General features: G+C 39.9%; 5 protein-coding genes and 1 pseudogene across 12 annotated transcripts; 3 read left to right on the top strand and 3 right to left on the bottom strand.

Moving 5' to 3' along the window:
- Positions 1-3967: 3967 nt before the first annotated feature.
- On the bottom strand, positions 3968-40913 carry LOC148874769 (transcriptional corepressor LEUNIG_HOMOLOG-like). Of its 7 annotated transcripts, none has more exons than XM_088963692.1 (19): positions 40449-40913; positions 40192-40283; positions 39965-40062; positions 39736-39845; positions 39323-39612; positions 39139-39214; positions 38910-39021; positions 25201-25250; positions 24966-25101; positions 24787-24875; positions 23986-24060; positions 14970-15200; positions 14390-14534; positions 14191-14300; positions 13390-13539; positions 6612-6767; positions 6307-6423; positions 5968-6165; positions 3968-4431 (listed from the first exon to the last, which is right to left on the bottom strand). In XM_088963692.1, the coding sequence occupies exons 2-19, from the start codon at positions 40221-40223 to the stop codon at positions 4288-4290; spliced, it is 2319 nt and encodes a 772-aa protein (XP_088819818.1). In that variant the 5' UTR covers positions 40224-40283; positions 40449-40913; the 3' UTR covers positions 3968-4287. The 7 variants fall into 7 exon arrangements, with proteins under 7 accessions (XP_088819818.1, XP_088819819.1, XP_088819821.1 ...); XM_088963693.1 differs by having other exon boundaries at positions 39757-39845; positions 40449-40911; XM_088963695.1 differs by having other exon boundaries at positions 39323-39658; positions 39757-39845; positions 40449-40911.
- Positions 40914-53562: 12649 nt separating this feature from the next.
- On the top strand, positions 53563-62903 carry LOC148874770 (uncharacterized). The gene is made up of 6 exons (XM_088962726.1): positions 53563-53691; positions 58590-58794; positions 59246-59303; positions 59518-59610; positions 61460-61776; positions 62014-62903. Exons 1-6 carry the CDS (start codon positions 53563-53565, stop codon positions 62466-62468), a joined length of 1257 nt encoding a protein of 418 aa, XP_088818852.1. The 3' UTR covers positions 62469-62903.
- Positions 62904-64964: 2061 nt separating this feature from the next.
- LOC148874771 (uncharacterized) lies at positions 64965-69250 on the bottom strand. Its single transcript, XM_088963953.1, has 8 exons — positions 69119-69250; positions 68992-69032; positions 66214-66499; positions 66042-66085; positions 65827-65943; positions 65646-65738; positions 65436-65554; positions 64965-65245 (listed from the first exon to the last, which is right to left on the bottom strand). Exons 3-8 carry the CDS (start codon positions 66436-66438, stop codon positions 65100-65102), a joined length of 744 nt encoding a protein of 247 aa, XP_088820079.1. The 5' UTR covers positions 66439-66499; positions 68992-69032; positions 69119-69250; the 3' UTR covers positions 64965-65099.
- An 8034-nt stretch (positions 69251-77284) lies between these two features.
- Positions 77285-79036, top strand: LOC148874772 (uncharacterized). The gene has a single exon (XM_088977963.1). The coding sequence runs from the start codon at positions 77314-77316 to the stop codon at positions 78745-78747; it is 1434 nt and encodes a 477-aa protein (XP_088834089.1). The 5' UTR covers positions 77285-77313; the 3' UTR covers positions 78748-79036.
- A 4480-nt stretch (positions 79037-83516) lies between these two features.
- On the bottom strand, positions 83517-102918 carry LOC148874773 (thiamine-repressible mitochondrial transport protein THI74-like). 2 transcript variants are annotated; one of them, XM_088963914.1, is made up of 4 exons: positions 102282-102918; positions 101439-102166; positions 100899-101322; positions 83517-84223 (listed from the first exon to the last, which is right to left on the bottom strand). In XM_088963914.1, exons 2-4 carry the CDS (start codon positions 102030-102032, stop codon positions 83913-83915), a joined length of 1329 nt encoding a protein of 442 aa, XP_088820040.1. In that variant the 5' UTR covers positions 102033-102166; positions 102282-102918; the 3' UTR covers positions 83517-83912. The 2 variants fall into 2 exon arrangements, with proteins under 2 accessions (XP_088820040.1, XP_088820041.1); XM_088963915.1 differs by having other exon boundaries at positions 102575-102706.
- A 10224-nt stretch (positions 102919-113142) lies between these two features.
- LOC148874774 (uncharacterized) lies at positions 113143-115309 on the top strand (annotated as a pseudogene).
- The last annotated feature ends 11830 nt before the right edge of the window (positions 115310-127139 follow it).

Genomic DNA, 127139 nt, shown 5'->3' on the forward strand with positions numbered 1-127139 from the left:
TATTAAAAATATTAATAAGATTGTGGAACTTTTTTTTGACTAAAATGCTCATTTTGAGTTTAGTTCTATTTAATCGTGGGGTTTAAATTGTAAATTGAACTACTTTTTACCTCATTCAATTCCCTCTACTTAAATCTTACATTTTTTTTTATAAATGAACAAAAAAAGATACACCAAAAAGATAAGACATTACAAAAAAAAGAGCATAGTCGGCATAACGGGCTATTAGCTTAGTGGTAGAAAGCGTCTTTGATAATTGCATCCTTGTGCCTAGGCTGTGAAGACTCTCAGCCACATGGATAGTTCAATGTGCTCATCAGCACCTGACACGGAGATGTGGATCATCCAAGGCACATTAGCATGGCATACTCCTCTTGTTCAAACCAGAGTTGAAACCAAACTTCTCCACAGGAGGATAGATGGGGCGGTTCGGGTGAGATCCCATGTAGATCAAACTTTTTATTCACTCATGGAATTAGGACGGTCCAGGGGGATCACCATGACTCCTCTCTTCTCAAGAATCCATACATCCCTTATTAGTGTATGGACAACTATCTCTTGAGCACAGGTTTAGGTTTAGGTTTGACCTCAATGGGAAAATGGGGCACCTAACAATGCATTTTCACAAACTAAGAACTATGAGATCACCCTTTTCATTCTGGGGTGACGGAGGGATCGTATCATTTAAGCCTTTTTTTAATGCTTTTTCCAGAGGTCTGGAGAAGGCTGCAATCAATTATCTCTTGACTTGAAATGGAAGTAGGTTTGAAAAAGAATCTTGGAGTATCTAGGGTTGGGCTAGGACGGTTGTATGTTGCATTCGGGAAGGACGGATTGATTCCGAAGAAGAATCTATTTATTCTCTCTGAATTGGTTGGATCATAGGTGTGATGATTTACTTCATGGGCGAGGTCTCTGGTTCAAGTCTAGGATGGCTCACTTTTTCTAAGTAGTGGGGTAGAGTACCAAAACATGCCATTGAAAGACTCTACTGAGACAAAGATGGGCTGTCAAGAACGTAAAGGAGGTAGGATGGGCAGTTGGTCAGATCTAGTATGGATCATACATGAATGGTAGTTGGAGTTGGCGGTTCTCCTAGGATTCCTTCATTTGGGATCCCTAGAGAAGAAGATCAATTTGGCCCTTGTGAACAGCTTGTTGCATTATCTCCCTTCAGCCCTTTGAGCAAGATGCGGCAAAAGGAAGAAAAATCCATGGGCCGACCCCATCGTCTCCACGTCGTAGGAACTATGAGATCAACCCAAGAATGCCTTCAGCGTCTAGGGGTCACGGGCTGACCATAGAACCTTGTTCAATAAGTGGAACACATTAGCTATCCTCTCTTAGGTTGGGCAATAAGTGTCAGAGAGAAGGGAAATCACTCATTCTTAAGACCAAAGAGTTGGGCAGAAAATGTAGGGAATCTCTCCATTCCTGATTCTCTATAGTTGGATCCTTCGAAACCACAAGAATCCTTCGAATGAAATGGGATTCCAACTCAACGCCTCCTGAGATTTTGAGAAAAAGTTGCTCTTTGGAGGCCTAAGAGGCAGTGGTTTACCCTATGGCGGATGTCAACAGTTCGAGCCTCTTATCTCCAGCTCATGAACTTAGCCAATACAAAGGTATATGATAGCACCAAATTTGTCCAATTCGGTAGTTTAATCTATGATTTATCATTTGTGGACGTTGATAAGATCCTTCCATTTAACAACACCTTAGGATGTCATAGCCTTAAAGTTAACAACAAGATTCAAATGAGGAAAGGCTTATGGTGGATACCTAGGCACCCAAGAACAAGGAAGGGCATAGTAAGCGACAAAATGCTTTGGGGAGTTGAAAATAAACATAGATATGGAGATTCCTGAATAGGTCAAAATTTCAAACTACTGCTAAATCCATGGATAGGCAAGAAACAACCTGGCAAACTGATAGCTAGAGGAAAAGAAAGCAAAAGTGATTCCCACAGTAGCGGCAAACGAAATGAAAGCAGCCTAAACCATGAAAACGGGGTTGTGGGAGAGCAATACAAGTATCGTGCTTCTAGGCAAAGCGGTGGAGTACTACTGCACCCTAATGGCAAGAGTCTAGTAGCTGAAAGCATCACTAGTTTACACTCTAGCTTGACTAGCATGGGGCACGTGGAATCCCATGTGAATCAGCAAGGACCACCTTACAAGGCTAAATACTCCTATGTGACTAATAGTGAAGTAGTACCTACCATAAGGGGCGGGTGAAAAGTACCGTCGTCGGGGAGTGAAATAGAATACAAAACCATAAGCTCCTAAGCAGTGGGAGGAGCCCATGGCTCTAACTGCGTGCTTGTTGAAGAATGAGCCGATGACTCATAGGTAGTGGCTTGGTTAAGGGAACCCATTGGAGCCGTAGCAAAAGTGAGTCTTCATAGTGTCACTATTTATAGACCTGAACCCGGGCAATCTATCTATGACTAGGATGAAGCTTGGGTGAAACTAAGTGGAGGTCTGATGCTGAATAATTAAATGCCACTTCATCCCAAAGCTAGCTGGCTCCCCCTCAAATGCGTTGAGGCGTAGCAATTGATTGGACATCTAGGGGTAAAGCACTATTTCAGTGCGGGCCGCGAGAATGGTACCAAATCGAGGCAAACTCTGAATACTAGATACGACTACTCAATGATAAAGGAGGTAGGGGTGCAGAAACAACCACTGTGTAATAGCTCACTGATTGAGTGCTCTTACCCAAAGATGAACGGGGCTAAGCAATCTGCCAAAGGTATGGGATGTAAAAATGCATTGATATGGGAGCATTCCGCCTTAAAGGGTAGCACCCACGCAAGCAGGTGTGGATGAAGCCGAAGCGAGAATGTTGGCTTGAGTAACACAAACATTGGTGAGGATCCAATGCCCCAAAAACCTAAGAGTTCCTCCACAAGGTTCGTCCATAGAGGGTGAATCAGGGCCCAAAAGGCGTAGTATGAAGTGTTTATGTGATCAAATTTAGATTTGTCAATATACATCCGATTAATAATTAAAAACAAAAAAATACATAAAATTTATAAAAAAAATCAGATACATTATTATTATCATTATTATCACTTAGAATTGTCACATACAAAGCATATGCACACTTACTAGTTATTATAAAAAGCATCAACAAGAGTTCAAGGTTTAAAGGGATAGGGGATGGGCTACCCCGGTTGTGTAGCTCCATGAAGAAAAAAAAAATCCTTTGGTTTTCGTCTAAGAGAAATTTTTGTTTTTAGTAAGAACTTTAAATACAAATCTTCCGTTTGACATGAAGAATTATGGCATCAAGCCCTGTGAGTTTTATCCTCATTGTTGCTGCTAATTTGACTCTCACCATGTCCACCTGCACATATTCTTTGTCCCATTGATTTTTTTTTTTTTATAGCACATCTTCTAATGTCACTAGCAAAGAAAATACAATTGATTTATAACTCATACATTAGGTAGAAAATTTTGTTGAATGCTGGCATATTACTTTATTATATACAACTCCAATTGATCTCACCTTTCCCTTAAAAGAAGTAATAAGTTGCACTTGCACATACTCTCTAGTTTTGGTAAGAAAAGTTGCACATAGTCAACAGCCATGGAAATCCAACCACAGCCGACAGATTGGGTACATCTCCCCATGAATTTAACAAACATGCATATGAGATATTCCCAATTTGTGATTGGATGCTATTTGCACTTTGATTTTCTTGCAAGAGGTCTGGAATCGTCATGCTATAACTCCTTATGCTCACTCACAATGCTGGACAACTCAATGCCTTGCTGACTTAGAATTTTACTAACAATACCTTCCATCTCTTATAGAGATAGTGTCTTGCAGATTGATTCTAACCCTACGGATAAGATACGATTCGAATCTGCTTTGCCGAAGCTACTGAAAGGGGCTTGTAGTTGTACAGAAGCCGCATACATGAAACCAATACTGAATCTTTAGACATGGAAACTCATCATTTCTCTTTCCACCGTTTCAAAGTGTGAACTTTCTTTTCTTTTTCAATTCTCCTGTATATCTGTCTAAATACCATTAAAGCCCACATCTTGCTGTCGCAGTACAAATCTCTTGAAAATGCCGTCCCAAACAACAACAGGAACCCCTTCCCAGTTTATTTACCAACACAGTAAAGGATACAAGAAATAGCAAACAAAGTGGAAAAACAGAAAAGACTAAACCAGGAAAAAAAATCAAACACAATGCAACGATTTGTTGGGATTCCGTTGAATTTGAGGCAAAGCCAACTGCTTCAGAGGGAGATATCCAATCGCCAAAACTTTATTTCCACAGCTTCACGGATTTGTCATGGCTCGCAGAAGCAACCATCCCTGTCACAGGTGACTGGGCCAAAGCTGCAATAACACCTTCGTGCGCTGGAACTGTCATGCTCTTGTTCTCAGACATGTTCCACAACTCCAGCGACTGCACACCAACCAGCCATTACGGAAACAGAAATCAGTAATCCTCCATAGTTCATAACAACGTGGGTATCCCATATACAAATTTTACAATTGATCCCATCCAAAGTTTTAATGAATGATCAGGGATCATGATGCCTTCTATGCTCATGCTTAGGATCAACACAAGAAATGCATATACATAGCTATATCTGAATTGCAACTGTACATACAAATAGAAATTGGATTGGATCTGGGTCCCATTATATATGCATTAACTAAAACCCAATGCAGCCTCCTGTAATTTATTAGATCCACCCACTTCATGCCCTACCTTCAAGGTGATTCCGAACTAATGAATTCAATATGCAAGACAATTAAAGTGTCCGAGTGTTACAAGTTCAAACAAGCTGCTCAATTCAGATAATGAACTGGTTACTGATCGGAATGGTCCCAGTCAGTTGATAACAAATTAATTCTCAGTTACAGAGTATTATTAGAAGTGGCCCTCCCGTTACAAAAGCAAACAAAATAATGGCATTGAAGATTCAATGCTGAAACGGTTGGAGTCAAACGATTGCAAGCAAGTATGACCTAACCAATGGAGGATAGGACACTAATCAAGCTACCCACACCACCACCACTACAATTTGGAAGGGCATTCAGAAGACTAAAGCTCATTGTTTTAAAGGCATTGCCAATAAACTGGGTAATGGTTTCCGGCTGAGTCTTATCCCAGCCTCTTCAATGCAGCCACCAACAAATAGGCACCTGTGGCTGACATATTTTCTAATGCTGGAAACAATGGCTCTTAATCTCCCATCTTCAGAAGACATGCTTCTCCATCTCCAGCAGTTTCAGCCAATAGATTCTGAGGATAACAGAATTTAGAAGTGGGACAAGAAAGGGATTTTTTTCAGTCAAATCTATGATGCAACACCAATTTTGGGTAGGCCCACCTTCCCCACAAAGTTGTTTGGGCACGCAAAGTGCCTTCAAGGGTTGCACTTCTAGTATGGACAGCAGCTCAAAGCAAATGCCTTACCAAAGACAAGCAAGAGAGATATCCCTTCACCTCTCCTAATTCCCTCTGCAATGCTGCACAGAAAAATGAGTATCATCTTTTTTGCATTGCCTGGTGAGCAGACTTATTTGGAACCATTTTCTGGTCAAAATGCATCTGTACTGGGTTTTTCCTAGTACCCATCTTGGGGTTCCTAAACAGCTGGACATTGAAGGCTCATCTAGTAATGGCGGAGTTATTTGGAATATGCATCTCTTGGCTGTATTTTTTTGGTCTATATGGATGGAGGAATAGCAGAATTTTTGAACGCAAATTCACTTGAATACATGAAATCATAGACACAGTAGCAAAGACTTTTCCCTTGGGAAAAGGCATTTAAGCTATCAACTGAAGCCCTCTTTTTGTAATTAACCTTCTCACAATTCTCGGCTAAATCTCACCCCATGTACAGCCAACCAAATTAGAATTAATACAATATGCTTTTACTTTTTCAAAAAAAAAAAAACAATAAATATAGTGGTAATAGCACGGAATCACCTGGTAGCCACCAATAACCAAAAGGGTAGGATAAGCTGGATGAAAAACACAAGAGTGGAACTTGTTTGCATTGGAGCTGAGCTCGTGAATGCACTCTCCTGTACTTAATGACCATACCCTCACAGAGTCCTGACTGACAGAGGCTAACCGATCTCCAGTTGCATCCCAACAAACAGAATGTACCTCTTTAGAATGACCCTGAAAATAAAATCAAGTTTTACATAAAAGCTACAAAATAAGCTAATGGATGTTGTTTTTCATCAGTGCCTAGATCTGTCAATGAGCTACCATATGTTCTGCCTAGGTATGAGCTAGTAAGGTCTTGATCTTTTAGACTACCTGTAATGCGTGTGTCAACCTGTCAGTCTCAACATCAAAGATAGACACCACGTTATCTGCTGCAGCTGCCAGTAGCTGCCCAATTCTTGGTTGAAATCTCACTTGTGCTGTACCTCCCTACTCCATAAAACAAGTAGACAACAATTAAGGACACAAAGTCATGAAGTAAACAGCAATAGAATCTCTAATAATGCAAATGCACACATATGCACACACACACACACACACACACACACACACACACACCCACCCACACCCACACCCACACACATGAATGTGATAGAGATAGAGGTCCATGGACTAGCCTTGGAAACTCGAGTGCACGAATACTGACTGATACTCCAAAAACGAATTTCATTATTTCCATCACAAGAGCAAAAAATATCAGTCTTCTTAGGGTGGAAATCTAATGACATCACATGTGAATTGTGACCGGTATAAACATGTAGACAGAAGCTTGGCTGCAAAAAAAAATGGAAGAACGTGATAAAACCGTATTTTAGTGATCACATATCAACAGTATTTAACTGGTAAAAGTATACATAAAGAAAGCAAAATAACTGAAATGCCTGTTCAGGATATCCATAGATAATAAAAAAAAATCATGGGCTGATGTTACATATGCAATGGATTTTGAAGGTAATGATTTTACTATAAACCAAATGGATGTCTAGCAGTTGGGACAAAATTTTAAACATAACCTTGTAATTAAAAGGTTAAAGGATGCCAAAAATTGTGAGCACCTCCAATGCATCAGAAATCTATATCTACAATAGAAAGAGGAACAAGAGAAGGCAAGAGGTCTCTAAATACATTGCTCACACGAGTTCCTCTAGCCTCTCCCTTGTCCCTTCTCACATGAGTGATGGTTTTTAGTTTTCCCCATATGTTGTTTCTCCCCCTGTTATATGCCTTTTTTTTTTCTTCAATCCTCATCCATTTCTATTATAAATATGGATTTATTTAAAACTCATTCTTAAATCTGAGTAACTCTCCTCCAACTCTTTGAATAACAGCTGCATAATGTTGTCTTTAACTCCTTTAAGTTCGAGTAACGGCTACGTATACACAGGTTTTTGTAAATATATCATTACAGGTAGATAAATTTAGTTCTCAAATGGATATGTGAACCTCTTTTCCAGCTCTCGATCATACATTCAAGAGGATCAGGTATTCTTTTCTGAACTCCAGCTTTCTAGGGAAGCAAGGCTTCTCCCAAACCTAACCTAATTTCTATGTACATTTGTTCTGTTTTTATACGTTGAAGAAGATTGTGCATTCTTTTCTGCACTCCCAGTTTCTAGAGTAATAAGGCTTCCCCCAAACCTAACCTAATTTCTATGTACCTTTGTTCTATTTTTACTTGCAGGTTATTGATTTACCTCTCAAATATGATATATTTGCATATTCAAAATAGCTACATATCAAAAAGGTTGGCTAGAATTATACGTTGAGGCCAAGACCACTATTGTTTTTGTCCATTCATCTTCTTACTATTGTGCATCAGAAAGTACCATATGCACCTTCTTCAATTAAATCCATCATTTTTCTGTTTCTTGAAAACAAAGTAGAGAGAGTGACTTAGGATGCCTTCTAATCGGGGAAAAATACTTAGGCTGTGGTTGGTTATGGTAAAAGTTGAAGGAACATAAGAGAGAGTGAGTCTTTCTATTGACTTTCACATTTATCTAAAAAAAAAGTTTTCATTGTTAGACAGTTTTGTATGCCCTTAGCTTCAATCAAAATGATGTACTTTATGAGTTTATTGTAAATGAATAAAAGTGCATATTTGATTCATGTTCCCTTGGTATGTTTCTGTATAATACCCTTAAACCGGACACTTAATGAGACTCGTGTTAGTTTAGAATGTTCACAGCCAGTGGGTCGGTCTGGGGAGACCTATCCTGACAAGGCTGACACTATGGTGCCACCAAGTCGGTTGGGGTTGCTTATCTCAGCTACCAAGGTGAGACCCTAAGCACATACAGTGTAGGATTAATTGAATCTTTGAACTGGACCAGATTTCTAGTATTGCCCTGGACCTTGGAGATTGATGGGCAAAACTGGAAAGTTACACCCGACCCCTAGACTCGATTATGATACTACACTAGGTGTCGGATTAGGCTGTCTTTGATGTACCAATCAGTGAGATCCTTAGCGGGGGTCAAAACCTGGGTATGTTGGGACAGTCTGAGAATTCATCTAAGTGGGTGATCATAGTGACAGGATCAACCCCTTTGTCGGACAAAGGTAATGATCGAGGATGCAATCTCACTGATGGAAACCAAGACTACCGGCAGCCGATTTCAATCGTTGAGATTTGTTTTGCAAAATATATTTTATATGAGATATAAAAGTATATATATGGTTTCGAAATGTTTGCAAAAAGGTTTTAATTCCCGGGATCCATATAAGCAGAGAGTGCAACACTGTTCCTTGCAGCCGAGGGAGAGGTCCTCTCTTGTCGGGCAGTGTATGATCATTATGGGCTGAGAGGTTAAGTGTAAAACCATTGAGGATAATACCTGATGGGCTAATCTTGCATCTGCCCATAGTCCCTAGGTGTTACAAGGTGGCTTGGCCCAGGGACCACTTAGGGTAAGTGTTGGGCCCATAGAGACCATGAGATGGTTTTCAGAGGGTGCACTATCCATAACAGTGTATTCGGCCAGGCCTTGTAACAAAGGCTGGGCCGAACCCATGTGACTGATGTGTAGATCAATGTTAGGGTCCCAAACCATACAAGGAAGCCCAACTGGGCAGCAGTTTGGAAGGCCAAGTGAATACATAACCTTAAATGAGCCTTAAACCCATTTCGAACTGGGCTAATTTGATTAGTCACTTGAGGGGCGAATTTTGAGATGGATCAGCTGATAGGATTGGGCCCAGACCCTATCCACTTAGAGAGTCCAAGATCTAAATGAGATTTATATCTAGAAACTCCTAATTAGATTAGGAGATGGCTGATCTGATCTGCAGATAAGATAAGGGTTATCCCTTATCACTTAAAGAGACTTCTTATCCAGATATGATTTGGATTAGCAACTCCTAATAGGATTAGGAGCTGATCCCTTTAAGTCTATAAAAGGAAGAGGGGGCGGCAGCCTTTAGACATGCAATCCACAGATCCTTGTCTTCAGAGCTGAGATTACTAGAAGAGAGAATTCCGCACCCTGCAAATACTCTCTTGCCGCCTCCTTCCTGCAGTCGCCGCCTCCAGCAGTTCAATCTCCAATTCTTGGGAGAAATCAATATTTGATCTTGATACCAATCTTTTGGAGAAAAGATTGGTGGGAGTTGTATTCACAAGCCGTCCAATTGATTCTTATGAAGGGTTAAGTTCTTTGGAAGAACACTGCTGATTCTGCTCCACCCTGCACTGCGCCATCTTCAGTGGGAGCATATTTTGGATCCTTCATTGGGCGCAAACACCTCCATTGGGAGATACTGTTTCTCCGTATCAGGTATTATCTTCCCTACTTCTTTTGGTTCAGATTTGGTTCAGTTTATGGTTCAAAAATGATCATTGAAAATATGATTTTCTAAATAGGGAATTCGATTCCCAGTTGAAGGGAGAGAAAATTTTTTGAAATTCGCCCCCTTATTCTACAATCTTTGGGTGTCCATGTGATTCTTGCGAAGGCTCAAAGGGGTCCTCTCTAGCCTCTCCCTTGTCCCTTCTCACATGAGTGATGGTTTTTAGTTTTCCCCATATGTTGTTTCTCCCCTGTTATATGCTTTTTTTTTTCTTCAATCCTCATCCATTTCTATTATAAATATGGATTTATTTAAAACTCATTCTTAAATCTTACTCCAACCCTTTGAATAACAGCTGCATAATGTTGTCTTTAACTCCTTTAAGTTCGAGTAACAGCTACGTAAACTCAGGTCTTTGTAAATATATCATTACAGGTAGATACATTTAGCTCTCAAATGGATATGTGAACCTCTTTTCCAGCTCTCGATCATACATTCAAGAGGATCAGATATTCTTTTCTGAACTCCAGCTTTCTAGGGAAGCAAGGCTTCTCCCAAACCTGACCTAATTTCTATGTACATTTGTTCTGTTTTTATACGTTGAAGAAGATTGTGTATTCTTTTCTGAACTCCCAGTTTCTAGAGTAATAAGGCTTCCCCCAAACCTAACCTAATTTCTATGTACCTTTATTCTATTTTTACTTGCAGGTTATTGATTTACCTCTCAAGTATTTTTCCTCAATCTCCCAATCATGTGCTTAAGATGATCAGGTTTAATTTTCTACTTTTGAACTATATGTATGAGTTAAGGATTCTTACATCTGCAAATGTATGATATGTTTGCATATTCAAAATAGCTACATATCAAAAAGGTTGGCTAGAATTATACGTTGAGGCCAAGACCACTATTGTTTTTGTCCATTCATCTTCTTACTATTGTGCATCAGAAAGTACCATATGCACCTTCTTCAATTAAATCCATCATTTTTCTGTCTTGAAAACAGAGTAGAGAGAGTGACTTAGGATGCCTTCTAATCAGGGAAAAATCCTTAGGCTGTGGTTGGTTATGGTAAAAGTTGAAGGAACATAAGAGAGAGTGAGTCTTTCTATTGACTTTCACATTTATCTAAAAAAAAAGTTTTCACAGTGTAAAAGATGACATAGATGCCCTTCTTTTTCTTTCTTTTGAAAATAAATCACTTATTACTTCCTTTTTCAACTGATTTTTTGCCTTTTCTTTCATTGTTTTGCAGGGCTGGTCAGTCTTTCTATTATATGTTGAAGACCATCTACTATCAACTTTATTATCATTTTTTTTAAATTATCAATTTTATTATGTTGGTTGTATGAGAAAATTGGGTATTGTATTTTTGCATTCCATCATAGTGTACAGTTTTATTGATGAACTTAATTCTGTAGGTAGGAAATAGACTAATTTTATTCTTTGTTCCTTCCAAACTGTTTTTTTCCTAATGTTTTGTCTTTTGACAAGGTTTAACTGTTAAGGTATATATTTAACCTTGCATATTATTGAAACATGTATGCATGCAATTTTGTATGTGTGTGTTTTAGGTTAAGGTAAAAGTCAAAAGTGGGGACAAATCCCTAGGCTGTGCAAAACACCAAGCTTTATTTTTGATCACTCCAGTTTTGTCTCTTTGATGAACATTTCGCTCTAGACTAATAATATATGAGATTCTGAATATAGATTTCATTCTAATGCAATACGAGTCATAACAGAATACCATGAATGGGCTTTAAGGTGAAAGCTCTACGATGAATGAGTCATAACAAAATATCAGGACCTCTTGGAGGAGTCTTGGGGCTAAACCCTTAGGAATGGCAATGGGGAAGGACCATATTCCCCGTCTCCAACCACAACCCCCAACGAGGATAAAAATGACCCTCCATCTCCAATCCCCAACAAAGAAAATTGTTTTTAAAAAATAGGTTTACTTAAAATAATGGCATTTTTAGAATATATTTTGATATAAATAATATTATATATGCATATATTTAATGTATAATTGAGGTCGGGGCAGCACAGGGAATTCACTCCCCACCCATCCCCACCAAGGCAATCTCCATCCCTGATCCGATGGGTTCAGGGAAGCCGGGTACCAGAAAGGGATGGGGAAAATTGCCATCCCTATATATGAACCCTTGTTATGATTCATTCTAGAACAAAGAGATAACTGCGGTGAATTTTGGAGGTCAAATTCTGTCATAATGTTAGAAGAAAACTAAAGCCTTTACTTATGACTAAGGGCCTGTTCGTTTCCTCTTAACTCTTATCTCTTTAAGATTACAACTTTAAGAGGAAAATGGGTGTTCGTTTCCTCTTATCTCTTAAATAGGAATCTTACAACATTTTGTTTTCCAATGATACCCCCAAAATACAAACAAAAATTCTCATAAATGGTGTTAAAATGGAATTTAACAATTTTCAGAATTCATAACAATATTCTCTGCATTCAGAGTTCAGAGGAAAGAAAAGTTCACCAATACCAATGTACCTTTGAATATTGCACTTTCAGATGTCAGACGTCAGAACAAACAAACAGGCCCTAACACTCAGTTGTGAGAGAAGGGACTTTGGAGGGGGCGGGGAGTTGCAGAGACCAGTTTTGTTCCCAATAGAAAATTGTTCCAACATGATCTGTGTCTACACATCTACGACATGGTGGGTCCCAGTTTTATGATCATGCATGTTAGAACTTAGAAGCATGTTGGGACAATTTTTCTTAGGAGCATATCCAACTCGGGCTTGCAAGTTGAAATGCATTGGGAATAGCAACCAAAGGTTACTTTAGAATGGTTTAGATGGCATATGATGGGTTCACATTCCTACAACAAATGAGGGGTAAAGGGTGGTGTTTCAAGATCTATAATTGCTATACCTTATAGCAGTAAAAGGGCGGTGAAAGGCCAGCTTGCTACTGTGATTTACAGCAGCAAAATCAAGAGGAACCGAGATGATTTTGGGTCCATTAAAGTTAAGGGTTGATATTAAAGTATTTTACAGGTTAGCAGTTGATAAAATTTTCTTAATGAATTTTTTTTTTTAAATTCAACAATCAACTTATGAGTCAAGTATAGCTTCAACCCAAAAGTTCAAATTATTTCAAAGTACTGTTCCTAATAATTATTATGCCAATTTTTTTCAATAATTTAAATTAATTAATCTATATCTGTTCTGTATCTTTATACATATTATCATCAATTTTTAAAGAATCCCATGCATCGCACGGGTATCTTGCTAGTCTAATAAAGATTCAGTACACCAAAATGGTTATGGAGATCTTCTTGGGAGCAGTAAGCTCTGAAGTCGGCTAGAAAACTGAATGATTAGAAAAATGACTGGAAGCTACATTACCAAAAGCAACTTCCTTGGGGAAGCAACAGAACAAGCCATGGAGTATGACAGTTTCTTACTATTACCACAGAAGAGACGAATTTGGCATCCTACATTTTAGGCTTACAAACCAACATTGATAAATAAAGGGAAGAAAAGAGTCCAATAACTATTAAACCACAACCAAAGTCCAAATATACTAGGAAAGATCAAGCATTACAGAAAGGAAAAATGGAAGTAGAAATCATTACATCTGCCGCATTCCACAGGCGCACGGTCCTATCGAACGAACATGTTGCCAGCTGAGTCGAATTTGGCCTAAAACGAACATCTGTAATTATAAGTGTGTGTTCTTCTGGAGTACTCTCTGTCTGCTGTGTGTCCATGTTCCAAAGAACAGCCTACTGACATGAAATACAGATAAGTATCCACATCATCTTTTGCTTAGTGCTCACTCATCCTTTTACTTGTAATAAACAAGTAATTCAATGAATCAATTCTTTCAAGAGAAAAAGAGTAGCTCAATCAGTTTGACATGAAGACACCCCGAGAAAGAACAGGTAAATAAGCAGTTCCAATGTGCAACTAAGGCTGTGAATGAACTGAAAATCCAATACCCAATCTGACAAAATATATATATATATATATATATATATATATATATATATATATATATATATATATATATATATATATATATATCATATAAGTTAAAAATAATTATTTTTTCTGTATTTTAATAATAGAGCAGTGTCAGACTAAATCCAAATCCAATCCAAAATCAGAAATATTGAACTCAGATCAGATTCAGATTTGCAATTTCAATAATCAGACCGGTTCTGTATGTAATGTATCTGGATCCGATCAGAACCTTACCTGTTTACAGCCCTATGTGCAACAGTTACTTACAATGCTTGTTTGTGCTTGTGCATTATCAATTTGTACTGATTCAAAAATTATTATAGTCCTAGAAAATGATATTAATGCCCATCCTAGCAGTGACTGGCTACAGATATCAATACTTGGTCACTAGATATACAAACAAGCAGTACCTTCTTCTCATGACCAGCACTAGCCAAAAGCTTTCCATCTGAAGAAAAATGACAGCAGACAACTTTACTATTGCTTGTGCGGATACAACCAACTTCACTAAACGAAAAACCTGAAAAGGTGAATCTGATTACAGTTAGTTCCTATTAATCTGAACAATCACTTTCACAATGGATGGATAAAAAGTAAATAGCTAAATACCCTTAGAAGATTCTGTTGTATTGTGCTCTGTAGGGCTTCGTTTTACTGTACTAAATAGGTCCCTTCCATCTCCATCATCATGAGAGAGAAACGATTCCACATTATCATCCAAGGAACCCACATCACCAAAATGTTCCATATCTTCCTAAAAATATAACAGCATGATAAGAAATGAATTAGAAAGTGAGACATGAAGAGTGATTTCCGAGCTATGAGAAATAGACAGGTAACCAATATCAACATTGGATATGAAGTGATAAAACAAAACATGCTAACCCTGATGATTTTCCTACAAGTAGTTACATAGTTTATTCAATAAATTAATTGTACCATAAATTATGTAGCATATGGATAGACATCTTTTCATTCTTTCTACTTGGTTGTTAAATAAGCTAATATTATGAAGTCATATTAACAGAAAAAAGTAAGCTATCATAAATTAGGAAGTAACTCCTCTTCATGAACCGTCTGACAGATCTGCTGCTTATAATGCATGTCTGATACAAGAATAACATTATTTATACTGAATTTACTGCACTTAAATATATCTTATGTAAATCAGATAAAGTTAGAAATATACCAGCTGATTCGAAGATGACGCAAGACCAGCTGTCCCATCTGCACCATACATCATCAAGCTCTTCTGCATATTGTTAACATGCTGCAATCCACTGGTCATAGCCACTGCATCACCAGGTGTGTGAGTCGATGGAGTTGATGGTGGAGAGTTGGGTGAAGGGCCCACAGTATTTCCTGTACCAGTACTGTTAGCAGCCCCAGAAGAAGTTGGTTGTTTCCTTTTTCTGTTATTCTGTTACAGAATAAATAGCCACTAAACCAATTAGCTTAATACAGACAAAAAAGAAATATTTCTTGTAACGACATGATCTTATTGAATCCTTTCTAAAAATGGAGATGGAATGGGAAAAATGCTCAACAAAAAATGTTAAGCATAGATATGACACGAGTTGTGTGATGTTGGGGTTGTCTTGGAGTCCCATTTGTGCGGCTAGAAGATGTGAAATGCAGGTATGTCAGCGGAAAGCTTACAGCATAATCTTCTGCATGCTGCAAATATATGCCACCAAAATGTTCTAAAAGAAACTTAAAAGCAAAACAAGAATTTCATAGTAGAAATTTCATGTATGAGGAAAAAACTTCAGGGTGTAATGGAGCTCACGAGGTGGTGAAATGAAGGAAGATTGTAAAATCAAGGTGAAGACATTCATGGTAGAATAGATTAGAAACAGGAGCAGAAACCAGGCAGTAATGAAGATAGGTCAGTAAGGAAAGTAATGGTCTTATTAACCAGGAACATAATTTGCTGGTTCAAGGGACATTGATGAAGCAATCTAACAGAAAAGAAAGAACTGTGGAGGAATGAAGCTAACATAAGTAGTCAGAAATACATAACTAAAAGGAAAGAAAACTCAAAAGGAAGGATTGTTCAGTTGATGGAAGTATTTTCAGTAAAAGGGAAGCAAATGCTCTGTATACCAGAAAGTCAAAATTAAAGAAGTAGGGAAGCAATGTATAACACTACACAAAAGTTCATGGCAAGCATTGAGCTGATGGTGATGGCGAGCAAACAAATGAATTAGAAAGCTGGGCACAAGGATGTTAAATAGGAAGCTCAAACTTCATTCACGACTATAGCAGGGATTGCAAATGTCATAGGAACAGGAGTTGGAAAAGGCAGCAAATAAAATGGTGGCAAGCTGGAGAATAGTGGTGGAGACAATTAGAGCAGAGTTAAAAATCCCAGCAGACAGATTTCATGCCACATGGGAGAAGCAAAGCCCTATTTTTTTCTACAATTGCTGACGGAGCATGAAGCAAAGATCATTCAGTCGATTGAAAGGCCATTATTAGTAACTAAATAGTGTGTGACAGCTAATAAAGTTGATGCAAGTGCATCACAGCTGATTGAAGTATGGATATATTGCCTACCATTTAATTTCTGGTCAGTAGGGACTCTTAAGAAGCTTGCTGATCTCTGCAGAGGTTTCATTCAGATCAATGAAGACACATTGCATAATAACCTGAAGTTTGCAAGAGTATGGGTGGTGGGTGGCCGGAAAGGATCCTGAAAGCAGAAACCTCTATGCGATGAGCTCAAAGTGAGTTCTCATTGATGGAGAACCTACGGATAGAAAAATCCAAGATGTGGCATGTGGTATCTCAGTTAATGCAGTTTTGGTTAAAGCCACTCAAAGTGCAGTAAGGGAAGATGGACAGATACCTTCTATATTGCAAAAATTGCAGTAGGTTCCTTGTTAGTGCGAGATATACAACTGGTAACAGGGGACAACACCAAGTCTAAATTCTCTGCATGCCAAGGTCAGAGTCAAAAGAAAACTCTCTCAGTCAATGGGCCTATACCTACAGAGCCATAGGTGTATGAAAGAAAATCAACGGGCCAACACCAAGTAAAAATTCTCTGCATGACAAGGTAAGAATCAGGAAGAAACTCTCTCAATCAATGGGCCTATACCTACAGAGGCATTAGTGTGCAAAAGAAAATCAAAACAGGGAAGGTCTGTGGGGAACATGAAGGGAATGTTGAGCTGGATCATCCTTCAGTAGCCCAAGGTAATGCTCATGTTATTTCTGTTGCTCATATAAATTCATCCAATACTGGTTTTGTATATAATCTAGAATCTCAGCCTTGGGCATCTAACCCATGGCAAGGAAGGGGAAAATAAATAGAAAGACAGAAAGGGTAGAGGAATTGAAAGAGTTGGAGAAGAGAGACAGGATATGAAGGATAGTTCAAGAAGTGTTTAGTGAGCTTGTTAGTGAAGAACGGTTAGAACAAGAGGAAGGTCGCACTCTACTTTGAACAGAATACACAGTAAACAGAAGAAGAAAGATAGGAACAGAACCAAAAAAAAAAAAAAAAATTAAGTAGGCAGTCCAGTTAAGAAATTTGTGGGAAAAAATTGGGAGTTTAAATATAAAATGATAAGAAACTAGTCTACCAAAGAGTGGTGAACCTGGGACCAATGGAAGAAGGAAGATGAATAAAGTTGAAAGATTGACTTGTGAGATCGAATGCAATAATGGGGGAAGGAGAGGAGGAGAGTAATATGTAGTACTAGAAGGACTTCCAAACTACAAAACTGAGGATACTGAATTTGGAATGTGGGGGTAGGAAGTGATAGAAAAAAAGGGGAATAAAGGAAACAATAAGGAAAGCCAAGCCAGACATTTGTGCTATTGTAAGAATCTAAATTAGGACCTTAGGGGAAATTAATGGTAAGAAAATAAGGAGCATTTAACATTACAGGATACAGAGGTTAGCTGGTCAATGACACCATAGTGGAGAGACTCAGGAAGGATCATAGCATAGTGTAATAAGGATACCTATTAATGTGTAAAGGAATTTGGTTATTTCATAGTGTCTAGTACACAGTAATCTAGAGGATAGCTTCGAGTTGGTGCTAACTAACCAAATAACCAATGTTTATAGGCCTAAATCATATATGGATTATAGAATGGGGTGCATTTTGGGAAGAGTTATCTGCAATTCTAGCTCTATGTAATGGACTGTGGTGTTTAGGTGATATTATTGTCATAAGGTTCGCCATAGAGTCCAACAATCCTAACCAAAGCACAGCATAGAGAATGAGGAAATTTAATGGGTTTATTAATGGATGTGAACTGAACGAGCCTGCCATGCTTCAAGCTGCATTTACATGGACTTGGGGACATGTTTCTGATCATTGCCCTATTGAGTTGTTGCCCTTCAACAAAGCAAGAGATGATCATTGTCCCTTTAGATTTGAGGATATGTTAACCCACCTGAGGTTTGTAAAATAGAGTTAGATAATGGTGGGAGAAGATGCAGGTAGAAGTCAACTGGGAATGATTTAAATTTGGGAAGAAATTCAAAATATTGAGAACTAAATTGAGGAATTGAAAGTTGAAACAAGGAGACCTTTGGCAATACATGAGAAAAAGATCACAATTAAACAAATTGAGGGAAGTGGATTCTTTAGAAGATCAATGGGAGATCACTCCAAAAGAAATTACCATGAGATGGAACTTGAAGGTAGAATTTCATCGACTAGTGAGAAGAGAAAAAAATTCTTGGAGACAAAAGTAAAGAAGCTAATGGATAAAGAACGGGATGGAAATCCAAAGTACTTTCATGTAATGGTACAAGGAATTTGGGTTTCACCTTCTAGGTTGAATGGGAATTTGGGTTTCACTAGGAATCTCAGGGAGTTGGAAATCTCCTTTGTGTCTAGTTCGATGCACCTCTTGGATTCTGTAGTCCTAGATGATGAGGGTTTGGATAATCAAGGCCCTGTAAAAGAAATTTGGCGTTTGCCTATTCTCCCTAAGGTCAATGATCTTTGTTGGAAGTCTTCCATGGAAGCATTAATACTTATGATCTACTGCAGAAGAAAATACCAAACTGGTCTTTGTCCCCTAACTGGTGTTTCTTATGTAAGTTGTATGGTGAGAGTGTGAGACTGCTTTTCATTTCTTAATCTCCTGTCCCTTTGTTTGCTATATTTGGGAAGGGTTATTTCCTTTTTGGTTTCAAGTAGAACCCTCCTGCTAGTGTTTAGCCCGTCTGTGTTGAAATGCACAAATAGGAGAGGCAGGATTCTATGGAGGTGCACACGTGCAATGGTGATTTGGACAATATGGGAAGAATGAAACTCAAGGATTTTTGAGAAGAGGAGCAAGGAGGCATTGACAGAAATCATAACACTGAGAGGAGCATCTTAGGTGAAAACCTTGAATCTGTTCTCAGACTTTAAGTGGTAGATTTCTTCAAGAATTGGGGGGCCATAGCCGGATCCTCCTCCAGGAAACAAAAACCCCTAGAGGTGTGGTCTCCCCCAACGGGCGGGTGGTTGAAATTGAACTTTGATGGTAGTAGTGTAGGCAATCCAGGTCCTTCAGGAATTGGAGGGGAGATAAGAGATGAGGGTGGTATTATACGTGCACTGTACCCAATCCCAGTTGAGCAAGGTGGTTCTGTAAGAGCAGAATTCTTAGCTGCAATTTTTGGGGTAAAGATGGCTAAAGAACTGGAATTGGGAGGTTGGTTCTTCAAGGTGATTCAAAGCTGGTAGTGGGATGGTTAAAGAAAGGTGAGGGGTTTGACAGCTTAGAAATGAATTCAGGAACTTCAAATGGCTATCAAAAGATATGACCATTCAAATAAAGTGGGTTAGGAGATCTGCTAATAGTCTGGCAGATGGCCTAGCTAAAAAAGGGATTCAAAGACAACACATATGTACTAGGCTCATTTGTAATACAGTTGAGTGGGTCTGTCCTGTAATGCGATTGACAACTTTTACACAACTTCTGGTTGTAATGTTTTCTTACTAAAGTTAATGAATGAATAGATTTTTGTGTTGCTGATAAAAAAAAAATTGTAAGAGGAAGAACTCCATATAAAAGATGGAATGAGAAGATAAGATCTTCAAACAAGACTCACATTGTGCACGATACCAAGGTTTTCTCACGTCTTAAGGAGGGTACCATTGGGGCAGGCCCAACCAATAAACTTAAAAAGGTTTACACTAGAAGGGTTTTCAAACCCAAATTGCAGAGACCTGTCTTTCCTGTTAGGGATGGTCAGTTTTCGAGGGTGGTGGAAAAGAAGCCAGATCTTTTGGCAAGCCTTTCGAGGGAGGAGTCAATTAAAAGTGAAGGGACAAAGGGTGTCAGTCAGGAACCTAAGAAGATGGAGGGAGAGATAGTGTCAAAGGGGGAGGAGTCGAATGGAGCTTGGAGGTGGGGGGCGACAAGCTCGGATGGTCCAAACTCAGAAGAGGAAAGAGCCAACTTTTGAGAAGATCTGGGATGTTTGAGGACGTAGGTCAGATTTGGGGGCGAATTTTTGAAATGTACTTGAGATACATAATTATGATAGCTCTTAGTATGGCACTTTCTGCTTTTGTGGGTGTTGTGATCTTTTCTTTTAATAAATTTTTATTATTACTCTTCAAAAAAATGAGAAGCAGAAGATATTCACAGAAAAGAGGGGATTGCTAGGGTTTTGTTGGAGTTCTTCAAATAAATCTATGGTCAGCCATCCCCACCGAGATGAGAATGAACAGACTAGAGTGGCCGTCAGATGGGTCCCTAGCAGATTCTCTTGAAAAGCACTTTGAGATGGATGAGGTCAAGAAAGCAATGTTTGTTCTTGAGAAACCCAAGGCCTTTAGCCCCAATGGCTTCATTATGCCCTAACAGGAATGTTGGAACATGATCAAAACTGATGTTTTTGCAGTATTTAGAGAATTTCATGATAGAGGAATCATCACCATTAGAGCAAACTCCACCTTCATGGTCTTGGTACTTAAAAAGCAAGATGCTATCCATCCTAAAGATTTCCAACCAATGAACCTTGTGGGTAGCCTATACAAAATCATCACTAAGGTCCTACCTTGAAAATGAGAGATTTTTCCTTCATTAATATAACCATATCAAGAAACCTTTGTTAAGGGTCGAAGACCATTGAACAAAGCTTGACTGCAAATGAATGTGTGGTAGAGAGAAGAAAATTTAGCAAGAGATTGGATTTGCAAATTAGATGTGGAGAAGACCTAATGATCATGTGCATTGATAACACTTATGTTATATGGCTCTCAGCAGATCTATCTCAGCCTCAAGTCATATTATAGGCATTTGGGGAAACCCAGTCCCTCCAAGAGTTGAGGCTCTGGCCTGGCTGGTAGCCATGGACAGTGTATTGACAGTTGATCATCTGAAGTCTAGAGGTTTTAGCATGGTTAGAGGATGCTGTCTGTGTGAAGGACAAGAAGAGGATGCTACTCACTTATTCATATCTTGCAAGTTGTCAAGCTTCTTATGGAAAGTGTTCACATCTATGTTTGGGGTCTCAGGCTTTCACCCAGCTTCAACAGCTGAGATTTTCTCTACTTGGCCCAGGCTGAGTGGGAGTAAGAAGGTAAAATTGCTATGGAATTGTATCTCATTTGCAATCTGCTGGAACATTTGGAAAGAGAGAAACAGAAGGATCTTTGAAGATAAAGCTTGCAGCATGGACAAGATGGTTGCAGTTGTGGGTAGACCAGTGATAGACTGGTTGCTAATTCTTCCAGAGTTCAGTCAAGTAGAAAGAGAAGACTTTGGTTATAGATTAGAAAAAATTCTGGATTTTCATATATGTATTGTGGAAAATGTTCTCTAATCTGAATTTTGGTCTTTGTATTCAGGTGATGACTTGTCACCTCCTGCTGTAACTTTTTTTTTCCCTTGAATAAAATTTCTAATTTTACTTCTCAAAAAAATATGATAACACTTAAATAAGACACTGGGGAGATATGGGTGTGGGGCAACTGGCAAGATGGAGAAAATGGATCAAATGATGTATTCAATCAGTTCTATTTTATCTTATTGGTGGAGAGATCAAAACTTTTTTTTCCCATTTAATGCCAAAAAAGGTTTGAGACAAGGAGGTCCATTATCTCATCCCCCTTCCTTTTCACATGGCTTGTGGATGTTTTGAGCAAGCAGCAATTGAAGTCTAGTTAGAGGATGGAGGATAGGAAGTAGGGGAAACTGTGGTGACTCATTTAAGTTTACAGGTGATGCCAATTTGTTTTAGAATAACTTTAATTAGAGTAAACCAACCGTAGCAAACTTACCCATTTATTACACACCTTTCCACATTTAGGATTCCTATGGTGGTAGCAAAGAGATTGGAGAAAATATTGTGTTAACCTAGAAAGACTACTTAGTTTGGTTTGCAAAATGGAGATAGAGAGCTTAGGTTTAAGGAGGTCAAGAAAATAGATTTGGATATTCTAGATTATGGAGATCCAAAGGATGGATAATCTTTGGCATTTGGTGGTTAGGAACATTTATGGAGCACATCCTATTGGCTGGGATTCTGCACTATCTTTAAGAGCAATGCCAATCTCCTATGGAAAGCCATTGTTGGTATCCTTTCCTCTTTTTTTAACTGCACTAGAGCCTTTGCTCAAGGAATAAAGTCAAATTCTGGAAGGACCTTGGGTGGGGGGATAGACCACTTAAAGAGTTTTTCCTTGCTTTTATACCCTACCATCCTTTAAAACTTTGCCCATCTCTCATTTGTATAGAAGAGGATTGAAGGAGTCTGAAGTACCTTCTACTTACTCCTTAATCACCTAGAGGGTGTTTTTCTTGATCCCTCCAAGGTTAATGGTAGAATTTAAACTCTAACTCCTTCCAGAATCTTTTATGCTTCCTTTTTCACTTCCCTTCCACAAACCTTTTCCGTCAAGGAAATTTAGATTGGACCATTGCAACCTAAGCTGAAGACCTTTGTTGGGAAGTGTTTCACTTGAAAACCAACTCTAGCTAGAATCTTCAAAGGAAATGACCAAGATGGTGCTTATCTCATCATGTTTGCCTTTTATGTTTTGCAGATGGGGAAACAACTAACTACTTGCTAATCTCCCATCTTTTGCAACTGGAATTTGGGAATGGTTCTCTGCTCTATTTGGTTGTAGGTGGGTCTCCACATGGATGTAATGGGTTGTTTCAACCCAACATCTTTAGCCTTAAAGGGAAAAAGTTCTTATCCATCAAGAAAAAAGGGCAAAATTTCTTTGGAGATGCACAAGAGCAGCCATCTTATGAATGATTTGGGAAGAGAGAAATGACAGATTATTTAATGATATAGAGAGGTCCAAAAATGCCATCATTGGTTATATCTCAATTAGGGTGGCACATTTGGTAAAAACTTTGAGACATTTTGACTTCTTTTCTATTAAAGATATCATTAGAAGATGGACTTGGGTGGCAAATTCTTCTATAGCAAGACCTCTCATATCAGCCCAATGGTCTCATCCTGCAGAGTATAGGACCAAGATGAATTATGATGGACGCAGTAGAGACAATCCAGGCCCAACAGGTATAAGAACAGCATCCAAGGACTCCTATCGGAATACTTTGGCCATCTATTCAGCACCATTTGGTCAAGGTAATCCCATACTAGCAAAAATTACAACAGCAGTACAAGCGCTTAGGGTGGCCAAAGCCTGCAATATAAAAAATCTGATAATGGAAGGGGATTCAAAGGTGGTAATTCAATGGATCAAGAATCAAATTTTCTTCCATGAGTTTATCAGTCGGCCACTTGCTTAGCAGATGCATTGGCAAAAACAAGGGATAGATAGACAAGATGTGTTTTGGGACTTTTAAGGGAAATAGTGATGTAAAAAATTAAATGAAATAGTGGAATCATGATGGGGAGAGTTTTATGCTGGCTTCTATGTTTGGGGATGTTTAAGAATACTTACATATGCTGATTCTTCTGATTATCTAATAAAAGTTTCTGTTATCAATCAAAAAAAGGCATGATCTCATAGAGCCTTTCACACCTCTACTTTCTTACAATTTTTTAAGTTACTTGTATCATCTGAACAGACAGTCTGATAGTTAAGCATGACGGATGGAAATTCTGAAAAGACATAGAAAATTTAAATATGTAGGAATATGATGAAGTGAGTTCTAAAGATCCTACTGGTAATTGCTGCCAAAAAAAGAACCAAATCTTGATATGCAGAAATTAAACTCTCTAAAAATATTTTCTTTATCTATATGAATAACACAACCTGTTGCAGTTGCTGCTGTTGGAGATGGTCCTGCTGTTGTTGAGAGGAGGACTGTTGCATCTGAGGCATTTTCATCTGTTTAAACCAACCAAAGGCTCAGATATCAAGAAAAAAAGAACCTCATACCAATTAAAATGCAAATTGCTAGACCAATTCCCTCCCTCCCTTTCCCACTTAATGTTGGATGGTTACACAAAACTTCAATATCTAACAACGAAAATTCAAGTTCAACAATTTAGGAGTAAGAGATCGCAATTTATAAATAAGGGATCCTTCAAATGTATAGTCTTACATATTTGAACATTATTACTTTACACCTTTTCTATTGGTTATATGAATATATGTTCTTTTCCTCCTGCCATTCACATTTACTGGTGCAGACATGAAAAAAAGGAAGAATCATGAAAATTAGGTCAAGTTTCTATATATGTTTATCTTGCTAAATTAGGTCAAGAATCATGAATTTATTTTTATTTTTCAAAAATATAATGTTAAAATTTTCTAATTTTGGTAAATGCGAGTTTCCTAAGCTTTACTTTCTAGTTTCTTGGTGTCAAAGGAATTGACTTAATTATCATCATAAAGAGTCATAATAGTTTAAAGGGTCTTATTACAGCAAAGTCTTTAGAAATTAAAGATGTTGAAAATGTATATCCATCACCTTTTGTCAGGCTTCTTGTAGTCAAAACTTGTATGGCTATAAAAATGAGAAACACTAGCTGAAAGTCTGAAACTTCTTTCAGATTTAAATCATATAAGAAATAAAGTTCACATATAGATACATGCAACATAAATGCTAACCTTCATAAGATAATCTGCCTGATCCTGGGAAGGTACTCTGACCTTTGGTGAACTTGACTGCAGCGGAGAGCCTATAGATCCATCGGTTCCTGCAAGTTGTCCATCTTTTGTGTTCAAGTTTCCCCTAGGTAAAACCCTGAATCTTCGGGGATCCATATCTCCATAGTTAGGGGAAGTACCAAGATTGCCTTGTGCCTGAGCCTGGGCTAGAAGCTGCTGTTGTTGTTGTGGTGTCAAAAGCTGAAATTGGTTTGTGGTCTGTAGAAAAGGCTTCTGCACTTGCGCACCTAAAGCCGGTCGTAGTTGGTCAATACCCTACATAATTTGGTAATAACCATAGTCAGAAGGTCAGAAAACCAAATTAGAAATATACTTCGTATATTCAGGGAAGGTATAATTCAACATCCAACTTACTGTTAGGGGCCAACCCTTCAATGGTAAAGCACTGACACCTTGATTCAATCCTAAAAAGAAAGAGGAGAAATCATAAGAATCATTCTGTCATAGTTTAATAAATAAAAAAATTGACTTCAAAATCCACCTATTGGTTTCAGAGCTTAGTCTGGGATGCCAAAAAATACAGCCAAAGCTTAATGCCAACACCTAAATCTGGTCTTTAAACAAATAGAATAAATCAACAAAATTTTCAATATGAAAACCAAGGAATGAAACCATCACTTCAGCCATCCAATTCATGGATATCTGACGTCTCATAAAAAAAATCTAAATATTTTACATATATCAAAATTGATAGCAAAACCTGTAAGTTGCATTCAGAACCAAGGTAGCTCATATTACAAATGAAATATAAAATATGACATTACAATACAACCAGAAAGTTGATACAATTCCAACTCCAGTACCACTGATACATAGCAACCAAATCTTATGAGGAATGCAAATAAATGGACAAAATGAATTAACAGAATGGGAATAGTTTCTTGAAACTATCATTCAACATTGCAAGGAATAAGTCAATCAAAAGTGTGCACCAAATAAAAGAAAATAATTTGGGTAGATGACAGCAAAGAGGCATCAGTTCACCATAATGGAAATCCAAACAATGCACCGAATCAACAGCCAGACACATTGATGAATTATGTAGAGAACACTGATGTGGGCCCCACAGCTATGTCCCACTGTGTTCGTAGGGTAGAAGGTGTTCTAGTCTTCCTAGGGTTATCCATTGGTCATTTAGTTGTTTCAGTTGCTATTTATTTCAGTCTTATTTTGCTCTATTATGTTATGTAAAGACTAAGGGCAGATCTGTCCTTTCCATGTAATGAGCATAACCTATAAATATTAATTAAAGTGGCGGCGGCAGAACATTAAGCTTCTGCTCCTCCTTTCAACTCTTGTGTTCTACTGCTTCTCCTCCCTCTTCCTCCTCTCTCCTCTTTACCTTTCTTCTTATTTTTGAACCTGAAATCCATTAGGGTTCAAGACTGATAACAGTCATAAACTTCTACTTGGTATCAGAGCTAGGGTTTCTCATGTGAGTCTAGTCCAGCCGACCACATGAGAACCATCTAAGGCTGGAAGCTGAGAAAATAGAGTTCGTTGACTGGTTCTTTGAGATCTCCAGAGGGTTTAGCAGCTGTTTGAAGAATTGCCACAGTTGTAGCATGTTGGTGATCAGGAAGAATCAGAGAAGGCTAGGGTTCGGGTAACCTTGGAAGGCAGCGAACAACATCCTATTGTAAGTTTTTTTATTTTCTGAGAGAAGTAATATCAGAGAAGATAGGTTGGACCTATCTAGCAAGGGCGGCTGAACCACTCTAGGGTTTTATCTTTCTATTTTCTAGGGTTTTGTCTTAACCCTACGGCAAACCCTAATAGTTCTCTCCTCAACATTGATCAGTTTTAGGGTTTCATATTAACCCTACTACAAGCCTTATCCGTACAGTACTGTCTGGAGTGTACGGCTGAGAATTTGCTTTTAGGACTGATTAAAACCCCAATTCGGCTTCAGCATATCAGATTGTTCTTCAAACTGTTTTTCAGTTTTCTTTTGGGGTTTTCGAACTCTTCTAAGGGGGTGGAAACAGTTCGGACTGTTGCTCTTGTGTGTGGTTATTGGTTTCAGATCAGTTTTATACCTGTTTCATGCACATCTACTGTGAGTACAGATTGGTTCTATACTGATTCTGTGATTGTGGTTGATAGTCCAAGTGCTGTTTTGACTGTAGTAACCCTAATTTTGAGACTTCTGGTTCTTGACCGAAATGGAATTTAAGAATCAGATAAAATGCAGTTTTGGGAACAGCAGTTATGGTGGTGGTTCTAAGACAGGTTTTCAGATTACAACCGTAAGATTTGATGGATCAAACTATTTGGAATGGGCCCAATCAGCCATGATGGCTATTGGGGGAAGGGGCAAAGTAGGGTATCTCTTGGGAGATGTGACAGAACCTTCCAAGGGAAACCCTATGTATACCAAGTGGGTCCAAGAAAACTACTTGGTTATGACATGGCTATGTAATTCTATGCAGCCTCATATCAATCAAAATTACTTATGGGCAAAGACGGCCAAGGAGATATAGGATGTGATGAAAGAAACTTACTCCCAACCCCTTAATGTTGACAGAGCATATGAATTGAAATGTAAGGTGAATACCACAAGGAGAGAAACCGGTTTCGGTCTACTTCTCTACCTTGAATTCCCTGTGGCATGAGATTGATCACTTAGAGACTCTTGAGTGGGAGAGTCCCAAAGATGCTCAGACCCATAGAAAGCACATCGAGACAAACAGGGTGTTTGAGTTTATGGCAGGACTGAATTCAGAATATGATATTGTGAAGCAGCAGATTTTGACTAGAGATAGTGTGACCCTCTCTCAGGCATACTCCTTAGTGCACAGTGAAGAAACCAGGAGGAAAGTCATGATGCAACCTCAGCCGCTTACACCTGCCTTGGTAGCTGTCAAACCCAAAACAGGGGGTGATTCAGAGAAGGACAGAAAGAATGAAGATAAAAGGGATGTGGTGTGTGAGCATTGTAAGAAACATAAACACACAAAAGAAACATGTTGGAAGCTGCATCCACATTTGGTCCTGGCAAAGTTGAGAAACAAAAAGGGTAATAATGCTCATGTGGTTGTGACTACATCGGCCCCTGCAGTTCAGGCTACTCTAATACAGTTGGAAAAGGAAGTTGGCAGTTCATCTCAGTCACCGCAGTCATCATCGGCCCCTGCCACATCGTCCTTTGCACATTCAGGTACTCGAGCCTCGGCCTACCATGCTTCCGCTCCAGGTACTACTGAACCCTGTTGGGTAATAGATTCAGGTGCATCCGACCATATGACTAGCTTGCCCTCATTGTTTACTACTTATCACTTATCTTCTGGTAGGGATAAAGTATCTATTGTTGATGGCTCTCTTGTCCCTATTTCTAGCAAGGGTGACATCAAACTGTCGGATACTATCTCCTTGTCTTCTGTCTTGCATGTTCCTAAATTTGATACTAACCTTCTTTCCGTTAGTAGTATTACCAAACATATGAACTGCTCAGTAACTTTATTCCCTGACCGATGTGTTCTTCAGGACCTGGGGACGAAGAAGGTGATTGGGGCTGGCCGTGAGACGAATGGGATCTATCTGCTCGGGGAGAGTTCTCGTCGGGAAGAGTTAGTGGATAAGAAGTTACTTGTTTCTCAGGTTGTGAGTCCGGTTATGCTTTGGCATAACCGATTGGGTCATTTGTCTTTTCGGTCCTTAAAGAGTCTGTTTCCTACTTTCTTTGAGTCTGTTGAGTCGTCTCAGTTGAAATGTGAAAGTTGTGAGTTTGCTAAACATTTAGAAACTCATATTCATTGAGTAATAAAAGGAGTAATAATTCTTTTGGTATTATGCATACTGATGTTTGGGGGCCATATCACATTCCTTCTATGGGTGGGTACAGATTCTTTTGTTATTTGTTGATGACCACACCCAGTTTTCTTGGGTTTATCTTATGCGTTCACGAGATGAGGTTCCTGCCCTGACCCGAAACTTCCACCAAATGATCATAACCCAGTTTGATACCAGGATCAAAGTTCTTAGATCTGATAATGCAAATGAATACTTTGCTAAGCCATTGGCATCGTACCTTCTTAATCATGGGGTTATCCACCAGAGCACTTGCCCTCATACACCTTAGCAGAATGGGGTTGCAGAAAGGAAGAATTGGCACATCTTGGAGGTGGCTAGAAGTATTATGTTTACCTCCAATGTCCCTATTCGCTTATGGGGTGATGCTATCCTTACGGCGGTATATCTTATTAATCGGGTTCCTTCCCGAGTTCTTGATATGAAACCTCCTTTTTCACTTCCATACCCCAATGAGGAGTTGTTTACTATTCCCCTCAAGACATTTGGTTGTACATGTTTTGTTCAGCTTCTCGGTCCCCATCACTCCAAGTTCGAACCCAAGGCCTCCAAATGCATCTTTCTTGGTTATGCACAAACTCAAAAGGGTTATTGCTGCTATGATCCTGTCTCCGGGAAGAAGTTTGTATCCATGGATGTCACTTTCTTTGAGGAGACACCCTACTATTCTCGAATCTCTCCTCAGAGGGAGAGTAGTGAGTGTGGAGATTTGGGTCCTTTTCTTCAGAGGGAGTGCAGTGAGGGCAGGGTTAATACTTTTGGGGCTGTTCCTTTACCTATTCCATTGGGTGATGAGGGCTGCAGTAGCGAGGATGGTCAGGGGGATCGGGAGTTGAGAGTCTATCATAGGTGATGCAAACAGGATGATCCCGGTTATCAGCAGTCTCGGCCAGCTCCAACCTCTTCTGCAGCTCCAAGTCCAGATATTACAATCCCAGGGCCCACAGAGACTCCTTCCATTGTTGCTACCTCACCCCCTGCAGATGACATTGACCTTCCCATTGCCATCCGTAAAGGAAAACAGCATTGCACCACATCTACAACCCACTGCATCTCCCAGTTTTTGTCCTATGATCGCCTATCTCCCTCCTACAGGTCCTATCTCACTTCCGTTGCTAATGTCCCTATTCCAAGAACAGTGCAAAAAGCCCTATCAGTCCCGGAGTGGAGAAGTGCAGTGCAAGTTGAAATGGATGCCCTGTTGAAAAATAATACCTGGGAGCTAATTGACTTGCCCAAAGCAAAGAAACCAGTTGGATGCAGATGCGTATTTACTGTGAAGCACAATGCGGATGGTTCCATTGAGAGGTACAAAGCTCGGCTAGTTGCAAAAGGGTTCACTCAGACTTATGGTATAGATTACTTGGAGACATTTGCCCCGGTAGCCAAGATGACCACCATTCGGATTCTATTATCTCTTACAGCAAGCCATGCTTGGCCTTTGTACCAAATGGATGTTAAAAATGCCTTCTTGAATGGGGACTTGCAGGAAAAGGTTTACATGCAATTGCCTCCTAGATTCTATGATACAGAGACAGGTAAGAAGGTCTGCCGGCTCAATAAAGCATTGTATGGTTTGAAGCAGTCACCTAGAGTTTGGTTCGATAGATTCAGACTAGCCCTTGGGAAGTTCGGTTATGTACAGGCCCAGTCAGATCATACATTGTTCATCAAGAGGGTGGAGTCCTCTCTGACACCACTTGCAGTATATGTTGATGATATTGTGGTGACAGGAAATGACAATCATGAGATTGAGTCCCTCAAACAGCTCCTTCATCAAGAGTTTGAGGTGAAAGATCTGGGTACACTACGGTATTTTTTGGGTATTGAGGTTGCTAGATCTAAACAAGGGATCTTTGTCTCTCAGAGGAAATATGTTCTAAATCTATTGGCGGAAACTAGAAAGCTGGGTGTCAAACCTGCGGATACACCCATTGAACAGAACCACATGATTAGTGCAGAGAGTGGGGAGCTGCTTGAAGACAAGGTTATGTTCCAACGATTAGTGGGAAAGCTCCTATATCTATGCCTCACTCGGCCAGATATCAGTTATGCAGTTAGTGTTGTCAGTCAGTACATGCATTCTCCTAGAACCACGCACCTTTTAGCAGTAGAAAGAATACTAGCATACTTGAAGAGATGCCCGGGTAGAGGTATACTGTTCAAGAACAATGGCCACATGAAGGTGGTCTATACGGATGCCGATTGGGCTGGGAGTGTTGATGACAGAAGGTCTACCTCTGGATATTGTGCTCTTGTGGGAGGTAACCTAGTCTCTTGGAGGAGTAAGAAACGGAGTGTTGTCTCCCGATCTAGTGCTGAAGCTGAGTACAGGTCAATGGCTAACGGAGTGGCTGAAATTCCTTGGCTGAGATCACTACTTGAGGAGTTGGGTATTGAGTATGAGAAGCCCCTGATGTTGTATTGTGATAATCAAGTGGCTATTAATATAGCACATGTAGAGGAGGAGATGGGCCGAATGGCCCATAGACTCTCACTTCATGTTATGTTATGTTTCTCTCTGTTATGGGCCTTATTCTGGGCCCATACTCTGTAGTGTTCTGTTTTTTGTATTTTTCTGCCCACTCAGAGGCCTCTCTGTAATTTATCAAAGATTAACTTAATAAAAGAGTATTAGAGTGTTAGAGGGAGGTTAAGTTCGAACTCCTCATCCTCTAACTCTCCTTGTCGCAGCTCTCTCTCTCTTTCTTCCTCTCTAATCTTCTCTTGTTAGTTTTTCTGATTTTCTAGCACAGTTCCATACTTTTAGGACTGTTTTTCAACTTGGTATCAGAGCGGGTCGTTACTTGGCATGTCCCTCATGGGGTTCTAGTTCAGCCAACTGCAAGAGGAGGTTCTAGGGCTGAATGTTTACAGTCATTCGCCTGGTTCTTTGAGGTCATTGGAGGGTGCCCAAGTTTCTATACACTTGGAGAAGGGTTCGGTGACCAGGAGGAATCAAAGAGCAAGTTTTTCAGCCTGATTTGAAATCAGAGAAAAAGGATTTCGAAGCTAGCCCAGAGAGCAAAGAGTTCGGCCTGGTTTGAAGTTCAAACCATAGATACTGTAAGTTGTTTTCTCAGTTCTTTGCTGACTTATTTTTGTTATTTGGGAGGACTGTTAAAGCATTCAAAGCACACTGTTGCTGTTGCTGGACTGATTTCTGGGTTATTTTGGAAGTGTTGTTCGGCTGTTATTGGGCTTCCAAACTGCTGAAAAACTGATTTAAATTAAGTGGTACAAGCCTCTACTTTAGTTCAGCTGCTTCTTGGACCTAAACAAAGTGTTCTTGAAGTGATTTCTGCTTGTTAACAGTGAAGTGTTAACTGTTGCATACATAGTGTTTGTAAAAGGACCTCTTAGGTACTGTGGACTGTTTTCTTTGTTCTCCTTGGGAAATTATTGTTGGGAACCAAGAATGCATATTGTTTGGAGGCCTGTTGATTGTTCCTTGAAGGCTGAACCAGGGTTTCTTCTCTTTGGAAGTGCTGCCACCCAACCTGGTTCTCACGGCTGCCAGTTCTGAACTGAGTTTGTGTGTTGCTGTGTTTGTTATTATTTCAACTCAATCTGAGTTCTTTGAAGTCAGATCACTTTTAAAGGCTTGCCGGAACCCTAATTGAAGCTATTACATAATGGACTTCTCAAAAATTGAGAACAAGAGCACTGCTGAATATGGACATAATTCGGGAACTACAACTGATTCCTTGTTGGCTGTAACTACAGCTAAATTGGATAGAACCAATTATTTGGCCTGGTCACAATCCGTAAAAATTCATATTTGCAGTAAAGGAAAGTGGGGGCTTATCTCTAGGAGCAAGAAAGCTCCCCCAGAGGAGGATCCCTCCTATGAGAAATGGGTGCAGGAGAATTACAGAGTGATTGGGTGGCTTGTGAACTCAATGCAGCCACAGATTAGCCAACATTACCTGTGGATGAACTCGGCTAAAGAAATCTGGGATAGTGTTGCAGAAACTTACTCCCAAAAGTTGAATATTGCCAGAGCCTACAAACTGAGAAGTGATGTGAAGAATCTAAGGCAGGGGGAGAAGTCACTTGAGCATACTTCTCAACCCTGAAATTTCTATGACAAGAGATTGATTTGATAGAGGCTGTGACATGGGATACCCCCAAGGATGCTGAAACATACAGGAAATTGGTTGAAAGGAATAGGGTCTTTGAGTTCTTGACAGGGCTGAACTCTGAATACGACATTACAAAACAAAACATCTTGTCCAAGGAAGATGTTTCATTGTCACGAGCATATACTTTGGTCAACAGTGAAGAAAGTAGGAGGCAAGTGCAGGTTCAAGGAGTCAGTATCAATGATCATTTTGCAAATATGGGAATTAAACCCGAAGGGGTTACAGGAGCTCACAGTGGCACAGGAAGGAAGAAGGTGGTGTGTGAATATCGTAAGAAGCCGAAACACACAAAGGACAAGTGTTGGAAATTGCATCCCAATCTTGTACCTATCAAATTCTAGAAGAAGAATTATAGTAGAAAGACAGAAAGTGCACATGCAACCACAAGCACAGATACAGAGGTTGAGTCTACCAATGCACAGTTGGCAGCCACGAAAGCTGAATATGAGAAGTTTGGAAAGATGATCAGCCAGCTTGAAGGTATAACTTCATCATCCATCCCTTCTGGAAGTCCAGCCACCATTGCATTTGCTCACTCAGGTATAAGGGCTTCCGCTAACCATGCATCCACCTCAGGTAATCACAAAACCCCTTGGGTCATAGACTTAGGTGCTTCTGATACATGACCAACCTTTCCACTTTGTTTGTTTCATATGATTTACTTCCTGGTCGTGACAAAATCACCTTAGCTGATAGTTCTCTTGCCCCTATTTCTGGCAAGGGAACTGTCAAGGCTACAGACTCCTTACTCTTATCTTCCACTCTTCATGTACCTAAATTAAATACCATCTTATTATCTGTAAGTAGCCTGACCAAGTCTTTGAATTGTTGTATAACATTTTTCCCTTCTCACTGTGTGTTTCAGGACCTGAAGTCTCAGAAGGTGATTGGGAGTGGCCATGAAGCGAATGGAATATACTTGCTCGACACCCCTGGCCAATGCTTTGATTATCCCAAGAATGTTGCTTTTGGTTCTACTTTTTCAGAGTATGTTAGTCAAATTATGTTGAGTCATTGTCGGTTGGGTCATTTACCTTTTTCTGCTTTAAGCCATTTGTTTCCAAAACTGTTTAAGGGAGTCAGTGTGTCCAGTCTCAATTGTGAGTCCTGTCAGTTGTCAAAACATTGTAGAAAAAATTACCTTGTGAGCAATAAAAGATCATCTTTTCTTTTTCATATTGTGCACTCTGATGTGTGGGGGCCTTACCACTTATCCTCTATGGGGGGTTACAGATATTTTATCTTGTTTATTAATGACTTTTCTAGATTCACTTGGATATACTTAATGAAATCCCGGGATGAAGTCCCAAAACTTGTGAGGCAATTTCATGAGCTTGTTTTAACTCAATTTGATACCAGAATTAAGGTTTTCAGATCTGACAATGCAAAAGAGTATTTTGAGAAGAGTTTATCCTTGTATCTCTCTGACATGGGGGTTATTCATCAAAGCTCCTGTGTTAGAACCCTTAAACAAAATGGAGTTGCTGAGAGAAAAAATAGACATATTGTTGAAGTTGCAAGGAGCCTTTTGTTTGCCTCACATATTCCCACAAGATTTTGGGGTGATGTTGTACTTACTGCTACCTATCTCATAAACCGTACGCCATCCAGGGTTTAAATCCCCCTTCTGTCTTCTTCATCCAGACAAGAATCTCTTCCCAATTCCTCTTCGTGTGTTTGGTTGTACCTGCTATGTTCACATTCCAAATGTGCAGAGACACAAGTTTGAACCGAAAGCCCACAAATGCATCTTCATTAGTTATTCCCCCACACAAAAGGGTTATTGTTGTTTTGATCCAAAGACTGGCACCCGACATGTCTCTATGGATGTTACGTTTGATGAACTTTCTCCTTTTTATGGTTCCTCTCAGGAAGGACATTGTCCACAGGGGGAGAGTCTGTCACGAGTTTTTGCCCTTCCTCTTCCTGTCTCAGTTGAGTCTCTTAACAAACCTGTATCCTCACCAAATGAATCAAAGGAAGATCAATCACTCCATTCCTCTTGTCCTAGTGCCCCTATTTCTTTACCTCCTCGTCCTATCCATAATCCCAAAGTGTATCAAAGGCAGTGATCCAGGAATGAGCAAGTAGTTTCCCTTACAACAGATGAGGCTCATACATTCCCAATGACAGATGAGATAACAGGTACTGCTTCAGCACCTTCGGAATCATCCTTTCCAGACCTTGATGTCCCCATTGCTGTTAGGAAAGGGAAGCGGAAGTGTACTGCACACTGCATTTCCAAACACCTTTCTTATGACCTGCTTTCTCCTTCATACTTTGCCTATCTCTCTTCTGTTGCTTTAACCCCATTCCTAGGTCTGTCTCAGAAGCCCTTGGGATTCCAGAATGGAGAGATACCATGGAGATCGAAACGGATGCTCTACATGAAATGGTACTTGGGAGGTAGTGGATTTGCCTGAAGGGAAGGATCCAGTTGGGTGCAAGTGGGTTTTTACCATTAAATACAGGGCTGATGGAACTATTGAGAGGTACAAGGCCAGATTTGTTGCAAAAGGCTACACACAAACATATGAGATTGACTACCTAGAGACTTTTGCCCCTGTTGCCAAGATGACATCTGTAAGGGTTCTTTTATCTCTGGTAGTTCACTTTGATTGGCCTCTCTATCAGTTAGATGTAAAGAATGCATTTCTGAATGGTGACTTACATGAGGAAGTCTACATGTGTCTTCCTCCAGGGATGTATGGGAAAGATATGCAAAGAAATGTATGTAAATTGAAGAAATCACTTTATGGTCTCAAACAATCTCCTAGAGCCTGGTTTGAGAGATTTAGAACTGCACTTGTTAAATTCGGCTATGTTCAGACATAGTCAAATCATACTCTGTTTGTGAAAAAAAGTAGATCTCTAGCAGTGTATCTCATTGTATATGTTGATGACATTATAGTGACTGGTGATGATGCCTCAGGCATTCTGGCCCTTAAGTCTTTCCTCCATACAGAATTTGAGATTAAGGATTTGGGGGAGTTGAGATACTTCCTTGGCATAGAAGTTGCCAGATCCAAGGATGGGATTCTTACTTCCCAAAGGAAATATGTTCTTGATTTGTTGTCTGAAATTGGAAAACTAGGTGCAAGATCAGCTGCAACTCCCATTGATGAGTCGCAAACTTTCAGCTTCGGATGGAACTTTGTTGGAAGACAAAGGGGTCTTTCAGAGACTTCTTGGGAAGCTTCTGTACCTGTGCATGACTAGGCCAGATATTGCGTATGCTGTCAGTTGCATTAGCCAATTAATGCATGCTCCTAGAGATACTCATATGGCAGCAGCAGAACGGATTTTGTGCTATCTGAAAGGCTCTCCAGGAAAAGGAAGCCTATACTGATGTTGATTGGGCTAGAAATATTGATGATAGAAGATCTACTTCAGGGTATTGCAGTCTGGTGGCTGGTAATGTTGTCTCTTGGAGGAGTAAGAAACAATCTATTGTGGCCCGATCCTCTGCAGAAGCAGAGTATAGAGCCATGGCACATGGAGTCTCGAAATTGTTGTGGCTAAGGTCCTTAATGGAAGAACTTGGGATTAATCATGACAAACCCATGATGTTGTATTGTGATAATCAGGCTGCCATCAACATTGCTCACAACCCGGTACAACATGATCGAACCAAACATATTGAAGTTGATTGACACTTTATTCGAGAAAGAGTCTCCTCCGGTGAAGTGTGTCTTCCATTCATTACTTTTGAAGGACAATTGGCAGACTTTCTCACCAAGGGCATTTCCAAGGCAAGGCTTCATCATGACACTGGCAAGCTGGGCATGATTAACATCTATGCTCAGCTTGAGGGGGAGTGTAGAGGAGATGGGAAAAATGGCCCATAGACTGTCACTTCATGTTATATTATGTTTCTCTCTGTTATGGGCCTTATTCTGGGCCCATACTCTGTAGTGTTCTGTTTTTTGTATTTTTCTGCCCACTTAAGGGCCTCTCTGTAATTTATCAAAGATTAACTTAATAAAAGAGTATTAGAGTGTTAGAGAGAGGTTAAGTTCGAACTCCTCATCCTCTAACTCTCCTTGCCGCAGCTCTCTCTCTCTTTCTTCTTCTCTAATCTTCTCTTGTTAGTTTTTCTGGTTTTCTAGCACAGTTCCATACTTCTAGGACTGTTTTTCAACTGCACACAACCCGGTGGAGCATGACAAAACTAAACATATTGAAGTTGATCGACACTTTATACGAGAGAGGGTCTCATCACAAGAAGTGTGTCTCCCGTACATCACCTCCAACATGCAGTTGGCAGATATCCTCACCAAAGTTGTACCACGGAAGAAGCTAGAGGCGGATCTATCCAAGTTGGGAATGATAAACATTTATTCCCAACTTGAGGGGGAGTGTAGAGAACACTGATGTGGGCCCCACAGCTACGGTCCCACTATGTTCGTAGGGTAGAAGGTGTTCTAGTCTTTTTAGGGTTATTCGTTGGTCATTTAGTTGTTTCAGTTGTTATTTATTTCAGTCTTATTTTGCTATATTATGTTATGTAAAAACTAAGGGCAGATCTGTCATTTCCATGTAATGAGCATAACCTATAAATATTAATTAAAGTGGCAGCGGCAGAACATTAAGCTTCTGCTCCTCCTTTCAACTCTTGTGCCCTACCGCTTCTCCTCCCTCTTCCTCCTCTCTCCTCTTTACCTTTCTTCTTATTTTCGAACCTGAAATCCATTAGGGTTCAAGACTGATAACAGTCCTGAACTTCTACTAATTATCATCGGTGGAGACAGACCATGATCATTGTCATTGTACTTCCTCATATCAAATTCAGAAATAGAAGCGTCAAGTTATCCTTTGAGGTAGAGTGAAAGGGCTAAAGTTCCATATCTAGAGCTAGCCCCAGCATCTAATGACCATGTGATAACAGCATGTCACTCTCACCATTTCTAATCATAAAGGCAGCATGATTATAAATACTTGAAAGAAGATAAACAAAGGAGAACACAGAATTGGAAACTAGTGGTGTGCAAAAAAAGATGAGAAATTCTACAGAAAACAAGCAACAAAAAAATAGAGGGAGATCAGGAATAAGGAAAAACATCCAAACAACTTACAGAAAAGACTAACACCATCTATCTTTTGGGGAGGAGGTGTCAAGGTGTTGCTTGGTGTCAAAGAATAATCATAGGTTTTTTACCCCAATTCACTGACAAAGGAGACTGGTTTGCAGAACAAAGATGCTGCATAATCAGTTTGAAAACTTGTGCCTATAAATATGACAAGGTGCTGCATCTCCTTGTCAGGGACCAACACCTTTGTGGATGGATCAATGTTTTCAACCCACCGTTGACCCAGATGGTTGAACCATCCAAACGTCACTCGATCCATTCTTTGGGTCCGCTTTTCCTAAAACCCAGAAATTGATAAAAAACCATTGACTTGATCAGAGACCTGCCAACCCTGGCGGTTGAACTGTTCAACCCAGTCACAGGTTACAACTCACAATGTATTGAAAACTTCCGGAGGCCATAACTTTGCGCTCAGTTATCCAATTGGGATGATCTTTTTTATGTTGGCCACAAGGTTCAAAATATCGATACAGGGCGATACGCCAGTAGGATGTATCGGCCTGCATCGGTACTGTTTTCTTGTTTTTTTATATTTTTTCGAATCTGGTTCGGAGGGGCCAGTTTAAGGCCGATCTACCCCCTGAACCACTCACTGGCCTGAAACACCCCCTGTAGGGGCATTCGGGAAGGCTCCGATACGATATGTATCAAAATTTTGAACCTTGGTCGGCCATAAATTTCTAAACCCCCCCCCCCCTTTTGGCCTCAAATCCCAATTTATAGCTTTTTTTATTATAGAAATTTAAAAACTGAAATAAAAAATATAAATTAGACCTAATATAAACCATATATATACATATAATTATACATTATGTAAATGATATAATGCACACACATGTATATATGTATACATCCCAATAATTTCTAATTACATGAAGGACCTTTGACCACCCAACCTCTAAGATACAACTTATTCATATCTAAATCATAGGGTCAATCCATGCAAAACTCATAGTTCACTCTCAATTTCTCCATGCAAAAATTACAAATTTTATTCTAGAGAATCAAGTAAACATACCTGCACTGGCTAATCCAGTTTTTGGTTGCATAATTCCTTGTCCATAGATTGATGAAGGATCCATAGGCATAGATCTTTGAGTTACACCCAAGTTCACTTCACCCTTAATATCCTATAATGCCAAAACATTTTCTACAATTCAGACACTGTGGCAGCAGATGTACAAAATCTAAAAAAGGAAAAAAAAAAAAAAACAGCAAAAGGAATAAGGCATAGTTCAAGTGGTTACAGTGGTCTGCTGAGTTCGTGCCTGCATTTGTTGCAATGCTGCAGACACACCTCCCGAATTACCTTGGACCAATGGGCTGTGTCAGCAATAAGAGTAAGTAAAATGAACAATGTACCAACAATTCAAGGAAACAGGCAGACATAAGAACATACACAGAAGAAAAGGTCTATGACTAAGTTATTACCCTGCATGATTAGTTGCTGATTTTAAAAGGGCCATCCTACTAGCATCAATAAATTGTGGGGATGTTTCTGCATCCATGGAGTGAGGATGTTTCATCCTTTCTTCATACATTTTTGCAGCCAAAACAGTGGCTGTAGACTGACCCAGCATTCCCTCAGAGTTCATAGGATTTATCGGACCCCCAAGAGTAGGACCATCCCTGCGTTGCAACTGAGCATGGCGTTGCTGCATGAGCTGCAACTGCTGCATTTGAAGCTGTTGTTGATGCTCTCTTGCTTTCATTTGTTGTGCCTATGTATCATGAAGAAATTCTGGGAAGGTTCAGTTAACCACTTCCCTAAAATATTCCAATAAAATTATCCCATTAAGGAGGGCACAAAAATAACTGCTATAGTGCTATATTTATAAAGGAACCTCTATATATGCTGCAGCAACCTCAGAATGCTTCTCATTTGTCCTTGCAATAAAGATGTCCCAAAACACAGACCACCATTCAAACAGAAATCCTCCAGGTGCATCAATTGCTGCACTTTCAAGCCACGAGTTAGATACAGTTTGATCCTATCTAGAAGACCCAATTTGATCACGAGAGAATCTTGAAATATAAAGTAATAATTAGTCAAGCATCAGATAACATTATTACCTACTGGATCTGCAGCAACTTTTCCTTCGGACATAAAAGCCTTTGCAGAGGCATGCAAATTTCTTTTTAACAGATAATCGTAAATATAAACATCAAGCCTAGTATGTAAACCAAAAAGACGATCAGAACAACAATTGTTTTCTAATATTAATGACAATGAAGCAAAGAAAAACAAAATTTGCTAAGAATTTAACAGGAAAAATGGAAAAACTAGAACGGTGCAATACATCTTATCTGCTTCCCAGTTGCTCTGTGCCATGGTTAGGTTCCAATACTGGCAAAAGAAACATAAAAAGGAAACTGAAGAACCGACTGGTAGCTGCAACGGTCACAATTAGCCCATATAATCAGGTATTTTGTGTTAGTGATCTCGTAAAGAATAATTCAAACCACTTCAATCCATAGAAAGAAATATATAGACCAGAGTCGGGAAAGAAACTTGGTAAAAAGATGATCATAAAGACCTGCTTTCGAAAAATCTCACCTCAGATCCTACTTTCCAGACGGATCAAAGACTACATTACTGATTCTGGTTTCAACGCAAACTTGATCTCCATATCTCACAGCCTAATTACAACTTGAGCAACTAAAACAACCACCAACTTAACCAAAACAAAGAAGGGATTGAAACAGAAGGCTATGATCTTCAAAACAAAGTCCAAGAATCATCTCCCCGAGCAACAGCACCGAACCAAACTCAAACCCAGACTGCACAGACGGTTCAAATTGTCGAATTTTTACAATAAAGATCAGAAACTTTGCAGCTTAACAGTAAGCGAGAACTCTTTCGAAGTAAACACTTTATATTAATCTAGCAAGGACTTAGGGCTTTCTGATCATCAGAAGTGAGAGCATAACTCAAGTAGAACAGCTCGACCTTTAACGAAGGGAAACAAAAAATCTCTGTGCGCTTTCACCGCCTCGAGAGAAATCGAAAATCAAAAACCAGTCTTCTCGCCACCGAACTCGTGATCAAATATCCGAAGCTAAGCCTCGGTTTCCGAAGCTGTGATATTTTCGCTTTGGTTTTCGGTTCGGAACGTAGGTTCGAGGCTCGGAGAAGGAGATGAACTACGTTTAACAGCTCCGTGGCCAGAGAGTTAATGTGTCGTTAAAGGTCGAACAGGTTTTTGGGAAGAGAAACGGTCGTTTGATCAGTTGCGGGTAGAGTAGACTCTTGAAGCTGACGTGGACGGCAGGGGAGTAATTAACTTGATCGAGGTTTAACAGGTGGGGTCACGGTCACAGAGTAAATTATTCGGGAATTGGCGGGTGATTGTTTCTGCTTTTGGCAACCACTGGATTCCTTGGTTGATTTTCGGCAATCGGTATTTGTTGAAAGCCACAATGACGATTATACCCTTCAAGTAAGTACTCAACGTCTCAAACTGAAGTGAAGGAAATATTCTCCTCGACATGGATAAAAAGTGAATTTAGAGGGAATCAGAATTTGCCGAAGGAGATTCCCGTTTCTGTGTCTTGATTTATCCGAACACGGTAATAAGATGCAAATTGGTTCATCGGGACCAAAATGGCCCTCACCTATTTCATTTATGACAATTTGGGCACGCAATTACGCAAACCACATGAGATTAGACCGGAAATAGATCGGACCCGCAAATTGAATCTGATAGAACCGGGTTCGGATTTCCTACCCCGGACTCTTCCCACATCCCTCCCTGCTCACATTACACTACAGGAAAATCTCCTTTTGTCATTTATTAGGAGATGTTCCCAAATCACGTTGGTTGGGCATGTGGGTAGAGTTTGTGGGTAGGAAATTGGACTGGACGGAATCGGTTTGTAAGCCAGCTAAATTTGTTTTTCCATATACATGGAGTGTTGACAATATATAGTTGGTTTATTTTTAACTGCCACATCAACAAAAACAATATAAGTTTGCTGATGTGGCAATTGTTTTTATTTTTAGAAACAAAATCAACCATATTGTCGAACACCACCATACTTTAATAAAACAATATTTTTTAAGGCGAATAGGCTACTAATGTAAATATAACAATGAATTGGTTTATTAACTATTATCTTGATTAGAGGTGGGAGTAGGGTTGTTCACGGGTCGGGTTGGGTCGGTTTACTGGCATTTTTTCAACCGACCCAATCTGGTTGGTTTACCTAGAAATAAAATCGAAATCGACCCAGTACTAAGTAAAACCGATTTGGTCAGTTTGAATCAGTTTGGGTTGGTTTGGGTCGATTTTGTGAATGATTTCTTGGTGTGAAAGGTAAAGGATTCAAGTCTAAGAAAGCAAAGGTTGGATGCTTGGAAATTAAGAATGATTTGATGGATTAAAACTAATATTTTATATATCAGAAATTTTATATATAATATGTATATTTCTAAAACAAAGCTGAAATATATATATATATATATATATATATAATCATAAATATATATCTGAAATATATATTAAAATTGAAATATATCAGATATATATATTTATAATATATCTGAAATATATTATATATAATATATATCTACCGAACCATCGGTTTATGTTTTTTTGCAACCTGAAATCGATCAGTGCTGAAGAAAACCCAGCCAACTCAAGTTGGATCAGACCGGGTTGGTCAGTTTGGGTCTTATTATGAACAACCCTAGGTGGGAGTGTAAGTGAGGTTGCCCAATTTAAATAATTTTAAGTTTTAAACTATATTGAATTATTGAGTGTAAATGATAAAAAGGTAAATTGCTTTAGTACTTGAACTAAGGTTTTCGAATTGCTGTTGATTTGGACAGTTTGACTATTAGGCCCAAGAACCATCCAGGCAACTGATTCCATTTTACCCCAAACCCAGTTTTTGGCCAAAAATCATTGAAAAAGTCAACAACCCATTGATCTAGGCGGTCAAATTGTAGAACAGTCGACCCGTTCAACAATTTTTTATCATTTTTATTTTTAATTATTTGTTATTTTTTTAATTTGTTTGTTAGAATTTGATGGTTGGACTGTCGACCTGAAAACCGGTGGCTAGAATGGTTTTGTTACTGAGTCATTTTTTTTAAACGTTGACTTAAATTTCTATATATGTGCATTTAAGACCATTTCCCATGAACTAGTAGCAACAAAGTAAGTGTCCGAAAGTGAGACTACCCTCAATGAACCAATCAGGGCATGCTTAATTTGCTACCATTGGCTTGAATCTAAAGTCTAAATTAAATTCAGGTGGAAGAAGATGAATAGTGAAAGAATAGAATTAGAACATGAGTATTTTATAAAGTTGGACTTAAATATATATTTCTGAAAAATTTAATAAGCCCTATAGTAAGACTACCTCCAAAGTACATGGTAAAAAAAAGTATATTGGATTGGGTTTCGGCTTTGAGTTCATTGTAAGTTTAACAAATTCCCAACCGAACTTGCACCGTTATCTGAAGGTTCAATTTATGATTGTTTTTTTTTTTAATTAGAATGAACCCTAACCCAAACTCTAGCTTGAGGTAGCTAAAATTCTTGAATTGGGACAATCAAACTGCTTGCACCATTAGCTAATCTCTACTAACCGGACAAAGACTATAAACAAGCAAGCTAGCTGGCACCTCTAGTTAGGTTTGTTCACGGGTCGGGTTGGGTCAGTTTACTGGTGTTTTTCCAACCCACCGACCCGGTCGGTTTACCTAAAAATGAAACCTAAACCAACCCAGTATTAAGTAAAACCGACCTAGTCGGTTTGAATCGGTTTGGGTCAGTTTTGTGAATGATTCTCTCGGTGTGAACGGTAAAGGATTCAAGTCTAAGAAAGCAAAGACTGGATGCCTGGAAATTAAAAATGATTTGATAGATTAAAACTGATATTTTATATATCAGAAATTTTATATATAATATGTATATTTTTGAAATAAACTTGATATATATATTTCCACAAATATATATTAAAATTGAAATATATATATAGTAAAACTGAAATATATCAGGTATATATAATATATATTTGAAATATATTATATATAATATATATCTAAGTTGGTTAGGTTTTGGTTTTCATAACCGAACCGAACCATTGGTTTATGTTTTTTTATAACCCGAAACTGACCAGTGCTGAAGAAAAACCGACCAACTCGGGTTGGATCATACCGAGTTGGTTGGTTTGGGTCTTGTTATGAACAGCCCTACCTCTAGTATGTAGTATGTAGTATGTAGGATCGAGCAGCTATGTGAATTACTAGATTGTCCAAACTATGCATTGGTAATGTATGTAGTTTTCATTTACGTTATGCTTGGTTTAATAGAAAAACAAGTGAGAAACATAAAGTTAAAAGTTATTAAAAATTTTCACAAAATTTCTTGAAAACTTACCCCCAATTTCATATTTCTCTTATTTTCTACTAAGCCAAACGTGGCAGTAGGGATTTGCTGACACATCAACTATATTATTCTAAACAAAAAACAAAAGAAAGAAAAATCATACAAAAGTGATGATTCATCTAAGAAGCCTTCTTCCACAATTTGAACATACCAGTCTCTTAATATATGACTCACTGAAGCACAAAAGTGTCTTAATATATGTAATTCAAACCAAATCTCAAATGAATTTTTCATTATCTTCTTTAGAAAACAATTCAAAAAATTAAAGACAAATTTCTTAAAGTATCCCTAAGTTTTAAGAAATTGACTAACTCTATCCCTATTGTTTATAGATTGTCTTAAAGTATCTACAAGTTTTTTTTACTATATTTCGTCATAATTTGTTCACATGTGACATCATGTGACTTGCATAATTTTTTAAAACTCAAAATCACCCTGTGATGGATTTTGCCTTTCATTATTCTTTAAATTTTCAAAATATAATTCAACAAAATTTGAAATGCTAACATCATCATCCATGATCCATGATTTACCTTTTCCCTCCTCTTAGCCTAGAATCACAAATCCTAGAAAAACATAACTAAAGAACTAATAAATCAAAACGTAGTTCAGAAGCCTTGTCTGCAAACTTTGGGGAGAAAATATACAGAAAATAACCTAAAAAACAAGCAAACTCCGATGCTACAAAATGTCCATTTCTTAACGATAAAACTAACAATAACCACTTGGAAACACAACCAAAACACACTTAAACCCTCAAACAAACATAAAAGTACATGGTTTCTTCAACATAATGTGGTGATGGACAAAGAATGTCATTCGAGAAAGAAAACAATGCATGAACTGAAGAAATGACATAATAGAAAGACGATGAAGAAACCGAGGGATTAGTAGTGGCGATTATGGTTTATCCGGAGAGTGGGTTGATTCATTTCATCCTCCCAAACATGTGATCAAAGAATTGGTTCTCCATTACTAAGATCATTGGTGTTTTGATTGGACCTATTGTTGCTAAGTTTCAATTATTTTCTGAAATGGCTTGGAATTTTTTAAGAGACTTTTGTACACTACATTTTTAATTGAAAAGAAGGGTGTAGGGTATTAGGTTTGGTGCTTACATTTCCAATAATCACAAGTTTTATTCAAATGTTATATTTTGAAAATTTAAAGACGAATGATGGGTAAAATAGTCTTTTACATTTTTTTTTGTTAATGGACACTAACAGCAAAGAGGATTTAGTCAAATGTCATAAACTTATAGGGTACTTACTTTAAGTCAATTTCTCAATAGTAGGGGTGGATAAATCAATTTTCTAAAATTTAGGGGTACTTTAAGAAATTTGCCCAATGTTAAGGACTAAGCTTTGAGTCGAACGTTAATGGACGCTAACCGTCAGAGTCTCCGCCCCTAGGATAAAACCCGGGGCCTCTGGTGTGCATTTTTTTCCTACTTATAGGTTGGACCCATCAACCTCGAACACCAGTGAAATTCCCTTGTTGTGCTCAGCCTCATCTTTGGCAACAACAATTAATTGGTGTCGTCTGTGGGAACGTTTTCAAGACTTCCCATTAAGAAATAACTTAACTTAATTAATCAAATATCCGACATGGCCAATAAACAACACCACACACAAAATGCTCAGAACTTAGCCACTATGGACCAATTCAAGATAGTCCTCGATAGGTTAGACAACCAAGCCCAAAGGTTGGATGAGGTGAGGCATCCGATAGGAGGCTGCCCGCAAGGTGGCTGCCCTGTTGGAGGCTAGGGACAATATAGTGGACAATCCACTCATGTTCCACTAGGCCAACGCCTGATCGGCCCAGGGAAGGCCGACCCCTCAACGTCGACAGGCTAGCAAGCCCCCGTCAAAGACCTCTTGACTCCCTAGCCATAAAGGTGATCCAATGGGGTCCCATGACAACCATAGGGACCATGACCGCCATCATCGCCATGCAGAGAGCAACCAGGATGATAGTGGGTGCTCTATCCACTACAGTCCTCCTCCGATGGCTATAGGTCGACGCTACGTTTCTCCCCCATCGATATCTGATCTTCACGATCTCCTCAATGATTGTCGAGCTCCAAGGCTCAAGAGGTGCCAACATTTGAGCACTCCAGGAATAGGGTCAACCTATCCCACATAAAGGAGGACCTGGATGAGATCCAAGCCCCCATCGATTGACACCTCACCGATCTTCAGGCACAGAGGCACCATCCAAGATCAAATATTGCATGTAAAGGAGGGCAAAGGTGATGCCTCCGCCAGTCAAAACCCCTCGTCCACCCGGATGCACGCCTTCACTGACTCCATCACCTCGGAGCCGCTCTCGCCTCATTTCAAAGCTCCCACTCTAGAGAATTACAGTGGGAGTACATATCCAAATGACCACTTGGAGAGCTTCAGGGCATTCATGTTCCTCTATGGGTACTCCAACACCCTGATTGCCGAGCCTTCCAAGTCACCTTCAAGGGAGCAACACGCAGATGGTTCTCCATGCTCCCCTCTCGGTCCATCAACTCTTGGGACCAATCTATTGATCTCTTCCTTTCCCACTTCATCAACAGCCAACGGTGTCAAAAGACCATCGCCTCTCTAATGTCAAGCAAGCAGAAACATAGGGAGAGCCTCCGGGCATACAACCAGTTCAAGTAGGAAGAACTCAAAGTAAGGGATCTTGACCCCTCAGTCTCCATTCACAAGGCCATCAACGACATTCAGCCCGGATCCCTCAAGTGGTCCATCTCCAAGACTCCACCCAAGAACAGGGCCGAGTTCTTGAAGAAGGCACAAAAATACATCACCGCCGAGGAGGTTGAGGCTAGCAAGCGCCTCTAAGAACCAGAGGCCAAGCCTAACCGAGGGGCCACGAACAAGAAGAGGAAGGAAAGGGAAGGCCGTGGCCATGGCCACACCAACAAAGACAGAGTGAAGAGGTCGTCGGCCCCTTTCTTCAACATATATACACCTCTAAATTCCTCTCGAACACATATACTAATGCAAGTAGGGAAGGAGGAATACATGAAGTAGACAACTAAACTAAAAAGGAATCTCAAAAGAGGAAACCCCCAAGAAGTATTGCAAGTACCATCACGGCATTGGCCATGATATTGAAGACTGCTACGAACTCTAGGATGATATCGAATCCCTCATCCGCCGCAAGTACCTAAGAGAGTATGTTGAAGGCGACGTCAGCGCCTCGTCCTTGCAACAACAGCAGCAAGCCGGGCCCTTGGCCCATCACCCCTTAGCTGGAGTTATTGATGTCACCGTTGGGGGCTCAACATTGGGCAGAGCATCGGCTTCGGCCCGAAAGGCATACGCCCGACAGTTTAACATCCAAAGCCCTACACCTAAAAGACTGAGGTTGGAAGATGTCATTTTCTTCATCGACGATGACCTATAAGGGGTCTCACTACCCTACGGCGATGCACTGGTGGTGTCTATCACCATCGCCAACTATGTGGTGAGGAGAGTCCTTGTAGACAACGGCTCATCGGGCGATATCTTGTTCTACAACACGTATAAGAAGATGCAACTGGCACCTGATTGGTTGCAACTTGAAAACATGCCACCAGTAGGATTCTCCAGAGCAGTCATTAAACCTAAGGGGAAGATAACCTTGCCAATCACGATAGGGATCGAGCCTCGGAAAGTCACACAGATGACCATGCTCTTGGTCGTGAAGATAGGCTCCCCATATAATGCCATTATAGGGAGGTGAACCCTTCTTGCACTCAAGGCAACCATCTCGTCCTATCACCTTGCCATGAAATTCCCCATTGAACATGGTGTGAGAGTAGTCAAGGGGGACCAACAAGTTGCCAGACAATACTACACTGCAATGCTAAAAGGTGAGAACTGAGGAGCCTTACTGCTGGGGAAGGCTTAACCTCAGGGACGAACCAACACACCAAGCCCAAGCCCAAGGAGACAGTATGAGTTGTGTTGAGCCCACCATGAAAGCACTAGCACTAGCACCAGCATACCCTTTGATCGAATGCACCTTCAGCCAAGCCTTCGACTAGACCACTAGAGATGATGAGAAGCCTTGGTCTGCCTGCACTCTGTTTGTGAGTGGAAAACCAATGCCTTGCACCTAGAACTCCGAGGACATTTGAATGTATTATCAATGATGGAAATATGACTAGTGGAAAGTTGGAAACTTTGTGAATAAAGTATGCAAGTTCCTTTCACATTAGCTTGAGTCACTTTATTGTAAACGTCCTCATCTCATCTAATTACTAGGACCGCTCAACCAAACGATCGACCGTAACACACAACCTTCACCAAGGTTATACATACAGACTGGACGTCAGCCCAAGGCATACAACTCTTAGGGGGTCATACGCCTAGTCGCCTTCTTTATCCAAGGCGAAATCTTATGGGACCTCGGTCATTGATAATGAGCAGCCTTTGACATCAGCCTTGGCCTTAGAGACCCTCCAAAGAAGTGAGTCTTTGAGTAAGCATCGGCCCACCACTTAACACAAAATGCGATGAACAAACACACTAAACGAATAATGCTACCTCAAGGCAAAGGCACTCTGTGGCCTTGGCTGAGCACCATTCGCTGGGCCTCGGCCATGCATGAGTCCACTCATTAAACCCTTAAGAAAGAATACGTCAGGCAGGCTAAGGCAATTGCCTCCCTTCCTTCTTACTAAGGAAGTGGGTCCCGAAACCTCGACAATGAAAGTTGACCTCAGCTTAACAACCTTAAGGAGGAATGCCTTCATGAGTAGCTAAGCCAAGAGTTACGAGTCTCTTTGTAAAAAGATGCCTCTTCGGGGGAGGCATTGGCCCCTTGCACGAGAAAGAAAAGAAAAAAGCAAAGAATATAAAGATAAAGGCACTATTTTGACAAAGGAGAAACTCATAAGAAATCAAAAGGCTTATATATGCATTCAATATGTTCATTCAACTTTCCTTTACAAAAAAGAGATCTCTAATAGGGGAGGTCGAGCCCTTAACAAAAAGAAGCAAAAAGCTATCCAGAGGGAGCCACAACCCTACATGAGTGTCATTCAGCCTTGATGTCAATGTGCTCATCAGCCACCTCCTATTGCCCAGGCTGCTCAACATCGCCCTCGGCCGCTTGTTGACCTGGGAGACAAGGGCCCAACTGGCTGACATTGAAATCCGAGAGGAGCTCCAACACTTGAGATTTAGTATCCTCACTCCCCTCTAAGTAAGAAGTAGCACTGAACTCGGTTAGATCATCCTTGTGGGCCTTAGAGGCCTTGTACTCCTTCACGGATTGGACGGAGGCCTCCTGAAGCTTTTGCTCCGCCTCGTCCAAGGAGGCCCTGGCAGCCCTCAACTGCTCCATCTTATTTGCCACCTTGGCCTCAAGCTTTTTGTGGCGCTCGTGCTCTCTACGGGCTGCCTTGATAGTGGCCTCCCTGCTCCTTGTCCAGCTGGCACTTCAGTTGCTCATTCTCCTCTTGCGACAATCAGAGCTATTGTAGAAAAACCCCCACCTTATCACACAAGCTGATGACACAAGAGTCTACAAAGGCACAAGGAACCTTCGTCAGTTGAAGAAACCTAAGTAGCAGGAGAGTAGCACTAAGAAAATGAAGATCAAGCCTTACCTCAGCCAACTTGTCGAGCAGAGTGTCTCGAACTGCCTGGATGGAGAGTTGGGTTCACAAGTGTTGATCTCCCATGGGTAGCATCCCAGTGACTAAAGCTCAATCGATGCTTGGGTTATTGAGAGAGTTTCCCTACTTGACGTTCCAGCTCAGGCGGAATAGCCGATGCGCTGCCAATAGGATGTCATTGCGCGGATCTGAGGAATGAGGCCCCAACTGTCGAGAACCTCCAATAGTACCCTCAGTTCGGCAGTTCCTCATTGCCAACCTCTTCGCCCTCTAGTATTGAGGGGCATCGGCTAGCCACTTGGGTGTGGCCGACCTCCTCTTCTCAGTCTCGACAACTCCCTTTGCCCGAGGCGGTTCCTTCTCGCTCGGCCTCCTCGATGTCCCCTCGATCGGGCCCTTCCTGGACTTTGCCATCGCTGCCTGCAGAAGCCTATCCTTCAAGCCGCCATCCATTTCTGCAACAAAGAAAGGCAGTCTATGATAGAGGAAAGACAAGGAAGGTTAAACAGATAACACAGTCAGCTGACAACAGGAGTGTCCATACCAAAGGGGCAGGGTTGAGGCCAGCCGACACCAAGGCTTCCTCCGTTATTAAGGGCCTGGCGTGAATCATCTCAGTCAGTCATATCTGAGTCATCACGACCGACTCCTCCTTGCCGTTGTATGGCTTGATCCTCTCGACCAGTGAGTCTGGTGTCCTCCAATCAGATCGGAAGGACCATTCCTTTGGACAACGAATGAAGAAATATTTCTTCTTCTAGTTGTGGATTGCGACGGGTTGTCCACTACCCTACCTCGTCGACCCTAGAAGTACCATAGAATGTCCCCTTTGGGATGCTTCCTCAAGGCGAACATACCTTGAAAGACTTCTAGGGTCACGAACACACCTCGTAGGCGAGCCATCACCAACACAACCACTATGGTCCTAACAACATTCGAAGCAAGTTGACTAAGGGAAATGTTGTAGTGGTTGAAGATTTCAGGGATAAGATGAGGCAAAGGGAAACAGAGGTTGAAGTTGAGGTAGTGCTCATGAACATACACCTCCCTCTCAGCGGCCTGCCATGGCCAGTCACCAACACAGGGGATTCTAACCCTATAGCCGCTGTGGTATGGTACATCTCGGAAAGAGACCTCACTTGCAATTTTCTGAGGTCACTATCAAAATCAGAGCAGGAGAAACACATTAATGTCACGCCTCAGCTCACTTCTCGAGAGTAGGTTCTTCAACTTCCTCTAGCTCCACCACTTCAGGAAACACAGGGGCGTTCCCCATGGCATTGGCCCTTGGAGTCATGGAGCCAATACTTTCATTAGGAGAATCTTTGCCTCGTCGGTCATGCTCAGCTCCTCCTAGGGTGGTCTTCTCCCTTAGTACTTGGATGCTAGGCGCCCGAGGGGAGCTCCAAGCATCAATGTTATTACTCTCACTATTGGATGAGGTGGAAGAGGAACTTCTAGTGTCACTCCAGGTAGGGAGTTTATAGCACTCGGGTCCTGAGTTCGAGAATGACATGATTGAAGGCGGGAGTCCTTTACCTAGTGTCTGAATGAGAAAAGAAGGCTTAGGGACTCGGCTGGTTGGTAGTTGAGGTTTTTGAGATCACAAGCAAAGACTCAAGGATCGAGTGAATGGCGAGGACTCACTCAACCAGTGTCCCTATTTAAAGGAAAATGTATGACTCAGATCTCTTTGATCCAACGGCTGTAGAATAGCCAATATGATAGCCCGAACCGATGCGTTACACGTGGCATCGACCTCGAGGAGATGAAACGACATTGAAGGAACAAACCGGTTTGCCCGTCAACTCCAAGTCAAGAGCGACCCAAACTGGATGCCCTTACACACCTTCTCATGCAGGGCCACGACCGGTCAACACCGACACCCATACCGGGCACGACTAACAAACACGGACGTCCTACATCCGTGCTGACCACTATCGTGCATTCCCTCATGATCCTCCAATGATGTGAGAAGCAAACAAGGAAGCAGTTGCCACATGGTCATCAAGGAGAGTCCTCAGCAGTCGAGGCCAACACCTCTATGCAACTGCATGGTACTTTCTTCGGTCAAAGCCAAGGTTTTCACCCAACACGCCATCCGACGCATCCACACAATTGCGGGGTACTCTCTTCGGCCGAGGCCGAGGTCTCCGCTCAGCGCACCATCCGACCTTGAGAGTGGGGGACAGGTGATGTAGGTATACTTGGCAGGTCTCAGATCGCGCCACATGGCATTGACCAAATTAAATCCTAGCCACACATCACCAACTGCCTCCAACCACTCCAAGGCAAGGTCATCTATAAAGGGGGTGCTTGTCTCAAGGTAAGGACACTTGACTCTCTTGCATTCAGAATCCCATGATGATTATCCTTGGCTGTTATGGACTAAGCTCTTAGCCTTCGTCTCAAGCCTGGTCTGACCCCTCTCTAGCACTTGGCTAACTTGACCGTCAGAGTCTCTGCCCTTGGGATAACACCCGGGGCCTCTCATGTGCACTCTTCTCCTGCTTACAAGTCAAACATGTTGGCCTCGGGCACTAGCGAAATTCCCTTGTTGCCCTCGGCCTCATCTTTGGAAGCAACACCCAAAAATTAAATATATGTTTTCATTGATTTAACAATCATTATTTGGTGTAATGATAAAATCCTGGTTCATCAAGCGTGAGAATTAGGGACGAAAACAAGGCGGGTTCAGGGATAATTTTGTAAATTCTAGACCCTACCTACCTCTCTAAACCTCCCAACACGTACCTGCCCCAAAACTCGTAGAGGGTTAGATTTTGAGAATCCAAACCCTCCCCGACCCTACTCTCCCCAGATTTAAGGGTAGGTGTGGGTTAGGTTTAGAACCCACATCTAATTTCTCATCATTTCTTGTTATATAAGCAATAAATAAGTAAAATAACACAAACAAACAATAAATTTCCCAATTGTTTGATTTTAAGACATGAAAAAAACCAAGTTATCATTTTTTTTTGAGTTGGAAAAGCCTAAAGCCAACTTTCATTCACCTATAAAATCTTGGCTTGTAGTAGTCTCACCGGAAGACAAATCAAAATTAAGTAGAAGAGAAATACAAGAGGGAGTGTCACCCACCCAAAAGTAATGACCATTGATACCAATTTTAGCAAGTTTATGAGCAACACAGTTGAAGTTCCTCTTGACATGATAAACCAAGATTAAATCAAAGTAGAGGAGAAGCCGCATGCAGTTATGTGTGTACGGACCACGATGAGAGGGAAGATTCCTCCAATTGGCACTAGATAGATTCCATAGCATCTCCTTTTAAGATGAATTTTTAGAGACCCAGCAACATGGCCAACTTGAGCTTGCGATTCCTCCAACATAGGTTGAATCTTAAAGAAGCGAATCTCTCACAAACTGAACATAAGAGAAAAGTGGCCTTTAAAATAGAAGGGTTCAAAGATTAATGCTTGCGTCCATGAAATAGTCTTGAAATGCCAAGGTGGGCCCTAGACAAGCTAGATTTCATCAATGTTGACTTATGAGAAACTACCTCACCCACCAAAGACCACCACTATCCATGGGGAAAACATTAACCGTTCTGAGAGAAGATCAACCACTGAAAAACATGGCACCACAACTTTCTTGAAAAAGCAAGGGAATTGCAATCGTAACTATCCAAACGACTCTCACCGGCAATGTCAGCAAGTGATTCCAGCAGGTCCCTTTCGTCAAGAGATAGTGGACCTGTGTCTCAGTGGAGGATGCATCATCAATATTATCCCCAAAACAGTACAACTTCTCATAGATCATCGGAAGTGGGATTGGTATGGACACAAGTGTTAGACAGTGTATGCCCTTAGCTCAAGTCAGAATGATGTACCTTATGACATTTAATGTAAATGAATAAAGTACATATTTGATTCATGTTATTATGGTGTGTTTTCTGTGTAATACTCTTAAACCGGACACATATGAGACTCATATTAGTTTAGAATGTTCACAGCCGTTGGATAAGTTTAGGGAGATTTATCCTATCAAGGCTGACACTGATGTGCCGCCAAGTTGGTTGGGGTAGCTTGTCTCAGCTGCCAGGGTGAGACCCGAGGTACATGTAGTGTAGGTTTACTTGAAACCCTGAACCGGACCAGATTTCCAATATTGCCCTGGACCTTGGAGATTGATGGGCAAAAACTAGAAAGTTACACCTGACCCTAGACTTGATTATGATACTGCACTAGGTGTCAGATTGAGCTGTATTTGATATACCAATCAGTGAGATCCTTAGAGGGGGTCAAAACCTACGTATGTTGGGATAGTCTGAGAATTCATCTGAGTGGGTGATCATAGTGACAGGATCGGCCCCTTTGTCGGACAAAGGTAATGATCGGGGGTGCATTCTCTCTGATGGAAACCAAGACTGCCGGCAACCGATTTCAATCGTTGAAATTAGTTTTGCAAAATATATTTATATATGGATATCCATATATATATTATGATTTCAAAATATTTGCAAAAGGTTTTAATTCCCGTGATCCATGTGAGTAGAGAGTGCATCACTGTTCCTTGCAGTCGAGGGAAAGGTCCTCTTTTGTCAGGCAGTGTTTGATCATTATGGGCTTAGAGGTTAAGTGTAAGACCATTGAGGGTAATACCTGATGGGCTAATCTTGCATCTGCCCGCAGTCCCTGGGTTTTTATAAGGTGGCTTGGCCCAGGGACCACTTAGTGTAAGTGTTGGGCCCGTTAAGAGCCCATGGTGATTGGCTCAGGGGTTCACTGTCCATAACAGTGTATTTGGCCAGGCCTTGTAACAAAGGTTGGACTGAACCCATGTGGCTGATGTGTAGATCAATGTTTGGGTCCCATGCCATACAAAGAAGCCTAATTGGGCAACAGTTTGGAGGGTTACTGAGCACATGGACTTATTGGGCCTAAAGCCCATTTTGAACTGGTCTAGTTTGTTTAGTTAAAGAAGGGGCAGATCTGGGATTTGGATCAGCAGATAGGATAGGGAGTTATCCCTATCCACTCAGAGAGTTTAGATCCAAATAGAGATTTGGACATGAAAACCTCCTAATGAGATTAGGAGAGCTGATCTAATCTACAGATAAGATAAGGATCTACCCTTATCACTTAAAGAGAGTCCAGATTCAAATAAGGATTTGAATCAGGAAACTCCTAATGGGATTAGGAGCTGAACTCTTTAAGTCTATAAAAGGAGGAGGGGGCGAATCATTAAGAAGGTATCTCAAAACTCAGACATCAGATCTTAGATTACACAGAGAGAAGACATCAACATTGTGACTGCGCCATCTTCTCCCTGCGTTCTCCTCCAGTTGCCGCCAATTGCCAGTTCAATCTCCATTCTTGTAGGAGAAATCAAGAATAGTTCTTGATATCAGTATTTGGAGAATGATTGATCTGAAGTTGTGCTCATAGCCTCCATCGAATTTTTGTTAAAGGGTTCGGTTCTTGGGAAGAACACTGCTGATTTTACTCTACCATACACTGTGTCATCTTCAGCGGGAGTAGTCTTTGGAGATTTCTTTGGGCATAAGCACCTTCATTGGGAGTTACTGCTACTCTTAATCAGGTATATCCCTCTTCTACCTTTTGGTTTCAGATCTGGTACGGTTCTTGGTTCAAGATTGATCATTGAAAATACAGATTTTCTAAAACAAGGAATGTGATTCCCAGATGGGAGAGAGAAATTTTTGAAAATTTGCCCAACCTACCTGCAGGGTTCGGCCATCTATATGATGGATCTCATTCCTTCAAGAAAAGAATCGAAAACTGTAACAATTGACTTGTTAATTCCATCTTGTAGATCGGCAGTCCAAGAACCTCCTTACTTATGTTTAGTGTGTATGTATCATCACGATCGAAAGAAGGAACCAACAAGACTCCATGAACACCTTTTGAAACATTAACATAAACCCCCAATAAAAGGACTGAGAAAAACTCACATACAAAGATGTGAGAGGTAACACTCGTATACGAAGATACGAAAGAGAGAGAGAACTCATCCCTCCCCTCTCAAAGAGGAAGAGAGGCCCTCACTTAAGAGGGAGAAAAACTATCAATTATCATCACATACAAATCAAAATATTATTAAATTCAACACCTAATATATATAAAATTTATATGCTTTCCAACATTATGCGAGTTAGGGAGGGTTAGATTTAGCATAATACTATACCCTCACTTGAGAATGCAGGTTCAAGTTTGAGGGTGACTACTTTGTGCGAAAAAAGTGCCAAAGTTAAGACCTAGTGGTGATCATTCTTGGTCCAACTTGGCCTAGCCCATAAATTTCTGGGCCTAAGCCCCCTAATTTTGTGCAGGTCCATCTTGGCTCGGGCATACATTCAGCCCACAAAATTCTGGTCTGTGCCTTTTTTTTTTTTATTTTTTTATGCAAGTCGATCTTGGCTCGGGCATACATTAATACCACAAAATTCTGGCATGGGTTTGAGACCAACACTTAAATATTTTTATATAACGTATAAAAATTTTATCATATGCATATGACACATGTCAACATATGAATCAACTCAAACATGAGAGTTTACTGATAGGCAAGGCCTCCATTCTCTTTCATACATAATGTAAGACTTTCAAAAGTACACTATACTCACCAATGAGTGTTGTTTCAAGTCCTACATTGCTTGTAAAAGAAAGTGAAGGCTTTACCTTCATCTAGAAAATGACAAGCTAAGATAGGTTTAGGAATTAAATGTGGTCCATGCCTTATTTTTTTAATCATTGGCCTAAAGCTTGACCAATGCCAACTTAATTTGAGCTTGTATTATATATATATATTCATGTATTAATCATTATTTAGTTTAAAGTTTTCTATATAACTAAATTTTTATAACAAGAGGCCCAACCTAACCTTAGCCTAGGCTTATATTTTAGGCCTAGGGTCCAAGCTTGAGCTTAGGTTATAATATCTTATCATAGGAAAGAAATAATAATATTGATAATAATATTTATTTAACAACAATAGTAATAATGGTATTATTATTTAATAAAATACATAAAAGTTACTATAAAATAATAAATACTATTAGTTTTGTTCAAATAAATAATAATGTTTATTTTCTGATAAGAATATTTAATAATATGTTTAATAGTGATAATTAAAATATCTTATCATAGGAAAGAAATAATAATATTGATAATAATATTTATTTAACAATAATAGTAATAATAATATTATTATTTAATAAAATACATAAAAGTTACTATTAAATAATAAATACTATTAGTTTTGTTCAAATCAATAATAATATTTATTTTATGATAAGAATATTTAATAATATGTTTAATAGTGATAATTAAAATATCTTTTATTTATTATTAATTAATAATAACAAATAAAGAATATTATTAATTAAATAATAAATGCTTATTTATTTCAATAAATCATAAAAGTTGTTTATTAATTTATATTTTATTTGATATTCTTTTTTAATGTTATTTTTATTATTTATAATCTTATTAAACAGTCCATTTTGAAGCATAAAACGGTAAACTTCATAGTTTTAAATGTTGAAGAATTGATCCATCTCAAATGATCTTATCTTTTTAGAGCCTCTAAAAAGCATAACATTATTTATACTTTTCAGATTTTAGATTTATTAAAATCACCTAAAACCAATTTGTCTGATTTGAACATGACAATTAGGTGAAATCCTACATTTTTACCATTTAGGTGATAGAAGTCTAATGATGGGTTTGTTGAATTCTTGGTTTTGACTCGATTGACTATGTTATGTTTGGTTTGAATAAAAAAATTGGGAGAGAGGAAATCATTTAAGGCTCCTTTGAGATTAATAGTTAGAATTAGAATCAGAATCCTTTGGAATTGGATAAAAAATTGAGGGAGAGAGGAAATCATTTAAGGATCCTTTGATTTATAGTTGGAATTACAATCAGAATCCTTGGGAATTAGAACCTCAATAGTCTACTCCCCTCGCATGTTTGGCTCAAACTAGAATTAGAATTAGAATCAAAGTTGGCTGGAATGGGTTCTCATTCCGAGGGGAGGGGGAGGGAATGTTCATTCTCTTAAATAGGGAATGCCATTCCACCAAAAATGAGAATGAGATTCGAATTCCACCTAAAACAGTTGAACTATTTCCATTGCTATTCCGGATCCCTATTCCCATAAACCAAACATGCTAACAATTTTATTAAAATTCTTCATGAACTTTCCCTATTTTATGTTTCTCTTGTTTCTGTCAAACCAAGAATAGCCTCAAGGTCAAACGTTGAATTACAATTAGGGAAACCTGGTAAATTCGAATCAAAGGGTGTGAACTATGAAATGATGAAATTGTATGGACATTTTGTATAAGCCAACTCTGTATTGCCTATCAACCGTTGGACAGCTGTTTTGTCTCGTGGAATTTGGATTTTGGGAGACAGTTGTCCGACTCTAATAGACAACACAGCAAAATCGGTTACAGTCTATAACAGAACAAACAGCCACTGTCGTTGACCTGGGCCGTTGAGAAGTCCATCAAATTGATTAAGAAATAAAACCACCACTACGGCCCAGATGGGCCCAAACAGATCTCATCTACTAAATGGTTACCTACTCATCATGGCCCACCAACGCAGAGCGGTTGGAGTCTCGGCCAAGTTATCTATTTCCTTGACTACTGTCATGACACGTGTCACAATACTATTGGTTAGTGGCTTCTAGAAGGTGTTAGAAGTTGGAGCTCGGAAAGAATCTTCCTTCGCTCAGTCGGTCCGTTCATACGGGAGAATCTCCTCTTGCGTATAAAAGGAGTTCTCAGCTCTCTTCCCCGCCTCGTTCTCTGCTTGCACGATTCCTAACTTCAAACTTTCCCTCGTTTTCTCAGCGTTTCCAAGGGACGGTTCGCGTTTTCACGGCTCTTTTCCTTTTCCTCCGAGGTATTTTCTTAGCTTTGGTTTGTGCAATTGTTTATTCCAGATAAACTCTCTTGTAGTCTTTCCCTTTTTCGGTTGGTTCTATGCTAATGGGTCTGATTCTTGTTGCCATTTTAGGAGCTAATATAAGTTTAGAATCCATAATCAGTTGAATTTGATCTCTATTAATTTTGATTTTGAAGGTGACAGTGAAGGTGGATAAGAAAATAATTCTGTGTTGACATTTCTATATTGGTTTGGTTAGTTAATTGGTTTTCAATTTATCGAGTTTAACTTCTGAGTGAGTTTTGATATTGATTAATGATATCTATAACATACTTCGGTGTTCTAATTCGCTGCGGAATTTCTGAAACTACGGGTTTTTCGTTGTATTAACTTATTTCTGTTACTGAAACCATCTTTTTTTTTTTTTTCTGAATATAGTTTAATTAGATTTTGCTGTATCTGTTTTCAGCACATTCAGCAACTCCAACTACTGAACTTGTATATTGGACTGTTTGGAGATGGCTGAGGTATGGGATCATTTTATTATGTCTACCCCTAAAAAAAGACTTGGTCATCCTCTTTGTTAGCTCTTCTTTTTCAATTTATTTGGGTAGATCCCTCTCCCTCTCCTGCTCTCCCCCCCTTTTCTCTCTTCAGTGTTAAATTCTTTTTCCATATGTATATTTGTAGAAGAAATAACTTATTGTTTCAGGATTATTTTTCCGAATTGCTACAGGATAGTTACAAGGTGTCCTTGAATGTTTATGATTTAAGCCAAGGGCTTGCTCGTCAACTCTCTACTACGTTCTTAGGAAAAGCTATCGAAGGCATATGGTAAGTGTTAGTTGTGCCTTGGGGAGGGAAAAAGAACAATAGAAAGAAAGAAAGTTGAAGATGCAGAGTAGCTTGTTGATTAGTGGTTTAAAACAGAAGAAATTGATACCATATGCATGTTTGGTTGACATATTATGTCTGGCTACTCTTCAGCAAAAGCCAATGAATTGTAGTTATAAACTAAGAAGGCAATTCACAAACACCTACAACCCATGTCATGTGTTAACACATGACAGTAAAGAAAAGTCCATGGAAACTAAATTACTCGTGATTATGTTCAAAATTCATAGTTCCAAATGGTGTAACCGGTATAACCTTTAAAATATTACACTATCTGCTTGATGTGCATAGGACTATTTTAAGATACGAAATGAATGTAGAAAAATAATAAGATATACACTGCAAAGTCTCAGACGTCATTGTCATTTGTCAGTCATGTGACAAATTGATGCTGATGTTTTTTTCATTGCTTTCTTTTTCCCCTTTTATTATTATTAACTGGTGAAAAGAAAAATCGAAAAAAGAATGATATATGATATGATAGACATAACCAGAACAATCTCCAGTCTCCCACCTGTTCTATCTAGAGAATCTGCCATGCCATTTGCTTCTCTTGCATGCTAGTTCAGGCTGGTTGTCAAGGCTTTTGCTTCTGTAAACAGGAACCTAAGAGTCCAAGAAATTTCATTGCTCAAGGATCCTGATTGATGTCTCTGGTAGTCTATATTGATTGTGTTATCTGTCCATATGGCTGAAATGCTATACTTGAAATAGATACTTTTAGAAAATCCCTTTTCCTTACATTAAATTATAGAAAGTATAAGACTTCTTTACCCTCTCTTTTACCTTTTTTATTTTTAAAAATACTCTTACTATAAACAGTTAATTTATGGATAAGTAGGTTCCAGTTGTTACATGGCTATGCTCTTTTTTGGTTTTGTCCTTCCATTTGGAAAGCACTCTCTTTTACAAGATTATATTTTGTTCACAAGTGTGGGATGGGATCAGTCAAACACAACCACACGTTTAGACTACAACTGATTTACATGGTTAACCTTTAATTGAAGTCTAAACCCATTTTTTGGAACTATTTAATCAAGTGGTAGGGGCATTTTTACAGCTGGCATCTATAACTGCACAATTTGGTCTTCATTAGAACATGAATCCAGTATCAACTGTCATCCAAGAATTGTTAGCAGATGGAAAGATTTAATTATCTTAGATCCCTAGATGGGTTGTTGGTCACTGAACTTGATATTATTTGTAAAGTCTTGTAGGTACTTATAGTCTTTGAATTTTGATGTTCATGTCTGAAATACCTTACATCTCTTAGTGATCTAATACATTGAAAGCGTGGTCATTGAATTCTCCCATCACTTTTACCAAAATAAACAAATAAATAAGAATCTCCCATCATTTGGTGTATGTAACTGAAGTGACTAAAAGAATGTCCTAGGTAAGCTGGGTTAAAGATGACCCGAAAGACTGACATGGAGAAAATGAGTTGGCTTTCTAATTGTGCAAAAAAAAAAAAAAAAAATGGAATGGCCTTATAATATGTACCTGAGATTACTAAAAGAATGTCCTAGGTAAGCTGGGTAAAAAATGACCCAAAAGACTGACATGGAGAAAATGAGTTGGTTTTCTAATCGTGCACAAAAATGGAATGGCCTTACGATATTACCTGCAATGCATATTCTTTTAGATGGGTTATCTTTCATAATCCACTACAATCCTTTTAATACTCTATATATTACCTGAGGACATGGTTGTTTCCTTCAGATTTGCTTTTTCTCTATATGGGAAGATTTAAAGGATATTGGTTTCTCATTTTTGGCTGCTTAACCAGGCACACAGGTATAGTAGTTTATGGAAATGAATATTACTTTGGAGGAGGAATCCAACATTCACCAGTTGGAACTACACCGTATGGGACTCCAATTCGAGTAGTGGAGTTGGGTGTCACACATGTGCCCAGGGAGCTCTTTGAGGAATATTTACGTGAGATCAGTCCTCGATACACAGCTGAAACTTACAGTTTGCTGACTCACAACTGCAATAACTTCTGCAATGAGGTTGCCCAGTTTTTAGTGGGTGTTACCATCCCTAACTATATATTGCAGCTTCCTAATGAAGTAATGAGCAGTCCAATGGGTGCTCTTATAAGTAAGTTTTTCATCCATGTATATTTTTCAATTAGATTGCATATTTTCTCTTTATATGTGAATTTTGGAAGTTATGCCTGCTAACAGACTATTTGTGGAATCTTTACTGTTCGCCCCTTCCCCATCTTTGTTTTTTTTCTCTAGGTTACAGCTACTACTATTGTGTGGTGGATCTATCATAGTGCACTTTCTTTTGCTTATTTTTGTTCGTTTTTCTTATTATTGTGTATATGCACAGTGCCCATGATTCAGCAACTGGAAAGCACATTGAGGGCTGGTGCTGTACCCCAAGCTCCACAGTTTAAGCCTTCCCAGCCTACTACTCTCAAACCAAGTTCCAATAGTTCCACTTGCAGCAGTCTGAACAAGTCTACCGGAGAAGGAACCAGTACCAGAGCAAAGGCCCCCTTGAAACCAGATGCAAATGGATCCGTATATTCTAAAAGGACATCACAAAAGCCTAGTCTAGACAAAAAAGTGCAACCTGCTGTCAAACCAGCTGGAGCTAAGGTTAATGGGGCCTCCGGAGATCCCCTTGTGACTACCAGGAACAAAGTGCAGGAGGAGATAAGCAGTGAATTTGCTGCAATTATGGCGACTGGAACACTGAGAGCAAGTGAGGCGGCAGCACTTGCTACAAGAAGAGTGATGGAAAGACATGGAATGATGAATGTGGTCTTGCCACAGAGCTAGAATGGAGAAAGGGTCCTTACAGAAATACGAGTTTGGTGTTCCAACTAAATTGCGGGATAGAAAAATTCTATCAACATTCCTTGATGTTACAATGGCATTTAAAATTCAACCTCAGTTCTCACTGATTCTGGCCTTCTGGGAAGTGGAAGTGTGAGAGGAAAGAGCCATGAGTATGCGAGAAAGTAAAACTGCAACAGATACTCTGACTCCAACATGACGATGATGAATCAGTAATGGAACCTTTCTTCTATACTTTTTCCTTATAAAACCATAATAAATCAGTAATTTTTAGTAAAAAATAATAAATCAGTAAGGGAAGCTTTCTTTTTCTACTATGCAAAACAAATAGGCGTTGTCTTTAAAACAGATTCTCAGCCTAAGGTTCTCCTATTTGGCACATGATTACCAATCTAACTCTATGAAAGGCGTTTCTTCCATGTTAGTGCCATGGTTTGCTTTTTCTTATTATTTGATTGGACATTTTAAGCCATTTCAAAAAACACATTATGAATGCTTATTAAGAAAAAACCATTTTGACATCTCTTGTAATGAAATAACATTTTCAGCTGTTTGGTCATGTGGTGTCTATTTGGCACTAAACAATGGAAAAACTTCGGCTGTGGCTTAGAACATTTTTTGAAATGCCATGTTATCATAAAGTGGGGTAAAATGGTAATTGCCCCTATTTCCTTTTAACCGCAAAAGTAAATATGGGTGTGAATTGGTGAGCATGTTTAACCTAAAATCACTCTCAACAGCCAAAGTTAATTCCTAAATAACAATATAAAATATATACAAAACTCAGAATTTATTTTATTGTGGACAAGAAAATGGTAAGAATAAAATATTCCCAAAAATGTATTACAGTAGAAGTCCTTTTTACCCCGGAACCTGAGTTCTGTGTATTGCAAAAGAATTACAGTTTAATGGGTGTAGTTCGATAACAACTTTGAAATCTTTGCTTTTCAAGGGTCCCCTTAAAGCATATTCAGCATTAAATTAAAATGTTATCTGATATCATCTTTCAACAACTTTGCCACTAAACAGTTAAGTCCGACATATCCTCATATAATTATATACTAGCGAAGTAACCTGTTCTCAGCACGGGAGTGAGAAAATAAAATGTAAAGTAAAAATTGAGTACGGTTCAATTTCAACTAAATTTGTAAGAAAGATAAACCGATTAATCAAATATGTGGTTTTACTGTAGAAAAAAAACGGACCAAATTAACTTGAAAAAATGAAATTGAATTAATAGGCACTAAATTAGGATTTCTACAGTCCTGAGAAGAGAAACGAAACTTTATCAAATTTCATAACGTAGACAAATTGAATAGGCAATTTGATGAGAAGGAATGACATTAGAGAAGAGATACCATAAATACTAAAGCTCCAATGCATATAGATTCAGAATATCTATGAATTGAATTGCAAGAAATTCAGAAACAAGTAATAAGGCATTTCATAAAAAAAAAAGAGAGAAATTAACCAAAAAAAGTTAGATCCCAAATGTTCTAAGAAGAAGAAACCGCTTAAGTGTAATGCTACTAGATGCAGTCAATTGCAGTTTTCAAAAATCAACCAAGGATTTATAAGCGGCAGCTGTTTAGTATTGGAATCATTTTGAACTCATCCACCTCTTTAGATCCCAAGCTCCACGACCAATAAAAAAAATAACATGAAGTCTTAGCAGATTATGGATAATGTACTGAAGAAGACATTTTAGTGAAAAAACATGAAGTTTCATTTTTTCACAAATAATTTCCAACTTAAGAGAAGAAACTTTGCAGAGCATAGTAACTAACAGAGGAAAACCAGCTAATATATTTGAATTCTCAGTACTAATTCCTCCAACAAAAATAATTGTACACATGGCAACTTGTTTTGGTGCTGAACCCCCCAAAAATGTTGGTGTTCTTTCTTCGTTCCCTCCTAATCCTTGGTTGTTCACCGCATGTTTTCAGTGAAGCCCAAAGCCCTTCTATAGTTCTATTCTTCTATCCGTGGTTTTCAAAACTGGACTGGACTGGACGGTTGGACTGGAAAACCAGGAACCGGTCACCGGTTCTGTTTTTCCCCAAGCCCGCTTTTTCTCCCAAAACTTGATTTTGATCAGCAAACCATTGAACCAGCCAGTTAAGCATTCGAACAATTTTGACTTTTTTCAAAATTTTTAATTTTTTTGTCAGAATGGGCCAGCCATTCGGGTCGAACGGTTGGGCTGTTCAAACCAGTAACCGGACTCCTGACCGGTTCAGTTTTAAAAAGCATGCTTCTATCATCATCATTATATAAAAGAGGGGATAAGGGTCTTATTATGGGCATATTATACTGAAAAAGAAAAGAAATAGAAAACCTTCTCGCTGGATCATCACTGCTATAAATAATGCCATTATGTTGAAATTTGCCCATTAATGGAGAGCGGGTGGCAACTGGCAAGAGTGGGGCTCTGTCTCTGTGAAGGGGACCATGGGGTTTGGGCTCGGCGCTGCTGGATTGTAGGAAAAGTTGCAGTTAGTTTTCCCAGATTGATTAGATGTTATATCTTAATACAGAATCAGGATTCATAATAGATGTTCTGTGTCTGTGATGACTAACTAAGACAGTTGGAAGTTGGAAGTAAGAAATAGATTACTGTTCGGTTTCTTCAGTAATCTCCTGCAACACTAAATACTGTAGAGCCGTGGAGAATTTTGCAAATCGCTTTCTGTTTCTTGTGGAGCCACTCTCCGGAGCACTGCCGCTGCTTGTCAGAATGAAGGATCCCGATCCGTCCCCTAAATCCAGAGACTCAATCTAATTACATTCTTTTATAAGTCAAACGAAGAAAAAAAGAAACTGGGCGGAATTGGCAAAGTCTGGGAAAATATTGAAAAGTTGCCAGTAAACATGGATGGACTAAGAAAAAATGGGTTGGAGGGTTTTAGGGATTTGGGTTAGGGTTATTAATACATCTTGTAAACTAACCTTCGACGGTGAAAATGGAGGGAATCCATCTCTTGTAGATGAACAACAACCTTGGAGTATCGCCATGGTGAGTATCGGATAACAAGAGCCTGCAAGGCTCTCCTGATGCCGAGCTCTCACTGTTACACATAAAGAGTTAAGAATCAGAAGGAAACAACCAAACAACGCTCCAAGCACCGAAAAGGTAGACCATGGGAACAGAACAGTTACTTGGCATGGGCGATGGCATCCCGGCACAAGGCCAGAGTTCGAACCATGGCGAGGTCTCTTCCTCTTGGATTACCCAGTCTCTCTTTACAATTCCTGAAAGTAGTAGTGTGGAGCCAAAATGACAAAACCGAAACCGGGATAGTTCTCGATTCTGAAGAGTTACATGACTGATTTGACTTACTTGTCATCAAAGAAATCTCCGAAATCATCGATTACAACGGCTGTTGGGTAGGTTCCGAGTTGGTGCAGGTGAAATCCAGCCAAGTATTTGTTGATCCCCTCGTAATCTTCTACATACCTGGCAACGAAGAGAAACACTTGGATAGATGTAAATTATTAATAAGGAAAAGGGAATTTCTTGATATCCCAGTGGACAATGCTCTTACTCACACTCACTTCATCCGTATTCGGTTAAACACATCAGAAGAGGCATCGATGCCCTGCAAGCAACATTCAAAAATGAATTACTGATTACATTACATACAGATACAGGTTAAAATGGAAAGAAAAAACAGAGAGAGAGAGAGAGAGAGAGAGAGAGAGAGAGAGAGTAATAAATGTAGAATACCTGGGATAAGTAAGGGGGTTTGGACTCTAACCTGCGGCGGTTGCAGATGAAGACAACATGACGATGGGCGGAGCTACTGTAAGCGGAATTAAAAGCGAACTGGAAGAGGAGAGATGTCTTCCCACATGAGGGAGGCCCTGAAAGGAGCATCACTTGGCTGTTGCTGCATTCCTTTTCCTTCTCAATTTGTTGTTTCGTGGATAAGAAGAAGAACCTCTCTACCATTCTCCCAGCAATTTGGGTGCGAACGTTAAGCAGAGTTTGGGGTTTGCCGAACTCACAGGAACTGAATAACAAATGAACTCCGAGTAAGTTGCACTGATCTGATTCATTTCAAGTTTTCAACCGTACCAGAGAGTGAGAAGGACTCGGACGAGAGAGTGAGAAGAGGGCAGTAGGGGAGTAAGACGTGAAATGAAAGGTAGGTGATTGGTTTCGTAGGGAAAGCCCATCCCGTTGTTTTCGCACGGAGATAATGAATACACGTGCGGATACCTTTTCTTGCGGGAAGAGAAGGCCACGTCGCCTTAAGGGCCCATCCCGCTTTATTATATGCAATAGATATGGCATAATATAACAGTTGATTAATTGAGTATATCGTTCATATATCATAATATAGTACGATATTAGTTAATATAATATATTACATTTTACGTAATAGGATATAGAGCGTTTAAAATACATAATAAATAATAAAGAAACAATACAAAATATTATATGTTAAATAAATAATATAATATATAATATGATAACATTATTATACTTTGTATTCTATATTATATATTAACATCTAAAATAACATTATAAGTATCATATGTATTATAGAATATACTTAGTATGAACAATATTATACTAAAATATGCTCATGATTGTATAAAACATAATTGCATTATAATTTATTTTATATATTAACTTATCAAAAAAATTATTTTATATATTCAGGGGGTAAAAATGTAAAATAAGCATTTTCAGGGATTCCAATGTCAACACAAAACTTGTGTACTCGATTAATACAAAATATGAAGATAAATTACAAAATGAATTTGTAATGAGCAAAAATACAAAAGATTTGAAATCTCTTTGATTTTGCTCGATGGCATGAGCATCCTCTCATTAATGGTCAAATTTGGTGAAGACCAAGGTTGCTGGCATGTTTTTCATACTTTTCAAAGTGTTGATGCAATTTTTTTTTGATTTTGGCATTTTTGAAAAGTTGATGTATATTTCTTTAATGCACTTGTCAGTTGTGAAGGATGCTTCTATAAGAAGTGCCTTTTTTGCAATGGCTTGATCTTCTTAGGATAATTGAATCCAAGTTTGAAGTAGAGTTGAAGATTGCAAGAACTAGCTTGCGATTGCTTGCAATTCTAAAGTGTTTGTGTAAGTGAATGAGAGCTTCTCTAATGTGCAAGCATGATTGTGAAAAAAGAGACCCTTTGCTGCCGCTTCAACCCACTTTGCTAACATCCCATGCAAGTGGAGTGTTGAGTTAGGGTTAATTCCTAAACATGCTTTGTTATGTAGGAATTAGTGGTTTTGCTAATGGACCATCTTGTTACAATAGGACATGTGTCTAATTAGACTTGGTACCTCTGGATCCTTGGGCCATGGGTTTTATTTGTGTAGAAGACTTGGGCCCTAAGCCCATGGAGGCCCAAATTAATCTAAGGTTAATATGTAAATTAAGCACATAATTTTGGCCAAACAACTTACATGTCTGCATCCAACATTTAAAATATCAAACAAATTTAAAACTCAATAAAAGTAGAAAAGTAGCTTTCGACAAGTCAAACTTAGTATACTTTTACTTTTCACATAGTTCAGATTACCAATCACCACCTTGTTCTTTAACAAATTAGGTGATTATGTTGGGTTAGTCGCATGGGTCAAATGAGGCATAAACCTTAGGTCTAAAGGCATAAGCCTAAAAAATCAGTGGCAATTGTGTTATTTAATACTAAAAAATTATTTGTTTTATTTTATGTTTAAAACATATGAGAAGGGCACTTTGATAATTATGGATCTAATAGAAAGAGCAAAATGAAAAGCAAATAGGGCAAATATAATTTTTGGTTTCTCTTAGGATTTTAGACGACGAGTCCAACACAATAAGGTCTGAAAAGAACTTTCTTTGTTCTCTTCAAAGTTCGCATCAGCGCCCCACAGCCAGGGAAACCGGATTCACTCAAATTCACTCCCCACATAATCAAAGCGCGAAGGTGTCCTCCCGCACATGCTGCCAAATTCACTCAAAAAACCCAAATCCCATTCCGCTTTGACCTTCTCTCAACCTCAACCCTTGTTCTTTCTCCTTCTGTATCCATCTCTTCTCCATTCATCAAATTTATTTCGTTTTAATAGAAAGAAATGCACAAATACGACTGAAAGCTTTAGTAGAAATTGCAATAGACAAATGCAACAAATTGGTTGAAATGCCAACCAAAGCTATAAATTTGTCTGTATGAGTTTCCAGGTACTTTATCAAAACCTAGAAGAAAACCAGGATCAATAAAACCTACATGCAAATTAATAGGAAGAAAATGAAGGTCTCTAACCTCAGGTTGCAATGATGATATAGGAAAATATGGAATAAATTAATAAATCAAACTATAAAAATAAGTATAGTGTGGTAGAGCAGTATAAGTGTATAACAGTTCGCCAGTTATGATATAGAAAAAAGTAAAAAAACCTTCATGTTCACCGATGATGGTTCTCATGTTCGACAGCATAACAATACAAAAATTTGAGTATGGTAGAGGGAAGAGAAAAAAACCGCACCTATTCAATGTTGCCGGTGGTCGCCGGTGATGGATACCTCCCTTCTTTGTTTTATAGTGAAAAAAAATATATAAAAAACTGTAATGGAAGTGAGAAAGAAAATGAGATAGACGGGGGAGTTCATTACCTCCGGACGGTGTGACCACCGGAACGAACGTCGGCATTGGAGAAGGAGGTGGATTCCGAGCTCGTTCTGGACTCTTGGACGAGAGATGGAGATGGAAGGAGAGAGAATAGGGGTTGAGTTGAGGTTGAGAGAGGGTCGAAGCGGGAATGGGATTTGGGTTTTTTGAGTGAATTTGGGAGCTAATAGGACGACCTAACATTGGTCCCGTTAGCTCCACACGCGTTAATGAGTGGCATGTGCGGGAGGACAACTATTGTACTTTGATTGTGTGGGGCTCCTGTGGGGCCACTGATGCTAACTCCAAATAAAGTGTTTTTTTTCTTATTAATCTACATTTTTGTGTGATCAGAAATTTATCACCCTAGCTTTATTAGTTTTCTCTATTTTCTTGTATTTACTCTATTTTTCTCTTCCTAATGGATTTATTTCCTTTTAATTGTTTTTTTTTATAGACTAAACCAAGTGAGTTGTTTCTTTTCTACTAAATTGTTGGGAAACCAGAAATCTAAGCAAAAAATAAGTTTTTAAATATGCATCTTCACAAAACAAAGTAAAACACTTCAAGTTTGATTCAAGAAAACACCCATTTCTGAAACCAATAAAAATATGTTTTAAAAAACAGAAACATTTTTCATTTTCAAAAGGCTAAGTTGGGCTATTATTTGTTATTATTTTGGACCCTTTAATTAAAACAGATTTAAAACTCCTATTGGCTTCATTGGCCCAGATTTAAACAGACATGGATTTAAAGTATAAATAAAAAATAAGAATAGAAAAAAAATAAAAGAAAGGTGAATAACTTCTGATATTTGATCAAAATGATCTCTATCAGCCGAGTGTGGTATGTTTTATGAAACATATCAAAACTAGGGGTGGCAAATGCATAGATTGGTTTGGATTAGATGTGATCCACCCACATTAATTGAAGACCCTTATATTTTGTATATACATGAGTTGCAACTCAACCTAATTCATCCATTTTTACCCATTTGATTTTTTTGAACATTTAAGTGGCTATTTGGTATCATTGTCATTTCCTGGAACAATAATGTCACATAAGAAAAAACGGTGCTCCAGGAAACAATTATCTATTTGGAATCATTTTTTTCATAGAAAACGGTGTTCTATGCCACACCTTGGAAATCGGAAAGGTATGGCTTGGAGCAATGTCAAATTTGGCGTTTCTTGGAGTTGCAGCTTGTTGCTGCCAATAGGGCAGTGATGTGGCACTAGATAATGGGTAGAAGTGAAGAAAACATTCCCTATAACATTTACCAAACAGAAAAAAGTTGTTGTTGCTCCAGGAAACGTCCTACTTAGCAGCAACGATTCCAAACAAAAAAAAGGCACCGTTTGAGAAAACAATGCTTCCAACCCACACATCAGCAGTGCTGCAATTGTAGCATCGATGCCAAACATATACTAAATTAAACTATATAAACAAATCCCTATTAAGAAAAAAAAATTCTTTATTTTTTTTCTGTATTGCAACATGTCGTTCCATGGAAAAGATAGTGAAATGGATGAGAGAGAGGATAGAGGAGAAGAAAACGTAGGGGAGAGAGAGATGTGAAGAAGGAGAGGAAAGAGAGAATTTGTAGGAGAGCAAAAAGTAGGGGTGCAACTTGGACTTGGGTGGGCTCGAAGAAGTGTAAAATGCTAAATCAGGCCAACCCAAGTTGTACCCCTAGGAAAAATAGGGAATAAGGAGAGAAAAGAGATAGGAGAGAGAAGATTAGAAGAAGAATTTAAGGAAGAGAAAATGAATTTTGGGATATTTTAAAAATTTGTATTTCATTTTCATGATTAATAAAATGAATTCTTGTTTATCACACTTATTTTTCTTTACTATGATTAATATAAATATTAATGAACTTCTATATACATATATATTTGTGTTGTCATCATTTTTTAACTTGATAATTTTGACATCAAGGGTCGATACATATGACCCAAAAAGTTGAACAGTTGACTTGACACTAAATAGGAACAATCTTATTTTTGGGCCAGCTTCAAATATTGTATTTCAGTTTCAATATCAACAAAACAATTATTATTTATCACATTTATTTTTCTTTAATATGATTAATACAAAATATTAGAGATGTGCCCATTTTTACATATTTTATTTATTTATTTATTTTTTGTATTTATTTATATTTTAAATGCCTTGTTATTTAACTAGTTATTCCATTTGACCTGAATGGTTGAATTGCTCACCCTCCACTATAATAAAAGAACACTTGATTTTTTAGCCAGTTAAAAAAAAACATGGGTTTTATGTTGTTAAAAAGTATTGGATATAGGTCTAATTGATAAAATTTATTGGTAAAAGAATAGTTTAAATATAAGATTCAATGAAATAGAATGGGAGTTAATAACCAAATATAAAACATAATGAGAGGGAATTGAATGAGGTAAATAATAGTAGTTCAAATTACATATTCTACCCTCATAATTAGAGAAACTAAAAGCAAAGTCGAGGTATTTTAGTCAAGAATAGGATTTAATGAAAGACAATGGGATTAATACTATAAATACAAGACTTAATGAGAGTTTATTAAATGAGATGAAAGTAATAGTTCAAAAATTGCATTTTAGCTCTCACAGTTAGAGAGGGGTCAAATTCAAAAATAGGGGTATTTTATTCAAACAAAAGTTCAACATTCTCATTCGTATGTCTATGTCTATATACTTGACTTGAGCTCGGTTGAGTTTTGAGCTTCATAATTGAACCCAACTTGACTCGCCTCGAGCCAATTATAAATAAATTGCTATTAAAAATTATAAAGAAATTAATACTTAAATATTATAAATAAAGAAATTAATACTTAAATATTATAAATAAAAATATATTAGAAAACTTGATGATATGTTAAAATTATAAATAAATCAATGTTATGAAATGCTATAAATAAAAATATATTACGAAACTTGATTATAAATAATATTATAAATAAATCACTAAATATTTATTTATTTATGTTATAAATAATATTTTATTAGAAGCTCGATTAGGGTTACGAGCTACTCGAGCTGGGTATTAAGAAGCTTAAGCTTTGCTTGACTAACTACTTGACTTGAGTCAAGCTTGATTCAACTCGATAATCTTCGAGTAGAGTTTGAGTATTTACTATTTAGTGAGCTGAACTCGAGTAGCTTGTGAGTTGGTTCATAAAGAGGGTGGCGAGTCTAGTTATAAGGGTGGCAAGTTCATAAAGAGGACTCCTTCCTTTCCTTGCTTCATTGTGAAGGGAAGCATTGGACTAAAAGCTACCTAGCTATGGGAAGTTGAATGCTTTCCTCACTAAACTTAGTGATGGTGAGAATAATGATGAGGGGGACTTTGAGGAGACAAGAATGGGAGTGCTACAAAGGATAAATGCTATGAAGAAGAAGGTGAACTTGCCAAAATCACCTAAGTTTACTTATAAGGGATTGATATACATGAATGTTTCCCCAAATGGACAACCCACAAAGGCCATGGTGGATAGAGGTGCTATACACAACTTCAACTCCATTGAAGAAGCCACTTGAGTGGGACTTGCATCGACCAAGAAACTTGGTTGGTTGAAGGCTGCGAACTCCAATGCCAAACCTATACAAGGCATAGTTTGAAGGTTGGCCCTACAGATTGGAGATTGGGAAGGAAAGATTGATGTTTCAGTAGTACCCATGGATGAGTTCCAAGTTGTCCTAGGCACGGAATTCTTGACACAAGTGAATGTAGTGTCCATATTTATGCCTTAACTTAGTATGCATCTTTGAAGACCAAGCCCCATGCATGATATAGGTGGTGCTAGAGACAAGGATTACCCCCAAGATGCCTTCAACTTTACAATGGGGTGTGAAAGGATGAAACCACTTGCTTAGGTTGGTGGACTATAGTACGCTAAACCAAGCTGCAAAGGGCATACTTCTAGCAATTGCAATGATCTTGGATGAGTTTAAGGATGTCGTGCCCTCCAAATTGCCAAATAAGTTGCCCCAAGAAGAGAAATTAACCACAGAATTGAATTGAAGCCTAGTGCCAAACCCCCAACTCGTCTACCATACCGAATGCCTATTCTTAAGTTTGTTGATCTTTGGAAGAAGTTGAACGATTTGCTGGATACTGGGTTCATCCAGCCTTCTAAGTCCCCCTTTAGAGCACTTGTGTTTCTCTAAAAGAAACATGATGGTTCCCTCCAGCTAGCTTAGCATTGATTATGGAGCCCTGGACAAGTTCATCATCAAGAGTAAGTACCCCATACCCCTGGTAGCTGATCACTTTGACCAACTTAGTTAGGCCAAGTTCACTCTTAGGTTTGACTACTACCATGCTCATATTCGTAAAGGTGATGAACCAAAAAGCCACTGTAACCAGATATGACTCATTTGATTTCTTGTAATGCCCTATTACATTTTGTACCTTGATGAATAGATTATCCTTAGATCAATTTGTTGTGTACATTGATGAAATTGTAGTTTATAGTAGATGTTTAGAGGCACATTTTGGCCACCTCAACATTGTTTTTTAGGTTTTGTAGGAGAATTATTTGTTTGTTAAGAAGGAAAAGTATTCCTTTGCTATAAAGGAGGTGGGATTCTTAGGACATGTATTTCGAGTTGGCACAATTAGCATAAACCCAACCAAAGTTTAGGCCATTCAAGAATGGGAGCCTTTCATCAAGGTCACTAAATTTTGTTCCTTCATTGTCCTTATGAATTACTATTGAAGATTCATCCTCAGCTTCTTAGCATGAGCCATTGCCCTTATTGACTTGTTGAAGAAGATAAGCAACTAGAGTTGGATTAAAGCGTGCAAAGCATCTTTTGATGGTTTAAAGCAAGTTGTTTCCGAAAAACCTGTTCATGGCTTACCAAATCCTACCAAGCCTTATGAGTTGATGCTTCATATTTTTCCATTGGTGAGGTTTTGATGCAAAAAGGACATCCCATTGCTTATAAAAGTCATAAATTAAATGATACTGAGAGGAGGTACCTAAGGAAATGATCGCCATTGTGCATTTCCTTTGTACTTGGTGATACTACTTACTTGGTTCTAAGTTTGTGGTCAAGACATATAACATATATAGCTACAAGCTACTTCCAATCATAGAAGAAGATGGTCCCAAACAAGCTCGATGACAGGATTCTTAACAGATTTTGACATGACACTTAAGTTCAAGTCGGGGCTGATAATCCAAGTTGTTGATGCATTCGGTAGAAAGGCCGAGTTAGCAGCATTGATTGTATATAAGGGTCCATCTACTAGCCAAGTTAGACTGAACCTTAGATATCACATTAGAGAAGGGGACAAGAAGGATCCCACAATTCAAAGCTTAGTGATGGTGGCTCATGGAAGGAAGGCCAAATGATTCTGGGTTAAAGACAATATCCTCCTAACCAACGGGAGGCGAATGTTCATCCCAAGAGTTGATGATTTGAGGAAGACTCTTTTATGAAATTGCCCATGACAGTTTATGGTCTCGCCAACTAGGGTGGTAACATACCATGGCAATCTATATATTTACATTAACACATTTGCATCATTTCCAAACGCAGCCTAAGGATTAAATTGCAGCTAATTTAATCCCTAAGACAAATTAACGTGATAAGTTTTCTGAACCAAGCTTCTTAACTAATAACTACTGTTTGGCTTCAATGGAAATAGTACCAGCTGGGTATACTCCAACATGAGCATTTAATTTATTTGCACAGTTCTGGGCCTTCTGGCCAAGCAAATGTAGTAGAGGTTCTAGAGAAAGAGAGAGAGAGTAAATTCTTGCTGGTACCTTTCCACTGTCAAGTGTCAACATTAGGAGCAATGCCATTGAGTAGAGCAGAGGCTAAATAAATGCGTGCATGTAGCTTTTCCACTATATATACAGTCCCTCCATGTAGTAGAATATACCATTGTTATAAGATCATATCTCATCACTTTCTGAAAAACTAAGGAGATCCAATGGCTTCTTCTCATCGTTTTGACAGAAGGGTCCAATGCGTTAGAGAAGATATATAGAGCTGATAATATATATGAGATCATATATAGAGCTGATATATAGTGCATGACAACTAAAACTCTAATTGTACCCTCTCTGTCTCTCTCTCTCTCTCTCCTCATAATCCATTGATAACTCAGTAAGAGGTACAACTGCTGTCATAACAAAATTTAGAAACAGAAGAAAAACAGTTTTCCATGGACCACCTTGGGTTCTGAAATTCTTGAGAAGTATGGAATTTCAAATTAGGAATACAGTGGTGATGAACAATCTCTTCCCAGGTCTGGCTAGCTTCACAAATACTGTTGGAATCAATTTGGATGAATATTTTATCATTTCTTAGTCTTCATTTGCTTGTAGTGCATGGAGTGAAAATGAAAAGAATGTTAATTCTTGTTCACTTTTGTTTTGGGTTTTACTTTATTTGGAAAAATCTTTGCTCCTGGATTTAAAACACCTTAATGATAGACACGTTTCCAGCATTTTATGAAGACTTGATTATTTTTTACTTTTACTTTTTATTTTTTATACCAACATTCAACCTGATTATCTCCGTCTGTTGAATGCTTAATTAGAAGGATGCAAATTTAAGGAGCTTGGATGAACTTACCTTATTTTGCTTCAGATTTTATTTTACAAACAAATAAAGTAAAGGCAAAAGTTGAAACAAAATTAAATCAGAATTTGCACTCAAAGTACTTTTACAATTGCACTCTCATAATTTTTGCAAATAAAATTGCACTGGAAAAGAAAAACCGGGCCCAAAGGAAAGTACTCGGTCGGTCCTTACCATGCATGATCAGTATATATCAAAGTTTTCTCTTTGGTCAAAATGTGGTCCTCAGGAACCATTCTAGCTCAAAATAAATGCTGTACCAGTAAAATGACATTTTATTCAGGCAAAGGCTTTGCCTCTCCAGAGTCATTGACTGGCCTCTCTGTATCTATTCCAAAGTCCAAACTGTGTGAAAAAGTTTCCAATACTAAAACAATTCAAAACCTCAGAAACGATTGATTGTAAATGGATGTGGAACCTCTTATTATCAGGGGCTATATTGTTCCAAACCAAGAAAAATTAACTTACAAATGTGGTTTGCAGAATTGAATAATGAAACCCCACCTTAACAATATATAGTATCGTCAATATATAGAAAAGCTTCTTAGTGCCAGAGTCCCTAACTGGATTAGTGCCACATAATCCCCAACTAAGAGAGCCCCTGAGCAATTCAGCATAAGTAGATGTAGATGATTTTTAGCAGACTCTTCTCTCCATTGTATGTATTAATACTTTCATTACCTTACAGCTCCAATCGAACTTTTTTAAATAGTTCAAATTAATACTGTAAAACCAGAACAGTTGATGATCATCACTACAACCTGATCTTAAATTGTGCCTCAATATAGTTAATCTCTTAGGTGGGACTCATCACTCATTCAAGTATTCATCCCAATCCGCGGAAACTGAAGCGCTTGGTTAGTTATGGGCTCATATCTATCTAGAGGAACTGTATACCACCCCTGAACTTTATAAGTTTTTCTCTTATATTATTCATTTATATATATCATTTCAACCTTGAAGATCGGCCAGACTTCGCTCAGGGCTCACCCTTCAACCAACACCTTAGAATCATGAATGCCCATGTATTGATCTTCTTGGTAAACTTGTATCGATACCCTTCTTGGGATTTGATCAATGGACAATGGATGAAGTCAAATTTCATTGAATTCAATGCTATTAAACTTCTCTGGATTTTGGAAAAAAAAAAGAATATATAGAAACAGATTTCTCTGGATTAGTTAATTTGTTTATCGATTAACCATCGCCATAATAAATGATAATAATCTAATAACCACCACCAAATCTCGTCTGAATATGGAAAAGGAATAGTAAAGCATGAAGGGATGTAATTAATATTGGCAGCTTTTTCTTCTTGTGAGATGGAGAACGCCATTAAATTGAATCACGTTGCAGACTGAAGCTATAGCGTGCTGGCCCTTCAACCAGTAGCCTTTTTAGGGAAATTGGCCAACTGGGGACGTATAGTTGACTCAGGGTTCTGGGAATTTAAAAGCCCTATACAAGTCAAAATCACACAGTCAACATTTGGAAATTCCGAGTTGGAGAGGGACGGTTGGAAAATAATTACCTGCCCATTAACAGATGGGGATTCATTTACTCTGTTCTGGTGGGTGGTAGAGGACTAGTGGCGTATGGGGGTTGGTAAAAGCATCTCTTTTTTACACTATAAATACTGTCTCCATCTTTGTTGCACGACGTCTTCAACTTCGCTTTCTTGTCTTAGAGCTTCTCTGCACTCTGCTTTTCCTGGGTACATACTAGGTGGTAGTGGTGCACTGGTGTTTACGATGAGGGTCGTTGCTTACATTGCAGTTTTTGTTTTGCTTGCTTTTCTGGTTAGCAATGTAGCTGTTGCTGATGTTAATGGTGTTGAGGATGATAAACACTTCTTTGGACGTCGGCATGGCTTTGGATTTGGAGGAGGTTTAGGCCATGGGATTTATAAGAAGGGATTTAAACATGGTAGGTTTGGTAAAGGATTCGGGAAGGGTGGGGGATTAGGAGGAGGTTTTGGTGGTGGTGGCGGTGGAGGAGGTGGGCTTGGTGGGGGAGGTGGACTAGGTGGTGGTGCGGGTGGTGGGTTTGGTGGTGGAGCTGGCGGTGGTTTTGGTGGAGGTGGTGGAGCTGGTGGGGGGTTTGGTGCAGGTGGTGGTGCTGGAGCAGGTGGGGGACTTGGAGGCGGGGCTGGTGGAGGTGGTGGGTTCGGTGGTGGCGGTGGTGGGGGTTTAGGAGGAGGAGCTGGTGGTGGTGCAGGTGCTGGTGGCGGTTTTGGTGGTGGTGCAGGAGGTGGTGGCGGTCTTGGCGGTGGTGCAGGAGGTGGTGGCGGTCTTGGCGGTGGTGCAGGAGGTGGTGGCGGTCTTGGCGGTGGTGCAGGAGGTGGTGGCGGTCTTGGCGGTGGTGCAGGAGGTGGTGGCGGTCTTGGCGGTGGTGCAGGAGGTGGTGGCGGTCTTGGCGGTGGCGCAGGTGGTGGTGCAGGAGGTGGTGGCGGCCTTGGCGGTGGTGCAGGAGGTGGTGGCGGTCTCGGCGGTGGTGCAGGAGGTGGTGGCGGTCTTGGAGGTGGTGCGGGAGCTGGTGGCGGTCTTGGAGGTGGTGCGGGAGCTGGTGGCGGTCTTGGAGGTGGTGCGGGAGCCGGTGGCGGTCTCGGAGGTGGTGCAGGCGCCGGTGGCGGTCTTGGAGGTGGTGCGGGAGCTGGTGGCGGTCTTGGAGGTGGTGCGGGAGCCGGTGGCGGTCTCGGAGGTGGTGCAGGAGCCGGTGGTGGTCTCGGAGGTGGTGCGGGAGCTGGTGGCGGTCTTGGAGGTGGTGCAGGAGCTGGTGGCGGTCTTGGAGGTGGTGCAGGAGGTGGAGGTGGCTTCGGTAGTGGCGGTGGAGGTGGATTGGGTGGTGGTGCAGGCGCAGGAGGAGGGTTTGGAGCTGGAGGAGGTTTTGGAGGTGGTGCAGGTGCTGGTGGCGGGCTAGGTGGAGGATTTGGGGGAGGAGGTGGTGGCGGTTTTGGTGTAGGTGGTGGTGCTGGATTCGGGGGCGGAGCAGGTTTTGGTGTTGGTGGTGGTGATGGTGGTCGTCGCTAATCAACTTATTGACTTGGTTTAGTGAGCTTTAAAGACCTATCATTAATGCATGTATTCACTTTTGCATGTTTTGAGTAAATTGTTGATTGGAATTGGACTAAGCTTAATGCTATATTGCTTGATGCTTGCTACGAATAATTCATTCGTCAGTCGTCACTGGTCACTGTTAGGGTCTAAGAAAGAGCATTTCTCTATCAACTGTCCAGGATTTTGTTTCAAATTGGAATTCATACATCACACTCTCTGTGTGTATTAATTCTAAGTATCAATGAAGATTATTTTAATGTTATCTCTCTCTCTCTCATTAGCAATTAATACCTGTCTGTAACCTGCTGCTGGAGTCTTTTTCTTCAGTTTTAATGCACCAACTACTGTATTAATTGCCAAGCTACCTTGTTCTGGGAGGAAGAAGCTCATCTTACTGTGCTTGCATCTATAGAGTGGTGACTGGGAACCCATTCTCTTTTGCATCTTAAATCACATTGATTCAAGTATAGATTGTTACAGCACTGTCCACCATGTGCACATTGTCCAACATGCATCTTAAATCATGCATGTTCAAATTTGGTTTTAATGACATAGCAGCCATGAACTAATTGGGTATTCATCTGTCATTCTTTGGTTAGACGCCCTGAAACTAATCCCAAATTTTGGCTGCGGAATTCATTTTTCCATCCACTAACTTCCAAGATTCAAACTCAATTCAAAGTATGGAATTTAGATATGTAAATATCTTCACTCTGAGATGGTAGGACTAATAACAGAATTACAGAACTTCAAAGGCTTACCAGAAAAACAGCCCTTGGCATGAATATAGGATGCAGGAAGTCTTATTACAAGCTAATTAAGATTTGGTTTATGTGGGTGCATGTCTGCGCTTGCTTCTCTACACCTTAATTTAATAATTTCTTTATCTTCTATCAAGTGAAATGCTCATGCATGAAGCTATTGAGGAAGTGGTTGCACCTTGGCAGTGTGCCCTTGGTTTCAACTTTTGGGTATGCATTACAATCTCCATATCAAACTGGCTGGTTAACTACTGGTAAAACCATTACCCAATGAGCAGATGAGGACCGGATGAACCTTCATCTCCAATTTGCAATTTGCATGGATAGAAGGGAAAAAAAATGACATTTTCACAGAGAGTTAAGTTGGTGGTTGACTCTAACAGTGCAATTTATCAGCTGGAGAGATTGGAAATTTCCTATTCCGTCCTTAAATTGGGCACTGAATCATTCATAAGTTGGTGAGAGGTCTTATTGACTGACTGTAATATTAATGGTGGAGCCTACGACTGTAGGTTCTTCTATTAATTAGTGGGTCACCAATTTCTTTCTCAATTTCCATGGATATGGCTAGCAGTTTTAGATAATATCATTGGGTAAAGCTTTTTATATGTTTGAAACCTGATTTACAGTGATCCCTCATTTCCCTACAGGCCAGTACAAAGCTTTCACTAAGGTTATGTTTGGTTTGAAGGAAAAGATAGGGAAATGAAGAGAAAGGTAGTGAAACTTTTACAAATCTTGTATAGGTTTCCCTACCTTTCCCTTCCTTTTCCTATATTTTTCTTCAAACCAAACATAGCCTAAAAGAAGAACACATCTAAGAACTCAGACAGCAAGGTTAATGCAATTCATGCCATTTCCATGTTTAATTGTTTAGTTCTACCAGATAGTTGCCAGTCGTTGGCACATGGCCGCCGGTGCATAGACAGCCGGTGGCCGGATGACTCATTGCTGGGTTTAATTAGGAGTCTAGCCATATCAGATCGTTTGGACTTGATTCACATGTTCCTACTCCCGTGAGCAAACAATCTTAACCAGGCTCACCAAAGCAATATAAGCCAATTTGAACTCTCAAAGTTCAATTAAACTTCAAACTAATCCAGGAATCATAAGCAGATAAACAGCTTGCAACTAAAGAAAACAAGACAACTAAAGAAATTAACCTGGTTTTCCAAATCCAGTTACCTGGTGAGTTTGCGTCCATAAATAGTTCCCAAATCAGTTGATAATTTGATTGGTGCCATCTTCAAGGTAGATTGAAATTATGGTTCAAAAAGTGCAATAGCTCGTTGAGTCACATGGTCATTGTTATTAGCCTCATCAGATATAACTTTTATATACACTACAACTACAAATACAAATAACACAAATACAGTTAGAAGTATGGTTTTTGAGTCTTTCGACATTAGGTTTTTGGGCTTAAAATTAAGTGTTTTGAATTTAGATTATGTTTAAAAAACAGTCACAAGACAATTTTTTTTTGGGGGAAAATTCTAGATGATTACTACCTTGTACTTTGGTCCCTGAACTTTAAAACACGATAATTTAGTACCCAAATTTTCAAAACGTGTCAATCTAGTACCAGCCATTAACCAGCCCGTTAACCAGCTGTTAAGTGCCATTTGAAAAAACACAAATACCCTTAAAGTGTCATCTAATTCTTTTTATCAACCATCCAAACGTTAACAAAAAATAAAGTCCCAAATCCTTGCCTCTTATGATCAAGAAAGTTGGGGTTACAGAATGCCCACTGAGACATAATCCCAACTTTTTTGAATAGAAGATGCAATGATTTGAGATTGTTCATTTTTTATCAACATATGGATGGTTGAAAAGAAAGTTAGATGACACTCAAAGGGCATTTGTGTCTTTTCAAATGTCAATGGTTGGTTAACGGATTGGTTAATATTAGGTACTATATTAATACATTTTAAAAGTTCAGGTACTGAATTGTCACGTTTTAAAATTCAGGGACCAAAGTGACATTAGGCCCAAAGTATAAGATACTAATTGGAAAATTTCCCTTTTTTTTTTTATTTACATTTTTGCTTACCACATGTCCAGGCTCAATAAAAGAAGCCTATCCAAACATAGTCTAATATTTGCTGAGTGGAATATTATTAGGGTGGCAATGGATTTTTGATACTCTCGGTACCTATAGACAGGGCCTGGGTCTACAGACATTGGATCCAATCCTAACTGGGTCCACATTTAAGAGCCACTAGGAATAATCAGTGGGTACCTGTTAAACATTTAAGTAGATGAATCTTTAAATTTATAACTGTATAACAGTTAACTATGTGGTTAGACAAGATCAGAAAGGAAGGTTGGAAGAGCATTTTATAGCATTCAAAATGTTCATCCTAATGACTTTCTATATTTCTTTGTTGTTGGCAAGGTTTAAAATATCGATACGTTTGGTACATCGGTAGAGTCGTATCAGGTAGTATTGATAGATTTTTATTTTTTATTTATTTTTTAAATCTGGTTTAGAGGGGCCGGTTTAAGGTCTGTCCACCCTCTGAACCAGTTGAGACCCCAAAACACCCCATGTAGGGGCATATTAGGAAGCCCCCGGTACGATATGTATCGGCCGATACAGCCCAATATGTATCGATATTTTGAACCTTGGTTGACGAGGCCTATAATGAATTGGTGAATTAACACCCCCAACTGCTTATCAGTGTTTTTGAGTAGGGGCGCAAATAGTTTTGGTCGACCGCACCCAAAATCCGATCCTATTTTTTTTGGATTCAGATCCACCTTGTTGGATTTTGGATTGGATAATAGGATTTGATAAAAAATCGGATTGAATTCGGATCACCCTATCCAATTTGAAAGAGTTTGATTTTATAAATATGTTTATATTGCATTTTATTTTTGCATCTTTTTATAAAAAACATGTATATAGATGACAGAAATAGTTAGAAAAAAATATTTATAATTTTTGTTTTTCTTTATATAAACTGTTATATTTTTTCCTTTTAATAATTTATTAAAATTTTTAGAAATGAAATTGGCTCAGATCAAATTTGGACGTCTGACATCCTTAATGGATTCATATTCAATTCGATGTTTGTGAGATCTGATCAGATCTTCAAATTGAATCGAATCTTATTGGATCAAATTCAGATATACCCTGATTCAAATGTGATCCGTTGCATTCCTATTTATGAGTATTTGGTAAAAAAAGTGCTTCTGTCAAATGGGTTAATAAAGGTATTTTGAAAATTTTGTGGTGGACCAAGACTGGCTATAAGCACCTTTTCCAAAATTTTGAGCTTATTAAAAAATGGGTTCCCCCCGAAAATTGCTTATTCGGGCTAATTTCTCAAATGCATATATAGATGCTTATCGGTGTGATCTGGTCTAAAATAAGGGTTTCTGATAAATGCTTAAAAATAAACACTTCCAAAAGGTGGTTTAGTTGTGACACGGACACGGCTAGATACGGTATCAAATATGAAATTTACAAGTGATTAAAGTGAATAATCCGGTGGAGGCACAAGCAGCCAAGCATCGGATCGAGGGTAGTTCCTCCAAAATATCATTATCACTAGTTCTGTAGTTCACCACCTTTTGGATTTTGAATAAAGCAAACCAAGTAGATAGGCTCACAGCAATTCAGGGACCTATTTTCCGTATCTACAGAATATGGTTCAGTTTGTAAATATTGTGTATAACTCTATTATGAGGACAAAATAGGGCGACAAAAAAAACCCTATTCAATAAGGGCTCAAACGAAAGATGGAGGAGGTTGATTTTCCAGAAATAAAAAGGTTGATGTTTTATTGGTCTCTTTGTTTTGGTAAACCTTGGTCATGTCATCATGTGTTGGTACCTGTATTTGTTAGAGGCATATGCCTACCTGTAACTTTTACATGACCTCTAATCCTTTTTCCCATTCTCTACCGTCAGGGTAGTAAGATATAAACATGATCAAACATCACTTTTCCCATGGCTGAAAAATATGTTCCAGAGTTTCAACACTTGAACACTATGCTAATTTTTGCATAAAAGTCTAGGAAAATGTTTGTCCCTCATTGTACATTTTTAAACCATAAATAACCAGCATTAAGCAATCAGCTGAAAGGCATTCTAAATATATTGGGGCTTCATTCCAAATGAATTTGGCAGCTTTGATAAATCCCCTTCTATCCTAAAAATCATCAACATCATCATCCCTGTTTTGTCAATCCCTTCTATCCTAAAAATGCTTTGAAAAACAATAGATGTTTTCATGACTTTTTGTAATTCTAATACATCTTCTAAACAATTTTCTTCCTTGCCAAATTACTCCGAATCAGCTAATTTGAGGGAAAGGAAAAAGCTGTTTCATTCTGCCACCAGGATCAGGGGGTGCACAGCTATAATATACTATGACATGGCGGCCACATCCCTACCGGTTGGCAAGCTATTATAGTGATCAGACACATGGGCATCTTCTCTTTCTAGATGCGCATCCTTTGCTCTGGAACAAGCATCAGAGGGGATGTTGATGCCTATAAATCCAATAATGATTGCCGCACCTCCAAGGTAGTCCATGAGATGAGGGGCATGGCCCAGAATTGAATCCACCACAGCTGCCAAAGGAACCTGAATTGTGAGACCAGCTGTTGCCACTGTGGTTGTTGTTAGAAGAATAGCCTTCGCCCAAAAGTAATCGCTCAGCACATTATCAATTAGACCTGAACATCAATGTAACCGAGCAAAAAGAATCCTAATAAGGACAAGATAAATTTCTTAAAATCCAAGAAATCAATGAGGGTCAAATTTAGTAACTGAAACATTTATCTGGGAAGACAAGATATCAAATCTACAGAGTTAGAGTCCTGAAGGTCTGGTTACTATGTAGTTGATTGAAAAATACCAAAAATAAATAAATATTTGAAATTTTTATAAGTAGTTGCCACATTTAAGACAGGTTCATTAAATTCGCGGTTACAGGACATGATTGTCAATGAACTAACGTATTATATTAACCTTGTATTTTCTTTATGTAAGTTATAACATCATAAGTATACCACATGTGATGAGACCCAAAAATAAAGTTCCTATAGAACTGTATGAATATTTCAGTGTCCCATGTAAACAATTTTTATATTTCCCGGTCTCTCCATGTAAGGTCAGTGGACCTCGTGGACCCTGCTCTGTTTCCACCCCTTGATCCCCTGTTATGTGTAATATGTAATACCAAAAAAAAGCGAAAAAAAAGAAGAAAAACAGCAGTCTCTATTGAAGAACAGAAAACCCATATCACCTCTTTCATTTGAGATCCTACTATTAGTTGTTTTATTCTAGATTCAGGAGCTTATCTATTACCACTCAACTCACGCCTTGTCTGAATTACAAGGAGTCAGCTATATGAATACTGTTCTGCCATTCCACTTTGTTCAGTAGAATATCCAAATATCCACAGAACTCATCTAATTCTAACACCAAAAGTCCATTAAGTTTATCATATAAAATGATAAGATTGGACATTGATAAACATTGCCAGATCAGCTGAGGCTATGAAAGGAAAATACTTGAGTAAAGAAGAACCCACCGGTGTGAGCTTATCTTACACTGCCAGTCCTAAACCCAGATAAAGGAGCAAGTGCGTTAGGTTGGCATCCTGAACTAAAACTTTTGCCAAACTCTCATGATATGGATCCTGATTTGTCTTTCTGTGCTTATACTAGGGCATTCTTCAGACGTGCAACACCCTAACCCAAGTGCAGTGTCAAGTGGACAAGGGTTTTCTAGGATGGTCCCCATACGTGACCTGCTACAGAAACGCCCGGTTGTGGTGTCAAACAGGCAAGGATTCCTACATCCTTCTGGATGGGAATAGGAAAAGAAGCTAGTCCAAGAAATACAACTTGTTTAGCCACTTGGAACGTGGGAACATTAATATGAAAAACTATGGAATTAGTAGACACTATGAAGAGGAGAAGGGTAAATATTGCATGCCTACAAGAAACAAAATGGAAGGTAAAAAAGCTAAAGAAATTGATAGCTACAAATTATGGTATCCTCTTCCTTTTCTGGGTTTGGTTGGAATTTGGGTCTGAGAAGGGCTGTGAGAGATTCCGACCTAAACAGTTTGTCGATTCTCCTTCTTGATAATGTTTTCTTGGACCCTACTAAGGATGACTCTAGAATCTAGATCCCCACCCCTACTGGTTCTTTCTCCTGTGCCTCTTTCTTTAAAGTGCTAAGCCAGCCCACCAATCCTGTAACCCCCCCTTTTCCCTGTTAATGAGGTTTGGTGAAGGCCAATTCCTCCTAAGGTTGATAGTTTTTGTTGGGAAGCTCTTTTGGAAAGATCCAATACTGGTGATCTGCTCCAAAAGAAGAGACCCAATACTTGTTTGTCCCCTCATTGGTGTGTTCTTTGTAAAGCTGATGGGGAAACTGGTTTTCATCTTCTGGTGTCTTGCCAATTTGAAAAGTCTATTTGGGAGTGGGCTTTATCTCTTTTTGGGTGTACTTGGATTCCTCAATCAAATTTGCAAGGCCTTTTTGCTCCCTCTTTTTTCGGGTGGCGTATGAAAAGGGGAAGGACTATGTGGAGAGGACTGAGGGCAGCACTATGCTGGTCTTTATGGGAAGAAAGAAATTCCAGAATCTTCTCTGATGTAGAGAGAGGTGCTGAAGAGTTGAGGGCCTTGATCCACATAAGGGTTGTTCTGTGGTTGAAGTCCCTAGAGCTGTTCACAGAATATACAGTGGATGACTTGCTGAGGAAGTGGGGTGAGATTGCTAGCTGTACCCAGACTAAAGCAGGGATGAGTGTGTCTTGGACTCCCCCACCTACGGGTTCCATGAAACTAAACTTTGATGAAAGTAGCAAAGGGAACCCCGGACAATCAGGGATTGGGGGTGTCTTTAGGGATGAGAATGGGGTTGTTTCTCCCATGTTTTCAGGCCCAATTGGAGTGGGTGACTCTCTCAGAGCTGAGATCCACGCAGTTATGGAAGGTGTCCAGAAAGCTAGGGAGATGAATATCAGAAAACTCATAATTGAAGGGGACTTGGAGGTGGTGGTTGGGTGGCTGAATGTTGTGGATGCTTTTATAACCGCTAACAGCAGCAGTGATGGACAGCAGCAGTAATGGGCGATTAATTCAGAGTTTAATGGACAGCAGCAGTAAGGGTGATTAACTCAGTGTTCTCATCTTATCTAATTCACTATTCTCATCTTAGTGTTCTCATCTTATCTAATTCAGTGTACTCATCTTATCTAGCTAGATACAGTTCTATCTTATCTAGTAGGGAGTCTTATCTGTTCAGTGTTCTTATCTAAACTCAGTAGTATAGATCAGTAGGGAGTCCTCCTAAAAGTGGGATTCTTATCTTCTTGTAATCTCCTATTTAAAAGGAGCTAATTATATTCAATAGAGGCATCGGAATTTTCAGTCAAGAAAGAGCAGAGGAGAGTTGGTGGTCTCTTGAACAAATACCATTAAGGCGCCAAGATAGGTTCCTCAAGAAAAGGGAGGAACAAGGGAAAACAGGAGGTTTTCCCCGTGGACCAACCTGTGACGAGATCCTATTCGTGGGCCCATAACAATTTGGTATCAGAGCAAGGCGTCATGAGTGACCTTGAGCAGTTGACGACTAGGGTTCATGAATTGGAGCACAAGTTCGGGGAAAACAGCACGAAGGTGCGCGAGATCAAGGAAGACGTCCGAGAATTAAGGCGCATGATGGAGCTCTATTTTTCTAACAAGGAGAGGAATCCAGAAGGGGCTGCAACCACAAATGACCGCTATCCAGACACGGCAGAATCGTCCGGCGAGTGGAAGGTCATCGCCCAAGGAGCTGCGATCGTTCCCAAATACAGTAGGTTGGAGTTCCCTTCCAATAATGGCGCGGGAGATCCGTTGGGATGGCTGTACAGATGTGAGCAGTTCTTCCGCAACCAACGGACAGAGGACAGAGACAAGGTAAGCTTAGCCGCATTCCACATGACGGAGGAGGCGCAGCTCTGGTTTTATAGATTAGAGCAGGAGGAACCCGGTCTCAGTTGGACCCAATTCAAATCCTACTGCCTTCTCAGATTTAGGCCCCCATTAACAAGCAACCCATTAGGCGAACTAATCAACCTCAAACAGACGGGAACGATGGCTGAATATCAGCGTCAGTTTCAGACCCTCCTTGCAAGAGCATCATCGGTACGACCAGACCGGCAGGTCGACATGTTCACTGCGGGGTTAGCAGAAGCTTTGAGGGTGGATGTGGAGATGCAAAATCCCCCCAATCTGGTTACTGCTATGAATTTGGCTCGCGCTTTTGAACGCAAGCTGCAACTCAACCGCGAAAGTATTAGTATGGAAAGGCCTCAAACAACATGGGCACCCCCGAAACCACTCGGCATGACCCCATCTTCTGCAGCCAGCCGGGAACAGAAACCACAGCCAAGCCACGGTTCCAGATCGGCATCCGGTTTGGGAAGTAGTGTGGTGGCACCCCCTATTAAGCACTTGTCTAGGGCTAAGATGGCGGAACGCAGGGCGAGGGGATAGTGTTTTAATTGTGATGAACTTTACTCAGCAGGGCACAAGTGCAAGAGACTTTTCTGCCTCTTGGTGGAACAAGAGGAAGATGATGATGAACCCTCTTCATTGGAACCCAATCCAGGAGGGCAAAATCATTCCACCTATCCTGGATTCCTTTGACTGTGTTTCAAGACACCCATCCTGAATTCGAGCTTGAGGACAAGCTCTTAGTCCAGGAGGGGAGTAATGATGTGAATGCTTTTACAGCCGCTAACAGCAGCAGTGATGGACAGCAGCAGTAATGGGCGATTAAATCAGAGTTTAATGGACAACAGCAGTAGTGGGTGATTAACTCAATGTTCTCATCTTATCTAATTCAGTGTTCTCATTTTAGTGTTCTCATCTTATCTAATTCAGTGTATTCATCCTATCTAGCTAGATACATTTCTATCTTATCTAGTAGGGAGTCTTATCTGTTCAGTGTTCTTATCTAAATTTAGTAGTATAGATCAGTAGGGAGTCCTCCTAAAAGTGGGATTCTTATCTTCTTGTAATCTCCTATTTAAAAGAGCTAATGATATTCAATAGAGGCATCAAAATTTTCAGTCAAGAAAGAGTAGAGGAGAGTTGGTGATCTCTTGAACAAATCACCATTAAGGCGCCAAGATAGGTTCCTCAAGAAAAGGGAGGAACAAGGGAAAACAGAAGGTTATCCCTGTGGACCGACCCGTGACGAGATCCTATTCGCGGGCCCATAACACTGAACAAAGAAGATAGTGGTTTATGGAGTTATAGTATTTTGGAAGAGGAAATTCAGATGGTTGGTTCAAGAAATGGAAGTCAAAATCAGTTGGGTAAAAGATCAGCTAATTCTTTTGCTGATGGGTTAAACAAGGGGTGGACAGGGATGTCATGTTCTGGGCAAAGATGTAACTTAATTTTCTTCTTTTCCTGTTCTCGCTTTCTCTCTTGTTTCCTCTCTTGGGGCTCATGATGTAGTTGGAAGATAAGAAAGTTTGTCTTCCTCTGTAATTTATTGTGATAATTTATGAATTGTGTTATTGACCAAAAACAAAAAAGGAAAATTCCTTAAAAAAGAAAAACAATTACACCCAAAAGATGTGATGAGACGACACCTCCATGAAGAACTAAAAACAACAAGCACCCAAAGCCCATAACAAAAGATCCCCACACAAACCATAGATCCATACCTACCAAGAAGAAAAAAAAAAAAAACCAAAAACAACACTTGAAACGGCCCTTTGGGCAAACCAAGCTGAACCCGAAACTGACCAAACCTCTCCCTCTCACTTGATACAGAGGCTACAACTCCCATCACTCTTCATCAACAATATCTAATTCCTATCTTCCATCTTTCTCCCAAACCCCGTGCCCTTCCTCAGCTGCATTCCTCCTTTGAGTTTCCTATCTTCTATTCTGCTCATAATGTTTGATTGCCTTCCTCACCACCGCTTCTCCCCTTAAGAAGAACAGTCCAAGTGCTTTCCCAACTGCCACATGCCTGTCAACTAATTGATAAATGTCAGTTTTTCCTTCTCCAGAGATAATTACCTTGGGGAATTCTTCAGCATTATTCCTTCCTGCCTCCCTCTCCCCCTCTCTAATTTCCTCTCCGATCTTTGCCTGAGCTCTTCCTTGTCTCTCATTCTTCCTTCCTTTGTCACCAAACTTCCTTTCCTCCCTCTTCTCTATAGGTGCTCTCTCATTCTGATTGCTTGAATCGATGTCCTGATTCTCCTTGCCTAAGTCATCTTCTGAACAAACAATTTTACCATTATTTATTATCTAGCTCTGATTTCTAGATTTGACCTTAGCTCCTTTCCTCTTGTAGATTCTTTTGAATTTGCAGCAAGGACCATCCCCAACCAACCCTTGCTTGAGTTGATGGAAGACCTTTGTTACATGAATAATTTGCCTGTCACTGGACCCTTTTGTTTTTCTCAATTCTCCTACCTTGGGATTTTCTAAGTTGGTTACCTTCGAAGTAGATTCGGTTTTTCTTCTGCCTAAACCCAATCCCAACATTTCCTATAAAAACCGAAGATCTCAATCCTTCTTCATTTACCCTCTTGGAACATTCGTTGCTCATGCCTCCCCCCTCTTCCAGGTCCACTACACTGCTACTAAGATCATAGGAAGGATCCTTCTTTCTTGACGTGACTAGACACACCTCTTCTCTTGTATTTCTTTCACTATCCAAATTTTCCTCTATTTCAGTTTTTTCTGCCAAGCCATCACCATCCTTTGCCCCTTCTGAAGTTTTGACAACTTCTGTCTCCGATTGAACAATTGTGTCCTTAGCTAAAACATTTTCTTGTGAACTGCCTTCTTTCTTAGCCCGTGGATATGCCTGGGGAGCTATCTTCTCTGAACTTGTTTCATCCTCTGGACATTTGAAGCTGCTTTGAGCTTCCTTTCTCACGAATTTTGTGATCACCCACTCCCAAATCTCCTTCTCCCTCTTGTCGACACTGTCGAAAAACCTCAAAGTTTTTGTTTAAAATTTGTAACCTTCTTTTCCCTCAAACTCAATGCATTAATCTTCCTCGCCACTCTACCTCCCATGGACGGCCATCCCCTAGGCAATCTTCTTTTTGAATTCTCGTGATACATGCGAAAATTCTGAGCACTCATCAACGGGGAAGAAGATAGACTAGAAACAAAGTCTAAAACATTTGAAGCCCTGGAGGTCATGTGTTTAACATTTGGAGTACTTGAACCAGTAAAAACATGTATTACATCTCTTGGGCCATCCGACCTAACAATCTGAACGGCAAATCCCAACCCGACCAACGTTTCGATACTTCTCCTCTTCGAGCTCCTTAAAGTTGTTTTTAATTTGCATCTGACATATTTCGTTCGAAGGTTTCCAAAGCTTGGGGTTGTTTACTCTTCCCTTCTCTTGAGCTCCTCCCACTTCCTCTTCACTCCTTCCATTTGGACATTTACGTGACACGTCAACATCTTCCTCATGCAATCTGTTGAGGAAATCAAACAAAGATGGAAAAGCTATTTTGAAAAATTATTAAATGAACGACAGAGAGAGGGTGCTAATGGAGGAGAATCTAACAATACTAGTAGTGTTAAGAATAAATACATACCTTTGTAAAGTTAGGCCTACTAAAGTAAAAGAGTCACTAAATAAGATGAAGAAGGGAAAGGTGTTAGGACCTGACGGAATTCCAATAGAAGTACAAAAAGGTATGGGAGAGGTAGGCTTTTTATCACTGACCAAGCTATTTAATAAGATAGAGAAAGAAAAGAAGATGCCTAATGATTAGAGAAACAACACTATGATGCTTATATTTAAGAACAAAGGTGATATACAAAGTTGTAATAACTATCGGGGGATTAAACTTATGAACCACACTATGAAACTTTGGGAGAGAATAATTAAATAAAGATTACAACTAGAAACAAGTGTATCGGAAGATCAACCATGGAAGTTATATTTCTTTTGAGATGATTAATAGAAAAGTTTAGAGAGTAAAAGAAAGACCTTCATATGGTGTTCATTGATCTAGAAAAGGCATATGCTAGAGTTCCTAGAGAGGTAATGTGGTGGGTCTTGGAAAAGAAAGGAGTTCAAAATAGGTATATAGACTTAATTAAGGATGTATACGAGAGGGCAACAACCAATGATAGAGCAGTAGTGGGAGATAATTCAGATTTAACAATTACTATGGGTCTTCACCAAGGTTCAGGACTTGGCCCTTATCTATTTGCACTAATCATATATGAATTGACTACACATATTCAAGGGGAAGTTCCATGGTACATGTTATTTGTGGATGACATTGTCTTCTCTCTCTCTTTTTATCAATAACAAGAAATTTTCATTAAAAGATAAGATTCAATTACAATTGTGTGTGTGTGTGTGTGGGGGGGGGGGGAGGTAAACATAGTAGCCCAAATCAAGTTATTCTTCCCAACCCTTGCTTAGCAAGTCACTTGCAAATGAATTGGCACATCTTTTTACCCACTACAGTCTCACCTCCATACCCTAAGTCATCAATTTGAATTGTCTTCGTTCATTGATTTATGTCCACATGCCATCATCTTCCTTCCCTAACCATCCTAGTACCACTTTCGAATCCCCTTCAATGACCAGCTTGTTAACATTTAGTTCCTTAGCCCTTCTCACACCTTCCATCAAAGCCAAAATTTTTGCTCTCAATGAATCAGTCCTTAACACCAATTGGGCCAGGAAATAGAGCTATGATTAAACCTTCCTCCAACCTAAAAACACCACCAATCCCTAAAGGCCCAAGGTTACCTTCACTTCTACCGTCAAAGTTAAGCTTGATAAAACCTGTACAAGGTGGAGACCATAGAGGGTGAGCAATACTTCTATTTGGAGCTAAGGCTGCCACTTCCTGCTAATTATTCAATAGAGTTCTTGTGTGAATGTCATTAAATATCTCCATTGTTTTTACCCAGTGAACCATCCTATAAGATATTACTTACATGATTGCCTCTCTACTTCCCTCCTTTTCAGCAAAAATTCTTTGATTTATTTCCTCCCAGATTATCCAATAAATCGCCGCTCTTGTACATCTCCAAAATAGTGGATGACATTGTTTAAATTGAAGAAACTAATGATGGATTAAATGCAAAATTAAGCTTATGGATAAATGCCTCAGAAACAAGAGGTTTTAAAATAAGTAGGACTAAAACAAAGTATATGACATTTAAATTTGGTAATAATATGAGTGTAAATCAAAATATGCTTAGGATTGGAGACCAAGAGAAAACTCAATGTGACCATTTTTGGTACCTTGGTTCAATAATTCATAACAAGGGAGAGACTGAGGAGGATGTCACCCAAAGAATTAGAATAGGGTGGGAATAATGGAGGGGTGCATCTGAACTTTTATGTGATAGGCAAATACCACTTAGATTAAAAAGAAGATTCTATAAAACAATTGTAATGCCAGCTATGTTGTATGGCACAGAGTGTTGGGCAGTCAAGAAACAACATGTCCAAAATATGAATGTGGTAGAAATGTGAATGCTAAGATGGATGAGTGGAAAAACTAGAAAGGATAGGATTAGGAATGAAGTTATCTAATAGGAACCTAGGAGTAGCTCCAATAGGTGATAAAATGAGAGAGAGAGAGAGAGAGAGAGAGAGAGAGAGAGAGAGAGAGAGAGAGAGAGTAAACTAAGATGGTTTGGGCACGTGTATAGAAGATCACCAATTGTGGCAGTTAGATTTGTTACACATTTGAAGGCGCTAGAAGAGTTTGGGGTAGACCAAAAAGGACATGGGTAGAAGTAGTAGTAAGAAATGATTTATTCACTAATAATTTAACAGTGGATATGGCTTTAAATAGAACAGATTGGTGAAACAGGATTGATGTAGCTGACCTCATATAGTTGGGAGAGAGGATGGATGCTGCTGCTGCTGATGATCATAATACCAGGTTTACTAGATGGTTTGACTAATCTCTTTTATATAAAATGTTGGGAGATTATCAAGGAAGATCTACTGAATTTTTTGCATAAGTTTCACAGCTTGGCATCCTTACAAAGAAGTCTGAGTAACACCTTTATCTCTCTCATTCCTAAGGTTGTTGGAGCTACAAACTTAAAAGATTTCAGGCCCAGTAGTCTCCTAAATAGCTTTTATAAGATTCTGGCAAAGGTGTTGGCTGAGAGGATGAAGAAGGTTCTACCCAATGTCATTTCTGATAATTAGTGTGCATATGTTCCTGGTAGACAAATGTTGGGCAGTGTCCGGATTGCAAATGAGCTGATTGATTCTAAAAGGAGGGATGAAAAACCTGGTCTGATTTGCAAATTGGATATTGAGAGGGCCTATGATCTGTCCATTAGAAATGCCTTGATTTTGTACTGGCAAAGATGGCAAAGATGAATTTTGGTCAAAGGTGGAGGAACTGGATAAAGGTATGTGTCACCTCTCCAAAGCTTTCTGTCTTAATTAATGGGCAAGTGGCAGGCTTCTTTGAAAGCTCCAGAGGTATTAGACAGGGGGACCCTCTCTCTCCTTTACTATTCATTTGCCTAATGGAAGTGCTCACTCAATTCAGTACACTGGCTGCCTCTGAAAGGTTTATGGGATGGCTTTGAAATCTGTCCGGGGGGGGGGGAGTGCACATACTCCAATTTTCTGATGACACTCTTTGTTTTATTGATGCTGCTACTGATCAGCTTGAATTGATGCTTGGTATCCTATGCTGGTTTGAAGTGGTTACTGGACTGAAAGTAAATCTGGGGAAGAGTGTAGTCTTTCCTGTGGGCCAGGTCGACAACTTGGAAGCTTTGGCTGAAGTGCTGCCCTGTCAGGTTAATTACCTTCAAGGGAAATACCTGGGGCTCCCTCTTAGAGCAAAATGTAGTTCTATTTCGGTGTGGGATCCTGTAATCTAGCGGATGGAAAGAAAGTTGGCCTCTTCGAAGGCAAAATACCTCTCTGCTGGAGGTAGAATGACACTTTTGAAGAGTACTCTCTCTAATCTCCCCCACCTGTTTTCTTTCTCTCTTTCCCATCCCATCCAAGGTCGCAAAAAAAATTGGAATCCCTTCAGAGGAACTTCCTTTGGAGAGGGTGGGAAGATGAAAAGAAAATTCATCTTGTTAAGAGGGATCAGGTGTGCTTCCCTTTAGAGGAAGGAGGTCTGGGTTTAAGGAAATTAAACGCTTTTAATACTGCCCTCCTGAGTAAATGGTTATGGAGATTTGGAGCTGAAAGGAATGCTTGGTGGAGGAGTTCAATTGCAGCTAAATTTGGGGTGGACGGGGGTAATTGGGGATCTTTGGATCCTCTGTAGAATTGGGGTTGTTCTCTTTGGAAAGGAATTCTGAAGTCCCTCCCTGCTTTCTCAGTTGGGTTAGGCTTTAAGATTGGTAGAGGAAACAAACAAAAATTCTGGAAGGACCACTGGTGCATGGACACACCTCTTGCAGAAGCTTTCCCCCTGCTCTATCAGTGTGTTGCAAACCCAGAAATCTCAATTGCTGAATCTTATGACACGTGTGGTGGCTCCATCTCTTGGAGTCCTCTCTTTAGGAGAATTTTTCTTGACTGGGAGTTGGAGCATTTTATGGAGCTCATGCGAGTTTTACAGAGGCAAAGCATTTCAGTAACTTTGGATGATGATTGGAGTTGGAAGTGGAGTGTGGATACTAATATTTTCAGTCAAGTCTATGGCTTATTAGCTTAGTAAGACAGGGGTTGCTAGCTTCCCAAGAAAACAGGTGTGGAACCCAATCAGCCCTTCCTAGGCAAACTTCCTTTTTTGGGTTTTGACCCTAAACAAGTCTCTCAAAAGTCAATTTGGATAGGAGAGGGCAGCAGATCCCTGATCTGAACTGTGGGCTGTGGACTAGTACCAGAGACAATTGATCACCTCAGTATCCATTGCCACATTTCTGCTAAGATTTGGGACCACTTTCTTGAAGCTGCAGGGGTTGACTGGGTCATGCCCAGCTCTGTCAAAGACCTGTTATGCTGCTGGAAGCTGCCTGGCCTGAAGAAAAAGGGGAAGCTGATCTGGAGAACTATACCCACGGCTGTTCTTGTGACCATTTGATCTGAGAGAAACAGTTGCATTTTCTGTAACAAAGCAAAAAACACAGAAGATTTGATACAGATTTCTGTGTGCAAACTTGCATCTTGGATGTCTGTTAGATCTTTGTTTGAGCATCAAAATGTAGTTTGACGCTTTATTCTCAGTCTGTAATGAGGTTTGCCTCTCTTTCCGGTGAGGTGTACTAGTAAATTGTTGTAATCTTTTCTTTTCTATAAGTAATAAATAAATTCTTACCTTACATTGCAAAAAATAAAATAATAATACAAGGTTTCAGTCATCTCAGAGGTTGAGATGACCAAGATCCCTACATAACAAACAGGTGGAAGCCAATTCCCCAAACAGCAGTTAAAAAACAAACCCTACAACAGAAATTCAACACAACAGGATACTGCTCCATCTCTCCAGAAAAGATTCTCTCTATCTAGCCATTGTCTAGCCAAGAATTCTGCCAGCCCATTTGCAGATCTGTATACCCATTGCACAAAAACTACTCTGTCTTTTAAGCTTAGAAATTTCTCTCAGAATGTCTGCACTGCCATGGGCACCTTTCCTCTTTTCTAACCCATTCCACCACCACCTTAGAGTCCCCTTCAACAATAATATTGCTGTAGTGTTTCCTCTTAGCCAGCTTTAGATCCTGTAGAGTAATTAAAATTTCTGCTCTAATTGCACTACCAAAACCAGCAATACCAGAAAATAAACCAAGGACGCTTCCATAACATTTCTAAATACTCCCCCATATACAGGAAGGAACGGAGAAGAATTCGGATTTTCTCAAGGAGTATAATTCTTGGACTAGTGATGGCCTATACTACATAAATTGTATGTCATTGAATTCATTTTCTCAAAGTGAATAATTAGCCTAGTTTATTTGCCATTCATATAGGAACCAGACCATCTTTTGTCCATTTGTACCAATTAAAAGTGTTAGAACTGAACCAAAGCCCAGCTCCAACTTACACAATAGGCATGGTATTTATAAAATTTTGAGTAGATTATATGACTTTTCATTTACATCCCTAAGATGGAATCATCTTGTTATGATAGTTAACTCATTTACATCCCTACTATTTCCACCCTAGAAATGTGCCATACAGGGACACAAGGAAAGGGAAATGACATTGAATTCATATGCACAAAGCCACATATAAATACGCTCTTCTAATTTGACTCCTATCAACAATGATCTTAGCTTTTCCAGAATGTCTAAATTTCCAGATTAATGCCTCTCATGCAGTTTCAAAATATTATTTTTATTCTTTTCCTTGTAGAAAGATGCCATAGTCCCTAAATATTTATTGTTTTCTGTTTCTTGGGATACTGTTCTGAAATTTAATAAAACATTGATATTTGTGGGAATCTAGGAGAGCTCTGGTAGGTGTAAAATGAGGAAAGTAGACTATGATGGTTGGTCATGTGCATAGAAGACCATCTACAACACTAGTAAGAAAAAGAGACCTATTGAAAGTTGAAGAGTCCAGATGAGCTAGGGCCAAACAAAAAATATGTGGATTGAAGTAGTGAGAAATGATTTGAGAATCTAGAATTTAACAACAGAAATGGCACTGATCAGAGCAGAATGGTGGAATAGGATTCATACAGCTGACCTGATATAGTGTTTTTTTTTTTATCAGCAAGACACTTTTTATTAATAAAATAGCAAAAGTTACAATCAGTTACAAAAGTTATAGGTAGCAGAAAAGCATTAATCTAATCTGCACCCACATACAATCCGTTACAGTTTTGTCCAATGCAATGTAGATCTATTTGCCCCCTGTTTTGCTAGGGTATCCGCCATCCCATTTGCACTCCGTTTGACCCAACCGAATTGAGAGTTGATCCTCCTTGTAAGTATGCCAATTTCTTTGAAGATAAATTTGAGCTTTTAAGGTACTGATGTGAAGTTTTTAGCCCAAGAAATGACCAGTAGTGAGTCTCCTTCTATTTCTAGGTCTGTTATTCCTATTTGCTCAGCCATTTTTAGACCTTGAAGTAGGGCTAGAGATTCAGCCTGTATTAACTCACCAATACTTGTTGGTCCTAAGAAGAGTGCCACCACCACACCCAGATGATTTCTAATCACACCCCCTATACCTGCTCTTCTTGGGTTACCAAAAGAACTCCCATCAAAATTTAGTTTTAGTTTGTTTAATGCTGGTGGCTTCCATTCCACACTCACAATTTCTTTGGGTGCATCTGTTAGTGCTACTTCAGCCCAACTTCTTAAAATCTCATTCGTGGAGAAATTTTTGAATAGCTCCATGGTCTTCACCCAATGTGCATTTCTGATTTTTATGGCTTCAATAACTTCCTCATTTGATTTACTTTTTTCAGAGAAAATTCTTAGGTTTCTTTCCTCCCATATAGTCCATACTGTAGCTGCTCTTGCTGCCTTCCATAATCATTTTCCTCTTTTCTTCTGTTGTCTCAGGAAGGAGGGGCTGAAAAGACTTACCACATCCTGTGGGGGAGCCCATCTGCATCCAAAGAGAGAACAAGCAACATTCCAAATACCAGAAACAAAGGAGCAAGATAAAAGTAAATGGTTAGGGTTTCACCACAATCCATACAAAGGGCACACACATGAGGAGAGAGGCATTCGTTTGGCCTCCTTTTCTGTAGCACATAGCAAGTGTTTACCTTCCCTAAGAACACTTCACAACATAAAGCTTGTACTTTTGGAGGGATCGGTTTACACCACTTTCACTAGAAAGTTCACTCCCATAGGATCAGAGTGAGTGAGCAAACCAAAGAAATATGCACAAGAAAATAAACCATCAGGAGTTGGGAACCAAACTCTACTATCAGCTATAGATTGGTCTAAGTAGACCCTCCCAAGTGTTGAGATTAAAAGCACTAGAGACTCACATTCATTTTCCCTCAACCCTCTTCTGAACCCAAAGTCCCAAGAGATACCAAAGTCTGAGAGCATACCAAACCTATCAACAGGTTTGTTTTTAAGGTTTGATAAGGAGTAGAGATCCGGGAATTTAACCATAAGAGGCACATCCCCAACCCAAAGGTCTTCCCAGAATAAAACCTTATTGCCACATCCAACATCAAACCTAATAAATTGAAGAAAGATTGGTAATTCCTCATAGATTGCCTTCCAGGGAGAGTTTGGAGCTGCATTGGAAGCTAGTTTTGCATCCCATCTGTTAATTTCTTCACCATGGATGCTTTTAATGACCCTGTGCCACAACCTATCTTCTTCACAAGGGAATCTCCACAGCCATTTCCCTAGAAGGGCTTATTTTTCTTTAATAAGTTCCCTATACCTAGGCCACCCTGCTCCTTAAGGTAACAAACTTGCTCCCACTTCACTACATGATCCTTCTTTTCATCACCAAATTCCCACAAAAAGTCCCTCATAATCTTCTCCAATTTCCTAGCTATTTTCACCGGGATTTTAAAGGTGGAGAGGAAATAAGTGGGTAGGTTTGCTAGGGTCCCCAATGTTTATTCCAGCTACACAACTTTTTCCCCAATTCACCTTTAGTTTGGAGGCCTAATGAAACTTATCCACTAATCTTTTCAGGTTCCTTAAACTGGATTCATCCAAACTTTCACAAAAAAATGATTATGTCACCAGCAAATTGCAAGTGAGACACCACCACTTCTGATCTACCCATCCTCCAACCTTTAAACTGGTTATCTTGGTCAGACTTGGTGATTTGTCTACTTAAGACCTCAGCCACAAAAGTGAATAAGAATGGGGATAAAGGATTACCCTATTTGAGTCCTCTTTTAGCCTAGAAGAAATCCTTTGCTACCCCATTCATCAGAATAGAAAAAATGTGTCGAGCTAATACATCCTTTAATCCACATCCTCCATCTTTCACATGACCCCATCTTTTCCATTAGATTCAACAGGAAGGACCAATTGACTATATCATAAGCTTTTTCTAGGTCCAATTTACAAATCAAACCTTTGCCACCTTGTTTTTTCTTAGCTGACCAGATATAATTGGGACCGCTGTTGTTAGATTCAGATACCAAATCATAGTATTACTGGTTTAACCACTGGTTAGATCATTCAGCCTGTAAAAACTGTCAACACCAGGAGCCAGAAAGATCACTGGCTGACTGGTTTACTGGTTTGACCACTAGGTCCAATCCGAATCTGATAACACATTCTGGACAAAGTTTTGTTATATTGAGCCAACCACTAATACAAAAATCAACATTACAGAAGTCTCCTACCAACCAGGTTGAAGATGAATATTTCATTTTTTCAGTTTTTTCCACCTTCTGGATCAGGGTCAATGTACCTTGAAGTGCAAATCAAAATGCATAGTTTAGCTTTTACTGACTTCTTCACTGATATGAATCACCAACTTTATGAAGGTGATAACTCTGCAATTAAAGAGTGACACTATGAAGTAATTGGCATTGTTGGTCTTAGGATGTTATCTGCCATCCAAGCACTTATAAAAGCTTGATGAATGTTTTAAGCTTTGATTTACATAACAAATCTAAATTTATAATGCCAAAAATCTCTTAAATGATTGACTGTCCACCAAAGTAAGATTGAATGCAAAGCCACAGCATCGTAGACACAGTCAAACAGAACTGATTGTCCAAATGACACAAGCACATGGGGACATACACAAAAAGGAGAATCCCAACAAAGAAGGCTGAAAGATGAAGACCAAAAAATGATGATGCATCTACTAAAAGAATTTTTTAAATCATCATTATCATCATCCATGTCTTATTCCAACTATATGGGGTCACCTAAAAGAGTTTTTCAAATAATGTTTTTTATACAACTTGCACCAGCTGGAAGAATGGAAGAACAAGAAAACCCAGCAAAGGAGTGGCCAAACTGAAAAATTATGGTTACCAAATAAACTGCTCCCCCAACAGTCTTTGATAAACACAAACATCATTAAGTTCTATGCCGGCAATACACGGGGGGTCATCAAATTGATGAGTGCATGCATACAGGTTGTGCATTGCTAGGAATAAGAAATGCATAATACACAGATCGCAAGCTCCTATACAATTTGCTGGAAAATGTTTTAACAAGCATTTTGTGCTTTAGTCGTACAAGTGAAAAGGTCAAACATCACAATACACTATTCAAATAAATAAGTAATATAAAATTAAAAAGGTAGAACAGAATGGCAAATTAGTTTGATCCAGAAGGGAGGATACTCCAAGAAATTTCAAGCAAGTACTTATTTCTAAATATCCCAAAACAATTAAAAAGTAGCAATCAGCTTATGCCACCTCAATGAAGATTATCTAGGATGGAAGTCAATAAGAAGAATGCATAACATGATTTAAAAACTAACCTTTACCAACAATAAGGCCAAACTGAGTCCAGGTCAGAGTGTGAAAAGGCTCCAGCTTTGTAAAGTTCAATATAAGGGCAACAGGTAGGAAAATCAAGAGGTTGAACAGCCCAAGGAATCCAAGGAACTGCGCCATACTGGCACGGCCACTCTTTTGATCATCATCGTCAGGGATCTTTTTACGAATAAGGGTAATATACACTGCATACAAGCCTGCTGAAACAAGAGCAAGAATGTCACCTATGAGAGGCTTTGCAGCAATTGCATTTAATCCTGCCTCTGAGTCACCCAGAGTGACTATTATTGTTCCTCCCATGCACATAAGAACACTAATTAGCTTCACCCATGTGAATTTCTCACCCAAGAACACCAGAGCAACCAAAAAAGTGAAAAGACTGGAGACACTGCTTAAGATTGTATTTGACTGCAGGAAGGGGAAAAACATTCTTAATATACCAAATGATCTTTAATGAATCCAAAACCGTAAGTAATACACACATAAAAAGTTGGATTTATAAGCATGAAATTGCTAGACCTTACCGTAACAGTGGTATACTTAAGTGAGAAATTGAAAGTGAGTTGTGCAAGAAACCAGAACGGACTTATCAACAGGCTAACCTTCGCCATTCTGGTACGTGTCCAACGCCCTTTCACATCTAGTTGTTTATTACCATCTTCAATAACTTTATCTACTTCTGGAAGCTCTGGAAATCTGGTTTGAACAGGCAATGCCCTTTCAGGTTCATATAATTCATGGTCTGATTCTGAAATATTACTCTTCTGCTGACTAATTTCTCCCGCTTCAATGACCTCTGGATTTGATTCGTTTGTTTCTGTTCTTAACTTATTCTCCCCAAGAAGAAGCACTTCTTCTGAATTCTCCTCTACTTGCAAATGGCTACCCTTCTTATTACGATGCCAAGACCATAAATTCCCAGCTGAATCCTCCAAGCAGTGTGAAATTTCAACAATGGGGATCAAAACCACGAACAGGGAATTGCAGATGTATGTGATGAGGAATGGTGATACACCCGAAACTACAACTGACTGAACAACATAACTGGCAGCAATCCATATAGCAGCAACAGCAATTATATATATCAAACCTAATATCCATCCCCAAACCTTATTCATATCTTTGGAATTCAATGCTCAACCAAACTACTAATCAAACGTACAATGAAGTAATCTATGAAGATTCTTGGATTCCACAATGCCCAAACATAAGAACCACTTTGACAGCCAATTCATCCAGGTTAAGTGAAAACCTAACAGAAGAAAAAGCAAGGAAATTAAAGATAACAGACAATTAAAAAAAAAAAACGGTGGATCGCCAGAAGATGGTATTATCAAAACGAGTGTCTGAGTTGGGAGTGAACTGACCCATGCTCAATTGAGCAACTGGGTGGACCTCCAGAAGATAGAATTATCAATACCCGACACAGTGGATCGGTATACCTTCAAACCATATCTATCGACCCTCCAAATCTCAGAACACACATACTAATTACAACATGAAAACGAATACAATTCTACATCATACTGAACTAAATAAAGAATCAACCCTCCTGGACATATAGATAGAGAAAGCAGATCACACGAAGAATGCTAGACTAAGGTTTCCATGTCTTTTTAGAGTATGTGTTAAGTACGACAACATGCAGAAAGGAACTTGCCCAACAGAAGACTGTTCAGGGTTTCCCTCAGATATTGAGATTCTCATTGTCTGATCCTCGTCAAGCTCGGAGTTCTGGATAATTTGGGTATTGAAAAGAAGAGATACGACAACAATTGATACTGGCCGGTCTTTTCTAAATGGATAGATCATGGATGGGTAGATGCAAACACTTCTGCACGTGGGTATTCCAATTTTCAACCGTCGAATCGATTGGAGTTTACCCCTAAATTACAAGTTGCAACCCTTATGTAGCCACTATATTTTGTGGGGGCACCCGAAAGCGAAATCATCTTCTCTTCATTAATGAATTAAACTAGATCAAAACGTTTAGCATAATGAATTAAACAATGAGTAGAGAAGTATTTGCTTTTTGTTGACATATACAAACTACGATACCACCGAAACTTCTAACAGCTCCAATTTGTACTTAGTTTCAATTGAGTACAAGTTGGAGTCCCAGACTTTCCATATGTTTTTCAAATATTTTCTGTGTCAGTGGTTTAGTCAATGGGTTTGCCCCATCCTCATTCACCGCTGATGCTACATTTTAACATATCCAGTGTTGTCATACAATAGTGGAATGGGTGATGTGTTGAATTCCAAATTCCAGAATGAACACATTCATTCATAAGGCAACCTCACTTACGACAATGTGTTCGGCTTGGGTTGTGGACTATTATTTTTACTACTCAGGACTCCTATTTGCCGCTCTTCCAGCTAACAGCACACGATCCTATTGTGAAGTTATAACCAGACGTAGACATTCTACCATCTGGATCTGACTGAAAATTAACATTAGTATACCCTTGGATCTGTAGTGAACTACCATCGAATACTAGACAAAACTCTTTTGTCCTTCGAAGGTACCTATGTATGTTTTTTCACAGCAGTCCAATGCTCCTACCCTAAGTTTTAATAGAATCTGCTTACCACACTCACTGTCCGAGAGATGTCAGGACGAGTGCACAACATGGCATACATGATGCTCCCTACGGCTGATGCATAGGGAACGTCCTTCATGTCCTCAATCTCCTTAGGAGTCTTGGGAGACAGACCCTTGGAGAGAGTGACTCCATGCCTAAAAGGAACATTTCATTTCTTGGAGTTCTCCATGCTTATCTCTTGACTATCTTATCAATGTAAGCAGATTGGGGTAATCCTATTATCCTCTTCGATCTATCTCTATAGAGCTGAAAACCCAAAATGTAGGAGGCTTCTCCAAGATTATGAAGAATTGCTGTGAAAGTCATACTTTCACCATAGTCAACGTTCCTGCATCATTCTCAATGAGTAGAATGTCATTTACATATAGAACCAGGAACATAATCTTATCCCCACTGAATTTCCTGTAAATACATGGCTCATCCGGATTTTGCTCAAAGTCAAACTTTTTGACGGTAGAGTCAAACCAAATGTTCCAACTCCTAGAAGCTTGCTTAAGTCCATACATCCTGGCCCGCAGCTATGAAACGTTGCGGTTGCTGCATATAGATAACTTCACTAAGATTTCCATTCAGGAACATAGTTTTGACATCCATTTGCCAAATCTCATAATCATGGTACGCTGCTACATCTAGTAGGATCCTAATGGACTTAAGCATGGCCACCGACGAAAAGATTTTCTCATAATCGATTCCCTTTTTTTGAGTGTACCTTTTCGGCACAAGATGAGCCTTGTAGGTCTCAACCTTACCATCGGGGCCCTTCTTCCTCTTATAGATCCATTTGCAACCAATTGCTTTTACCCTAGGGGGCAGATCTACCAGAGTCAAGACTCCATTGGTCTTCATTGAGTCCATTTCAGCTCTAATGGCTTCTACCCACTTCAAGGAATCTATGTTCAGCATAGCATCCGTATGTCACGGGATCCTCCTCACTGGTCGTAGCTTCCACCAAGTGACTATCCTAGTCATAGCCGAAATGAACTGGAGGCCTGGAAAGCCGGGTACATCTTCTAGGTTGGTCATTACCTAAAACTTGTGGGACATCTCCCACTGCCCCTGAGCTCTCCTCATCAAGAACAACTTCTTGATGATGATTGTTCAAAATGTAATCATCCTCCAAGAAATGGGCATTTCGACTACAGAACACATTTTTTTCTCCTAGGTCATAGAATATGTAACCCACAGAGCCTTTGGAGTATCCTATGAATAGGCAATGATTGGACTTAGATTCCAATTTATCTGCACTTGTTCTTTTAACATGTGTCGAACAACCCCAAATCTTCAAGTGACTTACACTTGGTTTCTTACCGTTCCAAATCTCATAGGGAGTCTTCGGAACTGATTTGGTTGGAACCCGATTCAACACGTATATTGCAAAATCTAATGTGTAACCCCAAAAGGATGTGGGTAACTTTGAGTGTACGAGAAGTGATCGGACCATATCCAATAAAGTCTGGTTCCTCCTCTCTAACACACCGTTTAGGAGGAGCTAGCTGTGATACTATCCTATTGACATTTAAGTAGTCTATGAATTCGTCAGAGAGATACTCGCCACTTCGATCCGATCGAAGGGTCTTAATTTCTCTCCCTAACTGCTTCTCGACCTCTTGTCTGAACTCTTTGAACTTTTCAAAGGATTCAAACTTCTGTCTCATTAGGTACACGTAACCATACCATGAGTAATCATCAGTAAATGTTATAAAATAATGTACTAGTTATATGTCCTAACACTCATGGAACCACATACATCAGTATGTACAAGGTCAAGTGTGCCTGTACATCTTTTAGGCTTACTGTTAAATGGCCATTTCGTCATTTTACCCTAAAGGCAAGGTTTACAAGCTAGAAGATCTTCTACAGTTAGAAAATCCAAAGGACTATCTTTTACCAACATTGTGATATGATCTATGTTAATATGACAAAGTCAGTAATGCCGCAGACACATGGGATTAACTGTATCACGTGTTCTTTTCTTGGGGATGTCACCCGACGTAGTTCCGGTTATGCTAGTTTCCTGAGAAGGTGGAGAACATAGAGACCATTCTTAAGTTCTCCGTATGCGAGGAATTCGTTATTTCTTTTAATAGTAATCGTATTACTAAAGAAAACAGAATATCCATCTACATAGAGTTTTGAAACAAAAATCAAAATTCTTCTCAAATTTTGTACATAAAGACAATCTTTCAGTACAATAATTCATTCTCTAAAAATTAACTCTACAGTTCCTATAGCTGTAGCTGTAACACTTGTAGAAGTCCCCAAGTAAAGAGTTACTTCTCCATCACCCAATCTTCTGCTTATCCTAAACCCCTGCAGTGAGTTACACGCATGAGTCGAAGCCCTAGAGTCAATACACCAGGAAGCAGAAGTTACCAACAAATTGATTTCTATGACACAGGATTCGAAATTACCTTGTCTCTTGGATTCCAAGTACTGAGGACAGTTCATTTTTTAGTGGCCAGCCTATTTGCAGAAGTGACAAGCATCTGATGCTCTGTCTTTCTTCTGCCTTTTGGGCTTAACAACTTTCTTCTGAGGCTTTCTCTTCGCCTTTCTCTTATTCTTACTCGATTTTCCGGCTTGAGCAAGCATAGTAAAGTGCTCATCATTCTTTATCAGTTCTTCGGCCCTCTGCAACATATTACTGAGTTCTTGAGTGCTCACATTTATCTTATTCATGCTATAGTTCATGATGAACTGATTGAAGGAAGGAGGCAATGAATTTAGGATGGCGTCCACCTTCGTGACATGGTCAAGCCCGGATCCAAGAACCTCAAGTTCATTAATATAACCCATCATCTTGAGACAATGATCATGAACCTGTTGGTTCTTGGACTTCTGTGCGGTCATGAACTGCTTCAAGACCTTATGCCGAGTAGAACGATTCTGCTCTTCATACATCGTCCTAAGACTATCCAAGATATCCTTGGACAATTCGATCTGATCAAACTATCGCTGTATCGGGTTGTCGAAGGAGGCTATGATGTAGTAGCGGGCTAGGGAATTTTTCTCTTCCCATTCTTGGTAGTCCCTAATATGGGCCTTAGAAGCCCTATCACCTGGACGTTCTGGGGCAGGATTTTTAGCTACTTTTCCAGTTTTTCTGATGTCAGAACCATCATAAGATTATGGTACCAGTCAACATAGTTTGGGCATTTTAGTTTGTTGTCATCCAACAATCTTGTAAATTGTTCATTTGCCATTTCTGATAAAAGGCAAATATTAGTCCACAACCTAATTTGATTCATGTTATCTATATAGATATGGCTTTTAATCTATGTTCCATTTCTAATTGTTCATCTTTGAGATTTCCCTCCTATCTCAGTGACAGAGACTACGAATTATGTCTTTAGAAATGTGGAAAATCACATAGGGTGCATGGAGCCAACTGTTTTAGCTGCATAACCCCACCACCTTTCTGTGAAAGATCATATCCACTCATCTTATGAGCTTTCCCTTTGGTCTCTGTTAGATAAGGTTCATTGCCATTTTAGGTTAAACCTTTTGGTCAAGTGAGTACTCACCCATCATGTTCGTGAACGCCAATGTATCGTAAGAGAGTCTTCCATTTTAGGATATGCCTCTCTCACATCGATCTGTGACACCCCTATCATCTTATGAAACATTCCAATAGATCCAACAACAAATGGATAGCCCAATTTTATGGTGCATTTCCTCATTACTGAAGGACCCATCTTCATGCTAATGATAGAAGGCTTTTAGAGAGTTCATCATATGAATCTCCCTATCACAAGCACTCATATTTTAGTGGAGGGAACAAAATTATTATGCCCTAGTTTAATTTAAGTCAAACCAAAGTGGCTCCCATTGACTTTCATAAAGTCAGATTTTGATGGGCCCTAAACAGTTAGGATTCCACACGATTCTTCTTGGGGAGGTTGGGGCCCACCACCAAGGGAGGATCATCCAATGATCTTAAGGACACCATGGCAATGATGTGCATTTAGCCATGGTGTGTGCAAGAGCCACTATCGAATCAGCATGGGCCAAGTACTTATGGCACATGAACGTTGCACATCACACATCCATACATCACATGCATGAACAAAATTGATCCAATCAATTAATATATTTAAAACCCATTATTAAAGTGCATTATAATCCATAATATTACTAATTAATATTATCTAGGTATATGGGCTGAATTGCAAAGAGTAGTTTGACCCATATAACTTTTATGCAGTTAATGGGCTAAAGCAATTTTAACATATTAAAATTGGGTCTTACAGGTGTGGTCCAAATTACATCTTGTAATTAACCATCAACCCCTAGACCCAAGAATGAAAAATTAGGGCTAAGAACAACCCCCATCAAACCACAAATTCGGTCCAACCAGTTTGGTCCAATATGGTTCGAATAAGTCTAGGGTTTGATCATTAATTCAATATTTAATTCAAGATTATGATCTGAAATTAAATTATTGATAAAAGACATTCAAGAATCAGTACAAGGGGCTGTTCGTAGATCTGCTACCCTGCAAAACAGATGTTAGTTCATAGTTTGCAGTTTCTCAAACTACAAATCGTAGATAGCTGAACCCAAATCTATGAAACTCCTTCCTTCTGTGCAATCAACTTCGATCTTGAATGCAATAAAATAGAAAACCCTAATTTCTATTAATATTACATCAAATTGAATTCCTATACATTCAGTCTAAAATAAAAAATTAATAATTACAGACAAGAATGTAAAATAACTACAAAACGTAGATTTCTTGCGCCAATCAAGATTACGATCTCCACGATACGAACAACCCATAAATCAAGATAAATATAAAGAACAATTCTAAATATATATTGTATTTAAAAAGATTTAATTTCAAATCAATTGCCCTTAATCTGGGAACCGATTTCCCAAATTATCAATAATTTGAGCATATTGGGTAGAACGCCTTCTGCCCATTTGCGCAGTTTTAGATCTGACCAATTTTTGTTTAAGATATAAACCTGGCTCTGATACTACTAAAGGGATAAGAGATCCATCATATGGATGGCCGAACCCTACAGGTAGGTTGGGCGAAATTTCAAAGAATTCACTCTCTCCCATGTGGGAACCGCATTCCCTATTTTAGAAAATTGCATTTTCAAGGATCAATCTTGAACCCTAAACTAGATCAGATCTGAAACCAAAAGGTAGGAGAGGGATATACCTGATACAGAGTAGTAGTAACTCCTAGTGAGGTGTTCACGCCCAAGGAGATCACCAAAGACTACTCCCACTGAAGATGGACAGCATAGGGTGGAGTAGAATCAGCAGGGTGGTTCTTCAGCAAGAACCTGATTCTTCATCAAGAATCTGATGGAGGGCGAGTGAGTACGACTTTAGATCAATTTTTCTTCCAAAAACTGATATCGAGAACCTTTCTTAATTGCTCCTACAGGTGGATATTGAACTGGCAATGGCAATAACAATAGGAGAAGGCAAGAGCAAAAGATGGCGTCAGTTTAGTTGCAGCTGTCTTCTCTCTTGAATCAGTAATCTTGAAGGATGAACTGGGGTTCACCCTTCTCCTCTATTCGTAGCCTTAAAGAGAGGTTCTCTTAATCCCATTAGCAGTTTCCTAATGTAAATCTTGTATTTGGATCTAGACACTCTTTAAGAGATAAGGATAATCCCTTATCTTATCTGCAGATAAAGATCAACCCTCCTAATCTGATTAGGAGTTTCCAAATTCAAATCTTTATTTGGATTTGGACTCTCTAAGTGGATAGGGACAATCCCTTATCCTATCTGCTGATCTGAATTCCAGAATCGCCCCTCTTTAATTAATCTAATTAAGCCGATTTGAATTGGGCTTTAGGCCCATTAAGTCCATGTGCTCACTTATCCTCTAAACTATTGCCCTGTTGGATATCCTTGTATGGTGTGGGACCCAAACATTGATCTACACATCAGCCACATGGGTTCAGTCCAGCCTTTGTTACAAGGCTTGGCCGAATTCACTGTAGGTGACAATGAACCCCTGAGTCCATCACCATGGGCTCTTAATGGGCCCAACATTTACACTAAATGGTCATTGGGTAAAGCCACCTTATAAAAACCCAAGGACTATGGGCAAATGCAAGATTAGCCCTTCAGGTATTACCCCCAATGGTCTTACACTTAACCTCTCAGCCAATAATGGTCAAACATTGCCCGACAAGAGAGGACCTCTCCCTCGGCTGCAAGGAACAATGCTGCACTATCTACTCACATGGATCCCGGGAATTAAAACCTTTTGCAAACATTTTGAAACCATAATATATATGTATATCTCTATATAAATATATTTTGCAAAACAAATTTCAATGGTTGAAATCGGCTGCCTTCAGCTTTGGTTTTCACCAGAGAGAGTGCATCCCCGATCATTCATTTTGTCTGACAAAGGGGCTGATCCTGTCACTATGATTACCCACTCAGATGAATTCTTGGACTGTTCCAACATACCCAGGTTTTGACCCCCTCTAAGGATCTCACTGATTGGCATATCAAAGACAACCCAATCTGACACCTACTGTAGTATCATAATCGAGTCTAGGGGCCAGGTGTAACATTCCAGTTTTGCCCATCTATCTCCAAGGTTCAGGGCAATACTAGAATTCTGGTATGGTTCAGGGTTTCAAGAAAACCCATATTGCATGTACCTCAGGTCTCACCCCAACCAACTTGGCGGCACATCAGTGTCAGCCTTGGCAAGATAAATCTCCCCAGATCTATCCAACGGCTGTGAAGATTTTAAACTAATACGAGTCTCGTAAGTGTCCAGTTTAAGGGTATTACACAGAAACACACCATAATAACATGAATCAAATATGTACTCTATTCATTTACATTAAATGTCATAATGTACATCATTCTAATTGGAGTTAAGGGCATACGTTGTCTAACACAAAACGTGATGGGAAGCAGCCTGTTGTGGACAAGGGGGAGAGTAGCCATCCTCCTGCTGCGAAGAGGCCAAGATCTACGAGGGTGCCCCATTCTTTTCGCCCTGCTGATGTGTTAGAGCCTGTTGATTAAGCTATGATTTTATCGCATGCACGAGAGGGTCGTGCTGAAGGTGGTCGGGAGTCTACAACATCACCCCCTATGGAAGAGACTGCACCGGCCATCGAGCTAGTGGACTTCTAGTTGTGGTGCCCTCTTCTAGGGGTGCCATCATCTGATTCTCAAGCAAGCGAATGAAGAGGAAGGCTCCCCTCGCTGGAAGCAAGGTCCTACAGATAGTGCTTCGATACGTGACTCCTTCTGCTGCTTTCTATTTTTCTTTTGGATTTGTTTCATCACGACTAAACTAAATTAGTACTGTTTGCTTTTCGTTCTTGTAGTCTGTGGAGAGTGGTGGAGTTCAGCTAGATACGGAGGTTCCAATATCTCCTCTTGAGGGAGCAAGTCTAGTGAGTTTGCTTTATCGTTTGACACTCTTTCATCTCTTTTGGTTGTTGTTGTTGTTGTTGTTTCAAGTTTATCATGGTTTTTGTTGAATTGTTTGTAGTCTTTTGTGCTGAAGCACGTGGAAACCGATGTGGTTCACCCAGACTTAGAGACATTAGAGGCCTCTGTTGCAGATGGAATGATTTATTTTTGTTAGCTTTGTGTTAGGGTGGTGTCACATCGTGTTTTATGTTGCTTACGCACATGGCCCATTTGGTGCGGTCCCTGCCACCATGCCTGTCACACCTATTATTAGGTGGTTGGTGGAGGAGCTGATATCAGTGCAGCTCCCCTGTGTGGCTTCTGAGGTCCTTGAAAGTGTTGGTGCTGAGGAGGCTATCCCTGGTGAAACGAGGTAGGAGGGTGAGGTTCCTGTTAGCTCTGAAACTGTGATACCTTGCGAGGAGGCTCCACTCCTACCTGCATATGTTAGCATTGATGCTCCTGAAGTTGTAGAGGTCAGGGATCTTGTCGAGCCGGAGGCCTCAGTTGGGGAAGCTTGTGCCTCTGGGAACTTGGAGGCTCAGTCTAGAGGCGGGGACACGGAACCTGGGATCGTCTTTCCGTCAAAAGAGCTGACTTATGAAGAGGAGTTGGCCTTGATTTACCAGGAATTGAGGGAGTAATGTGATAAGCATAATATCCCTCCTCTGGGTTATCAAATTGAGAATCTTGTGGAGGTTTAGGGCTATCACAAGGGTGATAGGTACTTTGTTTCCGGCTCGGTGGCTAATTTTTCCTCAATAGTTGTATAACGCGGGTGGCTCCCTTCGGTGAATTTTCATCCAGTGGTTGTCGGGCCTGCATTTAACACCATTGCCACTATGGTTGATCGTATAATGAACACGCTTGTTGAAGAGCTTTCTTGGTTAAACTTCGCCTGTTGGGTTGAGGCATGCAAGACCTTTTCTGCGATGGGTTTTGATATGTCCCACATCGAGTGTCATGATGCTAGCTCATGCATTTTGGAAGGCCGGTTTAGGCATACCACAATCTATTTTGTTATGTTCGATGAAGGATGTGCATCTTTGTTGAAAGGTGGTTGAATTTAGTATCGCCAAGGTGGTTGGTAAATTGGAGGAACTCAAGGCTGAGCAATCTAGGCAGCAGAACAGAGGATCCTTGCTAAGTATGATACGGAATTGGAGGACCTTAAGGGCTTTGAAGGGTATAGCTAGGTTCTGGAGTCCATTGTTGAGATGAGGCGGAGCTGGGCTAGCTCATAAGTGTAAAATCATTATTGTAAAGAAAATGCTTAGCGAAATCTAAAGAACCATTTTTTGCTGAATTTTCCTTTCGCTGTTTTGTGGTTGTGTGTCTTAATTACTTTGTCTCTGTTACAATGGTGAGGGTAAAAGTACTTCTCATCGTGATCATGTCTATCCTTTGTTTCGGGGCTCCCTATGGAGAGCCTTTCTTACGGCTTATTGAAGAAATTCATTATTGCCAAACAAAACTTTATCATGTTAGACAGTGTATGCCCTTAGCAATCAGAATGATGTACATTATGACATTTAATGTAAATGAATAAAGTACATATTTGATTCATGTTATTATGGTGTGTTTCTGTGTAATACCCTTAAACTGGACACTTATGAGACTCGTGTTAGTTTAGAATCTTCACAGCCGTTGGATAGATCTGGGGAGATTTATCCTGCTAAGGCTAACACTGATGTGCCGCCAATTTGGTCAGGGTGGCTTGTCTTAGCTTCTAGGGTGAGACCTGAGGTACATGTAGTGCGGGTTTTCTTGAAACCCTGAACCGGACCAGAATTCCAGTATTGCCCTGGACCTTGGAGATAGATGGGCAAAACTGAAATGTTACACTTGGCCCCTAGACTCGATTATGATACTACACTAGGTGTCGGATTGGGTTGTTTGTGATATGCCAATCATAGTGAGAACCTTTGAGCAAGATTTTTATTTTTGGTTGGATTCGACACCCACCAAATTTTTGCGTTGTTGCCAGGGATTGGTGTCCTAAATAAGATTTATTTCCTTTTGCTTGGTTTATGCCTCATTCTTCTCATGTAGGTGAACTCCAATATGATCCCAAGATTGAAACACAGTTCGCCAGTTGAGGAAAGAAGCTAAGCAACGTCGCAACCAATCAGCATCGCTCCCATCTCCTGGGGTGAAGTTGGCAACAAACCTCATCAGGCCATCTAACAACTCTGAAGAAGAAGTCATGGCCAACATCGATGAAGGAACTCTTAGAGAGCTAGCTGCATCGGATCTAAATCAACAACCACTCTGCATCGAATATGCAGATCTAACGGTACCTTTTGAATTAAAATCCAGTCTTATTCACTTACTTCCTACTTTCCGTGGATTTTCAGGTGAGGATCCCCATAAACACTTAAAAGAATTTCATGTAATTTGCTTGAGCATGAAACCTCAAGGTGTTACCAAAGAGCAAATCAAGTTGCGTGCCTTTCCTTTCTCACTAGCTGACAAAACTAAGGATTGGCTTTACTACTTACCCTCCGGTTCTATCACTACATGGAATGAGATGAAGAAGCTATTTCTTGAGAAGTTCTTCCCTGCATCACGAGCTGCTAATATCAGGAAGGAAATTTGTGGGATAAGACGATTTAGTGGGGAAACTCTCTATGAGTATTGGGAGAGATTCAAACAACTATGTGCAAGCTGTCGTCAACATCAGATTCTGGATAAAGTCCTTATCCAATATTTTTATGAAGGATTATTGCCTATGGATAGGAGTATGATCGATGCTGCAAGTGCAGGTGTGTTGGTGAATAAAACTCCTATTCAAGCAAGGGAACTAATTGCAAACATGGCTGCCAATACACAACAGTTTGGCAATAGACAAGAGTACATCACGAGGAGAGTCAATGAGGTAAGTAATTCCTCCATTGATCAACGATTAGATACTCACCTCTCTTGTGGAAAAATTGGTAGTAGGTCATGTACAACAAGTAAAGACTTGTGGCATTTGTTCCACTATGTGTCATCCAACCGACATGTGTCCTACACTTCAAGATGAACCCAATGAACAAGCCAATGCTGTTGGAGGATTCCTACAAAGAAGATATGATCCCTATTCAAATACTTACAATGCAAGATGGAGGGATCATCCTAATCTTAGCTATGGAGCAAAACCCTTCGGTTTCCAACAATATCAAGCTAGACAATTGACTCTACAACATTCATCTTCCAAACTAGGTATGCCTTTAGATGAAATCGTTAAAGCACTTACAACTAACACCCAACAACTTCAACAAGAAACAAGGACAAGCATCCAAAACTTGGAGAATCAAGTGAGCCAATTGGAAATTGTTGTGAGTCGATTAGAATCTCAAGGATCAGGAAAACTACCCTCACAAACCATAGTCAACCCTGAGCAGAATACTAGTTCAATCACTTTAAGAAGTGGAAAGGAGCTAAATAGGCTTATCATGGAAGTACCTAAGAATACAATTGAAGAAGAAATAGAAAAGGAAGAACCACCACCCCAAACTCAAGATCCAAGCGGTGAACAACCCCAAGCCATAGTGATAACTCCACCTTTTCCTAGCCGATTTGCAAAATCCAAGGAGTAAGAAAAGGATATTCTTGAGACATTTCGCAAGGTTGTGGTAAATATTCCCCTCCTTGATGCAATCAAGCAAGTACCTCGCTATGCTAAATTCCTCAAGGAGTTATGCACTAATAAGAAAAAGCTGAAAGGTAATGAGAAAGTCCATATAGGGGAGAATGTTTCAGCATTCCTCCAAAAGAAATTACCTCCTAAATGCAAGGATCCAGGTATGTTTTCTATCCTTTGTAAGATAGGAAACGTTAAGATTGAAAGAACCATGTTAGATTTAGGAGCTTCAATAAATGTCATGCCCCATTCTACCTACACAACTTTGAACCTTGGACCATTGAAAGAAACGGGTGTGATTCTACAACTTGCAGATCAATCCACTACATATCCGAAGGGGGTTTTGGAGGACGTGTTGGTTCAAGTCAATGATTTGGTCTTTCCTGCTGATTTTTATGTGATTGATATGGAAGAAGATAATTCTTCCAATTCAACTCCAATTTTGTCGGGAAGACCATTTCTTAAGACATCTAAGACTAAAATTGATGTCCATAAGGGGACACTTACCATGGAATTTGATGGCGAGATTATCAACTTTAATATTTATGATTCCATGAAATATCCTAGTGATGATAATCCTATTTATTCTATTGATATGATTGATTCTTTAGCACAAGAAGTTTTCAAATTTGGTGGGAAGGAGGGATTTGGAATTTCCATTACTAAGCATCCTGAGAAAGAGGAGTTAACCTTGAATTCTAAATTGCAGGAAACTGTTGCAGCATTGAATGATTCTTCAGAGTTATAATAGTCAGGTAACGCTCCTTGTATTACGTTACCAATTTCTAATGAGAGAACTTTACCCTCTGTTTTGCAGGCCCCTATTCCAGATTTGAACCCACCCATGATGGATGAAAGGGGAGAACACCAGAAGTTGCAGCCACAAAAGTTAGAGGATCCGGTTTATGATGATTAAAAACAGGGAAGATTGTTTTTCTTTTTTTTTTCTTGTTTTTGCATTTATAGTTTAGTTATTTCCACCTTTTCTTTGCATTTCACCTTACATCGGGGACAATGTAAGTTTTAAGTGTGTGTGTGTGGGGGGGGGGGAGAAGTATAGGATTTAGGAATTTAGATGAGTGTTCTACAAAAGAGAGAGAGAGAGAGAGAGAGAGAGAGAGAGAGGAGAGAGAGAGAGAGAGAACTCAATTCTCTTGAAATCAATTGAAATAATATTCTGGGAAAATTTTTGTGAACCTAGTAATGAGTAGCGATTAGGGAATACATGACTTATTTGAAGCCATTCCCTCTTAAGCTAGTCCTAAATTCTGGTTTAAGTAAATAGGGGAAATATTTTTACTATACAATTGAGGTAACCTAGTAGGATGGAGCATAAAATGCACCTACTATTCAAGCAATTCCAAAAGTAGGATGGAGCATAAAATGCACCTACTGGCCAAGTAATCCTAAAAGCAAGATGAAGCATAAAATGCACTCACTTCCACCAAGAAAAAAAAAGAGAGTGAAGATAAAAAATGTTTTCCCTAGTTTACTACTTGGTTTGTAGTAGCAAAAATTGGATTGATTGATGGATGAGTCGTGTATGACTTGATCGTATTGATTTAACAGTTTGCAACAATTAACCTAGAATATTTGTGGAAAATGAGAAAGGAAAGTTGAGTTTAATGTTTGGTAGGAAGGTTTGTTTACTTTTGCTCAAATTTTGTCTTGCCCTAGGACGGGCAATGTCAAAGTGTGTGTGTGTGTGGGGGTTGATAGTGTGCGTAATTTCCATATTTTGTATTTTTTCTTATTTAATTAGTGAGTTAATTAATGGATTTTGTTGTGTTTTATTTAGAAAATCACAATTTGGGAAGAAAGCTGAAAGGAAGCTTGCAGCATAGCCCCATCACGTTGGGAGAAGACCAATACTATTTCAGCATACAAGAAGTGGGCCCCATCAATCCTAGTAGGGTTTGGCTGAGTTGGAGGCGTGAATCACCAAGAGTTTTGATAGAGTCTATCTTCTTGCTGTACTTCTAAAAAGAAAGAAAGTCAAAGTCCATCTTAGTTAAGAATTTCTATTTAGAGATAAGGATAAGATTAGATCTGAATTAAGCATTGTCCCATTAGGAAATTGGCCTTTCTATTTGAGAAAGAACTCGTAAGAGATGATGGAAATAGCCCCTCCCCCTAAGGCTATTTAAAGGGGGGTTAGACTAGCAATCAAAATCGCTCAATCAAATAAGGAAGAAGTGAAGGAAGGAAGCAAAAGATATCCTCCTCATCTGGAAGCTACGATCTCTCCATGAAGTGCGATTAGCTTTTATTTTTTAGTTGAAGGTTAAGGAAGCTTTGGTTCTACAAAATTGTGAGGTCTAATTGATTTTAATTCGGTTCATTGTTTATGAGTATTTATATATTTTCTGTGATTTATTGTTTAAGATTATTTTATTGATTGAGCAACAGGATCCATTGTTCAATCGATAAAATAACCTATTAACGATTAGATCATCAAATTCGTCTATGTTTGTTAGATTTAATCTTTGTGGAAAATAACATAAACTGATTATGGACAAGTTTTCAGTTCATGTTATGAAAATATATAACGTGGTTTAAATGAACCGAGCTTGTGGGTTCGTTGATCAGAATTGGGTCTCTTAATTTCTTAATGCTGTTAATATATTAAACCCTAAGAGCTTGTTTAGGGCTATCTATTAATAAGAGAAGCAATCAAAGAGCTTGTTTTGGTTGCCAAAAATACAAGTAGAGATTGGCTATTAGAGTTTGTTAGTAGTTGTAACCAATTTACTCATAAACACTTGAATTCATCATTGCATCGATGATCAATTGTAAGAATCAAGGTTGAACTTATCCCTTCAACTGGATGTTGCCTTCTATTGGATTTACCTTTACTTTATTTTATTTTATTTTATTCTATTTTCCTTATCTTTATAACAACCCTCTATTTCGTTTTCTTGGAAATAAATCAACCCAATCCTTGAGGAGACGACCTTGCTCATCACTATATAAATAAAGTATTTAATTCAAGCAGGATTTTTATTTTTGGTTGGATTCGACACCCACCAAGCGAGTGGACCGATTTATTCACTCGGCATTGTTTCATCATCCCGTGGTCAATCCAACGTGTAATGCATCGATTTAGGCTATCGGATTGGCAACTCTGCGGCCATCGGATCAAAGTGATTTGAGTCATACATTTTCCTTTAAATAGGGTCACTGGTTAAGGCAGTTCCCACCATTCGCTCGCTTCTGCTTGTGATCCCAAAGACTTCGGCCACCAACCAGCCAATCCCTTAATGTTCTTCTTCACACTCAAACATTAGGTAAAGGACTTCTCCTCAAACCTTGTCGTATTCAGACTCTGGACTTGAGTGTTACGAACTCCCCGACCTGAGTGACACCAGTAGTCCTTCTTCCACCTTGTTTAGCAGTGGGAGTACTGGTAGTGACTCCGAGAGCTCTCCTCGGGTGCCCAGTGTCCAGGTACTAAGGGAGAGGATCGCCCTTGGAAGAGTCGAGCGTGACCGATAGGGCAGGGATTCTCTTGATGAAAGTACTAGCTCCACGAGGCTGGGGGCTGATGCCTTAGGGAATGCCCTAGTGCATCTTGAAGTGGTGGAGCCAAAGGAAGCTGGAGATCCTACTCCTGAGAAGCTTGCCGAGATCGAAGGTTGAGGCATGATGCTGATGTGTTTCCCACGCTCCGATTTGGACAGTAAGTGAGGGCTTTTGCTGAGTTGTACCATATACCTGGGGGCTATAGGGTGAGTCCCCAGTGTTGGTGACAGGTTATTGCAGCTAGTTGAGGGGGAGGTGTGTGTGCATGAGCACTACCTCCACTTTTGCCTTCGATTCCCTTTATCTTCTCTCATCCCAGAAATCCTCAACTACTATAATATCTCCCTTAGTCAACTAGATCAGAACACAATTAGGACCATAGTTGTTGTGCTGGTGATGGCTCACCTCTAAGGTGTGTCTGTAACCTTGAACATCTTTTGAGGCTTGTTCTCCTTGAGGAGGCATCCCACTAGGGACGACTTATGGTACTTTCAGGGCCAATGGGGTAGGGTAGTGGACAACCCATCGTTTGTCTACAACTGAAAGAAGTACTTCTCCATCTCTTGTTCAGAGGGATGATCCTTTAGGTCTGACTGGGGAAAGTCGGATTTGCTGGTCGAGAGGATTCAACCAAACAATAATGCGGAGAAGTCAGCCGTGATGACTTGAATATGGCTGACGGGGATGATTCATGTTGAGCCCTTTGTAGGGGAGGAAGCCTTGGTGTGTGCTGGACTCAACTCTTCCCTCCTCGTTATGGGCACTCCTGTTGTTGGCTAGTTACATTATCTTCCTTGTTTATTTTATCTTTCTTTTGGCACGTTGTTTTCTTATTGTAGAAATGGACAGTGGCATGAAGGACTAACTCATGCAATTGGCAGGCGAATGCCAAGAAGGGTCTCCATGAGGGGCCTTCAAAGAGGCCTGTAATGAAGGAACCACCTAGGGCGAAGGTGCCAACTAAGGCTGAGATGAGGAGGGCAGCCACACCCAGATGACCAGCCGAGGCCTCATTCATCTAATCCCCGTGAAGACATACCACTGTCGACATAGAGAATTTTCTGCCTCAACTGGAGCATCAAGGAGTGCGACTCTCTCAGCAACCCCGATGTTGGTCGGGCCCTGGTGATGGGGATGGTCTTAGTGGGGAACCGAATGCCCTAGACCTAAGTCTCCATCCATGGGGTTTGGGACACCCTATTGGAAGGCTGGCAGAGGTAAGACTCCTTCTTCTTGTACTTAGTTGTTCGCTCTATTTACTTTGCTTTTTTTATTTTTTTTTCTGATGGAGGCTTGCTCCTTCTAGACATCATCCTACATCGTAGACCTCTGTGACAAGGTGGAGGTCCTTCTATAGTATTTCCGGTCTTCCTAGGAGTAAAATGAACAATTGAAGCATCAACTGGCCGAGGAGCGGGCCAGCCGGGAGACCTCCATTGAGGTGGCTTGTGGGGAGCATGCCCGTTTAAAGAAACTTGAGGCCGAGGTGTTGGTGAAGAGGGAGCATTTGAGGGTTGCCAGAGTTTCCTTGGACGAGGTAGATGAGAAACTCAAGGAGGTGGAGCAGAAAGTGTAGGAGGCCATGAAGACACCAAGGCTCAAGTGCTGGTGCTCTTCCCAGATTTCGACATCAACCAGTTGGGGATTCAGTTTTCGAGCAACTAGGTGGCCAAGGTGACGGTACCAGTAGAGGTGGTGGAAATAGTCAAAGGCTAGGTCAGTGACGAGTAGCTTGCCCAGCCAGAGGCAGTCGACAAGTGTGTAGACATTGAGACTATGTGAAGACGCTCGCACATGGTTGGGGCTTCCTCCATACTGCTTTTTGTTTCTTCCTTCCCCTTCCACAGTTCTTTTCTTTTTGTTAACTTTTTGTAAGGGGCTTGACCTTCCCTATCAGAGACCGATTTTTTTTTTTTTTGTAAAGTGAAAAGGAATTATAATCAGAAATATACTATTTTTTTTTGCAAAATATGTACCTTTTTACTTCTTCTTTTTCTTTTTCATTTTGTGCAATGGGCCGATGCCTCCCCTCGGTGAGGCATAACTTGCAAAGAAACTTGTAGATTTTTACTTAGTCACTTGCGAAGGAAAGTAGGCATATGACTCTCAAGAGTCGTGTGCCTTGTCCGTCGTCTAGTTTGAGCGTATAACCTTAGCGAAGGTTGTGTGCTACGGCTAGTTGTGTGACCAAGAGGTCCTGGCGATTAGACAGAGTGAGAACGTTTACACTAAAGATTCAAGCCGAGGTGAAAGGAACTTTGCCCACTTTATTAACAAAACTTTCACTATTCAATTTACATCACTGATAGTACATTTAAAGGTTCTCGGAGTTCTAGGTACAAGGTACTAGCCTTCCACTCATGTATTCCAACCGAAAGGTGTCGGGGCCGACCACTTGCTTGACTTTGTAGGGCCCTTCCCAGTTGGGGCCAAAGTTTTCGATGTTGGGCTCGGGCACCATGACTTTCTTAAGGACGAGATCACCTTCCTTGAAGTGACACTCTCACACCTAGGAGTTGTAGTATCTGGCAACTCTCTACTGATAGGCTGTGATCTTGATTTGAGCCTGCTCTTTGATGGGATGATGACCTCAGTCCCATATGTCAAGTTGAATGGAGTTTCACTCATGACAGATCGAGGTGTTGCCTAGTAGGCCCATAGGATGCTGTATAACTCATCTGCCCAAAGTCTCTTGGCTCTATCCAATCTTGTCTTTAATCCATCCAAGATGGTTTTGTTGGTGACCTCGGATAGCTCATTGGTTTGGGGGTAACTGACCAAGATGTATTGCTGCTTTATCCCAAGACTTGCACACCATTCTCTAAACCTTGCATCGTCAAATTGTCAGTTGTTGTCTGTGATGAGCATGTAAAGGGTGCCAAAATGACAAAAGATGTTCTTCCAGAAGAAGGTATGGATTGTCTTAGTCATGATGGTTGCCAACTGCTCAGCTTCGACCTACATAGTGAAGTAGTCCACCACAATGATGAGAAATTTCCTATTTCGAGTGTCTTGAGGGAATGGTCTAAGGAGGTCCATTCCTCACTTAGATAGGGCATTGACTCTCGCATTCTTGGCTCGTGAGACCTAATGCAGGGCGATGTGCTAGAAGTGGTTCTCTATCTCCCAGACTTTAGCCAAGTACTTAGCCATGTTTGCTCTCTAGCTTCATACTCCCTGTTTAATTGGTTCACAACTAGCTGTGAGTCACTAAAAACCTTAATGTGCTTGGCTTTGAGGTCCTTGGAGAGCTGTAGTCCAGCGAGTAGGGTCTCATACTTGGATTCATTCTTGGAGGCGGGGAAGCTAAACCGTAGTGCATACTCCACCTTGTTGTCATCTGGGGTGAGAAGCATGAGGCTTGATCCGCTTCCTTTGTTATTGGAAGATCCATCCACAAACAATCTCTAGGTAGGCCGAGGCCTCCCATTGTCTTTGGGGGCCTAGCCAAGGGTGCTACTAAAGGTGCATTCTACTAAGAAGTCTACCAGTGTTTGTGCTTTGATTGCGGGCCTTGGCTGGTAGTACAAGTCAAAGTTTGACAATTCGATGGCCCACTTGTTCAGTCAACCTGAGGTCTTTGGTTTGGAGAGTATAGTCTTAAGGGGTTGCCTGGTCAGTACTGTAATGCTGTGAGCTTGGAAATAGAGCTTTAGCTTCCTAGCTGAGACCACCATTGCAAAGGCTAGATTCTCCACCTTAGGGTATCTGGTCTCGGCATTGCAGAGGACCTTATTGACATAGTAGATCAACCTCTGTATTCCTTCATCTTCACGTACTAGAAACAAACTAACGGCCTCATCCCTGGCCGAGAAGTTCAAGAGCCAGGTCTCTCCTAGGAGGGGGTGCATGAATAAAGGAGGCAAGACGAGGTAGGACTTCAATTCTTTGAAGGCTTTCTGGCACTCTTTGGTCCGTTGGAAGTCCTTCAGCTTCTTGATGGCTTGGAAGAAGGGTATGCAGTGGTCGGACGACTTCGACTTGAATCGACTAAAAGTTGCCACTCAGCCAATGGGTCTCTGTGTTTCCTTGATGGATCGAGGTGGCTCCATGTCAAGTATGGCTTGTACCTTCTCTAGGTTGACCTCTATGCCTCGTTGAGTAACCATGAAGCCCAGAAATTTGCTTGAAGTGATACTAAAGGCATACTTGCTAGGGTTCAGCATACCTTGAGGTGTGCTGGTTGGCTTTCAGACTCTTTACTACTATGTCATCGATGTAGGCCTTGACGTTCCTCCCCATTTGGTCTTTGAAGACCTTGTTCACCAGCAACCGGTAGGTGGCCCTAGCGATCTTCAATCCAAATGGCATCACCTTATAGTAGTAGGTGTTGTGCTCAATGATGAATGTGGTCTTTTCTTTGTCATCAGGGTGCATCTTGATTTGGTTGTATCCGGAGAAGGCACCCATGAAGTTTAACGGCTTGTACCCTGGTGGTGTTGACGAGGTGATCAATCATTGGCAAAGGAAAGCTATCTTTGGGGCAAGCCTCGTTGAGATCTATGAAATAAATACTAATTTTCCATCTCCCACTAGCCTTCTTAACCATGACCATGTTAGACACCATTTAGGGTAATTTACCTCTTGAATGAAGTCGACTTTGAATAGCTTATCTACCTCCTCTTCGATGGCTTTCCAATGCTCTATTGCAACGTTTATCTTCTTTTACCAAATTTGCCTACAGCTCGGGTCCATGCTTAGCTTGTAAGTAATGACCGAGGGGTCAATTCCTGGCATGTTAGTGGTAGACCAAGCAAAAACGTCGGTGTTAGTTTTGAGGAAGCTTACCAATTCAGGAAGTGTGTCTTGAGGAAGGCATGACCCGACACACAACATTTTCTCAGGCTCAATTTCATCTAGGGGAACCAAGACGAGGTCATCGGTCGATTGGACTCGGCACACTAGTCTGTCCTTGAGGTCGAGCCCCTCTAACGACAAAGCTTCTTTGTTTTGCCTTTTAGTGCTGCCACATAGCACCACTGTCTGGTTGCTTGTTGGTTCCCCCTGACTACTTTGATGTCATGCTCGGTGGGGAACTTCATGGTGGAGTGATAGGATGAGATGGCCGCCTTGAGTGCACGAAGGGTCGGCATCCAAATGATAGCATTGTATGGGGAGCCTATCTTCATGACCAAGAACTCGGCTATCCTGGTGGCTTGTTGTGGCTCTGTCCCTACTGTGACTGGTAAGGTGATCCTCCCTTTTGGCTTGGAGACTACTCTGGAGTCTGGAGAAGCCGACCAGTGGCACATCGACCGGTTGTAGCTGATCCAGTGTCAGCTTCATCTTTTCAAAGGTGTCATAGAATAGGATGTTTGTTGAGGAGCCACTATCTATGATTATTCTCTTCACCATGTAGTTGGCAATGGTCATAGTCACCACCAATGCATCGTCATGGGGAAATGAGACCCTTTGTTGGTCATTGTCGAAGAAGGAGATGTCATCATTTGGTCTTGGCTTCTTGGGTAGTAGGCTTTGGATGTTGAACTGCCTAGCATATGCTTTTTGGGCTGAGGCAGAGCCCCCGACGATAACGTCGATGACTCCGGCTAGGGGGTGATGGGCTTGGCCCTCGGCTTGCTACCGCTGTTGTTGATGTGAGGACGAGGTGCCGATGTCACCCCAACTTATTCCTTTATGTGTCTACGGTGGGTGAGGGACTCGATCTCATTTTTGAGTTCATAGTAGTCCTTTGTAGCATGACTGGTGCCGTGGTGGTTCTTGCAGTATTTTTTGGGGTTACCCCTCTTGGGGTTCATCTTCATCTTAGCTTGCCACTTCATGTATTCCATTGCCCTTGTTGGTGAAGGAAGGGACCAGAGGCTTCTTCTTATTGTCCTTGTTGGTGTAGTTGTGCTCGTGTCCTTCCCTTTCCTTTCTTTTCTTTTTGGTGACCCCTCAATTAGGATCGGCCTCTGGCTCATGGAGGCACTCACTGGCCTCGGCTTCTTCGATAGTAATGTACTTTTGTGCCTTCTTCAGGAACTCAACCTTATTCTTAAGTGGTGTTTTGGAGATCGACCATTTGAGGGATCCGGGCCGAAGGCTGTTGATGGCTGCATGCATGGATACCAAGGGGTCGAGGTCTCTGACTTCAAGCTCTTCCCTCTTGAATTGGTCGATGTAAGCTTGGAGGCTTTCTCTGTGCTTTTGCTTGATCGACATAACAGACAAAACGATCTTCTGGCACCATCAGATGCTGATGAAATGGGCGAGGAAGAGGTTGACAAATTGGTTCCATGTATTGATGGACCGAGGAGGGAGCATAAGAACCATTTGCATGCTGCTCCCTTGAAGGTGGATTAGAAAGCTCTACACATTAGGGCATCGAAGTACACATAAGGGAGCATGAGTGCCCTAAAGCTCTCCAAGTGGTCATCTGGATTGGTGCTCCCATGAAACGTCTCTAGAGAGGGAGCCTTGAAGTGAGGCGGGAGCGGCTCTGAGGTGATGGAGTCAATGAAGGCGTCCATTCAGGTGGATGAGGGGTTTTGACTAGTGGAGACATCACCTCAACCCTCCTTCACCTGCCGCATTTGGTCTTGGATGGGGCCTATTTATGCCTGAAGATCGCCAAGGCATCAATCTATGGGGGCCTGGGCCTCATCCATGTTCTGTTTTACGCGGAAGGGGTTGGTCTTGTTTCTCGAGTGCTCGGACGCCGACACATCCTAAGCCTTTTGGGCTTGGCGATTGTTGAGGAGATCAAAGAGATCTAATATTGGTCGGGGAGAGGCATAGTATTAGCCTCTAACCCTTGGAGGAGGACTGTAGTGGCCAGATTGCCCGCCATCATCCCAGTTGCTCTTTGCATGGTGGTGGTGGTGGTGGTCTCAGCGGTTATCACGGGACCCTATTGGATCACCCCTTCGGTAGAGGAGCCAAGAGGTCTTCGGTGAGGGCTTGTTGGCTCGTTGGCTACTGCTATTGGATGTTGAGGGGTCGGCCTTTTTGGGGCTGATCGGGTGCTAGACTAACGACACGTGAGTGGAGTGCCCACTGTATTGCTCTTGGCTCCCAATGGGGCAGCCACCATGCGGACGGCCTCTTGTCGGGTGCCGTACCTCATCCGGTCTTTGGGCTAGGTTGTCTAGCCTATCAAGGACCAACTTAATTGGTCCATTGTGACCAAGTTCTGAGCATTCTAATTGTTGTTTGGTTTATCGACCATGTCGGAAGCTTTGTTAATTGAGTTAAGTTTTTCTTCTTAGAGGGAAGTATTAAGAAACATTCCCACAGATGGCACCAATTGTTGTTGCCAAAGATGGGGCGAAGGGCAACAAGGTAACTTCACTGATGTCTGATACTGGTCGAGGAGAGGCATAGTATCGGCCTCCAGCCCTCGAAGGAGGACTGTAGTGGCTAGAGCACCCGCCATCATCCCAGTTTCTCTTTGCGTGGTGGTGGTGGTGGTGGTCTCGGTGATTATCACGGGATCCTACTGGATCACCCCTTCAGTTGGGGAGCCAAGAGGTCTTCGATGAGGGCTTGCTGGCTCGTCGGCTGCTACTGTTGAATGTTGAGGGGTCGGCCTTTTTGGGGCTGGTCGGGCATTAAACTAACGGTGCATGAGTGGAGCGCCCACTGTACTGCCCTTGGCTCCCAATGGGGCAGCTACCATGCGGACGGTCTCCTGTCGGGTGCCCTACCTCATCCAGTCTTTGGGCTAGGTTGTCTAGCCTATCAAGGACCAACTTAAATTGGTCCATAGTGACCAAGTTCTAAGCGTTTTGATTGTTGTTTGGTTTATCGACCATGTCCGATGCTTAGTTATTTGAGTTATGTTTTTTTTTTAATCTTAGAGGGAAGTATTATGAAACGTTCCCACAGATGGCGCCAATTGTTCTTCACCGCTACCGGTTAGTATTTCAATACCCATTTTAGAAAAGGGTAAAATGGGTATTGGAAAAAATTTATTAATTAGTTAAATATTTTCCATTCGGCTCAATGATGGGAGGTTTTTTGTCGAATTTTTTAAAAATTAAAGGGAAATTTTTATTAAAGTGAAATTATATGGGAGATTTTTATGATTGTCAGAAGAAACTTTAGAGGAGGTTTTTGTATTTTACCCTTTATTTTTTGTTGGTAGAAAATAAGAATGCATCTATTTTATTTATTTATTTATTTTTGGTAGTTCAAGTCGATATTCAAGTTAAATCCATCCATCCTTGTTTGAGAGGAATACAAATACAAATATCTACGGTGCAAATTGTATACAATATTTCTAAATTTTGTATTTACACCGTATATATTTGTATTTGCGAGCCTTAATTTCTTTTTAGTTGGCAATTCACCTGAGGAGGAACACCTACCTGGACCATGATTAAGGTTATAAGCTGATTTTACAAAAAAAATTGCATTTTCTGTTAATCAACTAAAAAATTATCTTCAGGGCATGTATGGATTAACTATTAGTTATGGGTTTAATTAACGTGTGGTTGGGCAAGTGTTTTTGTTTTTCTTTTTTTTTTATGAAAATCTTCCCACGGTTTAAAGATCTTAGATATTAGTTAAGTATAGTCAGTCTATCATGCTCTACAAAGCTGTTTATTTAGGCTATGTTTGATTTGAAGGAAAAGGTAGGGAAATAAAGAGAAAGGTGAAGAAACCTTTACAAGCCTTGTAGTTGCATAGATTTTTCCGCTTTCTCTTCCTTTTCTTACCTTTTTTCCATAAAGTTTCTAAATTTTTTATCATTTTGGACTTTTGTGAACTTTTAAACTATGTTTGGTTTGACGGAAAAAGTAGGGAAAGAAAGGAAAAGATAAGCAAATCTATATAAGATTTGTAAAGGTTTTCCCATCTTTACCTTCCTTTTCCTTCAAATCAAACAGAGATATAGTTTTTTCATGTTAAACTGCAAAATACCAAAATTTGGTCTTTCAGTGAACCCAATAAATTGAATACAGATTTTATGAAAATTGCTTTATTTGCAAATGTTAAAAACTCAGGTTCCCTAGACTCAGATGATCATCTCATCAACGAACAACAATATCAGAATAATCAAAGGAAAAGAAAACATCCCAAAGGAATCACTCCAATAATTCAGGCAAAAG

The sequence above is a fragment of the Nelumbo lutea genome, chromosome 1 (assembly GCF_056320005.1).
Source record: "Nelumbo lutea isolate HS-2025 chromosome 1, American lotus-T2T, whole genome shotgun sequence".
Lineage (NCBI taxonomy): Eukaryota > Viridiplantae > Streptophyta > Magnoliopsida > Proteales > Nelumbonaceae > Nelumbo > Nelumbo lutea.

Coding starts and splice junctions, on each gene's coding strand:
- LOC148874769 (XM_088963689.1), bottom strand. CDS start 40,223: ATGGCACAGAGCAACTGGGAAGCAGATAAGAT. Junction 39,215..39,322: donor TCAGCAACTAATCATGCAGG/GTAATAACTTAG, acceptor TTGCTGACACAG/CCCATTGGTCCAAGGTAATT. Junction 39,022..39,138: donor CACGAACTCAGCAGACCACT/GTAACCACTTGA, acceptor TTGGCATTATAG/GATATTAAGGGTGAAGTGAA.
- LOC148874770 (XM_088962726.1), top strand. CDS start 53,563: ATGTCAGCAAGTGATTCCAGCAGGTCCCTTTCGTCAAGAGATAGTGGA. Junction 53,692..58,589: donor GATCATCGGAAGTGGGATTG/GTATGGACACAA, acceptor AGAAGGTGTTAG/AAGTTGGAGCTCGGAAAGAA. Junction 58,795..59,245: donor TCTTTTCCTTTTCCTCCGAG/GTATTTTCTTAG, acceptor ATCTGTTTTCAG/CACATTCAGCAACTCCAACT.
- LOC148874771 (XM_088963953.1), bottom strand. CDS start 66,438: ATGGTAGAGAGGTTCTTCTTCTTATCCACGAAACAACAAATTGAGAAG. Junction 66,086..66,213: donor AACCCCCTTACTTATCCCAG/GTATTCTACATT, acceptor TGTTGCTTGCAG/GGCATCGATGCCTCTTCTGA. Junction 65,944..66,041: donor TTTAACCGAATACGGATGAA/GTGAGTGTGAGT, acceptor CTTCGTTGCCAG/GTATGTAGAAGATTACGAGG.
- LOC148874772 (XM_088977963.1), top strand. CDS start 77,314: ATGGGGGTTGGTAAAAGCATCTCTTTTTTACACTATAAATACTGTCTC.
- LOC148874773 (XM_088963914.1), bottom strand. CDS start 102,032: ATGAATAAGGTTTGGGGATGGATATTAGGTTTGATATATATAATTGCT. Junction 101,323..101,438: donor TTAAGTATACCACTGTTACG/GTAAGGTCTAGC, acceptor CCCTTCCTGCAG/TCAAATACAATCTTAAGCAG. Junction 84,224..100,898: donor TGGCCTTATTGTTGGTAAAG/GTTAGTTTTTAA, acceptor ATTGATGTTCAG/GTCTAATTGATAATGTGCTG.